General features: G+C 39.9%; 4 protein-coding genes and 1 pseudogene across 6 annotated transcripts in view; 2 read left to right on the top strand and 3 right to left on the bottom strand.

Moving 5' to 3' along the window:
* Positions 1 to 940: 940 nt before the first annotated feature.
* On the bottom strand, positions 941 to 28,264 carry Pnisr (PNN interacting serine and arginine rich protein). 2 transcript variants are annotated; one of them, XM_032905235.1, is made up of 12 exons: positions 28,142 to 28,264; positions 21,100 to 21,200; positions 18,596 to 18,784; positions 16,858 to 17,081; positions 15,190 to 15,361; positions 13,915 to 14,105; positions 11,732 to 11,869; positions 7,648 to 7,747; positions 6,931 to 6,984; positions 5,652 to 5,822; positions 2,768 to 3,854; positions 941 to 2,534 (listed from the first exon to the last, which is right to left on the bottom strand). In XM_032905235.1, exons 2-12 carry the CDS (start codon positions 21,185 to 21,187, stop codon positions 2,504 to 2,506), a joined length of 2,445 nt encoding a protein of 814 aa, XP_032761126.1. In that variant the 5' UTR covers positions 21,188 to 21,200; positions 28,142 to 28,264; the 3' UTR covers positions 941 to 2,503. The 2 variants fall into 2 exon arrangements, with proteins under 2 accessions (XP_032761126.1, XP_032761120.1); XM_032905229.1 differs by lacking the exons at positions 941 to 2,534; positions 2,768 to 3,854; positions 5,652 to 5,822; ... (2 more) ...; positions 11,732 to 11,869; positions 13,915 to 14,105 and having other exon boundaries at positions 15,174 to 15,303.
* Positions 28,265 to 34,816: 6,552 nt separating this feature from the next.
* Usp45 (ubiquitin specific peptidase 45) lies at positions 34,817 to 99,686 on the bottom strand. Its single transcript, XM_032905254.1, is given in 19 exon segments — positions 34,817 to 38,284; positions 41,791 to 41,944; positions 43,575 to 43,639; positions 43,642 to 43,660; positions 47,599 to 47,696; positions 48,939 to 49,599; positions 54,951 to 55,094; positions 55,548 to 55,604; positions 56,951 to 57,042; positions 61,414 to 61,495; positions 68,409 to 68,496; positions 75,823 to 75,953; positions 77,039 to 77,134; positions 77,511 to 77,653; positions 90,361 to 90,461; positions 92,130 to 92,233; positions 93,466 to 93,638; positions 96,397 to 96,506; positions 99,624 to 99,686. Coding segments are annotated over 18 exon segments (2,439 nt in total). The 5' UTR covers positions 96,497 to 96,506; positions 99,624 to 99,686; the 3' UTR covers positions 34,817 to 38,153.
* LOC116902916 lies at positions 43,880 to 44,259 on the top strand (annotated as a pseudogene).
* Positions 99,687 to 107,977: 8,291 nt separating the features above from the next.
* Tstd3 (thiosulfate sulfurtransferase like domain containing 3) lies at positions 107,978 to 117,101 on the top strand. The gene is made up of 4 exons (XM_032905265.1): positions 107,978 to 108,143; positions 114,902 to 115,075; positions 115,168 to 115,327; positions 116,183 to 117,101. Exons 1-4 carry the CDS (start codon positions 108,074 to 108,076, stop codon positions 116,250 to 116,252), a joined length of 474 nt encoding a protein of 157 aa, XP_032761156.1. The 5' UTR covers positions 107,978 to 108,073; the 3' UTR covers positions 116,253 to 117,101.
* Positions 117,102 to 129,135: 12,034 nt separating this feature from the next.
* The window catches only part of Ccnc (cyclin C), a 16,222-nt gene continuing 1,178 nt past the window's right edge, over positions 129,136 to 144,179 (bottom strand). Inside the window, exons 2-12 of one of the 2 annotated variants that reach the window (XM_032905274.1) lie at positions 142,435 to 142,541; positions 141,403 to 141,487; positions 141,152 to 141,221; positions 138,165 to 138,216; positions 136,381 to 136,436; positions 135,230 to 135,265; positions 134,516 to 134,607; positions 134,107 to 134,174; positions 131,109 to 131,188; positions 130,763 to 130,881; positions 129,136 to 129,352 (exon numbers count right to left, since the gene is read on the bottom strand). In XM_032905274.1, coding sequence (XP_032761165.1) covers positions 129,298 to 129,352; positions 130,763 to 130,881; positions 131,109 to 131,188; positions 134,107 to 134,174; positions 134,516 to 134,607; positions 135,230 to 135,265; positions 136,381 to 136,436; positions 138,165 to 138,216; positions 141,152 to 141,221; positions 141,403 to 141,487; positions 142,435 to 142,541 — 820 coding nt within the window. In that variant the 3' untranslated portion in view covers positions 129,136 to 129,297. Of the gene's footprint in view, positions 129,353 to 129,521; positions 129,999 to 130,762; positions 130,882 to 131,108; positions 131,189 to 134,106; positions 134,175 to 134,515; positions 134,608 to 135,229; positions 135,266 to 136,380; positions 136,437 to 138,164; positions 138,217 to 141,151; positions 141,222 to 141,402; positions 141,488 to 142,434; positions 142,542 to 144,179 lie in introns of those variants that run through there. The other variant, XM_032905281.1, reaches the window with a different exon arrangement.

The raw sequence follows: 144,179 nt of genomic DNA on the forward strand, positions 1-144,179 counted from the left end.
AAAAAAGTCAGCAAGACAGTTTACAAAGGCAGAAAGCAGTTTACATTACTGGAATTGCACAATATTGATATTTTTGGGGCCTTAAACAAATCTTATAATTCTTCTAATGGGGTGGAGTCCACCCATATTCACAAGAACACTAGGACTCCTACACTAGAGAATGCTGACTCCTTCAACGTTTTTCACACTCAATATATATGTGCAGGCATGCACAGAAAGTGTAGAAGTATTACAGGACAATATTATTTACGTTTAGTAATATTATTTACTACTAAGAATATCTTATTAAAGTAAAAATAATGACTCACAGATTGTTCTCTAGCACTTCTCTCTACTCCATGTTCATGTGTGTGCATACCACATGTAGGTAAGTACCCAGAGAGGCTAGAGAGGGTGTCTATATCATGGGGCTGGAGTTACAGGCAGCTGTGAGCCACCTAGTGTAGGTGTGGAGAAGAGAACTTGGATCCTCTGTAGGAACTGAAGTAAATGCTTTTAACCACTGAGCCGTCTCTCCAGACTCTCAAAAGGGAATCTCTTAAAGACAGTCTGATCAACCAATTCAGTTTGACTGTCTCAAAAATTCACTGTATTCAATTTTCAAAAGTATAATTTTAAAAAGTATTTTATAACCGAAATTTACATCTAATATTTGTATACAATTTAGCATTTGCATCCTAAATTATTCAGGCCCTATTTAAAAAAATTTCCCACTCAATATATACTGTGTTACATGTAAAGGAAATAATAAATTTTCCACAAAAATTTGACAGTTGGAAATACAATCATAACACAAGTGCATCTTTAATAATCATGAATACTTTGTTGGCTTTAAAAAGTTAGATTTAATGATAAAAAGCATGCAAATTATTAAGCAAAAATGGCGAATTCCCTTTGGTTTTCATTTGTATGTCTAAAAATGTATGTATCATAGCCAGCAGAATTTTTCAGTAGAATTTTATTTTGAAAATAATACTTCACCTTGAAGATTGATCTAAAACACTTTAAGGTATGAAAATTTTATACAACTTATCTATTACAAATTAATCAGAATTCTTCAATTAAATACACTGTGTTAGCTCACCTACATAAAAAATATTGCACATTTGTCTCCAGATGTTACTGATGACTAAACTGTATAGAACTCCAAACTACTTATTCTCTGAAATGGCAACTTTATAAATATTGTAACTAAATGCACTGTAAACAGCCATTTTGGTAAACATGCATTTATTCACAGATTTATTTCCTTTAGATAAATGCATAACTGCTCAAAATTAAGATGCTATGTCGAGGTACAAGAATGCACAAACAAATCTATTTCTGTCTTCATTTTGAGGAAACACTGATCTTGGCAAAAGCCTGGCATTATTTTAAATGAACTATTGCTGGTAAGAAAGCATAATACTTTGTCTTCTGTGTTCTGCACTTGCACTTCTCTTTTTTAAGAGAAAATTTGAAAAGTGTTGTTTCCAGAGATTCAGCTATCACTGTTTGAGTGTATCATCTTAAAAAATTCAGACCCTGGAGCAGCTGGACACTTGGCAAAATGCCTACTATTCATTAAGCCATGACTCATTCTGGACCATTCACTAGCTGTGGTTTTGGGAAACTGAGAAAATCAGACCATTTTAATGTTATGTAATTGACACAATCCTGCATAATACAGTATTCCTCCATTAAGCTGAGGTCATGTTATATTTTTAAAATATAAAATATATTGAATCCTAAGTCCTATTTGTTAATGGGTACCCCCAAGGTGTTATGCAAGTAAAATAGGAGTGACTATATAGTTTCAGACTATTAGTGTCAAATAGTCATTACAAATAACTCTACTGGTGTAATGGCCTGATTGTTTCCAGCAATTTCATTTTACAGGAGTGAATCACATCTTATACAGAGAATATATATTACTTGAACACCCCCTCCACCCCCAAAAAAAGTTTAGAAAGCTGATCAGATGACTTCAAAGAAAAGTAAGGTCATTTTCTGGCCCTTTCCCACACTGTTAAAATTGGAATTTGACAAAAGTCCATGGGCACAATTTACAAACTTTGACAAACTGTTGTTAAAACCATTTTCTTTGGGGAAGATGGGAGTTAACTTTTAAAACCTGTTATACAAAACTTCAGCTGCCTTTTTATAAAAGTACGTTCCTTAGATTAAAATCATAAAATTAAGGTGCAAGAGTTTAACAAAAATGAACTAAAGAGCTTTATTGACATCACAGTACATTCAAGAATAATTTTGAGAACATTACAGCTGAAAGAGAATGGCATATTTATAGTCTTATTAAGTACTATTTCTTGAAAAAAATGTAATACAAAGAAATCCTATTAAGTAACTTGGAGCAGCATTTGGAAAAAGACACCTATTTACACAATTAGAAAAAAAAAAATCTGGGTTCACCTACACAGCCACAATGTGCCTCTATAATGAGACAAGCCCTTAAACTCATGGAATTTTTAAAAATGGCATCATGGCATTCTTGCCACGTCATTCCTCAGCGCTTACGACGGGGAGGGGTTGTTGATCTGTAAAGAAAAAAAGGGAAAAGACAAAATTTAAAAATAAAAATGTATTTATACTTAAAATCTGCAATATAAATAAATACTTTTATACAGGTTTTCTAACATTATTTTAAAATATTTAACAAATACCAAACTGAGTTTATAAAAGAGAGAGAGAGAAAGGACACTTTCAACTTTGAATAAATTCAAAAAAACTTAAAAAAAAATCAGACAAAATACTTTAAAAAGTATACTACCTTGATCGGGACTTAGACTTGTGTTTGCGGCTTGCCTTCTTACCAGACCTTTGAGATTTCTCCATGGAGCGCGACCGACTATGTTTAGGCTTCTTAGCCTTCTTTTCTTTGCTACTTCCGGGGGATTCAGAACTGCTCCTTCCACTAGAATCAGAACCTGAATGCTTTTTACTATCTTTGGTTGCATTTTTCTTACTATCCTGTCTAGAGTCGTGTCTTATGACTTTAACAGATATAGAACCACTCCTACAGAAAGTTCTCTCACTTTCTCGCTTCCGTTTTAACCGATCATCCTGACTACTGAATTTAAAATCTTTTTCTTCCCTTTTCTGTTTTTCTTTTCTTTTATCCTGTTCACGGTCCCTTTCCTTGTCTTTCTTTCTCCTGTCCTTATCTACACTTCGACTCCTCTCCTTTTTCCTGTCTTGTTCTTTAGCCTCACCTTTATGCTTATGACTGTTCCCACTAAGATTTCCACGTGGATCCTCAATTTTACGCCTATCTCGACTTCTACTGCGAGTGGAACGATTGGTTCGTCTATCCCTTGAGCGACTTCTGCTTCTACGTCTGTCTCGGGAAGGGCTCCGGTTTCTTCGTCTTTCTCTTTCAATGCTACTTCTATTAGATCTCCTCCTATCTCTCAGCTTCACCCTAGTCCTGCTGCTGTCTATTTTAATTCTGCGAGAGTAGCTCCTGCTCCTGCTCCGTCTAGCTTTCACTGTGGGAGACCTGCTCCTACTGTGTCTCTTTTTCCTTTTAGGAGAGGAGGAGCGAGAGGACGTGCAGCTGCTGCCTGAGCTGGAGCTGTAGGAAGAACTGGACACGGAGCTGCTACTGCTGCTGCTCCTGCTGTTGCTACTGGAGCTGCCGCTACTGCTGCTGCCTGACCTACTCCTCCGCTCCTTCTCTTTCCCTTTGTGCTCTCTTTTGGGCTCTAAAACTGACGGAGCTTCATTTGGAGTTCTTTTCTTTTCATTAACCGCATCACCGTCTGCTTCACTTGCTTCTAGAAGTGATAAACTATTTTGCTCTCTGTGAATAAATTCATTCATCTCTTTTGTAACCCTTTCTGTTTGTTGCTTTTCTTCTGAAACAGAAAAAAGACACAGAAAGGCTAAATAAGAAATGAAAAATTCCCATACTATCAAATTATGGCAACAGTCTCATCTTTACTAGAATTAGGGTGCAAACCTTGTAAGTAATTAAAAATAAAGAAGTAGTCGATTCCCACATTTCATTTACCTAATATATCAAAAGTATTAATATTTCAAACACTGCATCAAAAAGAACTGAAACTTTTTTTTCACAGCAAATCTTCCAAGTCTAACATTGTCTTCCTAAGTCAACATATCAACTGAATACATTTCAAGTACTCCACAGCCACATGTAGTTAACCAGCTACCATTCTAGACCAGACAATAAAAGTATCAAAACACAGGGGTCCATATGACAGAAGAAAAGACTTCCGTCTTGTCCAGTACTAGTAAGAAAGAGATAATAGTGGTGAGGAATAGTGGCTTTAATCCCAGAACTTGGGAGGCAATGGCAGGAGGTCTCTGTGAGTGGCCAGCCAGGTCTACAGAGTAACCTCCAGGACAGCCAGGACTACGAAGAGATTGTCATCTCAAAAGAGAGCGAGAGAGAAAACAAACAAACAAACAAACAAAAACCAAATTAACAAGGCCCAAAACCCCAACAGTAACTACAACAAAAGACTAGCAGTGATTTTTAGAAAAATTTTTAACAAAGTCAAGTCATTTCCTAAGAGCTGTCCAAATTAACCCTAAAACTCTCTCATTATTCCTTGTACTATCACAAATACTCAATAAAAACTGTACTTATACAGTGTTTCTATGTCTAATCTTCTATTTTCCCTAAATATCTAGGGTTTTGTTTTTCAGTAATTGTAAATATATCCCATTATTACAAAAGTCTATTCTGCTTTTTTTCAAATGTATATTTTCATTGCAATGATTTTAACATGAATTAAATATATCTAAATACCCAGGTTTATGATCATGGGGACAAAGTAAAAAGAGAGGAAAAATACAATGTGATCTCAGCTGTACCACATACTTACAATGTAGCCTCCAGTTCTATGCTACAATATTTCTATTTTAGTTTCAAACTATAACTGTGGTGATACAATATTATGAAACAATCTCTTACATTCTAAGAGACTGCAACTTTTGCTGGACCTCACAGCCAAGGTTAGTAATACGCCTTGAGGTCACTTAGCACAGAAAGAAGACTGCTTGCTATCTTGCTGTGCACCCAGATGATTTGTTTACCCTGATTATAAAAGGAAAATGTAACACTCACTTTTACTTGCCTTGGATTTCTCATGGAATCTACTTTAAGCTATCGTAAAGCTGTAATCTTAAACTATTACTCTTCTTTTCCCCTGACCTGGACATGTGTGTGTATATCCTTTGCTGAAAAGCAGCAAATACAAAAGTTAAAAGCAACTTCCTAAAACTGCCCATACAGTTTGGAAGCGACCATTCATGAACACTGGTTGACAAAGGATGACATTTGTTATCTGGGTCAGTGAGATCAGTTAGACTTAAACTCTGTTAAAGATTTCTGTACAGTTTTCCATTCTTTCTCCCATGGGATGCTTTCTGTGCTGTTCAATTGATACAGAGCAAAATCTCTTTGTTAGGGACAGATACACAAGGAGAGACACAGGTATAGAAGCAGAGGACCAGTGAACAGTAAGTATAAATGTGAACTTGTTCTTGCTCATGGATAAATGACTCCAACAGGAAGCCTTTTATACACTCATTTATTACTGGTGATCTGAAGTAAAAAGCTAACATGCATAACCCACTCACAAAAGCACATGTGAAACTAGACAAAAGCCACAGAAATCTAAGCTCACCTTCCATCTGTTTATCTTGTAATAGCTGCTGCTCTTTCTCTTTTCTCCAAAAAGCTTCTTGTTTTTGCCGGATTCGGTGCCGTAATTCTTCATCATCAGTATCAGATGACTCAGAACCTCTGTCACTCCTCTCATCTTCACTGTCTCCTGATCCATAACCACCCAGTCCACCTGTGTGCATAAAACTCAATCCATCATATGCAAACATTACACGAGTCACTAAAAACTTTTTAAGACCGAGAAGAAATTTTGTTTTTCATTGCCTTTTCCTGGTAGAATGTGCTTATTCAGGGTGGGGAGAGACATAACCTTAAAGTTTAAGTTTTCAGAATCCTCAGACAATGGCGATATTAATATCTTACTCCTTGGACTACTTCACATATTTCTCACCACCAAGGAATCATAATAATGGCTTTTACTGTCCATACTAACCAACAAAAGCATTTAACATGGCAAAAATGAAGTGTTACTACAGTTAAGCCAATCCAATTACTGTAATAAATTGAGGATGATTCTGAAAATATTCCTCAAGTTAATTATTTTATTGTTCAAAGTTTCCTAAATTCAGGAAGGATGCTAAACAAATTTTCTCTAGTAACTTAGAATAATATAATTCTCACTGGTATAAAAATGATGTGATCTCAAAAGTATAATACCCCGAAGTGATCTCAAAAGTATAATACCAAAATTACATGGGCATTTTATTCTACCCATTTCTCTTGTTCCTCACACAAATTAACATGAAGATGTGGAAAAGGCAAACTCAAGCTTTAGTCTTAATAGCATGCAAATAGCAAACTATGAACACAACACTACTGTTGTAAGATAAACCCATTTCCTCTACGTTGAAACTTGATTTGCTCCTACACAATTCATGTATATCATCAAATTCATTATTGTCTGGGTCAATTCCTATGTATGTATGTCATAATTTTAAGAGCGTGTTTAGAAACTACCTAAACTAGGGTAAACCATTATCTATTAAGTACGAACTATGTGTATATAATATATAACATATCATTACACATTATATATTACATACACACTAGAACAATTAACGAGGAGATCCTCCATTCAACTTACCCAAATGAACATTAACTATCCCATTTATCATCAGTCTACCATGAATGTTTACTCAGAGAACTAGATAAAGCTTTGAGACTGAAGTGAGCCTGACTTCTAAGTTTCATAAAGTACGTAGGAACAGTGCATTCCCAACAGAACAAGTCAAGTCAGCGGTCCCCCTTTAGCCCTGTCGCGTGCACACTGAGACACTTACCGAGGCCGGTGAGGGAGGCCAGTGCACTGGACTGTGCCAGCTGTTTTGCAGGAGCTTTGTGTCACATCAACAACAGGAACAACATGTTAACACAAATAGCCACGATTTCATAGTCATGAGAGTCTACGGTATTGTTAAATCTACTACTATCGCTGCTTTTTGGGGAGAGAAGAAACATTAAAAACATAACATTCATTTTAAAACCAGTAGCATGTCTGGCTTTGAAATTACAATTCTGATGTGAGCTGAAATTGGTTTATGATGAGGGAAAAGTGTTACTAAAAACATATGGGAAGGTGGTTGTCACTGTTTCATAAGAATTATAACTGAGAAAATTGAAAACTCTGAAGGCATGTTGTAATTCATAATTCATCTAAAATGTACAGAAGTCACATTTAAATACCAAGACATCTATTTTATAAAAGAAAAAAGCCTCAAATGAATTAAATTGAACATGAGGAATTTTCCACACCATGTTTTAGAGTACTACACAGAATGAATGCTATCTGTGCTTAGGTAGGTCAGAGAAAACAAAGTATTTCTACGGTTCCTATATGATATCTACAAGCTGAATCTTCCCAGAGAGTTAACACATGCAAGGAGAAAATATTTAAATATGTGATAAAAATCCAGAGGACAAAAAAAAAAAGTCCAAAGTAACCAATGAAATAAAAATTCCCCTACAAAAATAAAACCAAGAACACCCACGAAATGTACCTTTCGTTGCTTTCCGATGTGCATCTTTAGCTACGTAATAAATTTCTTCATCTGTGACATCCAGAAGAATTTCAGTTAGAAGCATTTTTGTCAATAGCATCTAAGGAAGAATATTTTATATATTTTTCAATTTAATTTTAATACATTTGATTATTTTCAAAATAATTAAAATATAAAGCTCTTTTTAATTAAAATATTTTAAGATTAAACCGGCCACTAAAGGAAGTATCTTGAAAAATAACCAAAAAACATTAAAACTTAAAAAACAGGGGTTGGGGATTTAGCTCAGTGGTAGAGCGCTTGCCTAGGAAGCGCAAGGCCCTGGGTTCGGTCCCCAGCTCCGAAAAAAAGAACCAAAAAACAAACAAACAAACAAACAAACAAAACATTTTAAATCCAAAGGTATCAAAGAAGAGTTGAGTACCTGTGATCTCAGAACAAAAGCTGAGATGAAAAGAAAAAAAAGCTATAAACTTATCTGGAGAAACCTTGAATTCTTTTGCTAGAAGCAAAAAGTAAAAACTTGCATTGAGAAAATTTTCGGGGAAAGAGGGCTTTTCGCAGGTTTTGGAAAGGGAAGCACACTACAACCATGTAAGAACTTGGGTGGCTGGAAATGGCGGCCTCTGCCACCAGCAGTTGGCTACAATAGGTTAGCTAATAAGATCCCAACAATTGTGTGATCTGACTAGTTTTTAAAAAAAAAAGAGGAAAAAAAGAAAAATTTCTGTGGTTGGTCAGACGGCTAAGTGGGTAGCTTACTTACTGTAGAAGCACAGGGCTTGAACTTGGATCCCCAGCTTCCACAGGAAGCTAGGCATGGTGGCCTGCATCTGTAATCCCAGCTGAGGAGGAAGAGACAGGCAGGCCTGCAGACTAGCTGGCCAACAAGTCTAACCAGTTGGTGCTAGGTTCAGTGAGAAACCTTGTCTGAAAAGTCACTAACTACATAACAGGTAAAGAACATTGGAAATACCTGATGTAAACCTCTGGCCTCTACACATGCATGCATGGACATCTGCATACACACGTACCACTCCCACACACGTGAAAACACACAAACATGTGCGGCACAGACACAGACAGAACATAGTTTTAAGCTGAATGTAGCCTTTCATTTAACAGTATTGGTAAGCATTACAATACTAGTCTATTAAGTCACTTTTCAAAGTTAAAATAAAATTCTGTGAGGGGAAAATAAGAAAAACAAAACAAAAAACAAAGGACAATGGTACTCTTTTGGTAATTCTCAACTAATATACTCTAAATTCTGACAATATTTCAATGTATAATAAAATAGAAACACAAGAGATTTCAGTAAGAGATAGACTGGCTATGGTTTGAGTATCAACAACTATTTCAAATGTAGACTTTTAGTCCCTTAGACTTTCCGTGCCCATGATCCTTTATTTACAGAAATGAGCGTAAACTGAATTATGTTCTGGAGACTATGGGAAAATGACAATCTCACAAGGTGATATGAACTTCATTGATAAGGCTTTAAGAATTCTCACAATTAAAAAAAAAAAGGCTGCTCAATCCCTGTGGCAGTTTGAATGAGAATGGCCCCCCAGGCTCACATATTTGAATGCTTGCTCTCAGTTGGTAGAACTGTCTGGAAAGTATTAGAAGGTATGACCTTGTTGCACGTCTGTCATGGATGGAGTGCTTCTACTTTAGAGGTTTCAAAAACCCCATACTACTCCCAGCTAACTATTTCTGCCTTGTGCTTACGAACCGAGATTTGAGGGATCAGCTACTGCTCCATGCCTGTCATGTTTCCCACCATAATAGACTCTAATCCTCTAAAACTCCAAGTCCCCCAAAACTCTTTTTCCTCTAAGTCATCCTGATCATATGATATCACCTTATGATAGCAATAGAAAAGCAACCAAGACAATTCCCTATTGCCTCCTAAATCATATATTCTTTAAATCATTTACAACATTTCCATTAAAAAATGCTAGAAAGATGCTCAGTGGTTAAGAACACTGACTTTTTCCAGAGGTCCTGAGTTCATTTCCCAGTAACCATGTGGTGGCTCACAACCATCCCTCTTCTGGTGTGTCTGAAGACAGCTACAGTGTACTCATAGAATTAAAATAAATAAATCTTTAAAAACTTGGGGAAAAGATGAATTAATGTTCTCAAGCCTCATATTTACCAAAACATTTTAGTAACTCTTTATTGCTATTTTATGTGTGTGGGCTCATGTGCAAAGGTCAGAGGACATTTTTGGAATCAGTCTTCTAAGAACTGAGCTCAGGTTATCAGGTTTCCATGACTTTATCCAGAGGTGTTTGAAGGCCCGGTTAAGTACTACTCAGGGATATTACTGTTACATTGGATAACTAATGGGGGTGAGGCGTTCATTTCTCCTGTTCTCAACATTTCTTAGTTGCATATAGTTCTTTGTCTAAAGTTGAGACCCTCTGAGCTTTCCCATATCCATGTTTTGAGTCTATTTTTCCTTGTTCAGGTCTTGTTCAGGCAGCCATGTTGGTGAAACTTCATGGATATGGCCTCTCTGACATTTCTTTTTTTAAAAAAAAAGATTTATTCATTTATTATATATAAGTACACTGTAACTGTCTTCAGATACACCAGAAGAGGGCATCAGATCGTATTACAGATGGTTGTGAGCCACCATGTGGTTGCTGGGAATTGAACTCAGGACCTCTGGAAGAGCAGTTGGTGCTCTTAACCGCTGAGCCATCTCTCCAGCCCTCTCTGACATTTCTGAGAGATACGATTTTAGCAAATCTCCTGTTCCTCTGGCTCTTACAACCATTCTGGCCCCGTCCAACGATTCCTGAGCTACAGGTGCAGGGATTGTGTTGCAGATCTCAGTTGTAACGGCACCACATAATCTCTTGTTCTCTGTTATTTGGTAAGTTTTGGTTTTCTTTCATGGTCTCTATCTGTTGCAAAGAGGTGTCTTTGATTAGGGCTGAGAATTACACTAGTCTGTGGCTATTAGGATACTTGGAGTGTTGTTAGGGGTCATGCTGGTTTAGTAAAGTGGCAGTTGTAGGCTCTCCTGTAAGAACCATGATTTCACTAGCCCCAGGTAGCTGGCTAGGTCTCCAGTACCACGTATGCTTCTCTCTTGTTAAGAGTCCCTAAGTCCAATTAAAGAATTGGTTACCACCACAGCACATATATATACCATTTCTGCATCATTAGGACTTCTGTGTCATGTCACTGTTGTGGTGCACAGGTATCATAGGTAGGTAAAACCATTGGTTGCTTCTTCCCTTGGAAGCTTGCACGGCTTTTTGGTATCATGAAAGCTAGTCTTTAGAGAGGAGACTTTCAGGTAAGATCCAGTGTAGATCCTTTGAGTCATTATGTTTGATTTGGTTATCCAATATCAAAGTGGTCAGCCTTGAGATCATTAAGACTAAGCAGATTGTATTTATATACTTAGGAATATATGTATGTGTGCACATATGTGTGCATATAATAGCAATTAAGAAAAAAAAGGCCAGTTGGGGCAGCGATGGTGCACACCTTTAATCCCAGCACTAGGGAGGCAGAGGCAGGAGGATCTCTCTGGAGTCTGAGGCCAGTGGTCTCCAGAGTGAGTTCCATGACAGCCAGGGTTAAACCCCTGTCTTAAAAAAACCAAACCAAACAAAACAAAAAACAGGCCATGAATTTGAGAGCAAAGGAAGTATGCAGGGAAGAATTAGGAGAAAGGGAAGGAAAAAAGTATGTGATTTCTTAAAAGACTCTAAAAAATTATTATTAAAAAAAAAAAAAAAAAAAAAAAAAAGAGGGCTGGAGAGATGGCTCAGTGGTACTCGACTACTCTTCCAGAGGTTCTGAGTTCAATTCCCAGCAACCACATGGTGGCTCACAACCATCTGTAATGAGATCTGATACCGTGTGTCTGAAAACAGCTGCAGTGTACTTATATATAATAAATAACTGCTTTACAGACTGTGGTTCTGTACTTTGTGTATTACAAAGATTGGTTTTATTGGGCGTGGGAAAGTCCTGGGAAATAACATTGTACTCTGTACACATGCTTTACCCAGCACATCCGTATCTGAATAAACCTCCACACAGCAGGCCTTACCATCTGATACTCCTTCTCCTCTTCCGTCATCTCTGGCTCACTGTGCTCCTCCTGGGGAGCTGGAGATGGACTTCTGGTGACTTTCCCACTGCTGACAGCCTCTAGGTTCTCAGCATCTTCATCCTCGTCATCACTATCCTGTTGCATCAGAAGGGAGCACAGAGTTAGTTAAATGTGAAGTTGAGGAAGCTGATATGCAAGGGCAGCTGCTTTCTAAGTCTAGTTTAGTGTCGGTCTCAGGTTCTGCTCTTCTGTTGTGGCTATAGGATACTAAGCATGACTCTTCGGAGGTGTGCACGCCTAGTCCCAGCACTTGGGAGGCACAGGCAGGTGGTCTACAAAGTGGGGTTCAGAGCAGCCAGGGATACAAGAATACGAGAGAGAGAGAGAGAGAGAGAGAGAGAGAGAGAGAGAGAGAGAGACAGAGAGACAGAGAGAGACAGAGAGAGAAAAGATGTTAAGCATGTAGTCTATTGTTGATTTATATCATCAACCTCTTTATCTTAATTTCTGTTATTGTTATATATATTTCAGACCATCATTTCAATGTTCTTTCCTTTTTCTTTCTCTCTTGAGAAATCGGTTTCAGCCTCATGCCCCAGCCTCATCCCCTGGGAATGTGGAGCATATACAGCATCTGCCACCACACTCAGCTCTGAATTTGTACTATTTCCCTTAGGAATTTAAAGTGTAACCTGAGGAGAAAAACTACGATTACATAAAGGTTTATGAAAAGCAGTCACATTTTCAATTCAATTTTTTTCTCCATTATGAATTTTGACTTATTTTGTAAATACCAAGGAAAGCATAATATACAGACATGATTCAATAAATAGCTTTCTTAAACAAACGGCTAATAAAACTTTGAGTAAATAGACCAGAGTTTAATTTTTATCCACTAATTATCAATTTATTTAACATGACAATAAAGCTCTGGCCAGATCAAAGATCTCAGCTTGCTATACCTAAGGAAAACCTAAGTTTTCTTTCTCTTCTTTTATTACAATTTTTTTAGCCTTCATTTTTATCCTGTGTGTATGGTTGTTTCTGTTTTGTGAATCATGTGCGTGCAGAGGCCAGAAGGCATTGGCGCTCCTAGGGTTGGCGTTACAGACGGTTGAGCTTCCATGTGGGTGCTAGCAATCTAACTCAGGTTTCTTGGAAAGGCAGTCACTAAGCCATCATAACCACTAAGCCATCACACCAACCTCCCTAAAGTACTTCTTTCTGAGTACACAAATTGTCTTTGTATGATTTTAGTACCAAGAAACCTAGCCCTCTTTTTAATCAAAGAAATATCGTATGTTTACTCCTAGCAACTGTACTGTACTAAGTTAAAAAGCAGATGACTATCTAAATACTCCCATGGACAGAATACTTCTAGAACCAGAGGACAGATATATGTAACACAAGCTAACATGTTTAGGAAGCCAGGGGTTGAGATTTAGCTCTCTTGGTAGAGCGCTTGCCTAGCAAGCACAAGGCCCTGGGTTCGGTCCCAGCTCGGAGAAAAAAAAAAAAAAAGAAAAGGAAGCCAGGAGAAAAATAATGTCTAAGCCACCGTAGAACAGAAAAATTCCTAAACCATTCATTCATGTCAGGAACTAAGAAATAAATATTTAAGACTTAAAGCCAAAACTTTCAATATTCATGTCAAAAAGAATGAAAACTACTGAAGCCTCAGTAAGGTATAAACATTAAATATCTATAGAAGGGTATCATCTCTACGCTACTTAGCACTTTTGTTTAATAAGATCTACTAGTAGGAAGTTGGCTGTACCGTAATGAAAAAATAGAGAGCTGTACATTACCATGAAAACTAACCAGAATTATACAAAATATCCTTACAGAACAGGCTTTTTTAAACTTACTGCCACACCCCTCCCCTATTTTTTTCATTTACCCTCAATAACATACACGAAGACAGAAACCCCGCTAGGCATAGGCATGTACAGAGAATCTCTATACTTGGGAATCTGAGGACGGTGAGTCAACAGCAGCCTGAGGAAGTAGTCCAGGCACCCGGGACAGTAACTACCCCATCTCAGTGGGACACACACAGAACCACCGCAAGCCCCAACTGACTTACCCCACGACCTCTCAAAAACATGAGGACTTTTCTGTAGGCTTAGGCTACTCTTCACACAGACAAAATTATCAGTTTCATGTCAGGCTCTACTTACAAATTTACTTCTTTGGGGTAAACGAGGACCATCTCCTCCTTCAGCATCTTCGGTGGCCTTCTTTTCTTTTTTTGACAACTGTGAACGCTGCTGTTCCATTCTCTCTTTCTCTAATTTCTTCTGCTTTTCACGTTCCATCTTCTCAAGGCCTTCTCGAATCCAGGCTGGAAGAGTCCTGCGTTTTACTGCATCTGTTTCACAAACAGGGAAAACAAAACTCCATGTCAATTTAAGTAAAAAGAAATAATAAGCAAATAAAGCAGATAAAGTTTTTGAATGTCTATAAATGCTATGAGTAAAATTAAAAATCTTTTAATGCTATGCTTTAAAAGCTATTACTTTAAAGAGCATGAGGGAGCACATTCTAATGTTTACAATTTGCCAGGGCATGCACGAAAGTACATTAAACTGTCATCTCATTTAATGTATACAAAAGCCCTGGGATCACGACTATTCCTCAGCCTTTCTGTACGTGAGGAAACTGATGGTCAAAGAGATAAACCCATGTGCTTGCTCAGGGTTAAAAGTCAGCAAACCATGACATAAACTAATGCAGGCCCAAATTCTTATCCTAAGCTGCTTCCTAAAATATGAAAAACAGTCAAAAGTGGGCAGTGTGTTTTCATACTAAGAACTCATTCAGCTAAATTTACATAGCAGTAAGTTAGAATCTTCCTAAGATGTTAAAAGGCATTATTTTGGGGTTGATTTAGCTAGCGGTAAAGCGCTTGTCTAGCTAGCGCAAGGGGCCCTGGGTTGGTCCCCACTCAAAAAAAAAAAAGGGAAAAAAAAAGGTATATTTTCCAAATTATTAAAATGGTAAATGATTTGAAACTTTCCAGATATAATACAGAATAAATATATAACTTGTCATTACTAGCTTTAATATTATTTTAATGTTTCAGGTTTTTTTTGGATTTTTTTGGGGGGGTAAACATGGGAAGCAAATAATTAAAGGAAACCAATTTGGCATCAGTTTATCTCATAGCTAAGACTGGCAAAGGACACTGAAGATGTTGGGTCAGCAAAAATCTACATTTTATCATAAATTACTGTTTAAGGCAAGAAATCTGAAAAACTATTCAATACCTTTTACATTTTTAGATCGAGATTTCTTTTTTAAGAATTATAACTATAATAATAATAGGGTTTTAAAATACCATTATTTCTACGAAACCAAAGAGGTGCTTTAATAACTTAGGAAACCAAACTATGGTTTTTACAGTGATAAAGTCATCATGCCAATGTGGTTCATGAACAGATGTAAATAGCTACCAATCTGTGGAGGTTCCTGCTTCACTGGAAGTGCAATAGGTGAGCGCTGTCGGTCCCGGAAGGATGGTGGCCGCTCTCTTCGGTTCTGTGTGGGTGCTGGTGGTCCTGGAGGTCCTGGTTGCCAATAAGGAGGATGAAATCCACCTTGTGGTGGACCAAAAGCAGCCCCATGCTGAAAGAGTATTGTGTTTTAATTTTCTTCAACTTAGTACATATACCTTCTGGGACACACACGTGCTATGAACTGGGACAGTAGAAATCCATGTGTGTAGCAAATCCGAGAATTCCACGGTTCTAACACTCAACAGTGCTTCTGGAGCCCCAAGAACCCAGGCTTGCTTCTCTTAGGAAAGCTAAAGATTTCCTGTCTATACAAATATAAACAGGATTCTATAACCCAGCCGACAGATTATTTAAGAACTATGGGAAGGCACATACACATAACGTTATATATGAACCTTTTCATTCTTAAGTCCTAACACCACCAAGATATCAGAAAGTCTCTTCTTTTTTTCTCTTTCTAAGAAAAGCTCTCATTATGGAGCCCAGGCTAGCTTTGAACTTGTTATGTGCCCAAGGCTGATAAACTCAAAAGCCTCATGGGTGCTGGGGTGACAGCATGTATCACCACACATAGCCAATTTTTATTTAACTAAAAACTACACGACAACTTGTTGTCAGCTTCAACTTCCCATTTCTAGTGAATTCAGTAAAGTAGTGCTAAAGTAGTGCGGGATTTAGTTACTTACAAGTCAAAAATGACACTGAATTAACTATTTTCTTTTGAAAATCTACACTTTCAGAGGCCTTTTAGGAGAAAGCTGCCAACAGGTTCTCTGCCTTGTTCACACAGCTTTCACCAGGCCAAACAAAGGTAAGGAGGGGGCTCCTTTCTCTACATCCCTTCATAACAGAAAAACTGTCACATGTGAATCCCAAGTCAGTACCCAAGAATCTAATGCATTAATGAGAGGACTACCATCTCAAGGTGCACATATCAAATTCAGCTTGTGATTAGGGTTTAAATCTGCAGTTTTAAAGATTTTAAATTATGACAGCTCACCACATAAAGCAGCAACTGCAGTTAGTGACATCTAGTGTAATTTAAGGGTAGACTCTAGCAAAGCAGGGTCTTAAAGACAATAAAGCCCATACAGTTAACTATTCTCCATAGAGTTCTATGTCCCTAGGAATGAATGTCACAAAGGAAGCCATGAACAATTCCACTAATATGTTGTATAAAAATGGGGAAAAAACACTTAAAAAATAAAACAGTAATAACTTTACATAGAATGTGTAACAGCAGTTAAGACAAACTATAGCCACTGTGCTTTGTCTTACTTATGGTCTATTACTGACATATAATGTATTCAACTATCATATATTTTTCTATTCTTTAACATTTAGATATATCATGTTGAAACTAGAAAACAAGGCATCATATAATTATTCACATTTCCCACCTTATCCAAACTTTTTCCTAATGTCTGTTGGTACCAATGTCCTAACCAACTAAAACTCTAATGATTTAATTAATGCTGATGAATTTCCTGTGCTTATCTGTACAACCCTGAAAACGACACACATCTTAAGACTTCTTGACAAGGCACTTTCAAGGAATGGGTTATGTGCACGTCTATGATAGTAAAGTAACAAAATATCTTTCACCTGATAGTCAAACTGGTTCACCGGCCCCACTGCAAAATTATCAGGTGGTCCACCAAAGTTGTGATTGTTCTGGTTAAATATATGCCTGTTGTCAGGGGCAAATTCCCCACTGTCCTGACTGTTGCTGTCTTCAGAAGGAGGAACAATGTCCATTGGGCCTGGTGTTGGTGGCATCCATGGCTGATCTGGAGGGGGGTGTGGGGGCTGCTGATGCATTCCCCATTCTATTCAGGATTTAGGCATAAAGACATTCAACATGGGATTATAACAAAGTCAATACAATTTTTAAGATCTCAAGAAAGCTACAAAAAGTAATGACACAGATTTTAAAAAGCAATTTATAACGTTTTGGTCAAATTTCTTTTGTATTATCTTAAAATAAGCAATGAATTAAAAACTATCTCATTCATAATTCAAATGTTAACTCTGTTCTAACTCACATTCTAAACAAAATGCCTAAAGTTATTATTTTGTTTGATATTTTGAGACAAGAATCTTGCTATGCAGACCAAACTAAGCTGCAACTTTCTGCATAGCTAAGTGGCCTCAAACACAAGCCCCTTCTGTCTGTCTCCCCAGTACCAGGCTTACAGGCGTTGAGACCACACTCAGCTCCAAAAAGTGTTTTTAACAAATTACAAACCAACTCTTGGATGAACTACTATTACTGTTCAATAGTAACAACATAAAAAAGAATACGTTAAATTTTATATTATTTCTTTTTCCATAAACACATTTATCCTCACAACAACCCTGTGAGGTAGGGAGAAATCTGGTATTATCTGCCAATTTCCAAAAGGGATTCTGAGACACACAAAGGTTAATTAAGTTCCTTCATGTCACAGAGAAAGCACTGAAGGGAAGCTAAGGGTGGCAGGAGTGAGAAGAGGACCACTGATGCCGGTGAGCAAACTTTAACTCCAAAACAAAAATATTTTCCAAAAGTGGGAAAATTCAGCCTTCTAAAAGACAAAAATAAGCCACTTCACATTATCAAAGATGAGAACATTTGTTACGCTTTTAAAAGTAATATTGAAAATATACCCTATGTTTTCCATTCTCACCAGTAATAATAGAAATAATAAAAATAGCAAACAGAAGCTATGACTTCTGCAGTGACATATTCAAATGTGCAATCTCTATAAATAGTGTGATGGGATTATTAAGAATATTAACACAATTGTGGAAAAATGAGTAAACATTAAAGAATCTAAATCATACTGTGAAGTTTAAAAAATAAATAAAGCGAACAGAGGAGAACTTAGGAAAGTCACCACTATCTGCAAAAGGGGTCTTGGGGAGGAGGGAAGGTGGAGGGTGAGAGGAGCAGAGTGTATCTGACAAGCTTGCTTGTCAGACAGTGGCACAACTTTTCTTTAATTAGAGGCTAGACATGTTTTACTCTGTCAGTGTTGCTTCTGAAAAGGCCAAAGGTTGCAACAGAGAGACAGAGTGCTCTCTTTTCCCTAGATGCCAAGTGAGTTTTCCAGAGTGTTCCCAGCCCCTGTCAGCCTAGGAATGAAGAACCAAGAAAAAAAATCAAACTGAGTGCCACAACACTAGCAGACTGTGTACAAAATAATTTAACGACAAAAAAAGTCAAGATCAAATCAAGACTGTCTATTTCTTAAGGAGCATTAATTTCAAGAAGCCACAAAAATACACAAGTTAAACCATGTACTACTAATCTTCATTTACTGTAAAACATTCTAAACTTTGGGAAACATAAATAACAAACCTGGTTGCCACATTCTGTTAAAATTTGAATCCCCTTGAAAATTTCCATGGTTATTGGGACCAGACTCCATTGAAGACATATCCTGTCCATTTGGCATCATTCCTGGTGGTTGTTCTACGATGCTTTGCTGTCCTGAGGCTTCTCTTTGTGCAATCCAAGCTTGGGCCAAAGCAGCCCAGTCAATCTGGCCTAAAGTATATTAGCAGAATTTAGTATTTGGAATGTAGAAGCTAAAAGAATAGCACCTCTATGTAAAACAGGTATCTCAATTCCTCTGTTACTGGCCTTCTTTTCAAGTATCATACACACTTATATCTATCTATCTATCTATCTATCTATCTATCTATCTATCTATCTATCTATCTATCTATGTCTACGTGTTTATGGGACATGTGCATTGGAGGCATGGCTGTTATCTCTTCCTTTATCCTGTCTTCACTACTCTTTGAGGAAGGGTCTCTCAATCAGTCAAGGTAAGGCTGATATCAACAGCCAGTTTTCTAGTGATCGATCTCTCTCTGCCCTCTGAGGCTGGACCATTACACACCCAGCATTTACCACGGGTTCCAGTTCTCTTGCTTACATGACAAGTGTTTTAGCTCCTGAACCATCTTCCTGGCTCCTTTTCTTCTTTCTTCTTCTCCCCCTCTTCCCTTTCTCGTCTCTGTTCCTCTCCATTCTCTTTGTAAAGTATCCCTCATTAGTTAAATAGATATTTAACTATTATACAAAGTTATTTTTACAAATATGCTTAGAAAGCAATCCATATGCAGACTAAAATATACACTTTAGAAATTTAGTTTCAGAAAAGGACTCTATAAGAACACTTTCAGCCTGGCCTACTAGCACACACTGTTACTCTCAGCACTTCAGAGGAAGAGGCAGGAAAATCTCTGTGAAGTCAAGGCCAGCCTCGTCTCCACAGAAAGCTCCAGGACAGCCAGAACTACACAGAGAGCCTGTCTCAAAAAACAAAACAAAATAAAACAAACAAACAAAAAAAAAAACCAAAGCAAATAGCCCACTCTTAACATATTCTACTATTATCTCATAGAAAATCTATGACCTTAGTTGCGGAGTTCTTGAAAAAACACACATGCACCTTTTAAAGTCTGAGTAAAAATAGCCGAACACCATCATTTCTTCCTTCAGAATATTCCGTTCTTCCCAGGCTGCCTTTGAGCCTACACATGATAAACCAGTGTAACTTTCCATCCCTGTGCCTTCTCACAGCTGTACTTTTACACTCACTGCTGTGGACGAAAGACTTCTTCAACAGCTGCACAATGTCTTGTTTCTACTATCTTTTAGGTTTTTCTCTCCAAGTCTATTCTAAAATTCTAAGACCTTTCAGTATAGCAAACAAGGTGATAAATATTCTCACACATTAATGAAACAGAAAACTGATGTAGCCTGGATGGATGGAATTATAACTAGGTCAAATATATCTTAAACGTCCCAACTGTGATCCAGCAAGCCTAGCACTTTTACTAAGAAAATAATTGGACAAGTGACTAATGTTATATTCACACGATTATGTTAACTGTTTAAGTCTGGGAAGGTATAAACAATCAATTATCCAGAAGTCTTACTATCATTGTTGGTTTATATTAGAATAAAATCATACCTTAAAGTGCTTTGTAGCTATTTAAAAAGAAATGGGCTAGGTTCGATGGTGCACATATTTAACCTAATACCGAGGAAGTGGAGGCAGGAGCATTCTGAGTTTGAGGCTACCTTAGACTATATAGAATACTTTATTCCAGCTTGGGCTACATTAGAAAAGATTGCCTCAAAATAGAAAAAAGTTTCTCCATAAGGAAAGAGCAATGTAAAGAATCACAAGGATGAAACAAAACTGGCCTTATGTAGTTCAGGTTATCCTAGAACTATATAGACAAGGCTGGTCTCAAATGCAAGAGATCCGCTTGCCTCTGCCTCCCAAGTGCTGGGATTAAAGACCTACAACACCAATCACCTCAACACTCTTGAAACAGTCCTTAGGAAAAAGAAATCTGAAAATGGCATAGCGTAATCTGCATTAGCATACAGCTCAGTCACAGCTTGGTTCCTAGGAATGAGAAGCTCCCTAAGTCTGGTTCCCCAGAACCTACATACAGGCTAGGTAATGCAGTGCACAGCACAGCGGTGCAGATTCCTAAAGCTTGCTGAGCAGACAGTCTCATTCAATCGTGAGCTCCAAGTTCAATGAGAGAGGTGGAGAGTGACTGAAGAAGACATCTGATAGTGACCGCTGCCTCCACACACAACTGTGCACGTTCTCCCTCTCCATACGTTGAACATGCACAAACATGTAATAAATACAATCCAGAACAGAAATATTTAATACTTCAAGTACATTTCATGCTTTTTCTTTAAGATTTAAGACAGTACCAGTTTTAAGATGTAAAGTTCAGTAAGCCAATATGAATGCTATCATGTAAGTCCTACCCATCTCTAAATGTCCACCCTGTACCCGCTTTTAAATGCAGGGTTTCCCTTACTTGGATCTTGCTGGTGCTGGAATGACTGCATCCACTGTTGCTGGTTCAAGGGCCATTGCTGCCAAGGTTGTCCTCCTTGATCCCACATCCTTTAAGTTCCTCTTTATGACAAATTAAACACAGTTAATGATGGGACCTTTTACACTTTCAAAACTTATACATCACAGACTGCATGATGATATATTTTAAACAAGGAAAGTTCAATGTTGTCAGAGACAACTAGATTTACACTGAAAAGCAAGACTAGAAAGGGTTAAGTTAATGCTCATGTCAGAGTTAAAAATACAGTTCTTATTATTACTTAGTCTTCTGTATGTATACAGTAGTGTAACATTTAATGACTTAAATTTCTTACTGAATCTGCTTTCTTTTCTAGTGATCTAGGAAACAGTATTTTGGAAGATATTGAAATATTTAATTCTCAAATAAAAATTTAAAACCAAAAAAAAAAAAAAATACAGTTCTAATTAGCTATGCTAAAATAAGGCATACCTAGAATTGTATAATGTGTTTATACGTGTGCCACCACTGCCTGGATAGATCCAATTATTTTAAAGATTATAAAATCATTCAGCCTCCAACCAAACTCCTTTAGAAGAGTAACAAATAGGTGTAGCAGAAGAAAACTTGTTCTTATAATTACAGTTAATAATATATAATAATAAACACATAACCTAACATCTTCTAAGAAAACTTTAGAAGGAAAGTTGATGAGAAATTAGCAATTCAAACACTGGCAACATCACCCACATAGATATGATTTATAAAAGTATCATACTGCCGTAAGTACGGAACAGTCTCACCACAGATGTTTAAATAAACAACTGCAAAAAAAAAAAAAAAAAACCAAAAAAATCCCCTGCACTTCCAATACTAAAAATTATAGACGTTGAGGAATAACAACATTAGAAATAGTAATGAGACAAAGCTTAAAAGTGAAACACTTTGAAAACCTGTCTCTTAGCATTTAAATAGAATGAAAAAAGGCACTCCGATAACTGTTAAATCTAAGTTATGGATAATGGGATAGTAAATCCTTATACCACTCACTTTTCTGTAAATGAGTCTAAAATTTCATTAAAAACAAAGAAACAAAAAACTTTCAACCAACCAAAAGTGTGTCCTGCCTACAAGCCGTGAGGGACAAAGAATGAAGGAATGGCCAACCAGTGACTAAACTGCCCTAAACTAAGACCCATCCCACAGGCAGGAACCAATCCTGACACTATTAATGATACTCTGTTATACTTGCAGACAGGAGCCTAGCCTAATAGTCAACTGAGAGGCCCCACCCTGCAGCCAATGGAAAAATATGCATAGACTAAGGCTGAAACATCAGATGGAGCTCCAGGAGTCTTCAGAAGAGTTGGAAGAAGGACTGAGGAACTGGAAAAGGGTAGGGTTGCATAGGAAGACCAACAGTCAACTAACCTGGACTCTTGGGGGCTCCCAGAGACTGAATCACCAAAGAGTGGGCATGGGCTGGGCCTAGGCCACCCACATGTATGTAGCAGATGAGCAGTTTGGTCTTCATATGGGTCCCCCAACAACTGGAGCAGGGGTTGTCCCCCTGCTTTCTGTCTGCCTGCCTATATCCCATGGCCCTAAATGGACTGCCCTGTCTGGCCTCAGCGGGAAAGGATGCACCTAGTCTTGCAGCAAAACTAAAAAGCTTGGCAAATTTTCTAATTGTAAACATGTATTTTTAATGAAATGTAACTAAAGGTAGTAAGTAGAATAAATTAAATGGACCTCTACTGAGCAACTAAAATGAGTAAAGCACAGCTTTGTACACTGACATGCATTGATTTATAAGCTCAGTGAAAAAAAGTTACAGCACACACACAAAGTACCACTTGGAGTTTCACAGTCCAGCATGTATCTAAGATTCCTAAACTGCGAAACTCCTTAAGTTCAGAAAGCAGAAAACAGTTATCAGGAACTTCCACTTTATACTTTCTGTATTCTCTGGGTCCTCTCAGTGTGTGTGCACTTTTAGAAATGTATGAACTTTCACAGGATTCGAGGGAAGCAACAAGCACAATCCATAGGAACTTGTATCGAAAGCAAAACTCACACAAAAGTCCCCTGAACACAAGACAAACCACCTAACCTTTGCTCATTTTCAAGCATGAGTTACAATAAATTTCAAATCTAATCCAAAGAAAATGACTCACTGGTCATAAAAGCTAAACTTTGATTTTTGTTAAAATTCTACAAAAAAAAAAAACCAGATAAGCAAAAGGAACAGAATTTAGGCAAAAACTTGATTAGGAAAACAGAACTAAGTAAATATATATTTAACATATAATTTTATAAGTTTTGGGCCAGCACAATACTTATAAAGGGTTTTCCCAATTACTTAACAAAAGAGCGAAACTGATTTGATGACAAAAGTTTAGAAACTCTATTCTCTATTTCTTCATGTTCACTCTTTATACAAAAGAACTTACCAAATTCAAAACCTCTAAAACAGAAAACTATGTATGACTCCTGACATACAGGAATCAAAGCACCCATTATGGAGCCGTGAGTGGTAGCCAGCACTAAGGCAAACCTCCCAGTTCAAGGTCAATCAGGTCGTATGTCCATAGCAACTTTCTACTACTTTTTCTACTTTTGAGACCCTATCCCACAACCAAACAAAAAAACATGCAGAGTATGCCCTTCAGTATGATTTAGTATCCCCAAGGAACCAAAACTTTAGAATGCTCAGATCCCTTCTATAAAATGGCATTTCCGTTAGATAAACCAAAAATCTAAGTATGCTTACTATAGATCCATTTTACCAAGTATTTCTGATCTGCAATTGGTTGTATCTATAAATAAATAACCCACTGACAGACAGGAAAGACTGTATTTTTGTTTTGTTTTTAAAGACAGGATTTCTCTGTATAGTCCTAGGGGTCTTGGAACTCACTCTGTAGCCCAGGCTGGTCTTGAACTTGGAGATCTGTGTACCTCTGCCTCCTGAGTGCTGGGATTATAGGCAAGCGCCACCACAGCCCAGTCAGAACTTATTTTTTATTAGTTTAAAGAAAAATAAAAAAAAAAAAGAAACTAAAGCACCTGACCCTACTTGGAAGGTATTTTGGAGCTTATTGTTAAGTTTGATTCTGTATTCAGACTGTTAATTAATACGAACAGCCCCATAAACACATCTTTTTTTTTTCTTTTTTTTTTTTAATTAACTTGAGTATTTCTTATATATATTTCGAGTGTTATTCCCTTTCCCGGTTTCCGGGCAAACATCCCCCTCCCCCCTCCCCTTCCTTATGGGTGTTCCCCTCCCCACCCTCCCCCCATTGCCGCCCTCCCTCCAACAGTCTAGTTCACTGGGGGTTCAGTCTTAGCAGGACCCAGGGCTTCCCCTTCCACTGGTGCTCTTACTAGGATATTCATTGCTACCTATGAGGTCAGAGTCCAAGGTCAGTCCATGTATAGTCTTTAGGTAGTGGCTTAGTCCCTGGAAGCTCTGGTTGCTTGGTATTGTTGTACATATGCGGTCTCGAGCCCCTTCAAGCTCTTTTTCTTTCTCTGATTCCTTCAACGGGGGTCCTATTCTCAGTTCAGTGGTTTGCTGCTGGCATTCGCCTCTGTATTTGCTGTATTCTGGCTAAACACATCTTTTTAATTCACGTTTTTCCCCCTTGCGATAAGCAAAGGCAGTCACACTGCTGAACTCTATCTACAGACCCACTAAGCTTTAATAACAGACTTACACCATGAAAAATGGTAGTCATATACTGGATGAGTAACAATTTGGAAATGTTAACTATATTATAACACTAACTATATCATTACACTGTCTGAAAATCTCCATAAGTTAACAGTGATATGCAGTAGTTCCTGTAGAATGTTTTGAATGCTCATACTTTGAGTTCAAACAAGAATTTTCTTGAGAACAGAGGAGATATTACCGAGTGCTCCATCGCAGTATTTTGTCTATATTAAATGGGTAGGCATTATACTCACTCACTCATCACGCATATATGTTACCCACTAAAAATGCAACTTTAGCCACAGAAAGTCCATTTTAATATTACTATTCATTTAACATGATAGTTCGATTTTTAGGACCTAGGAATACACAAAAGTAGGAGAGACCTTGCCCGGTATATGCAAGGCCTATCTATGATCCCCAGTATCTTATGCCCCCCCCACCCCCATACAAGGAGAAAATAATTCTGACAGGAATGAAATGGCTCAGTAGGTAAAGGCCCTTCCCGCCCATCCTGGTAACCTGAATGAATGTGATCCCTGGAACCCACATGGTCATAGAGGAAAACCAATTCCTACAAGTAGTCCTCTGACCTCCACAAACATGTCATGGCACATGTGTTCACACACAGATACATACGAACACAAAATAAATAAATGTGGCTTTAAAAAAGATTGAATCAACTTAGTCTCTTCTTAGACTTATTTTCAGAGATCATCAACTTTTCAAGTTTGGAGAAGTCTAATTTTGATGATTCATGCAACAAGACTGCTGACAAAATTTTCCTTCATAGGATAAAGTTAAGTGTGATTTCCTTGAAAAACAACTTGGATTTGGGAAGAATAGAAAAGCCAATAACCAAGGATCGCACTTGATCATCAATAGTACCATAGTGCTGGGAAAAACTAACTCCAGAGTTATGGACTAACTTGTAATCTTCCCAAAGACAGGCTGAAGTCCTAAATCCACATTACCTGTACTTCCTTGGAGACCGGGTCTGTGTAAAAACAACATTCAATTTAGGATGAGGTCATACTGATTGAGAAAGACCTAATGCATCCCTAGATGAGGACAGACGTAAGTACCCACATGGAGAATGTCCTATGCTACAATGCCAGAGACTCTACAAGCTAAAGAACAGAAAGATGTGTGCCATCAAAAGTCGCAGAAAGGAAAGTACCTGTCAAACTCTGCTTTCATACTTTCTGCCTTCAGAACTATAAGAGTACATTTCAGTTGTTTTAAGCCACCTATTTGTAGCAATCTGTTTGTTACAGTGACTCCAGATACTAACACTAGGACTATCATCGGTCAGCCTTTTCTATAAATTATTCTGTAAGAACTGCAACTGCAAACAGACATAGACCTGGCAATCCCAGCATCACATCGAACAACTTATACTTCCTGAAACTCCAGACCCAGGGGACCAGATATCCTCACACTCATGTCCATGTGTATATACACTCAACCCAGGCGCACATGGGCACGCACAAATAAGTAAAAATCTTAAAAGGAAAACCCTTCGACTGACTTCAAAATGACTTCTTCAAATGATGCCCACTAACATTTACAAAATTCACTTGTGACACTGCGATGAGAACTGAAATGTGATGTTTTCAATCTCCTTGTACCTGGTAGTTCGTAATCTTAGTACTAAAGAGGTACAGAAGCAAAGGCAGTTAAGATCTTGAGTTGGTGGCTAGCCTGGGCTCCTTGCCCCCAAACTGAAATTAAACAAAGCTCTATAGTAACCCATGTCTGTAATCTCAACAGAAGGAAGGTAAAGCAGGAGAACTGCTGAGTGTTTCAGGCCAGCCTCTGCAACAAAGTAACAAAGAAACAAAACACTGACCAATCAAACAAAAATTGGTGGGAGACAGACAGCTGAAAGATTTAGCAATGGTCAAAAGTGGAAGAATCTGGAAAACAAAATATAGTACTGGCACATAGACATAAATAATAACTTTTCATTTAAAAAAAAAATACAGTGACTAGATAGATGGCTCAGCAGTTAAGAGCACTGGCTGCGCCTGTAGAGGACCTGCCTTCAGTTCCCAGCACTTGCATGGTAACTCAAAACCATCTGTAACTTCAGTTCCTGGGGATCTGATACTTTCTTCAGGCCTCCAAAGATAATACAGAAAAATGATCATCTTTTAAAAAACGTTTTAGAAAAAAAATTAAAAAAAAAAAAACTAAGGAAATAGGAGTAAGCCATCATGTTAATAATGTAGCAACATTGTCCCATTAATAACAACAACAGTGTCTGGCACATATATGCTACTGAGGAAATAAACAGGTAGGAATGGTTACACACTATCTGTTTAAATTTTCTACAATTAAATTAAGTTCTAACGCTTGGTGTGGTAGTGAATAAATACATTCATGAGTGAAAGCAGGAGGATATCTGTGGGTTCAGGTTAGCCAAGGACATATAGTGGGATTCTCTGTCTCAACCCCTAAACAAAAAAAAAAAAAAAAAAAAAAAAGTCCTTAATATAAAGTTTACGTATGTTTTAAATAGCGCGTCTCAAGAATATCCGAGAAGTCATTTATTACGTCTACCTTGATGCTTTAGAAAGCCACCCCACAAATCAAGTCTTTACTCTCCTGATTTGGTTTTTGCCTCAATGTACTTAAAAAAAAATTAAAAATCCAAGATTATTTTTGTTTTATCTAGGGTCAAGAAGAGAAAGAGTAAATGAAATATTAAAGACTGCTAATTTAATCAAGCACAGTCAAAATTTGCTCAGTTCCCCATTTTTTTAAATGACAGTATTATCCACAAAAGAAGGAAACAACTGAAATAAAGGATACTACTTGTTTCCTTTGTGATGCTTTACACATAGTATCCATCACTGGGTAAAAACACAAAAACTAAGCAACTAAATCATACTTTAATAGGACGCAGCTGAAAGCGGCTGCGGCTGCGTAGTGCGAGTCGCAGAGAATAAGTTCCAGGTCCCGGCCCCCGCCTCCTCCGCCCCTCTGCGCTCTCTGCCCCTAAAGGGTTTTCACTGCGCACGCGCAGTGCTTAACGGCCGGTCAGGAGCCCAACAATTAGTCCCTTGCCTTCTCAAAGAAAACTCTTAGTTCGAAGAATGGGCCGTGAGCTCTCTCCTTCACCATAGACAGTTCTTTTTCGGCAAGAGCAGGTCTCTCGTTCACTATCTCTGGCGGACGCCGGTGCTTTTCGGGAATGAGGTTCTGGCGGTCGCGCCAAGCAGCGTACGCAGCCTAAGTCACGCTACCTTCGCCACACAAACCAAGAGGAGTTTAGTACTCCGGCAAGTCCCCCTGTGTAAACTGCTCATCGCTTACCCGCTCCGATTCCGGAATACCGCTGTCGCCACCGTTCCTGTAATTCTCTCCAACCCTTTCGATGCTTCTACTTCTTCATGAACAAGACAAGATGGCGCCCGATGGGTCTCACCCGGAAGTGAATAATAATAACATCCGCTTTTCGTCTGAAGTCATATTGACTCTCAGCCAGGCTTATGAGCATGTGATCTTACCGATTTGACGAGTCCGCGCCATTTTTGTTAAGGGCAAACCCAACCCACCTTGAGCTCTGTAGCTGGACCCTCTTGTATGTGAAGCTTGCGTCATACCCGAAACATTTTTATTTGTAAATCCAGCACCGACACATTTTTATTTGTATGCTCAAGTTATAAACTTTAGTAAGGAGACCCTCTAAGAACAAATGTGTTCTAAGAAAGGAACACTTCTGTTTTGGGAAAGATGCTGAATCGCTTTGCCATTTTCAGACTACGGAGGGGCCCCCAGGTCAAACCCTGCCAACTTGGAACTTACTGTGCCAAACCTACTTCAAACGAGCTGACATCAGGTTGGAGTCTCAGAGTCTGAGTTCTAGAAGCAGGGTGTTTGCTAAGTCTCTTTGTTAACCTCCTAGCACCGCGCCCCCTGGTGGGAACGTTTACTCAGTTCAACTTCGCTGGGCTACTCAAGAAAAAGTAACTGGGAAGCACAGTTTCTACTGGTCCTTCCTTACCGCAACTACAAGATGGCCTCCCGAAAGGTTTAGTGTGAACAATGTTCATATATCTAAAATGTCAACTTTCCAGACTAGTAGTTTAGTTACAAAGGGAAACAAAAATGATTTCTATACAGTATTTTTAACCTAAAATTTTGGAAATGCCTTTCTAGAAATTTCAGTATGCTAAAAAGAGTTATGAAGGAGAATTCCAGGGAAGAGTCTGTGTCTACAAAGATTGATTAGAACTGCAGTGATGTGGAAAGGTTGGACTTTTACAAGTCCAGAAGCTAACTACCCAATATGGGCCTAGCTTTACCCACCAAATAGCTGTCCTTGCCAACCTCTATATTAGAGCTAATCCTGTGACTAATAGATTAAAAACCGTTTTGGAACTTTAAAAAATGATTTATTTTTATTTCATGTGCATTGGTGTTTTGTCTGCATGCATATTTGTGTGAGGGCGTCAAATCACTTGGAGCTGGATTACAGATAGTTCTAAGTTGGCATGTGGGTGCTGGGAAATGAACTCTGGTCCCAATGCTGTTAGCCACTGGGACATTTCTCCAGCCCTCCCCCGACTCCCCCTGGATCTTTTTTAACTTAGCTGACTCCTAGTTTCCACCAACCCAAGAGCTGAGAATGTTATCAGATAGCCTCTGCAGCTATGTAAAAAGTGTCCCCATCTTGCTGTAACTTGTGATGTACACATCAATATATCTTAAGCTTGCACTGATTTCTGTCTTTGTCCTTAAAACTATAAAATGTCATGAAACTACTTCCATGTTATTATACAAGGAATTTGGCACAACCTAAATCTATGGTTCCTTGTGCCGTGGTCATTCAAGTGTGGTTCCACAATAAACTCTCTCTTAGTCCCTTTAAGGTAAGAACTGTGCTCTTTACACCCACAGCATGCTAAGAATCTAAGACTTTGAGTTGGGAACTGTGCACAAGAAACATCAAACTACTCTAGAAACAAGACTGTAGTAGACTGGATAAAGGAAATATAGGTAGATGTGAAAATAGGGGTGCCCTTTGTAAAAAATTCTATAGTTCTTAAATGAAGCATTTGAAGACCAAGTAGCCCATTTATTAGAATAAAATCCTCCTAGATAAACACCTGCTGGCCTCAAGTTTGCCTTCAATATGTAATTTGGGAAGTGGATGGAGAAAACTGCCAATTATTTGGCAATGCTATAATGTGAGTTCATGAGGTTAGTACAATTCAAAAGGAAACCTGTCCATTCAGCATTTCTAAGAACTCACAGAGATCCACTAGCACGTGCCACACCCATTGCTGGGATTAAAATCGAGTGTCATCATACTCCACCTCAGTGAGAAACATTCTAACCAGAAAAAATGGACTTTCCTAGGTGAAATCTGCTTGGATTAGCAAGGCTATCATAAATCCCTGCTCCCTGCAATCATCTTGCAATTATTTTCTATTTCCCTAGAAATGTTTGCTTGACAACTTTTGCCCTCCAAGGACCTAACATGTTACTTAGTGCACAGAAAAGTTTACATTGTCAAGTGATTAAACATTTTGACTAGAGACACCAGTGTAAACTAATCACTTTGGATATTCAAATGGGAGGGTCTATTAAATGCCTCTTTGGGATTGTAAGCATCACCACACATTCCTCCCATGTGTGGATCTCAAGTTCTATTTTATCAGAATATACGCTGTCATGTTAAAGGTCTGAACAACTATCATACATGAGATCTGTAATTTGGCTATTGTGTACTATAATTATCAAGTGCCAGCATCTTGTCAATATTACCTGGCAATCAACTATTAATGGTTGACAGAGAACTTTAAATTTAGGTTTGTTCATTCCTATTTCTAGGGCTGGGAAGATGTCATCATTGATAAAACAAGAAGACTTATTTGAGTTTGATCCCCAGAACCCACACCTTTAAAAAAAAAAGCAGGAGCCACGGTGTACATTGTGATCCCAGCAGTGGGAGTGATGAAGACAGCCAGATCCCTAACACCCATTGAGTTCTACATCAATGAGAGACCCTATCTCAAAAACAAAGGTAGAGGGGCACCTGGAGAATGCTCAAGAATGTCCCCTCCTCCAAACATGTGCACAAGCTTATGAGACCTGGTCACCAGGCTGCATGTTTTCAGCTCCCATAAGTTCAGATAGTACATACGAAGGCTTTACAATGACCACAAAGTAAGTTGCTGAGTCATTTGTTAATACAGGATTGTTTTTGAGACAGGCTATCTCTGTGTAGCCTTGGTTCTCAGGGAAATTGTAATTAAACCAGACCAGCCTGTGACTCACCTGCCTCTGCCTCCTGAGTGAGTTTTGAGATTTAAGGGGCACACTACCTCACCTAGCTGAGGTTGGATTTTTAAGCTGCACAAAATAAACGTAAAAGCTTTTTTAAAAGATTTTTTTTTACTAATAAGAGTGTTTGTCTGCATGTATTCATATGGGTCATGTGTGTGCCGGATGCAGGCAGAGAAGAGTCTGTCAGATCCCCAGAAATTGTAGTTCCACTCCATCATGAGTCCTACAACAAGGGAACAAACTTTTCAAAAAGCTGTGCAACTTGTATGTCGTATTCTGCAACAGCCTCTCAAATGTAGCCAAAGGTGTTAATTGCAAACAAACTCTCCTTGGAATCTATATCAGAAAAGTCTAATGAATCTACTCCTCACCTATAGTAGAAGGTCCTTGTACTGTCTACCATTCTCCCTCCTCCCGCACGAGAATGTTTACTGCTTAGTGTTCTAGCACTGTTTATGGCGTATGTGGTAAATAGAACCATTTTGGCTCCTGGGTCTTCAGAGCAACAGAGACAGCGCCTAAACATGACCAAACACTCTTCTAGAAACCTGGTCTTGAGGACAAAACCACCTGGACTATGACCCTTGAAAAGGTGTGCTTTCAAGTGTGAAAGAAAAGCTAAGTGCCTGGTGACCAGAAGGGCGTATAGAGACAGAGACTTCTAGGAAACTCAACACACCCTGTTCTCTTTCCTTGTAGTCCACAGGATCACATAATTACCAGCCAAGTGGGTGGAGAAACAACACTCCTGTGGTAAAGAACTATTGCTAGAGTGAGAATTTTCCACACACTCTGCTATGGTGAGATGGTATGCCTACATGGTTCCGATTAGGAAATAACCTTGCGTTTTTAAAGCAATTGGAAATCGGAGGTATTTATGCAGTTTAACCAGTCTCATCCTACAGAACAGGATTATTGGGGCTGAAGCAATGGCTCTGATGTGGGCTATTCATAGAAAATGATATTTAGACAAGGGTTTAAGTCAATAGAAAATCTTTAATAACCCATGAGAGACCACACTTGGGGTTTGGCATGCCAGTGTAGCCCTGATTCTTTCTCAGGGGGAGCTTTTAAGCACAAAAACTATGTTCTGGGTTGACAAATATCAGAAAACAAAACAGCATGAAGCAGACCTACAAAAGCCAAACAGCAAGGTTAGTACATTGACAGACTTTCCAAGAATTACGGATTTTGATAGATTAGGCCTTTGTTTTGGGAGGTGAGATTGTTTACATGCTGAATTGTATAACTCATGTGATACTACTCCATCATTAACTCAGTTGTGCTAAGGTCCTGGGGCCAACTAAGGTCCTTGTCACAATTCAGTGGTTAAGAGCACTGGCTGGGCTTCCAGAGGGCCCAAGTTCAATCCCAGTACCCACAGGGCAGCTTACAACTAGCTCTATAGTTCCAGGAGATCCAACACCTTCACACAGACAGACACACAATCAAGCAAAATGGCAAAGTACATAAAAGTAAAATAAATCATTAGAAAATACATGCTATTTGCACACATTTTGAGTTTTTCTGCTTGGGTGTAATCCTTGAAATGTATGAAAATGCTTTCAGGAAACCCACAAACTTCTAAAACAACAAATATTTGACAAATAATGTTTTTCTGAGGACAAATATCAAGATTTCTCTTCTCGGCTTCTGTTGCAGGAGAGGGCCCTACGATTAAGGCTCATTCTTCTCTCTTAGCTTTCTTTGGTAGGTACTATCGTATCTGTTGTGATGGTTATTCCTGGCTGTTGACTTGACTACAACTGGAATGAACTACAATCCAGAAATGGAGGTCAAACCTGTCATCCAGATCTTGAGGCTGAGAACATGGGTTTCTGACCCATATCTCACTTTGAATGACACATGCTTTTGATCCAGATCTTGAGGTATAGTGGCCATGAAAAGCTTAGGACCAGGCAAGGTAGTACACGACTTTAATCCCAGGAGATCGAAGTAACCAGATCTCTGAGTTCAAGGCCAACGTGGGACAAAGAAAGCTCCAAATCCAGGCATGGTGATACGTCTATGTATCTCGGTGACACCTTCTGCTGGAGGCCTACATAAGGCCAATGGAAGAAGAAGACTCGCTCTTCTTTTCCTGTGTGCACTACTTGCCAGCATATCTGCTGGAACCTACTTCTTCAGGATTCCAGTTCACACAGGATTCCAGCTGAAACAACCAGCCTTGTGGGACTGAGCAACTACTAGATTCCTGGACTTCCTATTCATGGCTGCCCACTGTTGGGTTAGTAAGACTGAAGACTGTAAGTCCTTACAATAAACTCCCTTAATACTTATTATATAGATATCTCATAAGTTCTGTGCCTCACTGGAACATCCTTCTTTGCTAGGTGTTACTCCCAACAGCACGTAAGCAGTATTATTTGGGTTTTTTTCCCCCTTATGTGCCAGCTAGTTTTATGTCAACTTGACACAGCTAGATTCAGAGGAGAGAAAGAAGCCTCAATTGAGAAAATGCCTCTATTAGATGGGGCTCTAGGCAAGTCTATTGGGCACTGTCAAAAAAGTGATTGATGTGGAAGGTTCCAGAGCATTGTGAGTGATGCTACCCCTGGCCTGGACTTTGGTTCCTTAGAAAGCCAACTGGAGACAACATGGAGAGTAAGCCAGTAAGCAGCACTCCCCAGGCCTCTGCATCACATCCTGCCCCGACTCCTCTGTGATATGCAAATATAAATGAAATAAACCTTTTCCTCTCCAAGTTGCTTGTGATTATGATGTTTCATCACAGCAAAAGAAACTGAAATGAAGACCAGGACACTCACTTGACAGTTTTCTTCTTGAGTGATTTCTTGCATTCACTGCTATATTCCTAATGCCAAGCAAAGAGCAGGTATTCAACAAACACTTGTTAAATGATCAAATAAAAATGTTAAGTATATAACTTTCTCCCTCTCCCCCTACCCTTCTCCTTCTGTGTTTTTCCTTTCCCTGAATGCACATACTCTTTCTCTTTCTCATCTACCTCCCTTCTATCTCCCTCCCTATGGCAACTTCCCTGGCCTCACTCTTGGGACCAGAACCTGCCCAAGAGCAATAAACTCATCTTTATATACTCTAAAAGAAAAATATCTAACTTTCCTCAAAATCTCTGGAAGCTTCATGGCTCTAAAAAAGTTAAAGAAGCAGACATGTAGACAACATATTTCTTAGTGTACAATTCTATCTAAGTAACTCAAACCTTTCAGGGAAATAGCTGACAGGTCTGTTTGGTTTCTGGACTGAGAATGTAGCTGGGTGGAAGAACTACTAGATACAATCTCCAGCATCGGGTTGGTGACAAGGGTTTTTTTTGTTTTTTTTTGTTTTTTTTGTTTTTTTTGTTTTTTTTGTTTTTTTTTTTTTTTAATAGCGCATTCCTGAAACTTGAAGGTCACTGTGAGCTAAATGTTTGTGTCCCATTCGCAAGCTCCCCAGGTGAGAGTTCTGTGGCTGGAGTACTTAGAAAGTGATTAGGTTCTGACGTGAAGCCCTCATAAAGGCGATCCTACTGCTCCCTTTCCCTGGTAACCAGGTGAACGCTGAGAGAGGATCACCAGAGCCTCATTTGGAAAATGGATCTGTTTGTCTTTGTCTTGAGCTTCCTGGTTGCTAAAAGTAAAGGAAATAAATTTTTGTTGTTCATAAGCTTCTTAAATTATATTTTGTTTATAGAAAGCCAGGGGACTAAAATAGACATGAACACAATGTTTATTAACATCCTGTCAATAATGTATAATGCAAAGCTCCAGGCCTAATCTGCTAACATAAGAATTTCATATTTATTAGGATGTTTATATATACAGCGATGGCCAAATAATGATCAATAAGTTACATAGATATTTTTAAAATACTGTAAAATTGGATAAAAGAGAAGGAATGATACCAGGAATTTATTATTGATACCCCAAAATAATCATCTTTTAAACACAGTTGAACTGATGATTTCTACATGAACAAAACCAGTTTAGTACAGAAATCATTTCTCCAATAATGCAATGGATGCTCTCTGAAAGCTTGGTTTTAGTGCACAGACTTGGTTAAGGTTTATTGGACCAGATGTCATGCAGAAAAATATGCTGAGTATAAAGTTCATGAAAGTAGGCAGGATGCTATTGTGTACTAAAAAATTTGATGTGCGGTGACATTTCACAGCTAAGTCTTCAGAAAATTTTATTCAACTATTGTATAAAATCACTAATGAATCACACATGCAAGCTAAGGATTATTAGATATGGTAAAATAGCTCTGTTGATATACGACTCTGAGCTGCTACGATGATCATCTCCTTGACTACCTACAGAAGCAGTCTTCATATTATTTTTTAAAACACTAAACAATAAATCTTAAATATAGATGTACATTTGTTTATGTCACAAACATTCACATAATTGGCACATCATTTTAAATACGGGAGAGCCAGGGGAGAATTGGGAATAGAGGTACCCTGTAAACCAGTTTCTGGATAAGAACTTCTCTCTTTTACCTTTCAAATTCACTGTGCCAAAACACCAAGTAGTTTTGTTGATCTGTAAACATTCTTGTTTATTTGCACTGTTTCCTGAGGTAATCTGGAAACTATTGTTAGTACAGTAGCCTTGCAATTTAAAATTTCTACAAATGTGCTTTGGAAAACTTCAAAATAAGAACAAAAATTTAAGTGTACATCTGTGTGATTTTTATCTACTACATAAGCTTGATAGGAAACTCCTAGGTATCAAAATCAAACCATTTTTCTCCATTTTTAGATGGCAAGAAAAAACAAACTTTAGGTCATAAAAAATGCATTTCAGAATCTCCTTAGCACTAGGTAATAAATGAACATTTTATCTGCACGTCACTACTAGGATAATGTATAAAAATCATATAGATTTTAGGGTGCTTCTTTTCTCTTCAAGTTTTTTGAGACAAGGTTTCTCTGTGTAGCCGTGGGTGCCCTGGAACTCAAATGCACCTGCCTCTGCCTCCCGAGTGCTGAGTCTGAGGCATGCACCACCACCCTCGGCAGGTTTTTCTGTTTTAAAGGGTGATAAAATACTGTCATATGCCAGGTATTGGAACCTGCCTAGACTGTACACCTCTTAATAGTATCTTTTCTAGGAGAGAGAGAAAAAAAGGTTAACTATTTACATTTGTTTGGTGGGGCAACTGCTATGACTGAGAAGCCGACTTGAGCAAATTTTTCTAGCTCATTGCTCTGGTGCTAGACTATTTCGTGTCAATAGATTAATAAACTCTGAATGTCTGATGAAACAGAAGACACTGGAAAGTTCTTTTTAGAGGACACAACTGGGCTCTACAGATAAAATATATTTCTTTATCTTCAATACAAAAAAATCTTTAAAATACTATTGAAAATTCCTCTGCAACTTAAAAATAGAAGTTATGCCATGGTATTTTAAAATTTCTCCATTAGACAAATCAGTTTCACCCAGCCGCATATTAAGAGGCATCATCATAAGGTGACCTTATGTTACACATGCCAAGAAGGCTCGACGCTGGCTAAAGGTCTGTACAGCTTACAGCCTCTCTCCCCTACATTTGCCCATTGAATCAAACACAGGCACTGATGACTAAGACGCTGGACCCGTTCTCTTACATCTTGCTTTAATACTATGTTTCACTGAACCATTTCATTGATTATTTAAAATCTTCGTAGTAATATTTTTCATGCTAAGTTTTCACAGTTCAATTCTTTGAATTTTGGAAGGAGAAACTCTCCTGTGTTTCTACATATTTAAAGGGAACAGAAGTAGCAGCTCTGTGCCCCATTAAAGTCAAAGCCAAGTTGACCTGAATGTTTTATTCGTGTGTCTGGGGATGGAACCAGGACCTTACACAGGCCAAGCAAGTTCTCTGCCATTAAACTACATCTCCAACTAGCCACCTGTCTTTTCAAATAATGCTTATGAAGACAAAACCATATTTAACATTTATTAATGTACAGAAGTAAAAAAGTATTATATTTGTTGTTAATTATAAGAATATGATTTCTACCACTCATAAATATAGTTTCGTAGTTTATAGTTCAAAGACATCCTTAAACTTTAAAGTATCCTATGTTCCTATATAGACCACCAACTTCTATATGCTAGTTCTATGTGTCAAAATTCTCTATATTTTTATTTTGGCCTTAACCAATCACTTGCAAATTGTCTTTAAAGGACTGCAAATGATTAGTTTATGAAATGTCTCAATATCTTCAAATATTCAAAGCAATAAGCGAATCAATTTATTACTTGTAAACTCACAGTACCAAAATTACAATGGTTCCTTTTCATACTACTGAGTCACATAAAATATGAAAAAATAATTATGTTACATTAGGCACTAGTTCAGATTGTTCTAGAAACTTTTCCCATCGACTAACACACACACCACTGCAAAGCCCTGAGATGATTTTAAGTGGGGTGGTGCAAGGATGGGCAATTTTTCTTTCATAGTTATAAACTTATACCAATGTTTACTAGAAAAATGACATGCACAGAGAAATGTGAAGAGTGATTCAAAACAGGGCCGAGATTGTAAAAGGCTAAAACAAAAGTAAGCACAAGATACACTGTGTCCACTCGAGAAGGATCCATTAGAGACCCGATCCAGCATCGTCTCTGAATGTCTGTAGTGACGAGTCACGTCGCGAAGGGGATCTCTCCACTACCATCAACTTTTTCTTTTTCTTTTTTTTTTTGGTGGTGAGTGGCAATCTCCATGGACATGAAAATTAACATAAAACATGTTTCTACACTTAAGAATATAGATTTGAAAGCATTAATTACTTTTTTGTTTTATTTTTCAAGACAAGGTTTTTCACAGATCTGCCTGCCTCTGCCTTCCAAGTGCTGGAATAAAGGCGAGCACCACAACTGCCTGTCACATTAATTAATTTCTTTAAAGGATTCACTGCATATCGACAAAGTTAAGTAACACTGTAAGGACGCACTATTCCTACAGACTACAAAGGCACATTACATATTACAGTTACGACTTCAGCATTAAAATAAAAATGAACTAAATAACAATTAACAGATAATTATAATATTCTTTCATAAAAAAGGAGATAAGCTTGCGCACTCAGTGCTCTTGATTCTGGAACCACTTGCACATAAGTGTCGCTGACATGGACCCAGTGGCCTCCCAATTCACTATCAGCTTCTTTCAAACCTAGCAGAACCAAAAGTACAATTTTACAGTTAGTTTGTTTAATTGTAAGCAGTGACACATTTATTATGAGCTATATTTAATTCTAAGATCCAACATCACTACTTATATTGATAATTACTTCCAGTTAATAAATTTTTAATTTAAATATCTAGTGAAATATTAGCTTTATAATACTTATTTCCTAGAGAAATATTCATTTTCAGCAAAAAGGAGGGTGGAGAAACTGGCGAGATGGTGCAGCGAGGAAAAGTGCTTGCTGTACCAGCGGGGGCGTCAGCTCGACCCCCAGAAAACACAAAGGTGGAAGGAGAGAACGGAGTATACGAAACTGTTCTCTGCCAGCTAAGCATGCACGCACATGTACATACTGCACTCATACATTCACATACATACACACACACACACACACACACACACACACACACACACACACACTACACTTAGAAAGCTAATAACAGAGATGGACATGATGGTACACACCTTTAATCCTAACAGGAGGGAGACAAAAGCAGGTGGATCTTTGTGAGTTGAGGCCAACCTGATCTACACGGTAAATTCCAAGCAAGACAGAGCTATGTAGTGAGATCCTATGTCAAAACAAAAACAACTAAGCACCACTAACAACAGAAGTGATAAAGGGGTGGTGAGAAGAGGACTCTGCAGTTAAGACCACAGACTGCTCTGGCAGAAGACTGGAGTTCGGTTCCCAGCACCTGTGCTGGCCCAATCACAGCTACCTCTGTAACTCCAGCTCCAGGGATCACTGAGCAAGTGCACTTACACCTGCACATTCACAAAGACACCCATAAGTAAAACATGAACCTTGAAGAATAAGAAAGAGGAGGAGGTTCATCTGGAATAACAAAAAACCCAGGATAGCTAAAGCTATCCTCAACAATAAAAGGACTTCAGGGGGAATCACTATCCCTGAACTCAAGCAGTATTACAGAGCAATAGTGATAAAAACTGCATGGTATTGGTACAGAGACAGACAGATAGACCAATGGAATAGAATTGAAGACCCAGAAATGAACCCACGCACCTATGGTCACTTGATTTTTGACAAAGGAGCCAAAACCATCCAATGGAAAAAAGATAGCATTTTCAGCAAATGGTGCTGGTTCAACTGGAGGTCAACATGTAGAAGAATGCAGATCGATCCATGCTTATCACCCTGTACAAAGCTTAAGTCCAAGTGGATCAAGGACCTCCACATCAAACCAGACACACTCAAACTAATAGAAGAAAAACTAGGGAAGCATCTGGAACACATGGGCACTGGAAAAAATTTCCTGAACAAAACACCAATGGCTTATGCTCTAAGATCAAGAATCGACAAATGGGATCTCATAAAACTGCAAAGCTTCTGTAAGGCAAAGGACACTGTGGTTAGGACAAAACGGCAACCAACAGATTGGGAAAAGATCTTTACCAATCCTACAACAGATAGAGGCCTTATATCCAAAATATACAAAGAACTCAAGAAGTTAGACCGCAGGGAAACAAATAACCCTATTAAAAATTGGGGTTCAGAGCTAAACAAAGAATTCACAGCTGAGGAATGCCGAATGGCTGAGAAACACCTAAAGAAATGTTCAACATCTTTAGTCATCAAAACAAATCAAAACAACCCTGAGATTTCACCTCACACCAGTGAGAATGGCTAAGATCCAAAACTCAGGTGACAGCAGATGCTGGCGAGGATGTGGAGAAAGAGGAACACTCCTCCATTGTTGGTGGGATTGCAGACTGGTACAACCATTCTGGAAATCAGTCTGGAGGTTCCTCAGAAAATTGGACATTGAACTGCCTGAGGATCCAGCTATACCTCTCTTGGGCATATACCCAAAAGATGCCCCAACATATAAAAAGACACGTGCTCCACTATGTTCATACTTGCAGCCTTATTTATAATAGCCAGAAGCTGGAAAGAACCCAGATGCCCTTCAACAGAGGAATGGATACAGAAAATGTGGTACATCTACACAATGGAATATTACTCAGCTATCAAAAACAACGACTTTATGAAATTGTGAGGCAAATGGTTGGAACTGGAAAATATCATCCTGAGTGAGCTAACCCAATCACAGAAAGACATACATGGTATGCACTCATTGATAAGTGGCTATTAGCCCAAATGCTTGAATTACCCTAGATCCCTAGAACAAACAAAACTCAAGACGGATGATCAAAATGTGAATGCTTCACTCCTTCTTTAAATGAGGAAAAAGAATACCCTTGGCAGGGAAGAGAGAGGCAAAGATTAAAACAGAGACTGAAGGAACACCCATTCAGAGCCTGCCCCACATGTGGCCCATACATATACAGCCACCCAATTAGACAAGATGGATGAAGCAAAGAAGTGCAGACCGACAGGAGCCGGATGTAGATCGCTCCTGAGAGACACAGCCAGAATACAGAAAATACAGAGGCGAATGCCAGCAGCAAACCACTGAACTGAGAACAGGACCCCGTTGAAGGAATCAGAGAAAGAACTGGAAGAGCTTGAAGGGGCTCGAGACCCCATATGTACAACAATGCCAAGCAACCAGAGCTTCCAGGGACTAAGCCACTACCTAAAGACTATACATGGACTGACCCTGGACTCTGACCTCATAGGTAGCAATGAATATCCTAGTAAGAGCACCAGTGGAAGGGGAAGCCCTGGGTCCCTGCTAAGACTGAACCCCAGTGAACTAGACTGTGGGGGAGGCGACAATGGGGGGGGTTGGGAGGGGAACACCCATAAGGAAGGGGGGGGGAGAGGGATGTTTGCCGAAACCGGGAAAGGAATAACACTCGAAATGTATATAAGAAATACTCAAGTTAATAAAAAAAAAAAAAAGAAAGAAAGAAAGAGGAGGAGGAGGGGGAGGGGGAGGAAGAGGAGAAACCCAGGGGCTGGAGAAACAGGTAGGAACAGGTAGCAGATCCCAAGGCCCGGTCTTCTGATGAGCTGGTGTATCTTCGGGGGGAATGCGGCTGAGGACACGGTTAGAAGCACTAGCCACACAAGCCTGATGATCTGAATTTAACCTCGGAACCAGTGCAAGAACAGTCAGCTATCACGACACGCGCCAGTCATCCCAGCATTAGCTCCTACGGGAAGCTGGGAGGCAGCACCAAGAGAAGAGCCCAGAAGTTCCCAGACCTGAATACACAGCCAAATGGCAAAACCAGGGCAACAAGGCGGAAGGCCAGAACCAGCTGCTGGAATTTACTCTCAGGCAGCCACATTATGCTGTGCACACCAGTACACAGACACGCTCACACATACTGTTTTTACAAAAACAAAAGCAAAAAACAAAAAGACCCTACCACCTCTCTGAAGTAACTTTAAAAAATTACTTGTCAGTTCATATTGCCTAAAAGGATATTACTTTGTGATATTAAGATTCTTGAGGAGTAATTAAGCAGATGAATAAAATACTCCATCTGAAGCTCCTTTTCTAAAGACTCGGAGTCGATCTTTGACTTTCGGAGTGCGATGTCCTCGGGAGGCATACCTGGTGCAGTCTTCCTCCCCGTGATGCACTCGGACAGCTTCCTGGAGGGCACTCGCACCTTCACGTAAGCAGTGTAGTGGCCTCCTCTCATTGAGCCGCTGTGCTCCACTATACCGTAGAGACCATAGAGAACCTTCTCCCCCACACTTATATTCTTTCAAATAAAGAAAAAAATAGGGAACATTTAGTGAAACAGCTCATGAAAAAATAGAAAACATAAGAGAAATGTATTCTTAAACCATATCGAGATCTCTTGTGTCTGTCGACAGACAAAATGTCCTCTGTGGAACAGCATTACAAAAACAAGACAAAGAGGGGGATTGCCAAACCCAAATGTACCCAGTCCTCTCTACTTACAACTGCCTCACGCAGACAGCAATGATAACTAAGGGACTGTCATCAAACTCTACATGTATGGCAAAATACAAGGAAGATTCCAGAGGAAGGAAGAAGGAATCATATGTTAAAATAGTATAAGCATCGTTGATTTGGTTGCATAGAATCCATTTAATTATTGCATTGATTTTAAAATGAACTGAATGCTAATTCACTTTAAAAACCATATGCACAAGACTAAATGTATAAGAGATATATTAAATGACACTGTGGCTGGGTCAAGACTGGAGAAAGGGCTAGGAACACCCAGCTCAGTACGTGTGTGATGTCGTGAGTTCAGTTGCCACCCCCAATCTGTAGAAGAAAGTCCATGGTGGCTAGGGTGGTGCCAGCCTATAATCCCAGCACTTGAGTGGCTCAGGTCGAGGGCTCATGAGTTCAGGACCAGTCTGGGCAAGATTTTATCTCAAGAGAAAAGCACACAACACAGAAACAGAAAAGGAACTAAGAGAATTATTGTATTGTAGACATCTATAATGAAATGACAAAAAGCATTTACAGAGGACGGCGTAGACAAGCATGTGGGTGGGGGAGGGGACACAACTGGCCACAGACCTGAGATTGTAGGAATGGATGATGGAAGTTCACTGTCCTGTTCTGTCTACTTTTAAGTATGTTAGACATTCTTTAGGATAGGTACTTTCAAAAACACATTGTTCTTAAAAACTGAACACTGAGCTTACAAAACCTCCTCCTTATCTGCTGCATTATCTGTTACTCCTAGGAGTAATGAATGTTAGTACTGAATACCAGTAACTGACAGAGCAGGTATTCTGCATCGGATAAAAGATTCACCAGAAAGCTGCACTCACTTAGTCAATGTATTACATTTAGTTCAGTAAGTGACCTATGACACCACAAAGCTGACTTCAGGCCAGTAATCATGAGTATGCTGCTCATTTTCCTGAATCTATTTTCATCAATTTTACCTGAACAAGTCTTACGTATAAGTACTTACAAGCAATTATGAACCTTGTTAGTAAGGCATTAACAATTTAGACCTATTATGTTCAGCTGACAACTACATGACTATCAGTATTTGTGAAATGGCATAAAAAAAAGCCCAACTCGGTAGTGTGTTTATTTGCAAAAGATACAGACCTTCACAAATGCTAAAACTATAGATCATTATTTGACTCCCTCAGAGGAATAGGAAGACATGATGCCAACACATCATCTGCTAAAAACTAACAGGCAGCTTTGATGGTTGGGTCCATGTCTAATACCTTACTCATCTTCCAAAGAACAAAAGTCACATCTGGTGTATTAATATGCCAGTTACTCATTCAAGAAGAGAAGCTTATTTAAGCAAAAACAAAAGCATGGTCTAATAAACGATATGCTTTTAAGCCTATCACAAATTAATTAAACCTTTTACTGTCTCATACCTTACAGGTAGCAGCACAGAACGGTGCTAAGTCAAGGGTAAGCGGGAAGTCTACATGTCTGTTTACTTACGAAGACTCAAGCCAGCCTGAAAAAGACAAAATAAAAACATTTAGTACAAATTAAGTTTCACGTATATGTTACAACAATTAATGGAAAAATAAGTTTAGTGTGCTAAAAGCTCGTCCACTGACACATCTGTCATGGAAATGTACTCGACGAACGGTTAAGGTTATCTAACTCAGTGACATGTTAAAAGTGAACTTGAGCCCTCCTTTCTTGCTCCCTGGCCATCTTGGCATCTGATCTTGGTTGGGGGTTGTCCCACACCTAAGGCAAGAGGATGGTGGCTGCAAAGAAGACGAAAAAGTCTCTGGAGTCCATCAACTCTAGGCTCCAACTTGTTATGGGAGGTGGAAAGTACATGCTGGGCACAAACAGATCTGAAGATGATCAGACAAGGCAAAGCAAAATTGGTTACCCTTGCCAACAACTGTCCAGCTTTGAGGAAATCTGAAATAGAATACCATGCCATGTTGGCTAAAGCTGGTGTCCATCACTACAGTGGCAAGAACATTGAATTGGGCACAGCGTGTGGAAAATACTACAGAGCATGCACACTGGCTATCATGACCCAGGTGACTCTGATATTATTAGAACATGCCAGAACAGACTGGTGAGAAGTAAACAAAGTTTTCCTTTAATAAAACTTTTGCCAGAGCTTCCTTAAAAAAAAAAAAAAAAAAAAAAAGAACTTGAACATAGGCAACCTCATCTGGGTCCCGGCAGAAAATGGTTACAAAGAGATCTTACTTGGTACTTCTCATTTCTAAAATTCAATGACATTCACTTAGTACGAAAGACTTTGAGCACTTGAAAGTTTTTAGTAAAAGTAAATGGTACATATACATCAGTCAAATGAACTTTTATGATCTTAAGAAAATTCTTATTTTTCTCTTTTTACTTTCCATAGCCTTGAAAAAAATGTTCTCCGTCATGTGTTGGTAATGAAAATTAACTGAGGGCTGGCAAGACGGTTCAGCAGGGAGTGGTGCTAAAGACCCAAGCTTAGCTTGAAACCTAAAATCCATGGGAGAAGGAGAGAACCAACTCTCTAAAGTTGTCCTCTCATCTACACACACATACACACATACACACACACACACACACACACACACACACACACACACAGAGTAATAAAAATAAAAGTTTATTTTTATTAAGTGAGATGTGCACTTCTGCACTGAGGGGTGAGAAATACTTAAATGTGAATGGTGTACACAGACAAATGAGATGCCGCCTTCCATGCAGGGCCTTCTCGACATCACTGCACAGCAATCACAGTTTCACTGTACTTCGCACATTTCATTTCTGAGTCACGATATACCAGCTAACTAGTGTTGCCCAAGTGGTCTGTGTACATGTGTATGTGCTCCTTCATGTGGGCGCCCTTGTTCACATGTGCGTGCAGACATGTGGGCATGTCCTGGGGATGTGTGAATATATGGAGGCTAGGGGACAACTTCTGGTGTCACTGCTTAGCTGTCAGCCCTCGGGAATCACCATTCTGCTTCCTGAGATGGAGTCTGTTACTGGCCTACAGCTCCCCAGGCAGACTCTGCTGGCTGATCGGCCTGTGGCTGCCTCCCTTCACGTGACATTCCAAGCATAAACCATGACCAGGTTTTTGTTTTTGTTTTTAACCACACTCAGGTGCTCCTGCTTACGCATCAGGCTCTTTATCAGCTAACTTTATCAGCTAAGCCAGCTCCCCGGGCCCCAGATGATCAAGAGTCACACGAGAGCAGACATGAAACTACGAGATCACATACGGGAACAACTACCCCACCTATATTCAGTTTCTCTGCCGTCTTTTCCATCAGGCGATCTTTATAAGTATCCAATGCGAGCACGGAGATTATTCAGACTGGTGTGCTCTCCCCACAGACTGAGACTGTTTAGAAGCTATTCCACACTAGAAAAGCTTCTGTAAAGGCCTGGAGGATGAATCCTTTTGTAGGGATAATTCTAAAAGTATCGAGCATGATACATGTAGTTATTTACCCTTTGTTTTTCTTTTAGCAGAATGATTCTGCCCTAGTCATTAAAATAGAAATCAGATACCCTATACACTAGAGGCTAAATACTCCATTTGGTTTAATCTGTGAAAGAAATGGCTATGCTGGGTAGATCTCTATTTCAGTGCAGCAAGTTCTTAGAAGTGAGATTAATTAGAGAAGTACATTTACTTAAAAAGATAATGCTTTTATTACAGCGTCACCTGGTACACATTACTACCTGACTTTCTAGGCAGTGTTACCAATGCAAACTCCCACTGTTGGCACAGGTGCATATCTAGGTCTTCCTTTAGCCTCAACCACTTCTGTATCCTTGCTAAATTGCACAGTTACAAAAAGAAATCTCAGTTTTACATTGAATTTTCTTGAAAAGATGGGCCTATTTTGTACTTGACTCGAATCTGTGTTCCGTCTCCTGTGTCCCTCCGTTCCGCTATCGGAGCCCCCACTTTCCTTACCAGACTGTAAGGTGGTCTGCATAGCTACAAATTCAGTCACTTGGCTGTCTGTGACAAAGCTCTCCATTCAGATTGAGATCTGCTTTGAAGTGTTGTGTATGGTTCTGAAATGTAGCTCTAAAGTTACTATAGGAAAACATAACTTCAGAGACACCAAGAAACACAGTTAGATGTTACTTAGGAACTTGTCTCTGTCATTTGCAACCCTCGGGAACAAGCCTATGGCTTTGTTGAGATTACATTCAACTTCAGCACAAGAAGGGACTGAAGTATTCATAAATAGTTCCCTTAAAGTACACAAGGGTTTTTTGTTTTTGTTTTTGTTTTTGAGTTGTTCATAACAAAGACACAAATACCAAATAGAAAATAAATAGTTTCTGCCTCTGCCATGCCTTCCACGGTCCCAGCTGCTGGAGATGTACCTTCACCAGGCATCCGGATGAGATGAGACACCGCCCCTCTCTACCACATTCCCATAGAACTGGTAATGGAGAATGACGGGCTTTTATGTTTGGTTTGGTTTGGGTTTTTGTTGTTGTTTAAGGTCTTACTACGTACCTCTGGCTGTACTTGAACTCACAATGATTCCCCTTGCCTACTCTCCAAGAGCTTTATTAACCACTTTACCAACTGAGCTATGAGCTATTTTCCTAGCCTTCAGTTACTAATTTTATTTTAAAGTACAAAAAAAAAAAAAAAAAAAGAACAAAAACCTCTTTTAAAAAAGAGATCTGTATTTCTTCTTCTTCCAGAAAAAAAAAGGAAGAGCAGCCAGGGATGGTGGTGAAGGTCTTTAGCTGCTTAGGAGGTCTGAGCAAGATTACAATGTCAAGGCCTTTCCAGGCTACACAGAAAATTCTAGACCAGCTTGAGCAACTTCCCAAGCCCCTGTCTCAAATCTAAAAAAAAGAAAAAGAAAGAAAAAGAAAAACAGGGCAAGAGATGTCAGTGGTAGAACACCTGCCTAGCAAACAGAAAATCCTAGGTTCAAACCAAACACCAAAAAGGAAAATAAAACCTCACTGAACAAGACACAAGGCTACAATCACAGTTCCAGAAAGGCCGTCTTTCTCTAACACCAAGGGCATCTGGCTTGTCTCCACTGAAGTCTTGTGGGTGCGGGGCCTCCCTCCTTCCTCTGCTTAGTCCCTCGTCAGCACTGCCTGCTCAAACACCGTGTCAGCCAGGTCACTGGAGCTCAGAAGCCATGCAGGCTTTGCCTTTTTGCTCCTTGTGATTCTTCTTAAGAGCATTTAGTCTCCAATAAGACATCGGTGTGACCACACACCACTTAGAGACATCACTTAGGTTCCTACCACTTAAATCTTTCAATGTTAGTCAAGCTTCCCCGACCCCTCGCCCGTGAAAGACATCTCACATAACTTTTTTAATCTCAGGAAACACTCTAATGCTTAACAGTTTCTCACAGGACTCAGGACTCTATGAACTTATCGTGAAACTGATTACAGCATTGCTAAATGGACTCTTACCTGGTGGAACCTTTTAAGATGAAGGATTAGGATAGCTGGAACAGCAGATATGAGTAGTTGCTTCCTGGCATTAGTATAAACTCCTCCTGCCTTCTTTTCTGCATAAAATACAGCAAATGCTCTTGTAAAGTTCCATTGAATATATTACTTATAACATGGTAGACATTTATATAAAAGCTATTTATATATTGTTGCATCATGTTTTGGGGTGGCTTGTTTTTTTAGGGGTGTGGGGGAATCAAGATTTCTCTGTGTGGTTCTAGCTGTCCTGGAACTCACTCTGTAGACCAGGCTGGCCTCAAACTCATAGATCTGCCTGTCTTTGCCTCCCATGTGCCATGACTAAAAGTGTGACTCACCACACCTGCTAAAGCGTTTTATAAATATTAAAGAAGCTTTTTAAATATATGTTTGAGAGGGAGAGGGAGGAGAGGGAGAAGGAAAGGGAGAGGGAGAAGGAAAGGGAGAGGGAGAAGGAAAGGGAGAGGGAGGTATATGTGTCGTGGGTGTGGTGTGTGTATTCACGCACATGTGTGTATGACGTATATGTTGTGTGTGTGGGGGGGGGTTAATGCACATTGTGCACATGCATGTGAAGGTAGTGGGCAGCTTTCATAATCACTTTTCCCTTGGCTTTTTGTTTTGTTTTTTATGATATGGCCTTACCATGTAGCCCAGGCTATATTGGAGCTCACTATATAGACCACAAGATGTATCTGCCTTCCCCTCCCAAGAGCTAGGATGTCAGGTATGTGCCTTGCACTTGGCTTTTACACAGTGCTAGGGATCAGCACTCAGGTCTGCACGCTTGTTTCAGCATCACTGTATCCACTAAGCCCTCTCCCCATCCCAAACAACAATGTAGCCACCAAGAATATTCTTTGCATTCACTAATGTTAGTGACAATTCATCAGGTGAGAAGTCTTATCTTTCTCTATTCAAGCAAGCACTACATACATGGCATAAATATACTTGAAACTTCAAAATACATATGTTGGACTTGTAAGGAATGAAGGGGACTTGTGGAGGCCAGTAATCCAAATCCTACTAGCGATTCAATCGTAAGTTTTAGGGATATTTCAGAAAGGTTTTAAATAGATTCCTCATAATTGATTACATGGGTTTGCAGTTTCAAGACAGAGAAGGGTACTTCTTGCTCTCCATTTACTGCAGTTTCTCCTGGGAATCTACTCTGCCCAGCCAGTGTCTTCAATTCAGAGACCCAAGTAAGACAAGGCTCAACACACCTGGGAACTTGGGGTCACCCATTAAGGAACTGCAAACCACTAGTTGCCTTCAATCCATCAGCAACCCAGAAAGCAGGCAAGCGAGATGTTTACCTGCAGAACTGGTTTCCTTTTGGCACTTCCGTTTCTTTTCAGTGCAGTCCTCACAGAGCAGCTTGTTGTTGCCCATTAGTAACTCCATGGATGTGAACTGGTAGAGACAGGACTGAACTGAGCATTCTTTAGAAGTAGTTACATAGCTCTGAGAAAGAGTCTGAAAAGCATTTTGGGCACTGTGAAGCTTCGTATGTTTTCCCTCTGAAAAACACACATTATTTGGGACATTTAGTGTCTGTTTTTCCCTGTGAAAATCTCTATTTCCAGTTACAGTGCTGCTCAAATGAAGCTCAGCCATCGCTTCCGCCATTTCCTCATCGCAGCCGTGCGTCTCCTTGGTGTGTGGCAATTCACTTGCCAGTGGGAGGTGTGGGTGCTGTTCCCCGTGCCCGCCGGGATCACCACTGGATCGGAGCAGCACAGACTGCTTGTAAGCCACCTCGGGTTCAGAAGCCTCGCTGTCCGCATCCACACTGCTTTCTAGGCTGGTGTCTCTCTCACTGCCCTCAGTGGGGCTCTCGTTCAGCGATGCCTCATTGCTGAGGATGCCGGCCAAAGGGCTGGCTTCCGAGTTTTCACTGTTCGGATGTGTACCAACAGTTCTCTCTTCTTCAGGTGGCCATTTTCTTAAATGTTTTCTGTCATGACTTAGCTGAGTCTGTAAGTTGACAATATTTTTCAGAGAAAAGAATCTTGTGATCTTATTGGAAACACACTTAACTGCCCACAATTATTCAATAAATACTTCTCTGATATCCACTTCAAAATCTAGCTAAATGAGAATCAACTTGCTCTGATTTAAAGTCAACTGTTACCTGGGAGTCTACCAACAGTGGCTACCTGTAAGGAAGGGAAGAGGACTTCCATAGAACAGGGATATGGGGGAGACATAAACTATCATATACAAATAAGATATTTATCACTGTGTGTTTGATCTAGTAAAGAACACATAATAAATGGCTAATAATAAATTATGAACTTCAGGATAACATCCAACAAGTTGAGCTGGGCATTGTGGCACATGCCTTTACTCCCAGCACTCAAGAGGAAGAGATGGGATTTCTGTGAGTTTGAGGCTAGCCTGGTCTACATAGTGAGATACAGGACAGCCAGGGCTATGTAGAGAACCTGCCTCAAAAAAAACAAAACAATCCAACACGGTCACCTGCGAATTTATGAAACTGTTTTGAACTTGAGAGTCTGTTTCAATGAACTGGTGACTAAGCAGAATGGCTTCTAATCTAGTCAGTTTTAGGCCTGCTGACTTTGTCTGTGTTTTACGGTTTTAGTTCAAGAGTCCATGCCACACAAGAGCTTCACAACTGAGCAATCCTCTCAGCCCCATCTGTAGCTCTGGCCAACCTGGAATTTGCTATGTAGATTAGGCTGGCTTTGAACTCAAGAGACTTACCTGCCTCTGCTTCCTCTGCAGCAGGATTAAAGACCTCTGCCACCATACCTCGTCCATACAAATTTCACTAACTAAAACATCCTTATTAAGCTTGTAACATAAATTAGGGCCAAACACCACTAAGGTTATCTTGAAAGAATAATCCACACTACATGAAGGAAATCTTTACTGTCCTGGAAGTAGTTTAGGACGGAGGGCAAGGACATGCTCCCAGAACTAGGCTGTGTGGGCTCTGGTCCTGCCACTAACTAGACAGTGTCACTAAAGGAACTAGTTGACATCTCAGGAGTCTAATTTCCTCCTCACCAAGACACAAGTGCCCACCATGGAGTTGTCCTGATGGCCAAGTGAGGCAGAGCAGACATCAGCCCAGTTAGCAGCTTTAAGTACTTAACTTTAAGCTATTATTTGGTGGTAACCATGGAAATGATCACACTGGTCTCCCTAAACACCATCCAGGTATAATACTGATCAAGGTTCTAGAGATACAACAGCCTGGAGAACACACCCAGTTCCCATTTTCTGACTGAAGCAAGTGTAAGAAGCAGATGTGGAGAGCACTGGGTTCCCAGCACCCACATGGCAGCTCGCAACCTTTTATAACCCAGTCCCTGGGACTACGATGCCCTCTTCTGGCCTCCACAGGTACCAGGCACACGTGTGTGGTAAACAGACGTGTACAAGCAAAACACCCATACACATAAAATTAAAATAAAACATAAAATAAAATAAAAGAAGCAGATGCCAGTGGGAATAGGTATACACAGATAAGACCACAGTCTTGACCTATGCAATCGTGTATACCTTTAATCCCAGGAGTTGGAAGGCAGAATCAGGTGGATCTCTGTGATCAACATAGAGTTTCAGACTAGTCAAGGTGACACAGTGAGGCCTTGCCTCAAACTAAGCAAGCAAGCAAACAATAAACAAAGAGGAAAACCCCACATTCCTTACTTAACCTACTTAAGTCCTGTTCCTGCAGCTGTAATCTGGAACAGCTCAGGCATATTTCTTTCTTGTTTTTGGTTTTTGTTTTGTTTTGTTTTTTGAGACAGGGTTTCTCTGTGTAGGCCTGGCTGTCCTGACACTCACTCTGACGACCACTCTGAGGCCTTGAACCTAGAGTTCCACCTGTTAGGCATATTTCTTAGTTCATAGCTTTACTCAATATAATTGATGTAAAGAACTGAAAATAGTGAGTACAACATGGCCAAGAATCCAAATGTTGTTAAGCACTCCTGTTATTATAGGGAACATGCAAGTGCTATAGAAATATAAAGGGTGAACTAGTGTGTGGTTAGGGGATTGGAGGACTCCAGATACTGATTGGAACAGACTATTCCCAGTGGAGGGCACACACGGTTCAAAGGCCCCATAGGTGAAGAGAGGGGACAGAAGCTCTGAAGTCCTGCTGGAAAAGACGGTGTGGGGAGAAGGTACACACGGTGGAGATCATAGGATAGATTTCGTGAGCGCTGGACTTCAGCAGACTACAAGTGCCTGCAGTGTAGGGAGCAGAGAGGACTGGGAACAATGAGGTGTGGGCGGGCACAGTATGCTTTCCTATTTCTCTTTTTAACCTGATACTTCTTCATGTTCCCTCTGAAACTCTATTGTTGTAATGGGTTAACTGTAGGACAATCTAGTAAAAAGGTCAACAACTAACTATCAGATCAGTACTGAAGCTTCTAAGATATTCAATGAGTTTCTGCTAAACACACTGAATGTTGGGGGGAGATCCATTTTAAACCTTAAAAACACAGAACAAATGCAAATGGCTAAAAAGCAAATGTATTTCTTCCTTGAATTTTCTCAAAAATCTTAATAAGAGGCAGCCAAGGTAGTGATATGGAAGAGAAGAAAATCTTTCATAAATCTCAGTTCAGTCTAAGCTATATAGTGAGAGCCTGCTCAAACAAACAAACAAAACAACAAACAAACAGAAAAAAAAAACCCACTAACGGCTGGTGCTGAAGAAATGGTTCAGCAGTTAAGAATACTTGTTCACAGAGAGGCCCTAGGTTCAATTCTCAACATCCCCATGGTGGCTCACAGCCATTGATCAGTCCAGTTCCAGGGGATGTGATGCCCTTTTCTGGCCTCCAAGGACACCAGGCATGCATGTGGTACACAGACATATATGCAGACAAAACAAAACAAAAGTTGCTAAGATGATGGTGTGCTTCTAACTTTGTAAACATACGCAAAGTCTTTTGTTCTCCCATGAACTAAAAAGACAGCAATAAAAGTAATATATCACATGAAAACAAATTCAACAAAGAATGGTTCAAGGCTGGCTAGTGGTGGTGCACGCCTTTAATCCAGCACTTGGAGGGAATGGGGCAGAGGCAGGTAGATCTCTAAGTTTGAAGCCAGCCTGGTCTACAGAGTGAGTTCATAAACAAACAAAAAAACCCTGTCACAAAAAAAAAAAAAAAAAGAAGACGAAGAAGACGAAGAAGACGAAGAAGACGAAGAAGAAGAAGAAGAAGAAGAAGAAGAAGAAGAAGAAGAAGAAGAAGAAGAAGAAGAAGAAGAAGAAGAAGAAGAAGAAGAAGAAGAAGAAGAAAAGAAGAAGAAGAAGAAGAAGAAGAAGATGAAGAAGAAAAAGAAGAAGAAGAAGAAGAAGAAGAAGGGGCTCAAACCAGAGGCCAAGTTATAGCACTATGGAATCCATGTCTGCATATCTAATTAAAGTATCTGAAGATCAGCATACTCGAATACTCTCCGTGTCCAACTAGTACTGTGCAGACACTATTTCTCTCAGATATTTAAGCAGCATATTATTAAAATTCTTGTGGCCAATCCACAGATTTCCCCATTATCACTTTAAAGTTAAATAAAAGTAGGTTGGGTTTAGTGGCACATGCCATTAATCCTAGCATTGGTAGGCAGAGAGGAAGGGGTTCTCAGTGAGTTTGAGGCCAGTCTGATCTACATAGCAAGTTCCAGGACAGCCAGGACTATAAAAAGAGCTAACTTGACTAAAAAAAAAAAAAAACCAAAACCAAAACCAAAAAAACCTGAAACCAAACCAAACTAAAATAAAACCAAAACAAAACAAAAAAAACAACCCCCCCCAAAAAAAAACAAAAAAAAGCCCACAAGCTAAAGAACAGTTATTACACTCTCATATTTTACCAGCAGGAACACAGAAGAGCACATCAGAACCAAGTGCCCTCATGGTTTCCAGTCCACAGGAGGTTCCAACCAAGGCACTTCTAGTCTCCACTGATAGAAAATGGCAAACCTTTTAACCTGTAATGCTAGCACTTGGGAGGTAGAAGCTTGAAGACTGCTGCAAGCCCCAGGCTAGCTCAGCTACTCAGTGGGTTCCAGGCCAGCCTGAGCTCCAGGCTAGAATTACAATACAACAAGACTCTGTGTCAGAAAAAAACTAAATCAATCAGCAACCAGACAGACACCCAGATGGATATATAACTAATAAACTAGAAAAAACAAAACAAAACAAAAACCAGCAATGAGAGAAAACCACAAATGCTGTCTTGTAGTTTTGCCACTTGTAAGACTTACTTAAAAAACAGTAGCTTCGATTTCATAAGTCTGAGTTATTATAAAATACTTCATATAAAACTCATTCTTTTTAAATAAAATTCAAACTCAGATTAATTTCTTTTTATTTTAATAGAAAAATAACAACCAGATATGTCTCTAGAAAAATAGTATCTATAAAGCTCTTCAATAGCTAGCGGTATGGAGAGACACCAAAAACTGCATACCCCTACTTAATATATACTACCATTTAAAAGTCAGCAATGCCCCTCCCTCGCTCCCCCAGCCGTGTCCCCCATTTCATTTATAGTTTCAGACACAGAGCTTGCTACTGTAGTGCAGCCTGGAGCAGAACTGCTGTGAGGTGTAACTGGGATCCTTCTGCTCCAGCCTCTTGAGCTCTAGAAATACAGGCCTGTGCCACCGTACCTGGCTAGAAGTTGTCTTGCTGAAAATTAAAGAAATGGTCAAAGCTAAAATTTGCCCTCTAGCTTTCATCAGAGAGGGAGTAGCAGAGAGAGAACTTCTAAGCCATGGAAACGCAAGAGCAAAATGAACTATTTTTTCAATGCAGGGACTATTGCTAAAAGGACCACATTTCTTCAGTACATAAGAGAAGAAATCTGTAGATTATACGGAGATTTAAAAAGCGTGCTAATCAACAGTGACCTGTTGACCTTCTTTTAGATCACACACCCAAACTTTAAAATAGGTGGACGTTGCTGATGAGTTCAAGCACGACGCTGCTGCCGTGGTTGTTTGTGCACGCTCTTCATTGTTCATGTCCTGTTGTGGTGGGTACTGACCATCTGAAGCAAGTGTTCCAGCACAGGCTCGACCCCCAGCCCCTACGGAGCAGCTCTGAGAGATGCACTTTGAAGTACATGACATATTTGAGACTTCCTTCCGAGGAACCTGGGCTGGGTGAGGAGGAAGTGGTGTGATACACATGGCGGAAACATGAGCAGCCATGAACACCGTGAAGCTGAGGAACAGAGGGGGGTGTTCTTAGGCTGGTCTCTACTTGTGAACACGCTTGAGACCTTTCACAATAAAAGTAATGAAAACCCCCCCATCTGACTTGCCTTATCTTTCGGTGAGGAATGCTTCTTGGCAGCTCTTGCTGGATGGGTATTTTCTACTGTAACGGTGCCCTTGTTATGATCTTGGTCTGTTTCCTGTAAACTTCTGCATTTACTCATTTTCCCCAAAAGTACAGGTTTTGAAACCTATGCCACGTGTAACATAAAACATTTTCAGCAAATAAATTCTTTTCAACACGTGTAACTTACTAGAAATATAAAAAGATAATTTTCTTTATTAAAAAAATATTTTTTAATTGTATCATTAGTATGGGTGTTGGATGGCATGTATGTCTGTGTGTCACTTGCATACAGTGCCCATGGAGGCCATGGAGGTGTCTTAACTGCTGACCATCTCTCCATCCCACTTAAAAGAGTAATTTTCTTAACAATTTCAAAACGGAAGGCTAAAAGATTTAATCCTGGAGAGTAAGAAAATACATGTACTTGATGCACACATACACAAATCTGATCTCAAACACACCACACAAACCTAACTCTGTGTAAACCACGACTCTGTGACAGATAAACCCTACAGATGTTTAGATGACTGCATGAATGCACGCTCCTTACAGGAGTTCCGTGATTTCTTCTCCTTACCCTTTCTTCTATGATTGGAAGTGAAATATCTATGAAGGGATCCTTCATGGTAGAGATCTTAAAAGGAAAACCAGAGTGAGAAGTTCAGTTAGAACCTAACGTAGATACATACAAGTTGTTAAAGAACAAAGTAAATCAGACTTCTCGGATAACTTAAAATCTCAAGTTAAAATACTGTATGAAGTGTTAAGAATAAGGAGTCTGACAAGTGCTTGACCGATTTCTTTGGATAATCTGTTTTAGAAGATTCTGCTGTAAGAGAGATTAGTGTCTGTGCCCAATGTTGTATACATTTTAGTTTAACATTTTATGTTCAATGTCATAAACAAGTGGAGATAAAATAATCCTTGTTTTCTAAAACTATCTCTAGTAACAGAAAAACTGGAAATTTTTCCACAGATGTATTTATTTTTTGTCTATGAGCACACTGTAGCTGTCTTCAGACACACCAGAAGAGGGCATCGGATTCCATTACGGATGGCTGTGAGCTGCCATGTGGTTGCTGGGATTTGAACTCAGGACCTCTGGAAGAGTTACAAGTGCTCTTAACCTCTGGGCCATCTCTCTAGTCCCAGAAAATTTTTAGTTCTTTATTAAAATCTGATATGAGTTTAACCTATTGTATTTAACTACATTTTCAGAAATATTTCTTAACAAGCAGTTGAAAAATTTATAAAAATTCATGCATGCATTATGTTGTTAAAGATGGCATTGAAACAAGAAGTACCAAATCAAAGATTAAGTCAAGAGTATACACACATGCACACCCCCAGTTTGTACACCATGTAACCACGAACAAAACTGAGAACCTCAATCAAATGTGATAGTCTCCTTCTGTTCCCACATTGTAGGGCCTGGCACTATGACTGCTACTTGTTTCACAGGGATTTCCCTCTCATCGGTCTACACCAGAAGCTAATATGTTCGATCCTATTCAAAAGACAGACTTGTCGGACATGTGGCAGGTGGCATGTGCCTGTGTCCTACCACTTGGGAGGCTGACTCAGGAACTCCTGTTCAAAGCCTGAGCTACACATACAGCCAATGGAGAGACGAGAAGCCTTAATAACCTCACGAGGAAACCATGGAAAAATAGTCATATATGGGAACACACTTACTTAGACAAACTTAAAACTGTGCTTACTTTCTAGAAGTGGAAGGTATATTTTACAAAAATCATTACATAGCCACTTGCCAAGGTTTTTCTCTTAGTGACAGGGCTCCCTGTGGAAGGAAAGCTCTTTGCTGTCTTTATCACTGGCTGGTTTAAATTAGAAAAGCTGCAGAACAGTGTGTTTCTACTTTCCTCAGTAATGGTTTCATTACATTTGTGTGTGTGTGTGTGTGTGTGTGTGTGTGTGTGTGTGTGTGTGTGTGTGTGTGTGTGAATTCTGGGTACCTACGTTCGCACATTCTTCACACATGACTGTGCTAGTTAATTCGCCAATGAAGATCCGATCTATGAAGTTCATCTTCACGCCTTCTTTTCCATAGGCTGTAAAAGAACACAGTTCTTCTAAATTAAAAAATTCACAGAACAATCACTGATCCAACAGTGACATGCTACTACTCAAATCATTTAGGTAAAGTACAGCTTCTGTATTACATACAATAATGTATTTTAATATGTTATATTACAGTTTTCTCCTTAACAATTTTATAAAGGAATTATGACCATTGAGTTCCATAATCTTTAAAAATTAACATCGTGTAGGTCCCAGGAATTGAACTCTGGTTGTCAGGGTTGGCAGTGTACACCTTTACCTGCTGAGTCATCTTGTTAGTCCACATTATCTTTAAGAGGTAAATATAGCAATAACTATTGACCCATACTACACTCAAGCCGCTCGAATTAATGTTTTTAATGTCTCTGTATCTAATCTAAAGGTGGACAGAACAGGGAAAATAACTGTTTTCAAGGCTAAAGATTCCAGAACTACAGCTATGAAAGGAGGTGTAAAAGACAGTGTGGGAAACATAGAATCAGAACTCACTCTGGGCAATTAGTGTAAACATATACACACGTGCTTGGTGATTACTTTAAAAGTTGAAATAAGGGGCTGGGGATTTAGCTCAGTGGTAGAGCGCTTGCCTAGCAAATGCAAGGCCCTGGGTTCACTTCCCGGCTCCAAAAAAAAGAAAAAGAAAAAAAAGTTGAAATAATCTGATTTATGAAGTGCTTACAGATTAAAGGAAACTGTGCTAACCGTTGGCCTTAAAATAACTGGTGTTGCAGCCAGAATACAGCAAATACAGAGGCGAATGCCAGCAGCAAACCACTGAACTGAGAATAGGACCCCCGTTGAAGGAATCAGAGAAAGGACTGGAAGAGCTCGAAGGGGCTCGAGACCCCATATGAACAACAATGCCAACCAACCAGAGCTTCCAGGGACTAAACCACTACCTAAAGACTATACATGGACTGACCCTGGACTCTGACCTCATAGGTAGCAATGAATATCCTAGTAAGGGCACCAGTGGAAGGGGAAGCCCTTGGTCCTGCCAAGACTGAACCCCCAGTGAACGTGATTGTTGGGGGGAGGGCGGTAGTGGGGGGAGGATGGGGAGGGGAACACCCATGTAGAAGGGGAGGGGAAAGGGTTAGGGGGAGGTTGGCCTGGAAACCAGGAAATGGAATAACAATTGAAATGTAAATAAGAAATACCCAATTTAATAAAGATGGAGGAAAAAAGTATATTAACCATACTTTCTAGAACTGTTAACTGGAAAATAAATATTAATTTAAAATTATTTTTAAAAAAAACCTGGTATTGGAGAAAATTGACCAAACACGATGCTATATGTGTAGTTAAGTTGATATACACACAGGATGGTCTCAAACTCACAGAGGTTTGCCTGCTTCTGCCTCCCACGTGCTGGAATTAAAGGCATATGCCGCCACTGTCAAGCTGACAGAAAGTATAATAACAAAACTGTTCGTCTGGGTTTTAAAAATCTATCCTTTGCACACCTCCACCTTTGTTGAAAACTATTAAATGCATTATTCAAAGCACTGAATACTGGGGAAGACATACTTTAATACCAATAGACATTTTTAGTAACTATTAAAAAATACTGTGGTTAGGGGTTGGGGATTTAGCTCAGTGGTAGAGCGCCTGCCTAGCAAGCGCAAGGCCCTGGGTTCGGTCCTCAGCTCCGGAAAAAAAAAAAAAAAAAAACCAAAAAACTGTGGTTCGTTCGCGTGTGTACACACACACACACACACACACACACACACACACACACACACACACACACACACACACGACACAAATAGAAAGAAAAGCAGCACTGTTGCTCTATGCATGCACTAGGTGGCAGCATTGCAACACAGAGTAACAAGGCATACACTGGAGGAATTATGCCCAACCCGCCTCCTGGGGAGACAGGGTCTTCTCACAATGTAGCTCTGGCTGTCCTGGAACACACTATGTAGACAAGGCTGGCCTCAACCTCCTAGAGATCCACCTGCCTTTGCCTCCCAAGTGCTGCAATTAAAGGGGTGTACCACTATGCCAACTATAACTACAACAGAGTGTTAGAGCAATAAATTGCAGACATGTAGTATAAACAGAATACTACTACAAAAATAAAAGTTAGAAATAAAACACAAATGACGTCTTACAGAGTCCTTCACAATGATGACCCATATTAACAGTATTTCAAGACAAACTATACACTAAGAGTGAGAATTGGATGTCACAGGATATAAACTCAAACCACAATATCCAAACAGCCTTGCTTCATCGCCAGCTTGTCTTGTGTTGGCAGACTGCAGCAAAGGGCTGAAGGAGCAAGACGCACTGCTATTACTAGCCTCCAGTCTTAAGCAAACAGTGAGCCTGCAACATCTTTGGACTTACAGACGTTTTGTCTGGATAAACCTAGGTAATGCAACTGCACAGGCAGGCACCCAGCAAGGATCTCTGGCTTCCGGTCTAGTTTATCATAACACAGAGCAAGTCTCTCCCCATCCTTTTCCTTTAGGGAGTATCCCCTTTTTAATTTTTCATTTTAGATTCATGTATTTAATGTATGAGTGTTTTGCTTACCTGTACATAAATACCATATGCATGTACGTCAGAAGGTGTCGGGTCCTCTGGGCCTAGAATTACAGATGGCGATGAGCCACCTCTGTGGACACTGGGAACTGAATGTGGGTCCTCTGTAGAGCAACAAGTGCTCTTAAGCTCTGAGCATCTCCAGCTCCTTAATTTGTGAAAGTGAGGTTCTCAACTGTGTAGCCTTGTCACTCAAAGGGGCTGCTCTCAAGCTCACTAGAGATCCATGTGCCTCTGTGCCCAGCCATAGAGACTTCTTGCCTCCCTTTAACAGAGAAGGGCACGGCCCTTTCCACTGTTCCTAAGTACCTGCCCACACTGTCCACCCGGTAGCACAGCACAGGGCTCTAGTCACAAATCCACTCTTGAATCCATTCTCCCATCTGGGAAGCCACACCCACACGACCCTCACTGCAACATTACTACAGAGACTCTTGCTAGAATGCTGAAGTCTCTCAAAGTTGGGTGAACTGAATCCTAGTCACATGTAACAAAATTTTAGTCTTCTTACATAAAAGTTACGCTTTTTCACATGTTTCTAATTCCTACAACTGAGAGACTCAAGTTAGCAAGCATTCTTAAGGACTAGGGCTCAAAGAAAAATCAAGGTATTTTGCAGTTGACACTTTTTCAATAATTAAAACAGATATCACAATTTCATCTTCAACACATAGCACTGTCTGATGTACTAAGTAATGTAGGGCTAGTTCCTGTATGATTTGTCTCCTTAGTCACTGCCCACAAGACTTAAGCACTACACAATAGTATCTCTGCAATACACACACACACACACACACACACACACACACACACGAGTACACACAAAGCACACACATATACACACCCACACACACACACGAGTACACACAAAGCACACACATATACACACACACACACACACGAGTACACACAAAGCACACACATATACACACCCACACACACATGCACGCGCACACACACACACACACACACACACAAGCACATACTCCGTAAAACACTACACAACACTGTCTTTGTAAAAACCAATGTAATAGTAAAGTAACATATTCTAACGTGCGTTTGCAAGCCCCCAGACAAGTTCACTCCACAGCTCTGCTATCAGCAGTCCATACATTCCTGACGTCCCGAGCGGAGGAGTTGTGGGAATATTGCAGATAGAGTCACAAAGCCCAGCTTCCCCTCTAACATTGTGGAAAGGGGAGAAACGTCACTGGGCAGTGTCTCTGCTCCCCTGCACCACTACATCAGAGTCTGGGGGATGCACTCTCCTCTGAAGGTAACTACTTTAGAGATTAGTCCGCATGCTCAGGTGCTCCTCTGTAAAGAATCTGCTCTAGGTTATTAGCATATATTCCTGTTCTATAACAATAGGGCTTCACTGCACTTTCATACATGTCTCTCACCTCATTTACCCCATAACACTTTTCTATTCCCCCACTCCCAGTGACCTCATCTGCCTCTCTACAGGAGAATGGGTACAGGTAGGTTATTTACAGACACATGGCCATGTAACCAGTGGCTATATCACTGGAAAACTCTTCTTCCTCTAGCAACCGCTAACGGCATTAATATACTTGGAGGATTCGCTTTAGATCCCACCCCTCTTCAGGACAGCTTTGTTCAGGATGAGAGTTCATGAGTTCGAGGACAGGCCATGTACAGAGGAAGGTGTTCTCCAGCACTCTGCCTCTCCCCTGGTTCTTAGATTCCCCATCCCTCCCCCCCACTCTGTGATGTTCCCCAAGCCTTGCTCGGAGGGAGGAAGAAATTGCTCTATAACGTAATTTTTAACAGAGTCACCATACCTTTGACTTTTTTTCTAGTTTCCTCATCAGCAGTCTTGGTAGTTGGATTGTTGAATGCTTTTAGAATGCTAGCTTGTATCCTCTGCAAAAGACAGACAGTAGAACCTAGTGAGGGTCAGGAGGATCCCATTCACAACCATGCTAGCTTGTATCCTCTGCAAAAGACAGACAATAGAACCTAGTGAGGGTCAGGAGGATCTCATTCACAACCATGCTAGCTTGTATCCTCTGCAAAAGACAGACAATAGAACCTAGTGAGGGTCAGGAGGATCCCATTCACAACCATGCTAGCTTGTATCCTCTGCAAAAGAAAGACAGTAGAACCTAGTGAGGGTCAGGAGGATCTCATTCACAACCATGCTAGCTTGTATCCTTTGCAAAAGAAAGACAGTAGAACCTAGTGAGGGTCAGGAGGATCTCATTCACAACCATGCTAGTTTGTATCCTTTGCAAAAGAAAGACAGTAGAACCTAGTGAGGGTCAGGAGGATCCCATTCACAACCATGCTAGCTTGTATCCTCTGCAAAAGAAAGACAGTAGAACCTAGTGAGGGTCAGGAGGATCTCATTCACAACCAAGAACTTTCAGACAGCAAGGTACACAACGGACCTTGGCTCCTACCCTTAAAGTAAAATATTTAAGTCTTAAGTGGGTACTTACTGTTAGGATATGTGGTTTTATTGTTTTGAATGTTTGTAAGGTTGAGACCTGCCTAACATATACACATTTAGAAGTATTAAGTGTAATCTTCCTTTCAGTCATACAATTCCACAGAGGAGCTGACCTCCTACCTAGGCAGCGCATATCTGGAATCTCAGCATTTGGAGGCAGACACAGGATTGTGTGAGGTAGGGCCAGTTTGGAGTCATGAGACCTTGCTTCTAAAGTAAATTCAAAAGCAAAAACAAAGAAGAAAAAACCACCAAGCTTCCCTAACGACAAGTTTTCCTAGGTAGGAGTTAACTTTCTGTTTAGGTTCCCTCTCACATTTAAAGCATTTTACAAAAGCACGCGTAGCCCAATTCGTTTTTTCTTCAGGTTTAGAGTGTCTCTTTCTCTCCCCTTCTCCCTCTATCTAAACTGTTATTCCTTGTCAAAAAAATAAATAAATAAATAAGAAGAAGAAGAAAAAGAAAAAAGAAACAAACAAAAGATTAGGTCACATGAACCTTTTTGTCCCTGAAGAAGCAACAAAAATGCACACACAGAAGGGACCCTAAAGTCCAGACTATCAACTAACAACAGCTGAACAGTTGAATTATTTCCCAAATCACAATTACGGTGATTGTTACACTTAGTACTGTCAATAATGACTGTGTCGTCAGCCGCTTGTAGTAAGTTACAAGGTGTGCAGCCTACACCTGTGCATGTGTGCTCTAGTGCTGCTGAGCTCTGAGGCTGGGGCCCACACATGCTACCCCTGAGCCACATGCTCACAGCCCTTATTTTTACGTCTTCTGTCTATGTTAGGCAAGTTTCCATCTCCCACAAACTTTCAAAACAGAATAAGCTATGTATTCCAACAATAAATACCTATTTAAGTCAATAAATTATTAGCCTTCACATTAGTTGTACCTCTAATTAAGATATACTTTGTCAAGTATAACATTGTAATGTAGGGTGAAAGAAAAGTTGTCATCTTTGAAAAGATATTTCTACGTATTGGTTACAGGTTTTCCTATATGAAACTACCGTCCGAGAGGTGGACAGGTTGGGAGACCGCTCAGTAGGTAAGAAGGATCGGAAAACTGAATCTCCAGAAACCCTGTCCCCAATAAAGCCAGCGTGGGTGCTGGAGCCTGCCTGTGAGGAACCCAGTGTGTAAAATGTGTGGACGGACAGAGGATCATCTGAGTAAGCCAGCTAGCTAGAGGAGCCCAAAGAAGACTTCTGGGTCAGCAAGAGACATTGCTTTGACATACGGCATGAGGAACTACTAAGGAAGATGCCAAAGCCAACCTTGGTCCTCCATGCAAAAACATACATGCACCAACACATGGGAATACACACATGAAAATCAAAATAGAACAGCTCTACTGCCTGAGATAAACTTTTAAAACAGATTTATTATTTTACATGTCTGTGTATAAGATGTATATATGTGAGCAGGTACTTAAGAAATCAGAAGAGGGCATTGACCCCTGGGGCTGAGTTACAGACCTTTGTAAATAGGCCAGTGTGTGAGCTGGGAACTGAACTTTGGCCCTGCAAGAGCAGCCACTGCTCTTAAATGCTGAGCCATCTCTCCAGCCCCTGAAATAGCTTTTATACTGTGAAGATGACACAGAATTCTCTGTTAAAAAAACAAGGCCAAAGACATACTACATGGTATACTTCAACAGAAACTAAAAACACTACATATCAGAATTTAAAATACCTCCCAATGTTCAGAAGTAATTTCACACCTAAATATTTAAATAAATTGAAAACAAAAAGCAAATAGATTAAAAAGCCAAATTATGAATTTGGAGAAAGAATGTCAAAACCAAATAAAAGTAGAAGGCAAAATTTCAAAGGAAATGAAAACAGAAACTGAAGAGAAACAATATATGAACCCAAAAGTAATTTTTTGGGTTTGGAATTTGTTTGGCATTTGGGTATAATTATTTGTTTGATAATACTAGATCTCTTAATATAATAAATGGAAGCTTAGTACCATACTTAAATTAAAAAATTAAATAAATAAAAATTTAAAATTAAAAATAAATAAATAAATGTTTAAAAAATTAAATAACTCCAAGAGAATATTTTCCAACATAATTACACTTGAAACTGGAGAAAAAAATATAATGGGTAATTGCCCAAGAAAATACAATTTTTTTAATTAATTCTAGGAAAGACAGAAAATCATCTACTACACCAGGAAAAGGAGGGATGCAGAAGGAAGGAAGGAAAGAGGGAGGGAGAAAGAGAAGGGAAGACGAGAAAACCCTAATAATTTCACAGATTACCACCAAATCTGTTCTAAGCGACAGAATGATACTCTGTAAAAGGGTTCTAGGCTGGGTGGCAGTGATGCGACCCTTTCATCTCGGCACTCGGAAGGCAGAGGAAGGTGGGTCTCTGTAAGTCTGAGGCCAGCCTGCTACAGAGTGGGTCCCAGGACAGCCAGGGCTGCACACAGAGTAAAAATTCATGTCTCAAAACAACAACGACAACAACAAAAGTTCCAAATCACCTTTATGAAGTATAATGAAGGCCTAAAAGTGGCTCTGAGGAAATAACTCGGTAGGTAGGAGCAGTCTGACAAACACAAGGCCTGACATCCAAATTCCAGTCCCGGGGTGTGAAAAGGACCACCTGGCAAACACTGCTGACTCCCAAGCCCATTCAATTAGCATGGCTCTCTCCCTCTTAAGCTCCCAACTATACGTCTATAATAAACTCGTAAAACAAAAAACAAACACATACAAAAAAAAAAAATCACCTTCACATTCATGTTATAAGAAAAGGAAAGGCCAGGCGTGGAGCTGCTTAAACACACATCAGGGTGCAGCTAGCTGAGACATTCTGCCCTTAACACATCTTACTCAACAGTGGATTAAAAGGATGTACCTAATAATAATAATAATAATAATAATAATAATAATAATAATAATAATAATAGTGATGATGATGGTGGTGGTGATAATGAGGATGATGATGATGATAGCCCATTTGTAGTGACAGCTCATATAAGATAGTAAAAAACACAGAAAGCATTTGAAGGGTGAAAAGGATACCCTTATAAAAACGGAGTAAATATAATCATATATTCTGTACATACACAAACATGCGTAATTTTGACTCACATGCCCCCTTTAGCATGGCATTCAATTTAGCAATAGTATATTCCTCAACTTTATAGTCACAAGAAAGCCTTTACGGAAACAGTATGGAGGAGCTGTAGTTTTAAGTCATTTCTACGCGGTTCTGGTGTCAGACATAAGACTGAAGCCCAGGGCAGTGACACGTGTCTGCCACAGCACACTTAGCATCTGTTCATTCCCAGGCGAGACAATGCAGCTCCCGCCCGCGGACAGACGCACTGTAACTGACCAGCATGGCTGTTCTGCTTGTGAGGCTAAATACATCCAAGACGTGACATTTTAATTTTATCTCGCTATCTATGGCCATCAAGTAGAAGAATAAGAACAACGTGTTCTTGGTGAGTTTTTATGGTACTTGTACAACAGAGAAATACAATGCAAAGAAAAATTTTAATTAATTTGCAATGACGTATGACTATGATACATACTTCTGCAGAAAAAAACCTATAAAGCTATAAGAAAATGTGAGCAAAATTTAGCTCAGGGAATTAATGTCTCCAAAACTTAATTGTAAATTTCTTAATTTATTTTTTAAAAAAATATAACATAATATGGTAGTTGCCTGCCAACTTCTTCAGATGATAAAATTTTCAAAATAGTTGCAAACTGCCAGGAAACCAGACAGAGTAACCTATGTAAGGGGTGACCCTGCTTTCCTTGCAGCCCGAGTTCTTATTAAGCTGTAATAAACGGTACTCACAGAGCTCCACCCCGGTATAAAAGAGGGAGACAGAGACTGTACTCAGAGGAAGTCATGCTCCGGAAAAGAGATGGAAAACAGTAGCAATCTTTCTTTCGGCTTCCTTGGTTTTTGAGACAGGATCTCACTAGGTAGCCTAGGCTTGCCCAGAACTCCACCATCCATCCTCTTGCCTCCAGAGTACAGCAATTAACCAGAACATGACACCGGGCCAGGTCATGACACAAATCCCACTTTTTAAAAAGTGATTTATCTATTTTTATTTCATGTGCATTGCTGTTTAATGTCTGCACGTTTATCAGTGTTGAGAGTGTTGGATCCCTTGGCTTGAGTTACAGACAGCTGTGAGCTACCACGTAGATGCTGGGAACTGAACCTGGGTACTCTGGAAGAGCAGCCAGTGCTCTTAAGAGCTGAGCCATCTTCCTAACCACCATGGCACAGATCTTAACAGAAGGTAGTCGAGTTCAAAATCCAAGTACACATAAAAGTGGCGGAGCAGACAGAAGGGAGTGGGAGGATCCAAAAGCTGAACCCAACCGAGTAAGAACGTCAGAGAAGGGATTAATACAGCACATACTGTTTTGGAGAACGGAGAAATCAACTCATTTTTTGTTTTGCTGAGATAATTTTTAAGAAAAAATCAGAACTCTGACTCTTTCCACTAAAACTAGCCATTAATACAGTTAATTAATAAAATTAATAGAGTTCAAACAAGGCAGGCTTTTAAGCAGACCTGCACAGCTTCTGTATGGCCCTGGGATGAGTGGAGGAGGGCGGGGAACGTACCTTACGCAGGAAGCACTTTTTAGAGTTGACTGCTGTCTTTCATATTACCACATAGATTAAGAAGTGCGTTCACTTTGAGAAGAGAAGGTTTTACCTGTTATCTGATTATACCTAACAGAGTGGCCCGTGGCGTGTGTCTGGGTAATAATTTTGAGGCTGAAGGTAGGCTTACACCTGCTACAAGCACTTAGTCATGCCTGCTGTGTTGGTCTATTCTTCTCTTTCTGTTCAAGCCTCAGGTTCAAGGCCAGCCGGGGCTATCTAGCAAGACTTGCTTTGAAAAACCCAGGGAGAGAGAGAATGGCGTTTAAGAGGCTCTTGGTGTTTGATGTGGAGGAGGCATCTAAGGTATGATGGTGCGGAGCCTGCGTGCATCCCGCCTCCTCATTCTCACACCTGATCTAAATACAGCCGATCACCCCCAAAAGATCCCGTTTCCAATATCATTAACATGTGACGTTAGGAATTAGGTGTCTAATATGGGTGCTTTCAGGGAACACATCAGAAATATAGCAATGTAGACTATGTGCTGTATATCTGACATCTTAAACAGTTTGTGCCCTCACTGATAAGTCACTTACTATCTACATGGAATCCCCCAAAAGTTAATTCTCACCAACTTCACATTGAAGCCAATAAACAACCAGTAAGTTAAGGCACAGGACTGGAGTAAACGCTGTCTCAGGAGCTGGCTTTAGCAGCTGTTCTTTTGGAAGAAGGCTTCTGATTCTCCGTATCGGGCTGAAGTTCTACTCCCTCAGCCATGGTGTGGCACCTAACCCAGCAGAGGCGATGAAGGCCTACTCTGAGAATCCCAAATCACAGCAGTCCGTTTAGGTTTTGCACATGTGAAACTCAAGTGTGCCACTTACGATGACCATGAGCCGACTGACTTCCAGCAGGAGAAGCAAACACTGCTCAGGCTTCTGACAGAAATGAAAACCTTCTCAGAGTCAGAGACAGCAGCTAGAGGAGAGGAGAATGGGGGGATAAGGAGCACACGCTCCAGACTGTTGTTCATTTTCCAGGAGGTGTAGCCCTCGGCTTTATCTCCTTGGCCTCAATATTCCAGACAACACTTCTCCCCTTCTCTTTTGTCTTTTTCTTTCTTTTTCTCCCTCCTTTTTCTCCCTCCCACCCTGCCTCTGTTCCTTAGTGAGACAGGCTCTCATGGCTGGCCTCCAACTCACAGAGGTCTGCCTGACTTGGCCTCCTGTGCGCTGGGCTTAAAAGCCTGCGCCACTCCTGGCTTTCCTCCGCGATGGAGATCTCACTATAAACTCCTGGGTCCAAGAAATCCTTCGTCAGTCTCTTGAGTATCTGGGACTAGGAATTTGCAACACAGTGAGGTTTATCTCTAAGCTACTTTGAATTATTGTGTTCGATTTATTTTAAAAGCTGGAAGACGGGGTTGGGGATTCAGCTCAGTGGTAGAGCGCTTGCCTAGCAAATGCAAGGCCCTGGGTTCGGTCCCCAGCTCCAAAAAAAAAGAAAAAGAAAAAAAAAAAAAACAAAGCTGAGAGACATTAAGAAAAAACAGCCTCGTACTTTTCTACAAAAGTATAAAAGAAATAAACTTACTGAAGAAAGGCAAAAATGTAGATAAAATGACTTCTCACTGTACTTTCATATTAGAGAAATGATTCTAAATCTCACCCTTGCCTGAGAGAACAAGTGACAAACATTAAGAATCTGACCTTTGTCTCCTCTGTCCTCACTGCATCCAACAAATGGTGCAGAAGCTCCTGGCTGTCCTGTTGCTGGAAACCTTTAAATCGAGGAGCCCTAGGATTTTAAAACAAAACAAAAAAGAAAAACAAGAATAAAATCATTCCTCTGGTCATCAGCAATATGTCAGTCTTGCCTAAGAGCATTCTGAAATAAATTAACAGTCTGTTTGCTACTTTTCAATTAAACAGACAAAATTCTATTCTTCTTCCAGGGAAAATGAGCCCATCCTAATGATATATCCTAAGATCAAATGGCTACCTCTTAATAGCTTAGCATATACAGTACTGACAGTTTTATGTACTTTTAACTCCTTTATCCCCAACTGTACTGAATGAGGGATCAAAAAAAGTTAATATGCAAAGTCATACAGCCAGCAAGAAAAATAGCACTCAGATCCAAACTTCTGTAATTTATCTTTTTATCCTGAAGAATAAAAAGATTAAGGTACATTCTGAATCTTCTTCTTAGATTTATTTATTTATTATGCATGAGTACACTGAAGCTATCTTCAGACACAGCAGAAGAGGGCAATGGATCCCATTACAGATGGTGGTGAGCTACCATATGGTTGCTGGAAATTGAACTCAGGACCTTTGGAAGAGCAATCAATGTCTTAACTGCTGAGTCATCTCTCCAGCCCTACATTCTGTACCTCAATATATTCATTTGCTTCCTGTTTTAGGAAAAATATATTCATAGTTACAGAATGAATCTTAATATAACTGTATATTGCTAACTATGCGATATACTCCTCCTAGACTTAACAATTAGATTTCCTAAATGAGATAGTTAAGTGCTATGCGTACAAATACTAATAGCCAATATTTAGATTTTAGTAATTTTTAAAGTCTGGAAAAGGACGTCCTGGGGGTATCAATGTATTGTAAGAGCCATAGTAACCAAGCCAGAATGGCAGCAGCACAGAAACAGTTACGTATACCAACAGAGCAAGCACACAACGCAACACAAACACACACGTCACTAAGTAGTGCTGGGAAAACTTTGTAGTCACACAGAAAAGAATAAAACTAGATGCCATCCTTTATAAAAAAAATCAACACAAAATGGGCAAGACCTTAATGTAACACCTGAAATGTTGAAACTACTAAAAGAAAACAGGGGAAACGCTTCAAGAAACAGGCAAAGACATTCTGACAGCTTCCAATAGATTATACAATAATAGCAAAAACTAACAGGTGGGATTGCATGAAATTAAACTTTTCACAGAAAAACAAACAACAACCAGCATGAAGAGACTGCCCTTGGATTGATGGAAAAACCGATTGCCATAAATTACTAGATTAGTGCCTAGAAAATCTACATAAGAAGGGAAGGAAGGAAGGAAGGAAGGAAGGAAGGAAGGAAGGAAGGAAGGAAGGATGGAAGGAAGGAAGGAAAAGAAAGAACAAAAGAAAAAGAAAGAAGACCTACAACCACACCACATATACAAACACATACATACATACATACATGCATACATACATACTCACACATGCACAAAGCCAGAAACAAATGGAAAAATGAACATTGAAGAAACAATACTCAGATGGCCACAAAATACAGGGGGAAGGGTTCAATACCCTTAGCCACAGGGGAATTCAAATCAAAACTACACACAGAGGTTACACCCCAGTCAGATAGCTAACATCACGAAGCCAACAAATGTTGGCAAAGACGAGGGAGCAAAAACAACCTTTCCATAGTTGTTGGGAATGTGCAGTGCATGCGCACTGTGAAAGGCCTCACTGTGTAGCTCTGGCTGTCCTGGAGCTCATTCTGTAGATCAGGATGGCCTCAAACTCACAGAGATTTACCTGCCTCTGTCCCCCCAGTGCTGGGGTCAAAGGCAGACTGCCAATTCTGTCTCGTTACAAATACTTTATAGCTTGGGCTATACAATTCCTGCAGGTACACATGATCTGAGGCTGTTACCTGCCATTGTTTAAATATTCACTTATTTATTTTTCTGAGATGATCATGTGTGAGGTTACTGTGTGTAACCCCTGGATCTTATAAACTAGTTCAGTTCGGTTCTGAGGTGTGAAGGAAGACAGTTCTTTAAGTAGGAACTTGTGATTTATTTTACCTACAGATGTTAAAAGTTTGTTAAAACTTAAACTGGCCCCATATAGAGAGGGTTTGGCATGCTTCATCTACTCAGCACATAACATTTCTTCAATTCTTGAAAGCCAGAAAAGTCCGTGAGAAGCTCAGAGATCAAGCTGCCCCATAAAGGTAAATAGTTTTAGGGCATTGTAGGCTTTAGAAATTTGTTTTAACTCTGACCAAAGTAACTTTGTTTTCATGTTTCCTTCTTTTATTATGATTTATAAAAATTAAAAATATATTAAAATAGCTAAGTGCTCCTAGATTAAAAATTCTGATTCCTATCTACCCTGTTCTTCAGAATTCATTACTACAAGTTTAGCACCTCTCATCTGACATGCTTAGAGGTAAAAATGATTCAGACTCTGGGTTTGTTCAGGTTTTGAAACATGTTCATACCTTTGGAGTCATCTTGAAAAAACGGTTCACGTGCAAACACAAAGTTCACTTATATTTTATATATACTTTACGAACATAGCCTGACAGTAATTTTATTTTTTAAGATCTATGTTCGGATGTGTATGAGTGTTTGCCTGTATTATGTATGTGTACCACATGTGCCTGTACCCTTGGAGGCCAGAAGGGACATCAAATCCCTGCAAGTCCTGTTTGAGATGGCTGTGGACTCTGGGGTGTGGGTGCTGAGAGCCAAACTCACTTCCAAGAGCAGCAAGTGGTCTTAGCTGCTGACCACCTATTGGACATTCTCGGAGTACGTACAGGACCTTTTGGCCAGCTCTAATCAGTGTCTGAAGTAAAGCACACCCGCCCTCTTGCTGTCTTTTAGACGTCTTCGTCTTGATTTCTCAGCTTGCAGGCTTATTTGGTGTACATTTTGCATATTCATTTTTGTTCCGTCTTTCCCAGCTCTTGGCTCATCTGTCACTCCTTCCTCATACTTCTCCATTCTCTGAGAATTAATTTGAAATCTTAAGTTTTTCTGACACAGCCCTTCTGGCTGGCTTGGAGAGCAAATTTCCTAACATGCCTTTTACTTTGTGGCTGTAGTCCGGACATTCAGTGGCCTGTAAGACTCCACTCTTCGTACTCTGGCTGCCTGCTGTGGCCTTTGGAGTCACTGTGCAGAGACTTCCTTCAAGCCTTAAGATACTATCCCCCACGCTTAAACAGTGAGCTTTGTTCTCAGCCTTGTGAAATACATACGTCTTCTCTTGTGTGTGTGCACTGGTATTTTGCCTGCATATATGCCTATGTGAAGGTGTCAGAACCTCTGGAACTGGAGTTGCAGGGACTAGGAATTGAACCTGGGTCCTCTGGAAGAGCATCCAGTGCTCTTAACTGCTGAGCCATCTCTCCAGCCTATGTAGGTCTTTTTGGCTTCTCAAAGTCAAACTCTTTCAGGCCCAACATGGCTGTGTTTTGCTTTGCCTATTTTATACTTTTACGTGTTCTATGGAATTCACTGCAAAGTGAATACACTTAGAACTTTTGTTTTGCGTTCCCTCTATTATATTGTTGTTGTTGTTAGTGTGTGTGTGTGTGTGTGTGTGTGTGTGTGTGTGTGTGTTGCCTATGACACAGCATGCATGTGGAGATAAGAGGACAACTTATAAAGACAGTTCCTTCCTTCCACCTTTAAGTGGGTGCTAGGGATCCAACAGGTTGTTAGGATTGCATGTTGGGTGGCCAGCACCTTTCCCTGCTGCGCCGTATGGCAGGCTCTTGTTTTCTCTGTGGTTTGGTGATATGGTTGTAGTAGAGGAAGTCTTTAGACTGTGAACTGACCAATGCATCATTACCCAATAGACAGCTTGTTTAATTTGTTTTCTCTTTTGTTTGTTTCTTTGTTTGAGACAGGATCTAAGTGTCATGTAGTCCTGACTATTCTGGAACCCACTATGTAGACCATGATGGCTTCGACCTTACAGAGTCCACCTACCTGTGCCTCCCAAATGCTGTGATTAAGACATGAACCGTCATACCCAACTTGTTTTCTTTTCTTGACAATCAACTCTTTTATCCTCATACATAATTTTCCTTCAGTATCTTGAGCGATTTTGTTTTTGAGATTTTCTTTTTATGTGCATGGGTGTTTTGCCTGCATGTATGTCTGTGAACATATGCATGCAATACTCGGGAGGCCAGAAGAGGGTGTTGGTTCCCTTGGGATTTGGGTTACAGACAGTTACTAATGACTATCTTAGTATTAGTAACTGAACCCAGTCATCTGGACAAGCAGCTAGTGCTCTCAACTGCTAAGCAACCTCCCAAGGCCTTACATTTTGAGAATTGTAAAAACCCTCACCTCTTTTTTTTTTAAAAAAAAAAAAAAAGGGCGTGTGTATGCGTGCATGTGTGTGCGTGTGTGTGTGTGTGTGTGTGTGTGTGTGTGTGTGTGTGTGTATTTGTGTGCACTACCTGTGTGCTAGTGCTTTCTGAGGTCAGAAGAACAGCACATTGGATCACTGGAACTGGAGGCAACTGTGGCCACCATTGATATGAGTATCGAAAACTTAAATCTGGTCTTCTATAAGCAGTGATTGTTTTTAACCACTGAGCCATCTTTCCATCACTTTTTGCCTCTTTCTTACAGCATCCATCTTGTTAAGTGATATGGTTTGAATCTGAAATGTCCTTCAAGGCTCATGTGCTTGAGCACTTGGTCCCCAAGCTGCTGGTGCTGTTTTGGAGAGGTTACGGAACTCTGGGACATGAGGTGGAGTTGATGGGTTTAGGCTAAGAGAACTGTAGGCTAGCCGTATGTCCCTGTGGGTCCAGTCTCCTCTCTGCTTCGTGATCCACCAAGCTGCATGATAGGATCCGACTGCCATGGACCAGTCTGGTCTAGTAGGCACTCCATCTCCACCATGATGGATGTACCCTCTGGGACTCTGAGCTCAAATGAACCTCTCTTCCTTCATCTGCATCTGTCAGATGTATTGGTGGGGAAATAATTAATATACTAAGGCATGGTTCCTGTGAATGTTCATCTTATCAAATAGGCTGAATATCTTCATAGGTTTGGTATGTTAACTTTTTAAAAGTAAGTTTGAAGGTCTCTTGATATTGGTACCTCATATAAGCTCCTTCAAAAATCTTGTAAGTGACTGGATTATGTTTTCAAGTCCTCAGTAAAAGAATGAAAAAGGAATCATAAGTTTACATTTCCAGTGGTTATTTAGAAGGCAATAAATAGTTTGTACATGCTTTAAGACAGAGCTGCAGCAAGACTACTGTTTTTGTTCAGAAATAATCTCTACCCTGCGGGCCTGCTTAAAAACCAGGACTCCTGACGGGTTCTTGTTTCTGTTCTAGTTGAGTTCACCAGCACTGCTTGATATTGGCAGCACGAGTCTATTATGGAATCTCTATTTCTTGTGATGCTAGCTGTGGAGGCTCAAGTAACAGTGGGACTTGGTTTTAGCCTCAGTTCTCTGACCTATTCCCATAAGATTCTCTTTGCAGCTATCTAGCAGAAGAGTAACTGAAATGGTGCTTTCTCCTCCATGTTAACTTTATGCCAATTCACTTAATTCCATGGCAGACACATTAGTGTGTTGTAGGGTGGATGCTAGTTAGGAGAAACTGAGGAATACTATTTAAAGTACGAGGTTCTGGGTCATAAGAGGCATCACACTGGTGTTCAGTGGTGTTTAGCTTACTTCTCTTTAGTCTTCTCAAGTAGAAAAATGTAGTTCATTTTCACAAATTATTTAACAACGCATTTTAAATTATCAAACGAGATATTTACTGTAAATTTGTTTCATGTTATATTAATACTAGTCTGTGTTCTTTTCATAAAGTTCATTTTAGATGGGACTGAATTCCAAGGTGAGCTTGCATCTAAGATGAAACATCCGTCCTAACATTGGAATTTGTTAGGAGTGAGATTTTGTATTAGTGTGCATTCACCGTACATACAGCTGATTCTATTATGACATCTATCCTCGTGCATGTTCCATTCTCCTGTACTCCACCCTTTACTCTTCCCAAATCTTCCCTTTCACTTTCATGTTGGCCTTAGTTTTACTGAGATGTCTACATATGAGTAAAACGTGAAGTTTTCATTTTGAGTCTGGCTTATTTGGCTTAACATTTTAATCTCCTGTTCTATTTATTTCTCTGCAAATAACAGACTGTTTTCTTTAGGCCTGCATACAGTTGTGTTGTGTAGTCATATTTTCTTTATCCACTTGTGCACTGACAAGACCTAAACTAATTCTGTACACTGTGACTTGGCTGTTGTGACTAATGCTGTAGTAAGCATGAGTGTGCGTAACTTCTGCGTGCTGACGTAAATGCTCAGTTATAATAGTGCTGAGTCATTGGTTAATCTGCTTTTAGTTTTCTGAGGAACAGAAAAGTCCAGTCATATCTTGACTCTGCTCCAATAAACCCCCACCTTCAATAACAATGCCCTAATGTCAGCAGGGAACAGTCATAGATGATTATGCAGCCCCTCATTCATTTATTATCAAAAAAAGGCAGATGTTGGGTTTCAGGCCAGAGACAAAAACTGAGGTGCATATTTTACATACCAAAGCAGACCTGGCCTCTAGGTTCTCCCGGCATCCCTCAGTCCCTACATGGCATACTCAGTCCCCAACCTTGAACTTTCTGGTACAGTGGCTGGGTTACCCTTCCCCAGAGGCTCTTTGATGAATAATCTAGACATTTTGTTCTCTCCCGAATTCTCCTTCTCTCCTCTTTCTGCACATGCTTTCTCCTTCTCTTCCCTCTCCCTTCTTTTTCCCTCCCCAGTGTAACTGACTTCCCTGGTCTCTGTCTTTGAGACTAGGATCTCACGGCTTTCCAATAAATCTGTGTTTATATGTATTCCAATCTGGCTTAAATTGGCTCACTTCACTACCAGAGAAATAACTTATCTCATACGAGGCACCAACAAAAGAAACGGATCTCTTATGTTGCTTTCCAGATTTCACAGGTGGGTAATGGTCTTGAGTCATGAAGAATTGGTTAGCCCAGCCTGACCATTCAGCCCCACCCCAGAAACAAATGTCCAGGTAGCACAAGCAACTCACGAAACACAAAACCAGCTGGTGTCCTAGTGGATACACTTACATATCCAGTATGTGGGCTACCTAATTTCCGAGCCTGTTTCCTAACATATAAAATGGGGATGAACAATCACATATTCACAGAATGGTGACAATTTCCATAAGCACACAGATGTGGCCTCTTTGTCTTCACAGTCCATGCAGCAACCAGGCAGGAGTAGAACCCTTGCTGTGGGAATGTCACATTAGTACTTTGGGACCTCACTGCTCATATTAAGAATACAGACACACTCACTTCTGACAGAGCTGATTGAAAAGAACTTTAGGAGAAAGTGGTCCTTTTTCCGCCTCCTTCATGCTGTGAAGAAACAGGAACAAGGCTGAAGTCAATGGTCCAGGGCTTGAAAGTTCCACCACTAACGGCTCCTTTGAAAACATGATCAGTGCTATGTCAGGAACACATAATTTCAAAACAAAACACCGCCAAGAATCTAAGAGCTATACTTTATTTAAATGACAGTAACTAAATTATCTCAAGTATATTAACATTGAGTCCTTCCTCTATAAAACGCTGAAAAATAGAAAACGGAATTAAATGTTGTAACTGAGTCCAGTTACAGAAATGCAGGTATTCTAAAGAGACTTGTGTCACTCAATCTGAAACAATGGACCCCAAAGAAGGGAATTTCCCCAGGAATCTCATCCTGGAAGACAGGAAAGGTGCCAACCGGAGGGGAGCTTGATTTCACATGTGCTAACAAGTTGTCAGACCCTTTGTTCCCATTTTGTCCCGGGCTCGGAGCCCTGGCCTGAGGTTGTCTTACTGTAGGTCTGAGAAACATGGCCTCACCATGGGTGCTAGTTACGCCAACTTCTGAATGCCAGTGACTGTTTTTGTTATTTTCTTTCTTTCTCATTAGCTTAAAATTCCAACATCACACTAGACTTTAAGAACCTTTATGTAGAGTCTATGGCTGCTTGAGAGCCATAGGCACCTGCCATCAAGTCCAATGACCTTGGAGTTCCATCTCCAGGAGCCACATTGGAGAGAAGTGAGTCCCACAAGTTGCCCTCTGACCCCAGCCTGCATCATGCCATGCATGCATGTACACACCAAATAAATAAATTGCTAATAAAAATATTTTAAGCCATCAGATGTTAAATATTTCATTCTAAGTTTAAAGAACAACAACAAAATTTGAGTACATATTACCATTTACTACAAATCAAGGGTCCTGAACACTTTGCTCAATAAAAGTTTGTCTCTAGTTTTTTACAGTATATGCATATAAAAATTGCCTCAATATTTTTGTACTTTTTCAACCATGATATGTCTGAATTACAGCATATCTTAAAGTTATAATTTCTGAAAAAGTTACCTGATTATCTACTTTTAGGAGACACTGAGAATTTTTAGAGTCCTCTGACTACAGTCCCATTTGGCAGTTTAGAGAAACAGAATTAAGTGTTTTGATAACAGGTACCATGTGGCTCTTGTACTTGTTACTCACCAGCTGTGGAGCTGACGAAAGAGAAATCTTGAATTTGGTGCCATCTTCTTTTATCTCGTTCATCAGTTCAAAAAGAATGTAAGTCTGAGCCAAGTTCTAAACAACAGAAAAGGTCAGGCCTCCTGATTCAGTTACGTCTCTGATCCGACGAAATGAACACTCTAAAGGTTTCAAATCCCATGCAGCGGAGCAAAACACATCCATTTAAAATGCAAAGGCTTAGCTGAAGGCACTTTACGCCTGTCCGTCTGTCCGTGTGACTAAGGAAGCAATGGAAGACAACAGGCTTCCAAGAAGCACTGCTGAATGCACACACGGTCACGACCAACACTGCCCCAGAGAACAACAGGAAGAACTTGGTAGAGTAACAACAGACAGTGCCTGGACAGTCTACACTACAGGCATGTGTGTGCTCATGTTAACTAGTTCAAATAACTGCTTACAGCTGACAGATCATTCTGATGGCTCTTACCTGGATGACGGCATTAAAAAAGCAAGTATTTCCTAAGTTTGTAATTCCTTTGACAGATGGCACAGCACAGCCTTTCTTCCCCTTCTTTATTTCCCCTGCTTCACGTTTTTCTTCACAAAGTTTGATGATTCTAGAAAATGCATCTAGGAGTTACAGAAAACATAATTGGCATGAAATAGAAGACTAGCTTTGAGTCACTTGACAATTTAAATTTATCATTTAAAACCAAACAAGAAGACCACAAGCAAAAGTATCTTTGTTTTACACTTTACTGCTGTTGGACAGAACTCATTCTCATATAGGTATTTGGACCTGACATCACATTACAGAATAATTTCTTGATGAACATAGAAGTTTAAAGAGAAGAAGGTAAAAAGACCTTCCTTCTAAATGCCATTCCCCAAAACCGAAGGAGAAAGTGCTGAAGAGAAGTTGGTTCTACGCCTCCCAGAGCAAAGACAGCAAATGAGCGTGAAACTGCTGTTACGCACAGAATACGGAAGGGCTCAACAGAGCAAGGGACACTTGCACTTGGTGGGACACTCTGATAATTACAGCACTTGGGAGGAAGCAGAATGACCAGAAAGTCAAGGTCATTTTCAGCTACACAGAGAGTTCGAAGTCAGCCTGGGCTACATGAGATCTTAATCAGAACAAACAAACCACTGGCGTTAAGATTTGAACACCAAGGGTATCAAAATAGAGGATTACAGAATGAATGCAAATTGATTTTTTAAGAGATTAAGTGGTGAGGGAAAGTCTGTTGTCTTTTTCTAATATAAAAACATTTGAATGTATGTAGGTATTTTTGACTACATGCCTGCCTATGTACTATTTAGCAGGCCTAATGCCCACAAAGGCCAAAGAGGGCACTGGGTCCCCTGGGAACAGTTATAGATGCTTGTGAGTCACCATGTGCGTGCTGGGAATCAAACCCAGACCCTCTGAAAATGCAGCCAGTGCTCTTAACCACTGAGCCATCTCTGCAGCCCCAAAAGGGAAAACTTTCTCTGTCTCTGTCTCTGTCTCTTTCTTTGAGAGAGGGTCTCACTGTGTAGCTCAGGCTATACCAGAACTCATTATGTAGACCAGGCTGTCCTCAAACTCCACAGAGATCCACCTGCTGCTGCCTCTGCCTCCTAAGTGTTGAGATTCAAGTTGAGCATCACCACGTCAGGCTCAGAGGTGAAACTTTTGATGAAAATATGACAACTAGCAAACAGGAGAAAGGACAGGATGAGGAAACCTTCCATCTAGCAGTGATGATGCCCTTTTGTAAGTCTGCCTTTCCTGTGATCCTGAAACTTAAAAGCTAAAACAGTTAATGGGATCATAGCATACGATAAAAAAAAGTAAACTAAGTAATAAACTTGCATGCCACACTTTGTACTAGACAATTTATATAACTAGTAAAGATCTGAAAATTACATCATCATTATTTTGTATTTGTTTCTGAAACAGGGTTTATAAACTCTGGTTGACCTAAACTTGCCATGTAGATGAGGTTGGTTTTGAACTTGCCTCAGCCTCCCGAATGCTGGGCTTAAAGACGTAACACCATGCCCACTTGAAAACTGCTTCATTAGTTTTTCAGTTTTTCTGTGACAACTCCTAACATACATTCATTCATTTATTTATGTGGATGACAGAAGCAGGAAAATCAGAAATTCAGGGTCATCCTCAACAACAGAGCTTGAGGCTAACCTGGTATACTTAAAACCCTGCCTTAAACAAACAAACAAATAAACAAACATTTACAGTCACCCCTGATGTACCCACAGCAGACTCTGACTCCAGGACTTACAAATCACAGATCCTCAAGTCCTCCATGCCCACCTTAGGAATCTATCAGGTGCAAAAAGCTGAATTTCTACCAGGGTTACTACCTGATCTTGTGGCTGTCACTGATACTGGATTCTCGTTTCTTTCATTCACATATACAATTTTATAGACTAATAATAGCTTTCATTGTGTTTGACATAGTCACCCATAGTTATACTCTTGGTCTCCTCCTACACTTACTGATCCCTGCTTCCTAACTAATCCCATTTCCATGTCCCATGCTTGTTTTGGTGCTCGTGCAGCTGCTGCTGTTTTGGTGATGCATTTTTAGTGTTTCTTCCAAGATTACAGGTGAGGAACCATGTACAAGAGCAATGGCTTCTTACTAGTGGCTGTGCCACTAAAAGAAAATGTCTCTGTCAGGTGTGGTGGCACAAGCCTTTAATCCCAGCACTGTCTCAGACAACTTAAGTGATTTACTTAAGGTCATAACAGTAATAAACCCATCACTTTACCACCTAAATTCCCATCAATTACTTATGTTCTATGATTATAAAACAATTATAAAACACAGTAGGCTATGATTTGGATGTGTGCAGCACTGAACAAATGAATTCTCAAAAGACTTTCCTGTCTTTAACATCCTTAGTCAGTGCTGTTCTGATATGTAACATATCTGCCTCAAGGGTTCACCTAGCCTTACCCAGGGGTGATCTTCCTGCTTCCCACTCCACAGACAATTATCAACAGGCCCGGTTTTATGCAGTGCTGGGGACTGAACCCAGGACTCCTACATCCTAGTCAAGCATTCTATTAATTGAAACTACCAGTCTTGTTCTTTTAGCTTTTTACACAAAAACAACCGTTGGAAGAAATAAATTACAGAAAATAAGTACAAATTAATAAAAGTACAAAGAAATAAAACAAAACAAATTTAAAAAATTCCTAGAAATAAATAACATTTAAAATTTTTAAATTTAAATTTATACAATTTATGTATCTGTGTACCTCATTAACCCATCACTTTTTAAAACATCTGGGATGACATCCCAAAGTAAACAATGTTCATAAGACCATCTGGACAAAACTGCAGGCAAAAAAAAAGCATAAACATATGGAAAAACAGATTTTCCCCCTTCCCTTCAGGAGCAAGGAACGACAAATGTCAAAGCTGGAGATAACCACGCTTCACTGTGCGAGGCTTTGCAGCACCACCTGGCTCTCCATGCACAGCCACCAAATATGGACAGCACTGCCAGAAAGAACATGCCCGTGGGGCAGCAGCAATAAACACAGTTGATTTCACGGTTAAATAGCCACTTCACACAAGTGGCAAGGCTCTGTTTGTGCACTTTTACAAGTCTATGAGAAAATACCCAAGATCGACAATGGTATTAGGCTGTTTAAGTAGATCAGTATTTTAACAAGAAAACATAGTAACGTTTTCTAAAAGCTACTTTTTTATTTAAAGAAATAGGGGAAGTTTGAGACTATGTAACAATTTAAACTCAATTGGCTTATAGAATGCCCACAGTGTGCCAGGTATGCCAGGCACCACTATTTGTAATTTGTATAGAAGACTTATGATTGATGACCAGAAAGTATACAGTTGGTACACAAAGCCTTGAATTTATGGTATTATCTTAGCAAAACTAAGTATATATTTTGTACATTTATTCACTAGAGAATTATCTGCTGAAAGCCAAGATTCTATTTAAAAAGGGGGGAGGGGTGTATGAACTAGTCAATTATTTTATACCTAAAGATTTTGCTACTCTGTCCAGCTTATGTGCCAATGAGTCTTGAGCCCCAGGTTTGAACCCCCAGGCAAAGCTAAGGAAGTGTGCTAGAAAATGAGCTGCATCACAGCCTCCAAAAACACAGATCATACATCCTAAAGGCTGAACTTCAAGAATTTTTTGATGTTATAATGAAAAGAGCAAAGCTGCTACAATAAAACATGTCAAAAAGAATATAAAAATATTTCTATTACCATTCAACTTTTACATCAAGTTTTACTCATAACTTAATAGAAAGAAAGAAGACAGACAGACAGACAGACAAGACTTGTAGGCTGGAGAGATGGCTCAGCATTAAAGAGTATGTACTGTTCTTACGGAGGACCTGAGTTTGGTTCCCAGCACACAGTCCCAGTCAGTGCTCTGGTTCCAGAGAGTTAGATCTCCTCTTCTGGACCTCAGAGGTGAACACACACACGCGCGCGCGCGCGCGCGCGCACACACACACACACACACACACACACACAAAGTAAAAATAAAATCTTAAGTCATCTGGATTGGAAATATGGCTTGATGGTAGAATGCTTGCTTAGCCTGTCTCAATTCACTGCACCACATAATACATCCACTCAAAGCACCAGAAAAATTAGTAGTTATATAAGAGTGGTAATTTTAGAGTGCCAAAAGACTCAGAGAACAACCTGGAAGGCTAAAACACATTACAGAACAGATTTGGGGATCTAGCAAGAGTGGCATGAAAAACTTCATTATGAGAAAATTACAAACAGTTAAATGAGGAATAGTGGCACTGTTGTCAACTGTCTACTGTGCATAATCTTTTCAAAGTGCAGTTTGAAAGTCACCAGAATCTAACCTGAGTTTAATTTGTCTAAAGAAATTCCAAAACAACCTACAAAACAAAAGGCTAATAACTACATAACGATGATGATTAGCTATCAAGTAATATTAAATTAGAAATTAATATCAGTATTGGTGAATTACCTCAATTAAGCCAGAGGAAAACACTGGATCTTTTTACTTTTCTTACAAGAGGGAGCAAAGCCTGTTTGGAGTTTTTCTTACTTACTGTGCAGTTTTGAGCAAAGCATGTCAGCACACACCTGCAAACCAGCATTTGGGAAGTAGGGCCAGGTTTGACGCATGCCTGGGCTATAGGAGACCCTATCTCAAAAAGGAGCAAAAATTAATAGTTTGAGATAATCACCACTTATAACTTCTCATTTTAGAGATGATAATAAGGGCTAAAGGTATGGCTTGGTGGCTAAGAGCACTTGTTGCTCTTGCGAAGTTCAGTTCCCAGTACCCACAAGGTAATTCACAACCATTTGTATCTTCAGTTCCAGGGGATCTGATCCCGTCTTCTGACCTCCAAAGACACCAGGCAGCGTGTGGTACATAGACATATACATGCAGGCAAAATATACAAAATAAACTGAATGTTATTTACAACCAAAACAAAGCAATAAAACACTTAGAAATGATGATAAAACTGACATAAGGTGATTAGTATTAGAGAGAAAATTTGAAGCCAAGGAGTCAGCTTTATAACATCATGACTCCTGCCTATCTGCACAATAAAGGTAAGTAAGGCTTCTAAGACTCCAACAACTCTGCATGCTGATAGAGAAGTGAAGCCATTCCTCCCAGGCAAGTGCGGAATGCAACTTCTAAATATCTTTGGTGTTGGACTTAACACCTTTACAGTTATAGTTTACAATGGCCCTGCTCAAATGGTTCCTCAAAAGAATTAAGTCCTTGCATGGTGGTGGTGATGCAGACCCTTAATCCCAGCACTCAGGAGATCTCTGTGAGTTCAAAGCCAGCCTGTTAAACAGAGTTCTAAGACAGCCAAGGCTACACAAAGAAACAATGCCTTGGGGGGGAAAAGTCCTTGGGCTAGAAAAATGGGTTAAGAGCACTTCCAGATGTCCCAGGTTCAATTCTTATCATTTGTAACTTCAGTATATGGAATCTGGGGATTTTTTTATAGCCTCCTTGGGTACAGCATAATGGGGGAACTTTAAAAAACTAAAATTACTTTAAAAAAAATCATGTCATAATGCCTTAATCACCCACTGTATACAACTAACTTCTCTCATGTGTTTAGTTTTAGGCCAGGTTTGGGAGAATTGATTAAATAAAACTTCAAGGGGTTGGGGATTTAGCTCAGTGGTAGAGCGCTTGCCTAGCAAGCGCAAGGCCCTGGGTTCGGTCCCCAGCTCCAAAAAAAAAAAGAAAAAAACAAAAAAAAACAAAAAAACAAACTTCAAGTAATTTTCTGTGATCTGTGGTTCATATAAAAACTGAACTTAAACCTACTCAGGTAATAGTGAGTTGGCTTTTGTTTGATTGTTTTTTGTTTGTTTGTTTGTTTGTTTGTTTATAGGTGTGGGTGTTTGCCCTGTCTCTTCCTCCCAAACACCTGGCTTACAGATGTGTTCACCACATCAGTTTCTTGTTTTTTAAAACCTGGTATCTTTCCCTCCCAATTCCTTGTTATACATGGAAATTTACTAAATTTTTTAGAATAATCCAAATATTTTCTTATATCTGGCACACTTTTGGAGGAATCAAGTCAAACCACTCCCCTAGTTTCTTGCTCTAACAATCTTAAGGTGCCGGCTAGTTTTATGTCAACTTGCCACAAGCTAGAGTCATCAGCAAGATGACTCTTATTTTCTCAATTAAGAAATATATCCTTAGGCTGGAGAGATGGCTCAGTGGTTAAGAGCACTGACTGCTCTTCCAGAGGTCCTGAGTTCAAATCCCAGCAACTACATGGTGGCTCACAACCATCTGTAATGAGATCAGATGCCCTCTTCTGGTGTGTCTGAAGACAGATACAGTGCACTTATATATAATAAATATAATATATATATAAGACTTATAATATAAGTCTTAATAAAAAAAAATACATCCTTAAGATCTGGCTGCAGGCAGGGCCTGTAGAGCATTTTCTTAATTAGTGATTGATGTGGGAGGGCCCAGCCTCTTTAGGTCTGGCTGCATCTGGGCTGGAGGTTCTGGGTTCTACAAGAAAGCAGGCTGAGCAAAGCCATGGGGAGCAAGCCAGTAAGCACCATCCCTTCATGGCCTCTGCGTCAGCTCCTGCCTCCAGGATCCTGTCCTGCTTGAGTTTGTGCCATCGCTACTTTTGATGATGAACTGTTGTTATGTGGAACTGTGGATGAAGTAAACCCTTTCTTCCCCAAGTTGTATTTAGGCATGGTGTTTCATCACAGCAATAGTAACCCTAAAACAAACTGGCACAGGATACAGGGTATGGCTGTAACAGAACTAACCATGTTGTTTTGTCAAGGATTATGGAAGGACTTTGGAACTTTGGCTAGAAAAGTCAGTTGGTATTGAGAGGTCCTGGGGCTGCTCTGTAGGCACTTGAGTGTTGAGAGGCACACAGAAGCTTCTTACAGTCCCGGCTTCTGTAAGAATGCAGCACCCCTACATGGTGTCTGTATCAGTTCTTGTCTCTAGGTTCCTGCACTACCTGAGTTCCTACCCTCGCTGCTATTGATATGGAACTGTGAGGGAAATAAACCCTTTTCTTCCCCAAGTGGCTTTTGATCATGGTGTTTCACCACAGCAACCCTAAGACATTTAATTACGTTGATTTGATGCTCATCACATAGGGCCTCCATCAACCTGGTACACGCAGGGTCAACAAAATCCCAACGAGTACACAGATGGGCGTGACAGTTTCACAAAGCCCAGTGCTGGGCCTTCCTGAGTAAGGGCAGTCTGCAGCACATCCTGAAAAGCAGTACTGCTATCCGGTAGCCCTCCGGCAGCTATGCCACCTTACAGCTTACAGCTAAAGTCAAACCTGGGATGCACCCAAGCCTCGGCCTCACAGAACTGGGCAGGGACAGGGAAAGAGCATGGTCATCTTGTGAAGTAAGATCAGGACTTTCACTATGGCAGAAGAAACTGCATTTTCCTTTTTAAAAGGTATTAAACCACTGTCTAACTTTTACTAAATAAGGTCACAGTTTTATCCTCAGCTTCAGAGCCTAATTAAACCATTTAATACTGTATTACTTTATATATATGGAGGAGCAGTACATAAAAACATACTTTCTAAAAACACACACTCTTCGGTCCTCGGTTCCCACCTAAGAAGCATTAACATAGTGAACTAACAGTACATACTCCATTTTCTTTAGTCCTGACAAAAATAACATCCCGCCAGCACTGACAGTTTGAGCTAAACAGATGCTCTAGAAAGAGCATGGAATTTTCAACTTCCTATGTGGCTCACAAAAAGCAAACCAATATTCATAGATAATCTATCAGGAATTGCTGCATTTGGTATTTGTATAACTAAAGAAACTTAGCTTAATGACCTTTTCACAGTACATAGGTCAGTTAACAACAAGCTGTAAGCAGATGTTAGGTTAAAGCAAAACTGAGCCCCATGCCCTTGTCCCCCCACATGCCCACCACCAGAGGGTTGGTTTGTTAGAAGTGATGGACCCACACTGACACTTGGTTATCACCCAGCATCCACAGTTTACATTAGCTTTCCCCTCCGTGGTGTCTGCTCCTTTCAAATGGACAAATACAGAATGGCAGGTATCCACCCTCATATGGGATAGTCTCATGGCCCTAAAAGCCCTCTGCACTTTGCTTGTTTTGCCCTCGACACAAGCTCTGCCAGCCTCATTCACTCTTGCACTGACTCCAGGTCCCTGCTCTGCTTCTTAATTAGACAGCTTTCTGGCTGGGTCTTGCAAGGCTGCCTTTTTCTATCTTGTGTTATATATGACCTTTACATTACACATGACACGGGTGAGTGTCCCCCTACCCCCGCCCCAAATTCTAACATCAGATGGGAACTCTACACAGCTGTAAGCATTCTTCTGGGAACCTGCACTGGATTCATCTCAATTGCTTAATGCAATTACCTAAACCAGTCATGTAGCATTAATGCTAATTTGCCCATTTCTACAGCTGAAAGAAGTTTTAAGAAAAACTATTTCACCATAATTCCTCTAGTTAGAAAATGAATAATAATCAATGCACCTACTTATTCTTAGGGTCTAATTCCTGGGTTGGGGATTTAGCTCAGTGGTAGAGCGCTTGCCTAGCAAGTGCAAGGCCCTGGGTTCGGTCCCCAGCTCCGGAAAAAAAAAAAAAAGAAAGAAAGAAAAAAAGAGTCTAATTCCTAGTTAATCATCAGCCTTAGAAACACTGACTTACTTAGTCATATGATAAATGTCATTGTGATAATAGCTACTATCTACCCGTTTCTATGGTCTTACATTATGAGTCAACCGATCTAAAATACAACACTGACCATTCTCTTGACTGAAAACCGAACAGTGGTTCTTCTCTGTCCTTAGGACAAATCCTACAAATAGCAGACCCTGGGCCACCCGATCCGAGTTGCTCTGTGTCATTGGCCTGTGCATTTGTCTTTTCTTTATTCCCTTGCTGCTCCAGTCAGGGGGCAGCCTAATGCCTGGGGCCATGCTGGATGCTGCAGTAGAACACAGGTCTTCAGAGTGTCACAGGGCAAGTGACATATCTTGTATTTGCTTCTACAGATCAAGAATACAGCTATTTTTGCTAGACAGCATTGGAGCACACCTTTAATGCCAGCGCGCTCCAGGCAGAGGCAGGCAGATATGTGAGCTTGAAGCCAGCATGGTCTACAAAGTGAGTTCTGGGACAGCCAGGACTGAGAAACCTGAGAGAAACCCTGTCTCAAAAAAAAAAACAAAAACAAAAACAAAAAAAAAAAAAAAAAAAAAAAAAAAAAAAAAAAGAGAAGAGAGACAGACAGAAAGACTACACCTATTTTCTGCTCCACCAATGAGTAAAGACATTTATAAAAATGTAAAACAATACTACTCATTCAACCTTTTCTTGAAAAAAAATTTGTCATTCCTAAAAATTAGTGTCTATGTTAACATGTCATAGAATTATTGATATTTCTAGTGAACATCAAACTTTTTAGATTTCACTTCTAACAAAGACAGATATAGCCACATAACCAAAGCTCCTTGGATCTCAAATACTTTCTTTTTTTTTTTTTTTTAATTCTTTTTTTCGGAGCTGGGGACCGAACCCAGGGCCTTGCGCTTCCTAGGCAAGCACTCTACCACTGAGCCAAATCCCCAACCCCCTCAAATACTTTCTTAAAGTGCAATGAAGCCAGTGACATCAAAATCTTGAGACTCAAAGGGCTCCTTGTTGTAAGAGGTACGTGGGGAACTAGCCTAGATTCTTTATAAGCAACATTAAAGTGCTAGAAAGGCGGCCTTGGATCATTTGAAGTATGCCTAGGGAACAGGTACTGGCTTCCTTCTCAGTGGTTATTTTTACTTAGTGCAAAATCATAAAAAGAATTTTTAGTATCATTCTTCCCTACACAAAGTACTATGGGGCATCTGAGGAAATCTGGGAGCGGGAGAGGAGCCCTCCCTAGGGAGGAATACACCAACCAGCTGCCAGCCACAAAAGATCAGCCCTGAAAACATATATAAGTAACATTATATGGACTCAATAAGTTATATCTGGAAAAATATATTTATATACAAATACATATATACATTCAATAACAACTCATGAAAAAAAAACATGATTTTGAAGGAGAGAAGGGAGTGGGTTGGAAGGAGGAAAGGGAAGGGAAATTACAATCTTGTGGACGGGAGAGAGGACTCTGTTTAAGAGCACTGGCTACTCTCTCAGAGGACCAGGGTTCAATCCCTAGTGCCCACATGGCAGCTCACAGCTGTCTATAACTACAGTTCTAGGAGACCCAATGGCCTCACACAGAGGTCATATAGGCAAAACACCAATGCACATAAAATAAAAATAAATTTTAAAAATTTTTTAAAATACAATCCCAAAAGTAAACCAAGAAAGAAAAAATCTTTTATCCTTAACCATTCTCCCAATTCCTCCTTGAAAGTAATACTAATATTTCATTTCCAAAGTACTTTGTTAGGATATATAGAAAGTATGACAAATTACCATCCCCCAGACTTACTTTGAACGTGTCATGGGATCTTATTCAAAACCAAATCTGAGAAGCACAGCAGCTGGGACTTTTGGAAACTGTAAACTCAAAACTACCCAGCATTCCTACCGCCCGAAGAGGTTTCTTTTACTTCCATCTCGCTACTGTTCATCCTTTGAGAGATCAACTAAAAACCACCAAGATCATCCACTACCAGGATGAAAGGAACGCACCTGCTTATGAGTATCCCGAGGGCTCTGCACACCAATTAGTTACCTTCTTTCAAAAAGAATGTATTAACGTTTTAATATATACGAGTGCTTTGCTTCATATATGTCACCACACACGTGCAGTGACTACAGTGGCCAAAAGAAGGCATCAGACATCCTGGAACTACAGTAACAAGACAGTTGTGAGCTGCCATATGGGTGCTGGGAACCAAACCAGGTCCTCTGTAAAAGTAGTGGGTTCTCCAGACCCTAAGATTATACTCACTACCCAGTAGTACCCCAGGGAGAAAAAGAATGTACTAAGAGAAAGGAAAAGAAAAAAAAAGAAGCAAAAGAAGCACTGGAGGTCACATAGCAGTGGCTGACAAGTCAGGACAGCGGACCTGTGACTCAAAGCCTGTGTTCTGTCATGACCTGAATACCTCAATGCTTTGAATGAGAATGCTCCTCACAAGCTCACGTATTTGAACACTCGTTTGTCCTCTGTTTATGGCACTGTTTGTGAAAGTGATACAGCCTCCCTTGCTGAAGTACGTCAATGGGGGAGGTTTTGAGAGTTCACAGTCCAGCCCTACTTCCAGTTCACTCTCTGATTTGTGTCTGTCGTTGAAGGTGTGACCTCTGTTTCCTGATCTTGTCACTTGCTCCCTCTGTGATGGACTCTTAGCTCTCTGAAACTATTAGTCGAAATAAACTCTTTCTTCCCTAAGCTGCTTTTGGTCACGGTATTCTACCACAGCATTAGAAAAGTAGGCAATAAAAATGCGACATTCTCACCAACAGCTCATGTACTCGGCCTGGACATGACAGTAACAGAAACTGTAGTTTAGTAGGGGAGGGAGTAGGTCACTGTGAGCGTGTCCTTGGGGGTTGCATCCTGACCTGGCCCTTCCTAATTTACTCCCTCTTCCCTCCTAATCCTCTCTGCTTCCTAGCCATCATGAGGCAGGTAACCTTCCCGTTGCTACAGCGATGTCCTACACTGGTGTTCTGACTCGTCCTAAGTCCATTGTGATAGACTAAGATGACCGTAGGCAGCAACCGCTGATGCCATGAAGACATAAGGGAGCAAAATAAACTCCGCTTACAAGTTTCTTTCAGGTTTTTGTCACAGCAATGAAAAACTAATACACCCCTTTCCTAATAGTCTCCCTACAATTCAGTATTCGAGAAATCAAATCTGAAAGTCTGAAAGGCTACCGCACTGTCTTTATTCTGAACTTTAAGGAACCCAAGGTAAGAAATGTAGACATCCCTATCGCTGCTGACATCAAATGGCTTTGTGTGTCCTTACGGCCAAGAAAGTGAATGAAATGCACAGTTCTCAAGAGTCAGCATTCACACTACATTCGGTTGCTGAAGCACTCAAGGTCTTGCCCATCGCCCCGGTTCCTTGCTTCAGCAGAACGTGAGTCTCGAATGGCATAGCTGAGACAAAGTCAGAGTCTTGCAAATGCCTGAAGAAGTTTAATATACACTTAGCAGATTAATGATTCCTTTTGCCCTCCAGAAGTCTGGGCTTATATCCCTTCCTCCTCAGGCTTCTCATGACTGCCTCTTCGGAGTGACAGGTAGCTAACAAAGACAGCTACATCCTGGACTACAGAAATAGAATTTGAACCACGTTTTCTGTTTGTTTTTGTCTTTCATGACAACTAAAAGACTGAGCTGTAGCTCAGTGGTAGAATATGTGCCCATCTTACACAAGGCCCTGGGGTCAACCCTAGTACTGTTAAAAAAAGCAAATAAACCCTTTTATCACAACTATATTTTTATAAAAAACTTTCAGTTGCTGGTGCTACATTCCAAGCACTTAATCTCTTCGAAGGCATTTTAAGGGCCAACTAGATAGCTCAGGGGTGAGAGAAGACACTGTCAAACCTGATAATGTAAGTCTGATCCGCAGGATCCCCACAGTGCAAAGAAAGAGCCAATTCTCAGTTTGTTCTCTGGCCTCTACACGGGTGCCCTGGAATGTGTGGCCACACACACTGACTCTCCTACCACGTGGGTTCCAGGAATTGAAGTGAAGATTATCAGGTAAAATATGAACGTTGTATTTTAATACAAATTGCTTTAGCGAAATGCTTAATTACCTGTTTGTGTTTTAAAAACATGTTTCTGAAGAAAATCAACTATCTGAGCCAAAACTTTCTTGTTGCAATGTGTCGATAATTTTTCATTACATTCGTAACACCTGAAAAATAGGGAATACAAGCAGAGGTCATGAAAGCGGCTTCAGTAAGTACATATAAGGTGTACACTTGACAACTTCTGTATTTAAACTGCATAGGAACCAGGAACTCAAAGGGGAAGGTATTAGCTAGGCCTGGACAAATGAGCAAGGGACCGTTCATACAGATCCTCACCATTCAAATCAAATTTTGCAGTTTGTCTTAAATGTAATAAAATGTTACATGGGCTCATACAGAGCAATAATATGGTTCAACTTATACACGTACCAAATTCATGGGGTGGGGGGGAGGGGTTTGTCTTCCTGTCTTCCTTTCTTCCTTCATCCTTCCTTCCTTCCTTCCTTCCTTTTGAATATGCTTGACCAGGGAGTGGCACTATTTGGGGGTGTGGCCTTGTTGGAGCAGGTGTGTCACTGTGGATGTGGGCTTAAAGACCCTCATCCTAGCTGCCTGGAAGTCAGTATTCTGCTAGCAGCCTTCAGATGAAGACGTAGAACTCTCAGCTCTGCCTGTACCATGCCTGCCTGGATGCTGCTATGCTCCCCCCTTGATGATAATGGACTGAACCTCTAAACCAGTAAGCCAGCCCCAGTTAAATGTTGTCCATATGAGGGCTGCCTTGGTCACGGTGTCTGTTCATAGCAGTAAAACCTTAACTAAGACACTTCCTTTCTTGGCATATCCAGTGCACAGGAGGAGGAAGCAGGCAGCTCTGTGTAAGTTCAGGATCCTCTGGTTGAGCTCCACAACAGCTAGGGCTATGTAGATCTCTTATTTTCAAAAAATAAGACAGAACAAGCCCAACAACAAAAGAAAGTCAGGGTCTCTCTATATAGCTCTGGCTGTCCTAGAACTTGCAATTTAGACTAGGCTAGCCTACAAGTCACCTGCCTCTGCCTCGCAAATGCTGGAATTAAATGTGTGCATCATCATGCCTATTTTCGTTGTTGTTATTGTTGTTTAAATCTTATTGTTTTATTTTATGGGACTGAGTATTGCCTGGATACGTCTGTGCACCATGTGCTTGCTGCACCCAGAGATGCCAGAAGTGGGCATCAGGTCCCCTGAAACTGGAGTTACAGACCACTGTGGGTGCTAGGAATTGAACCTAGGTCCTCTGGAAAAGCAGCCAGAGCTTCTAACTGGTGAACCATCACTCCAACCACTGCAGTATACTCTTGACCTCTGAACTATTTCTTTAGCCCAAGTTTCTGGTCTTTCTGAGACAAGATATATAGCCCAGTCTGGCCTAGAAGTCACAATTGCCTGCCTGTTTCTTCCCAGCACTGTAATTACAAGAACTATACCATACTTGACTCCGATAATATTTTTAAATACTATGTGGGTTAGAGAATCTCTGAAATACCTAAGTGCTTAAAGCACCATCCTCCTCTTAGAACACTGGGATTCAGCATTAGTTCACTCTAAGAATTCAAGTAGGCAGAATTTTTCTTTATCATTTAAAAAAAAAGTCCTATTAAAAATAAATCCTTTTTTATTTTAAGCTTTATGCTCGTGAGTAAAATTACTTTTCTTAAAGTATCCCAGATTGTGTTTAAGAGAGAAGTTTATACAGTGATATTATATCTTCATTTTACTTGTAATGCTCAAAGGGTTTTGTTTGTTTTTTTGTTTTTAGACAGATACAATACTAACAAAAGTCAACTTACCATATGACCCATGTGCTCAGGCTAATGACAACACAATGGGACTCCGCCCCAGAGCTCTTGAAGTGTCTCAGTGAATGCTGGCTTTCTGAGTTCTTACCGCATCCCTGAAGATGAACAGAGAACCATCTGTATGAGTCACACACAAGTTTCTTTCAAATTGATCGAACCTTAAATCACACGTAAGCTCCGTTTTCACTTCATGCAAGAAGGAACAGTTTGGTTCTTCCCAAATTTAATCATTTGTAAAGTAGATATCCTGCTGCCCATTGTATATGTACGTCTAATAACCATAGCTGATTGGTTTCCCTGTCAGCAATGCTCACACTCACTGTCCTGTGTATTAGATACCGGGGGACACTGAGCAGTGCTGGGCCAGAGGTGCCCTCCTCAAACACATTCTCCCAGTCCTCCACCTTCCAACCTCACTGGGAATGGAAACAATTCCAGCCAAGGAATTTCCCTCACGAGATAAGTAAGAGAAGGAGTACTTCATGGGAGGAAAAGTCTAGGACAGTGTCACAGATCTTTTTCCTTCCTTATGATTTTGGAAGTTGTTGTGTGATACATAATGCCTGAAGCATCTCCGGTCTCTGAAACGTGAAGCTGGTTATGACAGTTTAAAATAAAAAGTATTGATTTTGAGAGTTTCTTTCTCTTGAATTAATTAAAGCTCTGAAGTGCTCAATTTCTGTATTTTAATTAATCAATCAATTAATTAATCATTTTTTTTGGTTTTTGAGACAGAGTTTTTCTGTGTAGCCCTGGCTATTCTGGAACTTGTTCTGTTGACCAGGCTGGCCTTGAACTCAGAGATCCACCTGCCTATGCCTCCAGAGTACAGGGATTAAAGATGTGTGCCACAGCTTTTTATTTGTTAGGGCTGGTGAGATGGCTCAGTGAGTAAAGGTACCTGCTGCCAATCCAACCTGCTTGATCCCTAGGACATACAAATAGAGAACCAACTCCAGGAAGAAGCTGATATCCACAAATGTGTTGTGGCACGCACACAGACAAAATAAGTTTTTTAAAAAAACGTTAAAACAGGAATAAAGGGCTCTAAAAGGTTAGATTCACTTCCTAAATTAAAAAAGGCACGAACAGGCCCAGATATGAGAACAAGCATGTTAGATCCCTTGCAAACTATTTAACCACACAGGATTGCTTTCTAAACATCGCATATATTTATTTACTCCTAAACATTCCTAAGTCCATCTTGGAGTACCAGTCTAAATGTGAAATGAATCTATTTTAAGGTCTATACCTAACCCAAAGCCCATGTCACACAAGGCATGTTAAAGATAACAGAATACAAACATATAAAGAACATCCTTCTTACCTGAAAGCCGCACTTGAGGCACAACCAAACATCGGAAGGAAGTACCGGCTGTCCATCACAGAGTCTTCTCTCTTTCAGACACTCTGAACAAACTGACCAGAGAGTCTCAGCTACTGCCCTCTTCACATGGTTCACACTGACAGCATAACTGATGTGCTGGCACGTTAAACCTACTGAAGGATGAGAGACAAAGTGAAAACATTTTCTCTCTGGATGAAAGAACTACCATCAGCAAGTGCTGGTTAACCAACTTGACACAAGTTGGGGTCATCTGGAAAGTGGAACCTCAATTGAGAATGGCTTCCATCAGATTGGCCTGTAGGCAAGTCTGTAGGCATTTTCTTGATTAATGATGGATGTGAGGGCTCAGCCCACATGGGCAGGGCCACCTCTGGGCAGGTGGCCTTGGGGTGTATAAGGAAGCAAGCTGAGCAAGTCACAGGTAACAAGCCAGTGTGCGGTGTTCCTCCACGGCCTGTGTTAGTTCCTGCCTCTCTGTTCCTGCCCTGACTTTCTTCATGACAGATTATCAACTATAAGTGAAATAAGTACACTTCTCCCCAAGTTTATTTTGGTTATAGTGTTTATCACAGTATAGAAAGCCAACTGGCACAGTATGCAAAAGTTCGTATCATTAAATTGATACTAACCAAAAAGTACACATTCATCCTCGTAAGGATATATAATTAATTATATGAATATACCACATAACATTCTTGAAATAATTACAGAAGAGATTAGTGGTTGCTAGGAGTTATGGCTGAGGACAAAGTATGGATATAAATAAGTAACTTACAAGATGGCCAAAGGCATGGTTCCCTGAGAACTACAAACAAAACAATACTGCAATTGCACACGCACACACACACACACACACACACACACACACACACACAAACACACCGACTACATACAAGGCGCAGTAACTCTGCTGATCTCTCATTGAGCTAAGGATAGCTCCATCAGATCTGATGCTGTCCTACAGCGCTGCAGGATGCTAACTAACATCAGGAAAGGACAAGTGGCAGCTATGAGACATCTGTATTTCCTTATCTATCGTGTTCATCTAAAATTAGTTCAAAATAAAAATAATTAGTTCAGAATTAAGATTAATTATTTACTAAACTGGGCATAGTAGTATATGCTTTTAATCCCAGCACTTGGGAGACAGAACCAGGGAGATCTCTGTGACTTCCAGGCCAACCTGGTCTACATAGTGAATTCTAGGATAGCCAGAGATATCCACACAGTCCCTCCTCACTCTGCACTGAAGAGATAGCAGGAAATACTAGAGTAGGAGTGCGGCTCATAGATAAGGTTGGTGCTTAGCATACCCCAGGCCCTGTGCTCATTTGCTAGCACCAGCAAGTAGGTAAGTAAAATAAAAAGATACATAAAATCTTTTTACCTATTCTGGCTTTGCTATATCGCAATTTTCGCCATTGTCAGGATAAAGAAAAACAAACGGTATACCTTACAGAAACCAGAACTTTCAGAATTCTTATCCTCACCTACACAGTGAGTTGGAGCCTAGCCAGGCCTAGAGACCAGGACTCAAAAAGCAAAAGTAAAACAAAACAAAAAGAGTAATTCTTATGTATATGAGAATGATATGAGAGCAGGGCCTGGGGTATGCTAAGCACCGACTTTATCTATCAGCTGCACAGTCCCATATCAGGGACTGTGTCATTAAAGAAAGGGACATTCAGAGAAAGCTGATGAAATGACTAGCCAGTCCGGAGCAACAGTTTACAAACTGTCATTACTTTGTATGAACTTATAATTCTGAACTGAAAAGTCATTCTATGCTATTATCTTCTCCATAGTCCATGGGATGGGATCTGAAGGACAAGGTAAGTACTCTGATGCTATCACTCAGACTTCTAAAACTGAAATCATTGCTAACCTTAAAAACATGCAGCTGCACTCAAGTTCACATATATTTTATGGGAGGATGCAAACAACTTATTGTATGTTATAAAGTAAATTTCTGGTTTTCTATAAATTATATAATTATCTAAATTTCATATGATAAGATTATATTCCTGAATATACAATTGTTATAAGCCACAGTTTCCGTTAAGTAAATAAAAACCAGTAACACAGCTCTGGCCACCTCGAATCCAGAGATCCATCTGCATCTCCCTCCTGAATGTTGGGACTAAGGGTGTGCACCACCATACTCGGCCTGGTATATTAATACTTTAAATGTTAATAAGATTCTACGTGGAAACCTTCTAATTTGCGGTTGGTGATATAAAGCCAACACTTCCTCTCATTCCTCCCAATTATGAAACGACAACAAGAACAGAAAACAGAGATTCTAAATTCATTGCTAAAACACAAGTCCTGTCAGCTGCAGTGATGCACACCATTAGACCCGGCACTCAGGAGGCAGGGACAGGGGAGTCTCCTGAGTTCAAGGCCATCCTCGTCCAGAGTGAGTTCTAGGCCAGCAAAGGCTACATAGCGAGACTATCTCAAAGAGGGAGGGGGGTTGTGGGCATGTGGCTTAGTGAGAGTGTTCAGCTAACACATGCAAAGCCCTGGGGAACGGGGATTAAAGCCCTATTTCAAACCCATCACCTCAGAGATGAAGAAAAAGAAGCGAAGAAAGTGGGGACAGGGACAGTAGGGTGAGCTGCGCAAGACCCAAACCCACAGGTTCACCATCTGTACGTGTCTGGCAGCTGAGACTTAATTCTAATGAGCCATGAGAAAGACAAACAAGAACAATATGACAACCTTAATATATTCATAACTAAAACTTAAGAACACCAACAATGGCTTTGTAGGTGGAACTAGACGAGCTGGTTCTCAGACTTATGCAGAAAATGGTGAATTGTAAAGAACTGAATCCATGAATTGAAAAGTGTCTATTGTTACTTCTTTAACCCATCACCGTCTGTGAGGCCAGATACCACCATTTACCAGCAATGTCATCTGAAGAATCTTCATCGTGAGGTAGCAGTGGTCTTTTACTTCTTTTGCCTTTCTCAGGTAGATCTTTGGATGGATCTTTTACCCGCATCTGTTATTTCCTGAAAAGTTTCAAGAGAAATAATAATAATTAAACGGTTTAATGCATATTCGAACTAGACAGGTCAAATCCACCGAGGAAAAATGAGGACGAGGAAGACAAATCAGCTAAAGTAAACCATGATACGGATATACAGGACTAAGCGCGAAGTGGGAGAACAGACATAAGGCCCTGGGACCTACCCTCAGGACTGACTGCCTCTGCTCCCAGAGCACAGAGATTAAAGGCGTGCGCCACCATGTCCAGGTAGAAACATACAATTTTAAAAAATTCTTAAGTATGTGGCCTTTGGGTATGTGCATGTCAATACAGGTGCTTGTGGAGAACAGAAGAGGGCATCAGATCCCTGCAGATGGCATTACAGGCCCACGTACTGCCCAGTGTGGGTGCTGGGGGCCAAGTTTGTTCTTCCTCCTCAAGAGCAGTGCAGGCTCTTAGGCACTATGCCATGCCTTCAGCCCAGTGGATATGATTCTCTTTCTAGCCCCTGAAAAAACGTTGTAGAAATAGTTAAATTGGTTGGGGATTTAGCTCAGTGGTAGAGCGCTTGCCTAAAAAGCGCAAGGCCCCGGGATCAAGACCCCAAACAAAAAAAAAAAAAAAAAAAAAAAAAAAAAAAAAGTTAAATTTTATCCCTAAATATGTAGGTATAGTGCTTTTTAAAAATTGAATAATTATCCTATATAACATCATTATTATACCTAAGAAGAGTATGCCTTGATTATCTTATATCCTAACATATTCTAATTTTCACATCTGATTTGTGTACTCTATAGGGATTTTTCTTTGGATGGAGATTCAGATATTGTTTTTACTTCATCTGTTATTCATTCTTTTCTCTTTTTTTTAATAATCCCATATTATTTTTTTTAAGTATGAGTATAGGGGGAGGTACAAGTATCCTTGCTAACACATCTCAGCAAATGTTTCAATTCCTAGAGTAGAAAGGAGAAAGATTCTAATATAGAGCTACTTTGTAAAGCTTTACCTGGAAGCCCCTAGTAGCTGGCTAAAGAAAATCATGTGGTCACATTTAACTTTATTTAGCAGAAGCCAAGTCTAGATGAACCCGTCATCATTTTCTCATCTATTCAGAAAGTCTTGTAAGAAAATATACCAGACCTACCCTTATCCCCCACACCCATCCCTGTAGACAACTGTGCACATACTCAGCCACTTCAAACCCTTTTCAGTCTACTTAACCTCCACCTGCCCTACTGCCCTACAGTGACCTGCCCTACCTCCCCACAATGACCTGCTCTACCCCCCCCCCCCAGTGAGATGGCCAATTCTGGCTTTCCATCTCTAAATTTACAAAGCTGCATCCTGGACAGAGAGAGGAATTAACAGAATCTTCAAAAGAAATGTAAATAAAAAAATCCAATAAAAGAAAAAAGAAAGAAATAGCTCACGAGAAATGATATATTCCCCCTAATAACAGATGAACCCTTTATGAAGATTTATTGTACAGATAATGACCATATCTGGAAGAATACTCATCCAGGCATTTGATTTAGACTTTGTAAACAAACTGTTACCCTTTTCAAAAACATTGTCTCAAACTTATCCTGGTAACAGAGGGGCAATTTCAAATCACCTTTCTAGCAGATGTAATGTATCTTACATACACCAGCCCACAATGTGGCAATTTCATGTAACCTTCTTCCACAAATTCCACTTAAGGCAGAACTAACAAACAATCAACATTAAATCCAAGGATTGAACTTTCAAGTGCTTTCCATTATCAAAACTGTGTCTGGAAATCTCCAAGACTCTCCTGGCACTGAGGAAGCAACAAGATCCACAGGACTCAGCACATGGCTGTACATTTCACGGAACATCCTATGAACACACGACCTGATTAGAATGGAAAAGGGTACTTTCGCATAACTTCCATAAGCTCTCTCCCTCTCAGATGGGTAAGGAATAAGCAGCAACGTGAATCGAGTTCAGGGGAAACCATTAGAGACTTGGAGCACGGAATCTGTACGGTAACTGGTCATTTTGGCATGAAATATAATGTTGGGTATAGAACACTCACTACTACATCAGAACACTCCCAAACTCAAGTTTCCAGATGCCAAACCGGGGGTGTGGGTGGGGGGTGGGGTGGGGGTGCAAAATCGCAGGCAGAGTCATCAAAGGACAGAAGTTCAGGCCTGATATGTTAACTTCACCACAAATACGGTTTTTTTTTTTTTTTTTTTTGGTGAGGTTTTCCAAACATCAAACGTTGCAGCTTTTTTAAAAAAAATTTATATATATATATATATATATATATATATATATATATATATGTCTATTTATGTATTTTACGTGCATGGCTGTGCGCACGTTTAGAGAGGTCAGAGTAACCGCGTGGGTCAGGCTTGACAACCTGCTGAGGCATCAACTTAGCTTTTAATTTAAATATTATCTAGCACCTGTGTTTTCTCTAACACCGGATGTACAGCTAACGTAATTAATGTTACGTTTTTCAACTGGCTACAAGCATCCCGTGTCAAAATGTTTTTTGTTTTGATTTTTTTTTTTTTTTTTAAGTTTTGGGCTGCTATTCTCCAGCGTGAGAAGAGGAAATGCAAACATCTTCCTTTTAGATACCCGGGCTCCAAAGACTCAATTCTAGGAACCTTCTTTTCGCAAGCACTTTGAGATACGTCACTATCATCATCCTCATTTTACACTTGGAACTACATAGAGGTAAAGTGACTTGCAGAAGTCCGGGAGCCGGACGTGGACTCAGGTAGTAGGATCGACCCCTAACGTAACATTTGATGTTGCCAGAAAGCTGTGGTTAAGCTCTCTTCCTCAGGCCACCGATGCACCCCAAGTGAGCAGAGTGGAATATGCTGCCAGGAGAGATCCCGAGAGGACAAGCGGACGGTGCACGCCCCGGTCACCAAGAAGATCGGACTCGGCCCGGCTCCCTCCCGGACCCCGGCTCTTTCGGCTGCCGCCAGCACTCGGCCCGGGAGGCCGCCGGGTGCCTCTGTGAATCTGGACGCGAGAGTACGCGAGAAAACCTTTCTTTCTAGGCTGGTTCACCTACAAGAAGGCCTCACCGCCTAAGCGAAGACACAAGGGTTGCAGTGACCCCAAAGCCTGGGCCCCAACTCACCCTGCCCGCCGGGCCGCAGCTTCCACACGCAGGAGCTTCTGCGCCTGTGCAGAGGAACCGGAGAAGGCGTGGCCTGGCGTCCTGGGCGGGGCGAGGGCGGGGTCTGGTGTTCTGGGTGGGCCGGGGGCGGGACTTTGAGTCCAGAGCTGGTTCCGCTTTTCCTTTGACAGAGTGAAGGTTGGAGCAAGGTGGTGTGTAGGCAGGATGAGGGGATGGCCCCCTGCGGCCAGCTGCTACATGGCCAGCCACAGGGCCTGGACTCAGGTGCTGGCTTTAGTGAGCTGTTCTGGTCCTGAGTTGAGTCCCACTTGCTGGATGCCTTTTGAGACGGCTTCCCTTGTTCCAACACCCACCTTGGAACTCTGAAGTCACATCTGAGATTCACTCTATATGATTTTAACGTGTTTTTGTTGTTGTTGGTGGTGTTGGTGGTGGTGGTGGTGGTTTTAGTTGTTTTTGGTTTTTTTTTTTTTTTTTTTATTTGATTCTCACTTCTGAACTAGATGATGCATCAACACCTCTAATTCTGCAGAGTCTGATCATCTGTTACAACAATGTACACCTTGTTTTTGAGTAAAAATAGTTGGTTTGAAATTTTGTTGTGGGGCTAGAGAGATGGTTTAGTGGTTAAGAATACTGCTCTTCCAGAGGTCCTGAGTTCAATTCCCAGCAACCGCATGGTGTCTCACAAGCATCTGTAATGGGATTCAATTCCCTCTTCCTGTTTCAAAAATAAAGAATTTAAGAAATAAAAATGTTATTTTTGTTGTAAGTACTGGTTGATGGGCCTCAATCTTTCACAGAGGACAAGTTGTAGCCTGATGGATAGGATGCTAGGGTTAGAAGTTAAAAGGTTCCGAGTAAGAACCAAAAGGTGACTTTTTTGTTGTTGTTGTTGGTGGTGGTGGTGTTTTGTTTGTTTGTTTTGTTTTTACTTAAAAATTTAATTTGTTTCCATGGGGAAACTTGGCAAAGGAGAGAACGATTCATTTATGTTGTTTATAAAACCATTCATTAGACAAATACAGAGGAATACAAACATGCTGGTCAGGATACTAGGTATGGGGTACATAGTTACTTTTTAGAAGATCGTTTTCTTCCAGGGAAAAAAGAAAATGTTGCACCTGTTTAGGATGGAATTTCAAAGTCTGCATACAAATTTCAAATTTGTCTGTATAAATATAAAGTTCCATATGTTAATATTGGATTTGAAATATGTAAAAGATGCAAAAGAGCAAAATAGTTGCAACCTAAATTGTATCAGGAATAGGTCTTTCAAAAAGTATGTATTAAGAGTCAACTTAGAGGAAAAAAGGCTGAATTTTAAAATTAAAATTTAGATTCTCTTAATAAAAAGAAATTTAAGAATTCTGCAATTAACGACTTGATATTTAAATTTCTCTTAGAGTTGATGGAGTCCCGTGGTTACATTGATATCTAACAGATATGCCCTTAGTCTGATCAAAATCTTTGGATACTGCAACTCCCATTCAAAGTTGGCTTGGGTATTTGCTGAAAAATGAATGGAACTAGAGATCATCAGACAAAAAGACAAATGTCACACATTGTTCTCATTTCATTTTTGTTACTGTGAGAAAATATACAACAACAAGCAATCTAGAAGAAAGGAAGTCCATCATGTTGGGAAGTCAAAGAAGCAGGAACTCAAGACTATAATTATACTATGTGAAATAGCAAATATAAATCTTTTGTATCAAATACTATAAAACTCGTGTTTAGGACAAGGAATTCACACCTTTTTTTTTTTTTTTTTTTTTTAGATGTTATTTATTCATTTTATATATGCGAGTACACTGTCACTGTCTTCAGACACACCAGAAGAGTGCATTTGATCTTGTTACAGATGGTTGTGAGCCACCATGTGGTTGCTGGGATTTGAACTCAGGACCTCTGGAAGAGCAGTCGGTGCTCTTAACTGGCTGAGCCATCTCTCCAGCCCAATTCACACCTTCTTACACCCCTGCCCATTGAAAGAGTTTATACAATCCTTTTAAAAATCTGCTTCTAGGTGTGGTATGGTTCAGTCCTTAGCACACTCCTTTAATCCCTCTGGTTAGAATACAGACGCTCCCTTAGTGCACGCTTCAATCCCAACCATGAAGGTAAAGTTAGTTTGTAGAAGGAAACAGCCGGGCTGGAGAGATGGCTCAGCGGTTAAGAGCACTGACTGCTCTTCCAGAGGTCCTGAGTTCAATTCCCAGCAACCACATGGTGGCTCACAACCATCTGTAACAGGGATCCGATGCCCTCTTCTGGTGTGTCTGAAGACAGCTACAGTGTATTCATATACATAAAATAAACAAAATCTTAAAAAAAAAAAAAAAAAGAAGGAAACAGCCATGTTTGAAAGCAATGGCCAAGTGACAGGCAAAGTGATGACACAGAGAAAGATCTGACAGAACAGAATGTGCCCAGCTCTCACGGAAACGGAGAGAAAAGGAGGCTACTTAAGAGATGGGCTTCAGAGAGAGAACAAACTAGACATGGGTGAAGACAGAAAAGCCGGAGATGAGGAAGAGTCGGGAGGTTAGAACCTATTGCCAGAGTTACTATGAGGCAAAGCTAAGTCAAAAGTCAGAGGCCAAGAGAGAGAAGCCTAATTGATTCAGTCAGCTTGGAGAGGAGTTTGAGCCAGAATGGCAGAGTTGAACCAACCAGCCACCGTTTAGAAAGAACTAGGAAGGGTGAGCTTACTTGGTGGTAAGTCTCAGAGGCTGAAAACACTCTAAGCCTAGATAAGGTTTGTATGGAGGCTAGAAGCTTCCAGGACTAGGCCTAGGTTAGCAGATGGAGGAAGTAAGCCTCCAAGATGACAATTAGGTCAGCAAATAAAAGCTACTTTTACAAAGTAGTCCCCCAAAGACATACCTATCAACCAACCTAATGTAAACAATCCAACACTGAGATTTTCCCCGGAAGATTCTAAATTGCATTAAATTGACAATTAAACCTAACATCCACACAGTTTTTCTCCCATATGGGAAGCTACAAATACATGCATGCACATGTATATATATATATATATATATGTATATATATATATATGTGTGTGTGTGTGTGTGTATATATATATATATATATATTTTTTTTTTTTTAACAGAGGGCTAGCAAGGTAGCCTAGCAGGCATAGTCAATCCCCAGAACCCAAATAAATGTTTAAGGGTTATGATGATCTGAATATACTTAGCCCACAAGAAGTGGCACTGTTAGGAGGTGTGGCCTTGTTAGAGGAAGTGTGTCCTCTTCCTCTAACAAGGTAGGGTTTTGTCCTAATAAATACGTTCAAACTCTGTGCAGCGTGAGACAGTCTCTCCTTGGCTGCCTTCTCAAGCATCACTTCTGCCTGGACACTGCCGTGCTTCCTATCATGATGATAATGGACTGAAAGTCTGAATCTGTAAGACTGTAAGCCAGCCCCAATTAAATATTGTTGCTTATAAGAGTTGCCTTGGTCACGATGTCACTCCATAGATAAAACCCTAACTAAGACAGAATTTGGTACCAGGGATTAGGATATTGCTGTAATAGACTTGATCATGCTTTTGTTTAGAGGAATGTATATTTTGGGAATTTGCAAAGTAGTGGAGTGCTTTAAGTGGGATTTAATGGACCATCCTAGTAGGAATATGAAAGACAGTGGTGCTAAGGGTGATTTGAAGTAATGTAGCCCTTGCTCTAGAGGTTTCAGAGAAGTGGAATTTTAATATGTTGCCTGGAGATTATTCTTATCGTGTTTTGGTGGAGAATGTGAAAGGTTTTAGCTCTTGTCTGAAGGGTTTGCCTGAGGCTAAGGTGAAGAGATTCAGAGTAATAGCATTGACCTTGGAAGTCTCAATACAGCCCAGCACAGACTTTGTCCTCTGGTGTACACTCATGAAGATCATTTTTGATCAAGTGTAGCAAGCTTAAAAAGGAAAAAATACAAATTCAGTCAGCCTGGTAGAGAAAAATTTAAGTTCAGGCATAGTGGACCATGCCTCCAATCCAGCACTCAGCAGCACTCTGGAGACAGGCCTGTAGATCTCTGAGTTCATAGTCAATCTACAGAGCAAGTTTTAGGATAGCCAAGTGCCCTAGCAAGCGCAAGGCCCTGGGTTCGATCCCCAGCTCCGAAAAAAAGAGAGAGAGAGAGAAAAAAAAAAAAAGGATAGCCAAGTGTGATGGTTTGTATAAGCTCGGCCTAGGGAGTGGCACTATTAGAAGGTGTAGCCTTGTTGGAGTAGATGTGTCATTGTGGGTGTGGTCTTTAAAACCCTTATCCTAGCTGCCTGGAAGCCAGTATTTAGCTAGCAGCCATAAGATAAAGATTTAGAATTCTCAGCTATTCTTGCACCATACCTGTCTGGACCTGCAGTGGTCCCGCCTTGGCGATAATGGACTAACCTCTGAACCTGTAAGTCAGTCCCAACTAAATGATGTCCTTATAAGAGTTACCTTGGTCACAGTAGTAAAACCCTAAGACACAAGCTTAGACGGAGAATGAATTCACTGAGAACAGAAAGCTGGTGATAATTTAATAGAACAAGGTGGGAATATTCCAGCTACAGCACATAACAGAACTCAACAGCTTCAGCCCTGTGGCTCTAGCTTTGGGGTCAAGACTAGAAGGAGTTACTAGTTGGAACTAAGAAGTTAATGGGGATTAGAAGAGACCATCATCATTGAGGTGAAATTTTCTGGCAAGTGTTTTCTGAGAGCACAAAGGAACGGTGTTCCAGAGATAGACATTATGCTGGCAGCTGAACTTGGTATTATGTTAAAAGTCACCTAGGTCATACTAGTTTTAAAGGTGTGACAGGGTTATGGAGAGCAACTGAGGCTTGGTGCTGTGAGAGGCCACGAAAGGCCATTGATGAAGGTGTAGCCTCAGTTGAATTAATGGCTTTGGACTGAAGGAGCCATGCACACAAGTGAGACTTGACAGTGAAACCTAGTTGCAAATGCCAGAACCATGGGATGACCACCAAAAAATAGCAGCAGCAATGGAGTGAAGTCAACCAGAGCCTAGAGTGCTACGGGGGGCAGAGCTAGAGAAGTAACCCAAGCCCCTTGGAGGAGCCCAGAAGATCATGTGTGAATACCAAACGTTGGAACAAGAATCTGTGAAGCCGAAGTTGCTTTGGATACCGCAAGATGTTAGAGATTCCAGAGCTGTGGGATACCAACCGAGGAAAGCTGCTAACAAGGAGTAGAACCAGCCCAAAAGAATGACGTTTTTCACAGTCAACAAGAATGAAAGTAGTCGGAGATCTGAAGAGTGCTTGCTTTGACGTTGGACATGGAGATACGGAGTTTGGAGTTTTCCCAGCTGGCTTCTAATTTTGCTTCAGTTCAGTATTTCCTCACTGTGACAATTTTGGAGTGGTAATTTATATCCTGTGCCATGATATGTTGAAAGTATGTGATCTGCTCTTTGATTTTAATACTATAGAAGATTACAACTAAGTGATTACATGAGTCTCAGAAGAGACTTTGAACTTTTAAATATTGTTGAGACAATGGTGGACTATAGGACTTTTGAAGTTGTACTAGATATATTGTGTATTATGCTATGGCTAGGTATGGCCCTTATAGGCTCATATGTTTGAACAAGCATATGGGGATTACAGAGTAGAATGTGGGGATTACAGAATGTGGTAGTTTGAATATGCCTGGCCCATAGACTTCCTATTCCTATGAACTTATTCAAGGAGGTGTGGCCTTGCTAGGGAAAGTGTGTCATTGTGGAGACAGGACTTTGAGGTAATATATATGTTCAAGCTCTGCTTAGTGTGAGGCAGTCTCCTCTGGCTTTCTTCAGATCAAGATGCAGAACTCTTAGCTCCTTCTCCAGCATCATGTTTATTTGGGCACCACCATGCTTCCCATCATGATGATAATGGACTAAACTTCTGAACCTGTAAGCCAGCCCCAATTAAATGTTGTCCTTATACGAGTTGCCTTGGTCATGGTGTCTCTTCACATCAGTAAAACTCTAAGACAAGAGGATAACTGACTCTGCAAAGTTGTCTATTGAGCTCCAGCACACATGCTGTGGCATACATGTGCCCCCTACACACACCAACATTTAAATGGTAAATTATAAACGATTAGGAAAAGCATAGTAGTTGATAATATCATTGGCATAGAAATCTGATGTGGTTTAATAAATACTGAGCTATTGGATTTAGGGAGATGACTCAGTTGAAGTGTTTGCTACTCGAGCATGAGGACTTGAACTCAGAATCTCAGAACAGGATGTGCCATAACTCCAGTGCTGAGGGACACCCGGGTGGGAGTGCAGAGACAGGCTGATCCTTGAAATTCAGTGGCCAGACAGCCTACCTGAGCTCCTCATCTTATTTTTCTTAATTATATTTATTTAGTTTATGTATATGAATGTTTTGTTTTCATATGTGGCTGTGCACCACATGCTTGTCAGAGGTCAGAAGAGAGAATTGGATTTCCTGTTTATGGAACTATAGATTGTTGTGAACCACCAGATAATGTTGGAGATTGAACCTGCGTCCTCTGCAGGAGCAATATTCACTCTTAACCATGAAGTCATCTCTCTATTGACTTGATCATATTTGGGTCCAGTAAGAGACCCTGTCTCAAAAAATAAAGGTGGTATGATTGAGAAAAGACACCCAGTATCAACTTCTGACCTCCATAGACACGTATGTACCCTCTCTAACCAGTATTTATAGTACATACACATACAGACAACATACTACACACACCCGACTTCTATTAAAAATACTGATTTATTAAAATAGGCTGATTTCAAAGTGTGTATTTAATGGAATTATTCCTTGGTTATAATATGTTAGTTTTTAACGGACTGAAGTCCAGTTCAATGCAACTTTTATGAGGTTTGGAGAAGTAAACTCAGGAGAAAGTTAAGGGAATGAAAGACTTTTTGTATGGAAGGGGGGAGCCCTAACACTCCCAACCCCACACACACCCAAATCCCTGAAACCTGTAATGTGTTCTCTTATCTGGTATCTTAAACAATGTTCTATTGCCATGAAGAGACACCATGAGCACAGCAACTCGTCTGAAGGAAAACATTTAGTTGGCGCTGGCTTTCCGTTTCAGAAGTTTGGTCCATTATTATCATGACAGAAAGCATGGTGGTGTGCAGGGAGACCTGGTATTGGAGACCTGAGGTAGAGTTCTACATCAGATCCTGCAGGCAGCAGGGGGAGGGAGACTCACTGAACCTGGCTTAAGAATTTGAAGCATCAAAGCCTGCTCTATTACACATTTTTCTATTGCCACAAGTCCTATTGCCTCTCCCTACATATTCAAATATATGAGCATGTGGGGACCATTCGTTTTTTAATATTAATATAAGTGACTTTTTCCCATTTTATTAATATCATTTTCAACTTAAATTTAGGGGACACAACACTTTTGTTATTATTAACAGAAAAATAGTAGTATCATTCTTGTTTATCGGCAATGTGATATTTTTTATTGTATATTTTCTTTATTTACATTTCAAATGCTATCCCCTTTCCTGGTTTTCCCTCCGGAAACTCCCTATCCCATCCCCCTTCCCCCTGCTTCTATGAGGGTGCTCCCCCACCCACCTACCCACACACTCCCTGCCCTGGCATTCCCCTACACTGAGGTATCAAGTCTTCATAGGACCAAGGGTTTTCCTCCCATTGTTGCCCAACAATGCCATCCTCTGCTACATATGCAGCTGGAGCCATGGGTCACTCCCCGTGTACTCACTGGTTGGTGGTTTAGTCCCTGGGAGCTCTTGGAGGTCTGGTTGGTTGATATTGTTGTTCTTCCTATGGGGTTGCAAACCCCTTCAACTGTGGCGACCATTCTTATTCAAACCACCACAAAGGGACTTTGCAGATATAATCACATATAAAATATCCGGAAGCGGGGAGATTGACTTGGATTATTTCAGTGATCTTATTATAAAGGTCCTTAAAGGAAAAAGCGAGAAGGGCAAATGAAAGGGCTTACGGTAGATGCAAGGGTCAGCCAGAGAGATTCGAAGATGCTTAGATAGTGGCTTTGAAGATAAAGACCAGGAGCCAAGGAATGTGGCAAGTAAAAATAAAATCTTCCCAGGAATTTAAAACAAAACAAAAACAACAACAAAAAAACCCACCTATTTTCCAGACACATTTATTTTGGTTAAGTATGATAACTTCAAAATTGTAAATAATTTCTGCTGTTTTAATCCAGTAAATATGTGGTGATTTGTTAATGTAGCAATGGGAGGCTAACACTCTAAAGTTTAACCCTGCCAAGAACCTTGTCAAATAAAGTAAAATAGTAACTGTGTGGCAGTACCCCTTTCTGCCGGTGCTGGCTGTGGGGCGCTCAAGAGCCTGGACAGCGCCTGTGGGAAGACGAGCAGGAAGGAGCGGAGGGAAGGAAGTGGTCAGCAGCCCCGGGGTCTCAGAGAGCCCATTGTGATGCTGGCCAGGCTGGTGCTTGGGACCTCATGCAGGGCCGTCCTAGGATCAATTGAGCCTGCGCTTGGCGGTGAGCTTGGCAACCCCTGGGGAGGGAAAGGCGCTTGATTTCGGGTGCCGGGGAGGGGATGACCATACTCTCTTCTTTAGACTTTCAGTTATTAATAAAGTGAATCCTGCTGGGATCCGCACGTAGGTATGTAGTGCCCACCTGCAGTTTTTGCTCCTTTTGCTCCTCCGGACTCCATGCTCTCGTAGACTGGAGATCCGCTAATGAACACTGCGACAGAGTAAATATGGCACCAAGGTTATTTATGATGGGAATGAATTGTGCAAGTTTGAGTGATGAAGGTCAATTCATCCCTCCGGAGCTAGCAAGAAGGCTCCGGAGAAGCTAAACTACAAACCTGCCCTTTTAAACTTACTGTTGGGATCCACCAGGGACAGAGCTCACCCCGCCCCCACCCACCGGAATTAAAACCCGTTAGAACTAGGAAATTACCCCCCACCCCCACCCCATTCGTTTCGCAAGTTCGGAAGCAGACGGCAGAGAAGTGAAAAGCTATGGATTTAGCTAGGTCTAAAGCTCAAACCCGGTCATCAGTGCCTTCCCTATGTTTTATTTTTAAATATTGTCTCTTCTTTCGGGTCTATTTTCTTCCAGAGAGGCAGCTGCAGGGCCCAGCAAGCTAGCCTCCCTTGCTCCGTTCTTAACACCTTAAGTTACTCAAGATGGGCTTTTTCTGGGCAAATTGTTTTCTTTCACCTTTCGGAAGCAATTGTTTACTAGACAACCAGCCTTCCAGGCCTTCTGCAGGGGATACAACTCTTGCTGCTAAAGATTCAGTTCACCATTTGTGCCTGGATGGGTGGGGAGGAGACAGATACAAGTCCATAGCTCTATCCAGGATGACTGCAATGGAAAACCCAAAAATCTTGAATTGATCAAAATGCCAGAGGAAGGTGCCTTTGTGTATTTTTAAAATTACACAGATACTGCATGGTTATATTTTCACTGAAATAAAGCAAAAAAAAACCAACCAACCAACCAAAAAAAAAAAAAAAAAAAAAAAACAAACCAAAAAACAGGCCCAGATCTCTGTTAAATAACTTACACCCCACTCTTCTCAGATAACCATGGTAAAGACTTTTTTTTTTAAGATTTATTTATTTATTATATATGAGTACACTGTAGCTGTCTTCAGACACACCAGAAGAGGGCATCGGATCTCTTTACAGATGGTTGTGAGCCACCATGTGGTTGCTGGGACTTGAACTCAGGACCTCTGGAAGAGCAGTCGGTGCTCTTAACCGCTGAGCCATCTCTCCAGCCCCATGGTAAAGACTCTTAAACCACCTGCTCTCCTCACTGTGTGTAACTGGGCAGAGGGTACCAGTCGGTGTGTAGGAAAGCATAGACAATTACTGTAGACAAAAGACACATTTGTATGATTTTAGACTGGAAGTTTGATAAATTCCTTTCCCTGTGGCCAGTCATGTGTTGATTGGCCAGGTCTCTCCCTTGTGTTTTATACAAAAATAGAATTGATAAACAATTTTTATAAAAGGAAAAAAACCACTTAAACTTTTCTATCATTATCCATAAATAAGTTCTTATTATATGTGTGAATCATGTATATACGTCTATATTTGAGTCACATACATATTTAGCTGTTTTTAAATTGCATATACTCCATATTGGGAATGTACTATGGTTTATTAACCAGTCACTTATAGAAAATTTTAGTCCAGGTTTTTATTATAAAATTATTTGATAATCATCGTCTAATCTACCCTGTGCCCATAAACAACTATTTTTGTTAGAATGAATACCTAGAACTAGAATTGTTAAAGAGAAGTAGCAAGCAATATTAGATACGAAAGGAGAGTTCAGTGTCCTGTGTGGAAATGGAGAGAGATTTCCCTCAGAAGGGGCAGTATGCTATAATTCATGACAACAGGAATAATTATTGATTCTACCGTATACATATTAATTTTATTTTAACCCAAACATGCATTCATTAGTTTTCTTGGTGCTATAACTGTTGTAAAAATATAAAAAATAAAAAAGTATTAGTTCTTTTATCCCCCTAGGTCTAGCACCACGGTGCCCCAAGATATCTGCTAGGTATCTTGGCAGAAACACATCCCAACTCCTTGGCAGCCCAGTGTCTCCAGCCACCACACACTTTCCTGCACTCAAACCGTCACATAAAAGAACACACAACACAATAACCTTTGACCCAATTGGTAAGATATAATTGCCCACTTAAACATACAAAGCCCGGTACCATCCATCCCTTGAGAACATTAATAACAACCTGTAAATACACAGAACGGAATCTTTACATCAGCCTCCATCGTCCTGCCATGGCTTCTCTCTCTCTCTCTCTTTCTCTCTCTCTCTCTCTCTCTCTGTCTCTATCTCTGTCTCTCTCTCTCTCTCTGTCTCTCTCTTTCTCCCTCTTGTCTCTTCCTTTCTATTCCAGTCTCCTCCTCTTCCTTCAAACTTCTCTCCCGCCCATCCTTCCTTCTCCTCCAATGACAGGCCTCCTTCTATCCTGTACCTGCCTCACCTGTGACATCATCCTACATATAACATAATACCTGATAATATATGTGTGTCTATTCACACATATATTCTGTAATACTTAGCCATTTTATTCTTCAGTGTAAGAACTGATGAGTGTTTCTTTGGTTGAACACCAGACCCAAGTGGTCAATTTACAAGAAGGATATAGTATACAGAATGGTTATAGCTTGGTGCAAATAAATAAATAGTGCACAGGAAAAGCCCACCTTCAGTAACTTAAGGTGTTAAAAAGGGAGCAAGGGAGGGAGACTAGCTTGCTAGGCCACTGCAGTCGCTTCTTTGAAAGAAGAGGCAATATTTAAAAATGAACTCAAAGAATTTTTCAAAAAAACTGAAATGTTCTGTAAGTGACTGGTTAGTAAACTATATTACATCCATACTATGGAATATATGCAATTTAAAAAAGCTAAATATGTATATGACTCCAGATTGAGAATCTTGGGTAAGGGGAAGACCAAAGGAAAACACAGTTACCTCAGGCTTTGATCACTGAGTGGAAAAGGCAAGAAAACCCATCTTCACACCTACTATCTCACACGCGAGTAAAGCCGAATTATTAAGTCAGTCTGACGACTGCAAGGAAAAGAAAGAATCTTGGATCCAGTTTCAAGAGTTGGTGTTGTGGTTATATTTTCCAGGATTGGTAAACAGTACTAGAATCAGGCTTAACAAAATTTATGAAATTACATAGTTTTCCAGTTTCTAACCATGCCACATAAAAAAAGTGTGAATTCAGCCTGCTGTCTTTAATTTGAATAGTTTTTTTTTTTTTTTTTTTGGTGAACGATCACAAAATGTAATCAAACCCAGGTCCACTGGAAGGGCAGTAACCACCGAGCTATCTTTCTAGTCCCTCTTTAAGAGTTCTTAATGACAATGTCTGAGAGAATCCATTTTCCCATGCCTCCCCATGCTTTCACTAATATTTGGTATTGTCTTAATTTGGGTTTTACTGCTGTGAACAGACACCATGACCAAGGCAGCTCTTATAAAAGACATTTAATTAGGGCTTGCTTACAGGTTAAGAATTTCAGTCCATTACTATCAATGCGGGAGCATGGCAATATCCAGGAAGGCATAGCGCAGGATGAGTTGAGAGTTCTGCATTGACTGAATCCAGGAGAAAACTGATTATTCTGCACTGGGCGGGACTTCAAAGCCACTCCCACTTCCTCCAACGAGGCCACACCTACCCCACCAAGGCCACACCTCCTAATAGTGCCATTCCCTGGGCCGAGCATATTTAAACCACCACAAGCATTATCAATAATTTTAAGCTTTACAGGTCCGAAACAAAGTTTTAACTCTTGTATCTCTTCTTGTGTTTTGGTTCTTGTTTTTTTGTTTTGTTTTGTTTTGTTTTTGAGACAGGGCTAACACTTATATTTTTTAATTGTAGTGAGATTGGGCCATTTTTCTCATTTTATTGCTCATTTTCATTTTGCCTGCCAGCTTTCTGTTTGTGTATTTTCACCACTTTTCACGTGGGATCTTGGCCTTATCCTGGTATTCCTATGAGCTCTGTTTTTGTAATGTTACCTCCAATCTTCATCTACATATGCCTTCTTGCCTGCCACTCAATGTCAAATTGTTCATGGTGCATTTCTCATATTTAAGAACTTATTAAACTTTAAGAACAAACCTTTTATGACTTTTGTCCCCAAATGTCTTAGGGTTTTACTGGTGTGAACAGACATGACCAAGGCAACTCTTATACACACAACATTTAATTGGGGCTGGCTTACAGGTTCAGAGGTTCAGTCCATTATCATCAAGGTAGGAGCATGGCAGCATCCAGGCAGACATGGTGCAAGAGGAGCTGAGTTCTACGTCTTCATCTGAAGGCTGCCAGCAGAATACTGATTTCCAGGCAACTAGAATGAGGGTCTTAAAGCCCACGCCCACAGTGACACACCTACTCCAACAAGGCCACACCTACTCCAACAAGGCCACACCTACTCCAACAAGGCCACACCTACTCCAACAAGGCCACACCTACTCCAACAAGGCCACATTTCCAAATAATCCCACTCCCTGGGCCATGCATATACAAACCATGGCACCAAATTTCAATTATTATGTTAATATCCTTAAGATATTAGCTTTATATCTAGAATTTGTTTAAGAATCAGGAACCAAGAGCCTGCTCACATTCTTCTAATTAATTGACTGAACATTTTTTTTGAACATCTTTCCCAACTAATTTGAGACATTGCTGTATGCAGGCTTCCTTTTGACCAGAGTCCAGAGTCCAGATGCACCTTTGGCATGGGTACTAACAAACACGTGTGCTGCTCTCAGCGAATCACAGCAGACTGGCCAGTGGGCGTGTCTGGGGGCATTTCCTCGACTAAAGACTTACGCGAGAGGGGCCAACCCACTGTAGGTGTGTGACCCCTGCACAAGTGATCCTGGGATGTGTGAGAAGCCATGGAGAACTAGCAAATCTGCAGCAATTGTCCCTGTTCTCTGCATCAGTTTCTATGCTGAATTCCTGTCTCTTGCTTCCATCACTGACGGACTTATGAGCTAGGAAGCAAAATAAACCCTTTCTTACCAATCCACTGGTCATGTGCATCACAGCAACAGATGCTCTAAGACGTACAGGTACTATCTTTAATTGCAAAGGGAAATGAAGTTAAAAATTTCCTCATACTGTCACTTGAGTTAGGGTGGTCTTAATGAATTATGCATATAGCTAAATTATTAAATGTTTGATATGTTTCTAATCTCTTGCTAACTAAAGGGTCTGGAGAGAATATGGAGCTGGAGGAAGGCCAGCTGTCAAGCATTTAAATGACAGGCTGCATCCTGTTGTTCAGGCAGAATGTGTGCATATTGGGAAAGATTTTGTGATCTGCTCACGCCACTTTTTTCTTTTCAGGTATATAGGATGGACTCAGGGGCCTCATATATTAAAAGGAAGCACTTCACTGCTGACCTATCTCCCCACATAGCTTCTGACACCAGATGTGTAGTTTTCCTACACCAAGCTAATTTCTCTAATAATTTGAGTCTTAAATTTTAGTTCTGAACCAACTACCCAGAGTTACTTAAAACACCCAAAGACTTTCTAACAAGATGGCCCCTACTATAGACACCAAACCCAAGCCCAGAATTCTCTTACTTCTGACCAGCTGACTATACATTAAAGATGCCATGGCTCCTTCCTCAGGTTCATTAATTTGCTAACAACTCGGGTAAGCATCTTGATTAGGTTATTTTAAATTATTTATTAAGGAATACAAGTGAATAACCTGCAGAAGAAGTCATAGTATGTTCTGTAGAGGAAGTCATGGTATGGGATCTAGAGGAGCCTTACATGCCTGGAGCTGGGGTGTGCCATGTTCCTGATACATGGATGCGTTTACCCAGCAGATCTCCAATTCCATAGATAGAAGAGTTTAATGGAAGCGTCATAATATAAGCGCTGTTTATTGCTAATCCAACCTTCCAGCCTTGTTCCACTACACAGAACATCAAGCCTGAAAATTCCACTTTCTATTCTTGGCTTGGTGTTTTGTTTTGTTTTGTTTTTTTAAACAAAAGCCCAGACATTGGATTTCACCGAATGAAGACCCAGGAGACAGATGCTGTGGTGAAAGCCTGCTAGTTCAGAAAGGCAAAGAAAACACCCAGCTGACCTTCCCCCTCAACCCCAAAAGGGGGGAAAAATCCCAAACAACACCACCAAAATAGTTCTCCACACCGTCTTAAAAACCCTTCCATCTGAATGCCCCTCCCTTCTACTTCCTGTGCATCTCTTTATCTGTCCTCCTCACTTCCTCTCACTTTCTCTGATTTTTTTTCTCTATGTTCATTCCCCTGTCAACTGGTTGCTTGCTCTGCCTCTTGACATATTTTTTACAATAAACAGAAAGCTCTCGGATTAAAGGTGTGTGCTGCGGCTGAGACACAGCCCCAACTAAAGAGAGGTTTTTCCAGTATACGGTCTCACAGTATGATCAAATGAACCACAACAGCTTAGTTTTCCAGGCAGTCAGTGCAACCCTCAAGTTGTCTAGGTCAAAGTCAATCTCATTCAGACACAGAAGCCATATATCACCCTCAGAAACTCTATGTACTTCTGTCAGGAGTCAGGAACCAGGAGCAGAGTATGTATCCAGACTTTATTAAAATAAAAAGGTAAACTCAGCTATGTCATCTAACTGTAACCCACTTATAGCTGTGAATACCAGTGTCTCTTTAAAGTTGTATAAACTTATTTCTTTCAGGTTTGAAGTCAAGATGGGGAAGCAGCCAACATTTTTGTTCTACTCTCTCTAAGGATGTGACTTATAGGGAACTTAAAAACCTATTGAACTCCAAAGACATTATGTTAATTGATGTTAGAAATACATGGGAAATTCTTGAGCATGGAAAAATACCTGGATCAGTCAACATACCATGTAAGCGATGAGTGTTTTTAAATTATTCATTTGTATGCCTAATAACCAATTATCTCCAAAACCTAATTGAATGCTTTAACATTTTGTCCCAGTGGATGAGGTAGGTGAAGCGCTACAGATGAACCCAAGGGAGTTCAAGGAGAAGTACCATGAAGAGAAGCCATCCAAGTCCGACCGTCTAGTGTTTTCTTGTCTAGCTGGAGTGAGAAGTAAGAAGGCTATGGACACAGCAATATCACTGGGCTTTAACAGGTGCGTGGATGACAAAAAACTAGATTGATCACTGGGTATTGCAATATGATAATGACATTTGGGAGGCTGGGGCTCTAGCTCGATGGTAGTGTAATTGCTTAATATGTGAAAAGCCCTGGATTCAGTCCCCAGCATGTCAAAAATAAAAATAAACATGTCTTATTTTATTTGAGTGTCTTGGGGAAGGGGCAGGATTGGAGAAATTGCACAATGGTTAAGAGCACTGTCTGCAACTCTAGAGAACCCAATCCCCAGCACCTATGTGGCACCTCATAGGTGTCTGTAACTCCACTTCCAGGAGATCTGATGCCCTCTTCTGGCCTTTTTGGGCATGTATGCATGTGGTGCACACATACAAACAAAACACCTATACACATATATAACAAAAATTAACAGTCAGTACTACATTGATATTTTGTCTCAAAAAAAAAAGTTTCTTGGGGCTGGTGATATAATTCAGTGGTAAACCATGTTCCTGGATTTAAACTCTACCACTACAGGGACAAAAGAAAAAAAAATTACTGTTAATACAAGCAGTATAACCAGGCAGTGGTGGTGTATGGCTGTAATCCCAACGCTCGGGAAGCAGAGATAGGCAGATCTCTGTGAGTTTGAGACCGGTCTGGTCAACAGAGTTCCAGGACAGCCAGGACTATACTGAGAAACTCTGTCTTGAAAAGCTAAACAAACAAACAAACAAACAAACAAATGTAATGTAATGTGGGGACCAAGGGCATGTATCTTTCCAAGGTACTTAAAATTTTATTTAGCAGATGTAGAATCTAAATAATATGATGGGTGGCTATGGCAAAGCTCTTCTGTTATGAAGTAACACTAATTGATGTGTCTTTTCAGTGCTCAACATTATGTTGGAGGATGGAAGGAATGGGTAACCTATGAAATTTCAGAGAAGAAACAAAGTTGACTTTTGGAATAACAGACTCTGTGTTCATATAGACAAGGATGGTGGATTAAGCAAAAGAAAAACCCAACCTTGGTACCAAAGGCTAATAGATTCTGTATAACTACCTGGCGACTGTTTTCCTCATCTGAGAACTGAGGGTACTGTTCCCCTGAACATTTTCAAAGACTACTGCACACTGAGATAATATGAATCGCCATTGAAATAGATTCTACCGTTCATTTTTTTAAAATTCTTCTCTTATACATTACATCCCACACCTCAGTTTTCCCTCCCTCTACAGTTAATTTTTAAGTATTTTGGCATTCCAAAAAGATCAGATAGCTTGTATTACCTAATCATGTGTGGTCATGGCTGTGAGCAGGAACAGTGTGTTAACAAGCAGTCCCAATTTTAAACAATAACTTAGCTTCCAGTTTTAGCCTCACACTTATAGGTCCAATACTTGAAAGATGGAGGCAAGAAGAGTTCCGTGAGTTTGAGTCCAGCTGGGGCTACAGAGACCCTGTTTCAAAAGAAAAGAATCTGGGGTCTGGAGAAGTCAACTCTACTCAGGAAACCCATTTCACAGCATCTGAAAACTCATGGCAATGTGTGGCCAGAATAGTAACAATGTAACTCATTTTAAAAAGTACAACTAATGTGAGGATAAATATCCCAACGGGTTATGACTGTAGAGAGCAAAGTAACCTGGAAGAGGCCAGGAAATTTTGGGGGATACTAGAGACGTTCTGTGGCATGAGAGAAGTGTCAGGAGTGTGTGTCAAAAACTCACCAAAGCAAACATAAAAATGTGTCTTTACAACTCACAGACCTCAATTTCAAAACTAATAAAATATTGTCCCAGTGTGACTCCCTCTAGCATGCATTTATTTCTATAAAATGTTAAGTTGTAGCTTTGTTAGTGTGCTGGCATAGAAGTAACAAGGTAAACTTGCATTTTCCTACCAGCGTCTTCTGACCATTTTGTTTTACTCTCATCTGTGTAGTTATTTAGATCATGTAGCCCCTACCTAGCAAAGCTCTCCAGGTACGTCCTTGTCCAAAATAAGGGGAAGCCATTGAAAAATGTGGAAATGCAAACACTTGAACACCTATCTCCTCAATGGCAGTCTGATTTCTTGGTTGTTCCTCCTACTAGAACTAGGAATGCTGCAACACACACACACACACACACACACACACACACACACACACACACACACACACACACACACACACAGAGGGGGCGGGCACAGGCACAGGTTAGTCCACTTAAAGGCATTACTGAAGCAGCAAGGCTTTGGAAGATCTATGCTCTTAAGGAGAAAGATGCAGAGAGGATGAACCCAAGTTGTAGTGCTGGGCCCAACAACTAACAGCTTGGGCAATAGTACTTTTAGTTATAACTAATAGCGCAGATAAACCACAAATTGACCAGTCCCCTCAAGAACTAAATGTCAACTAAACCCCAAATGCAGGTGTCTTCCTGATCCTCTGATAGATGAGTATATAAATTTGACTACATTCCAGTAAAGTTTCATATGGACACCAAAGTATGAATTTTATGTTTCATGTGTCAGCCAATGTTCTTTCAAGTAATTAGAAATACAGCAAACATTCTTACCTTAAGGCCAGACCAAGTGACAAACCACATTTTGCCCATAGGACCCCGTCTGTGGTTGTCTGAATGAAAACCAAAGGCTATCTCAAGTTTTCATATATAACGTTCAGACTTTTATTAAAACTTGCTAGGCACAGCAGTAGTCAGGATCTTTTTTTTTTTTTTGGTTTGTTTTTGTTTTGAGACACTGCCTTACTGTGTATCTCTAGCTGTCCTGGAACTCAATATGAAGACCAGGCTCACCTTGAACTTGTAGAGATTGCCTGCCTCACTTTCCAAATGGTGGGATCCAGGATGTGGGCCACCAGCAGTAAATACTATCTTATAATTGAAAAGTATCAGGAAATAAAAGATCTGGGTGTGGTGGTATATGCTTATGTCCCCAATACTTAAGAGGTGGAGGCAGCAGGATTAAAAGTCCTCAGCCACACAGAGAGTACAAGGCCAGCTTGAGTTGTATGAGGCCCTGCCTCAGAGGGGAAAAAAAAGAATAGAAATGAAACCATAGGGGATTTACATATTGGACTTTCAGACACAAGGATTAAAGTAACTGTCTTCCTTCGGTTTTCTATTGCTGTGAAGGAACACCATGACTACAATTCTTTTTTTGTTGTTTTTGTTGTTTTTAACATGACTTTGCTTTTTTTTTAAAAAGATTTATTTCACGTATGTGGGTACACTGCTACTGTCTTCAGAAGAGAGCATTGGATGCCTATCACAGATGGTTATGAACCACCATGTGGTTGCTGGGAATTGAACTCAGGACCTCTGGAAGAACAGTCAGGGCTCTTAACTGCTAAGCCATCTCTTTAGCCCCCATAATTCTTATAAAGGAAAACATTTAACTGGGGCTGGCTTAGGGTTCAGAGGGTCAGTCCATTATTGTCATGGCAGGAAACATGGTGGCAGGCAGACATGGTGCTGGATAAAACGCTGAGAGTTCTACATCTTGATCTGAAGACAGTAGTTTGAATATGCTTGTCCCAGGGAGTGGGATTTTGGAGGTGTGGTCTTGTTGGAGTGGGTGTGGCTTTGTTGGAGGAAGTATGCCATTGTGGTCATGGGCTTTAACACCCTCATCCTAGCTGCCTGGAAGACAGTCTTCTCCTAGCTCCCTTTGGGAACAAAAGGTGGAACTCTCAGCTCTTCCAGCCCCACATCTGCCTGGATGTTGCCATGAGAGTTCTCCATCTTGATCCCAACAGGAAGAGACTGTGAGCCACAGAGCCTGTGCACTAGCTTCTGAGACCTTAAAGCCGATCTCCACAGTGACTCACTTCCTCCAACAAGGCTACACCTACCCCAACAAGGCCACACCTCCTAATAGTGCCACTCCCTATGAGTCAAGTTTTCAAACACATGAGTCTATGAAGGCCACTCCTATTCGAATCACCTTAGTAACTTTAACTAAAAGAAGTAACTAAAATACATTCAATAATTTGATGACTTAAGGAAGGGGAACTATATCAAAAGACAGAAAGTATCAAAAAGAGATTCTAGGGGCTGGAGAGATGGCTCAGCAGTTAAGAGCACTGACTGCTCTTCCAGAGGTCCTGAGTTCAATTCCCAGCAACCACATGGTGGTTCATAACCATCTGCAACACAATCTGATTCCCTCTTCTGGTGTGTCTGAAGAGAGTGACAGGGTACTCACTTATATAAAATAAATAAAATCTTAAAAAAGAGAGAGAGAGATTCTAGAATTTAAAACACAGTAACTAGGCCAGGCTCATTGGAGCATGCCTGTAATGAGGCTGGGGCAGAAAAATTGAGTTCAAAGGCAACCTAGGCAAATTAATGAGAACCTGTCTCAAAAAACTAAAAACAGGTAGGTATGTAGCTTAGTGATAGCACATTTAGCTAGGACAAACAAGGTCCGGGTTTGATTCCTGGTCACCAAATATAACAAAAAATAGCAAACATCCAACAGATGTTAAATAGTTTTAACACAGATTAGACTCAGATAAGATTAATATCAATGAAAAATTAGGTTTACATATTCAAATTACAGAAACATACTATATAGTCTAGGTTTTTCTTTTAAAGATTTATTTATTTATGTATATGAGTACACTGTCGCTGTCTTCAGACACACCAGAAGGTATCAGACCCCATTACAGATGGTTGTGAGCCACCATGTGATTGCTGGGAATTGAACTCAGGACCCCTGGAAAAGCAATGGGTATCCTTAACCACTGAACCACCTCTCCAGCTCAGTAGTCTAGTTTAAACCATGAAATAACATCATTTATTAGTCATTTTAACATAGCTATGGAAGTGATGTCAATTTCAGAATGATTTCCATTGAGAGAAGAGAAAGACACAGGTATTAACACCATTGTTTACAGTGTATTTAGTGACTGTTACTTATAGCCACCTTCTCTGTGTGGGGAATAGGGACTATTGTTGAGTTAGAGGTACATACAGAGAAGAAAAGTGGGAATGGGCTCCTTAGGAAGGTTTCTTGTTTCCAGAAAACATTGTAGGAAATGGCCAGGAAGGCATGGGGCTGGGTATCTAAACAGGACCAACAGGAGAAAGGAGATGCTCTAGAGGGCCTATGAAATGCCCAATCCAGAGTTCATTCAGCAAACTCCCAGCACTTGGGTACCTCCCATCCCAAAGGGAGCTGTTTGTTTGCTTGAGTAGAGATATGGCAGCCATCTTGCTGTGGAGGTAAGGTAAAAGAGGGCAGGTTTCTTGTTTACCACATCTGGTGTTCCTCTTTGTCCCCGTACTGGTTGGGCTGGCTGTATGCCTGTGTCTTAGGGTATCCATTGCCGTGGAGTCAGCTTGACCACAGCAAATCTTATAAAGCACTGGGGCTTGCTTACAGTTTAGAGGTATGTAGTCCATTATCAGAACAGCAGGAAGTATGGTGGCATACAGGCAGACATGGTGCTGGAGGAGCAGCTTGATTTTACATCTGGATCTGCAGGCATCAGGGAGGAGGAGACAGGAAAGGGATGAGAGAGGAGAGATAAGAGAGGGGGAAGAAAGGAGAAGAGGGAGGGAGGGAGGAAGGAGAGGGGGAGAGAGAGAGAAAGACTGACTGATGGACTTGGGCTTTTGTAACCTCAAAAATTCCACCTCAGTGACACATTTCCTCCAACAAGGCCACATCTAATGCTTTCCAAATGTAGCATTCCCTGATTAAGCATTCGAATATATGAGCATATGGGGGCTATCCTGGGGAAGGACTATGGGGAAGATCATGCCTCTGCTCTAACATTTCCTCACCCCACACTAGGATACTCTGATGCCCTTCCTATAGTTACATGGGGTTGGTCCTTCAAGGGAAGCCTTACAAGACTAGCTTCTTGTGTCATGTTTTTAGAAGATGCCAGGTCAATGGAAAACATCTGTGGTAGGGTACTGTGCTGCTTTTTACCATATTGACAAAAACCTAGACATGTCTGGGAAAAGGAAATCTCAACTGAGGAACTGCCTCCATCAGACTCCTCTGGAGACGTCTGTGAGGCATTTTCTTCATTGATGTAGGAGCGCTCCCCTTTGGGCAGCCCCACACCTGAACAGGTGGTCCTGCATAATGTAAGAAAGCAGGCTTGGGCTGGAGAGGTGGCTCAGAGGTTGAGCACTGACTGCTCTCCTAGAGGTCCTGGGTTCAATTTCCAGCAACTACATGGTGGCTCACAACCATCTGTAATGGGATCCAATGCCCTCTTTTGTCGCATCTGAGGCCAGCTACAGTGTACTCATATACATAAAATAATAAATCTTTTTTTAAAAAGCAGGCTAGGCAAGCCCTGGGGAGCAAGTCAGTAAGTGGTGTTTCTCTAGACTGCTCCAGTTCTTGACTCCAGGGTCCTGCTTTGAGCTCCTGTTCTAATTTTCCTCAATGATGCACTGTGAAGTATAAGTGTAAACCAAAATAAACCCTTCCGTCTCTCTAGTCAGCGGTTTTTCACAGCAACAAAGCAGCAGCCTTTAAAATGAAAAAGGATAGCAGTGAAGTCCTTCATGGTCCTAAGGCATACTCTTCTCAATACCCTTCGGCTGGCCTGTGTTGGGCATCTTAGGAAGCGTGGGAGTGTAGGTACTCCTTGAGGAGAAAGGGACAAACATCAACCTTTTAAAAAAAAAAAAATCCATCAGTAACAAGTTCATAATGTTCTGTCCTTAACCCATTCTTTTTCCGCTGTGTGTAGAGGGTGGCAGGACTACTTACCAATACTTTCCAAAGCTAATTCTTCATAGTCTGCCCTTGCCTTGGTTGCTACTGCCAAGGAATATCTAGAGGTTAGAAGACGCTGCCCGTCATCCTAGTGGCCGTTGTATTCTTGCAGATGTCCACGGGTTGTACTATGGGCCCTTCTAATCTTGTCTGCTTTTTTTTTGTTTGTTTGTTTGCTTTTTGGGACAGGGTCTCTCTGTATAGCTTAGGCTGTCCTGGAGCTCACTCTGTAGACCAGACAACCACACCTGGCTCACCAAGGACCCTTCTATCCTGATGGTCCTTGGGACTATGGTCACTTTCTTTTTTCTCCCAGATAATTCCCCCACCCCACCAGGCATGGTCTCTCCCCACTGAGGATCCACTCCATTACTGATAGGTTTTTGTAAACCCTTTCTTGCAAGGAAACAGACGGCAAATCAAGTGTGTTGAGAAATGGTAGCACCAAGTTATCTTACATACAAACTGATCTGGGAAGGTAGCCACACGGCTGACATGGCTCTGTCAAAGGGAGGAAAATGAGAAATGGCAGGGAACTAAGCCATGTTAGGTGGGACAGATAATGCCACACTGTTAGCAGGTTGGAAATAGGACCCATCCCCAGTGGCCTAGGGAAGGTAGGGAAGTGGCAACCCCAGTCTGAGACTTCTCTGAGGTCTTTCTCCTCATTGCAGATGGGACAGATGCCAAGGTTTTCTGACTTCTCTACTCAGCTGCCTTCTTAAATAGAGTAGAATTAGACCCTCAGAGACTCAAACAAAAACTGGTTTTCTTTTGTTAGGTGGCATTGCTCTCATATCCCCTGGGTCATGGCAATACAAGTAAACAAACAAAACCTGCTTTGGGCTGGAGCAAGGGCTCAGCAGTTACCAGCACTGTCTGCTCTTCGAGGTCCTGAGTTCATTTCTCAGCAACCTGAATGAAAAAACCTGCCTCAGGGACCCTCAATTATATTATCTTTTAATTATAGGCCAGTTATGGGGGGCAGGGGTGGTCCTTATCTGGTCTCCCAAGAAAGTCCTTTCCCCAAGGACTGCCATTTAAACAAAAGTCCCATTCCCTAGGAGACTTGAAGACAAGTTCCCACATGCTAACAAGGAAGCCATTTTCCACATCTCTGGCAAGGGAAACAAGGCTCTCCATTGCCAGGACTGTGGTGCCTTGCAGTGGACTAGTCAAGGCCCTCGGGGTCTCTGCTCAGAAGCTCAACCCCAGCTCACAAGCCCCCTTTCTTCTTTTTCCATTTAATCCTGCAAATCTTACCCGTTTCTTCTCCTTGCATTCCCAGGAGATAGCCTTGTCAGTTTGGAATAAACTTTCTTCTCTTTTCACCCAGTGTCCATTTTTATTCAGGACAAGGTTCAGCTTTTATCTTTGGCAACACCTGAAATTGGCCCACTACAGTCGAGCAGTACAGCTGAGGTGCCTATGTAACATATCAAAGTAGACCTGGTTCTCCCAGCACCCCTCAATCCCTACCTGTCACAGGACAAGGCTGGCACACCCCACCCCTACCCTGAACTCTCCAGCCCAGGGTCCAGGACCTTCCCTTAGAGGCTCTTCCCTATATAGTCCAGACATTTTGGTTACCCGCTCTTCTTTTGTACTTTTGGCCTTTTGGCCACTGTACTAGGTGTGTGTCCCCTCCATCTATTTCCAGGGTCACGACCACTCTGGACTTTATCAAATGTGTCTGCTACTTGTGATTGTGGTCTCCCACATATCTATAATAAACGTCCCCCATCCCCTACACACTTTGAAGCAGTCATGCCTGCTTCCCTTCCTCCCTTCCTCCCTCCCTCCCTCCCTCCCTCCTTCTTCCTAACCTTTGAGAGTCTGATCCTCTTGTTTTCTATGATGGAGTCCCTACATGTTTCTCCACCCATGGTCTTAGGTGCCCTTGAACTCAAGATCCTTTTACCCCAGTCCCCCCCACCCCCCAAAGTGCTAAAAGGCCTACCATTTTCATCCAGATATTAAAAACATTGCTAACATAGTCAGAGGCCTCAAAATGTAAATCATCCTGACATTAAATACATTTCCAACATAGTGTCAGAGGCCTCAAAGTGACATAAAACACCTTATTTTTAGGGCAGCTGTTTTGTCCCTATTGTGGGAGAAGGTCACTTTGATAGAGTAGATTGCAGGGAAGAGAGGTAGAAGAAAAATGTGCCAACAGTAGGCAAAATTCCGAACCAAACGTTCTCAGCTTACCTTCATTCTCGTCTTCTCCACCTACCTCATGATCTCCACGAGGCCTCTTCAATTCTGCGAGGATGTATCTTTTTTTTTTTTTTTTTACTATGTATTGTAACACTTAATACAGATAGATTCAGCACCTAATCTATTGGAGGTTTTGTAGTTTTTAAAAAATATTTGTATATTTTCGAGTCTGTTTCTTCTGCACTTGGTAGTTCACCACATGCATGTAGGACCCAGAGATGCCAGAAAAGGGAGCTGAATCTCCTGGAATTTTTGTTAGATGGTTGTCAGCTGCCGTTTGGGTGCTGCCAACTAAACCCCAGGTCCTCTGTAAGAGTCACAAATTCTCTTAAATTCCCTAGCCATCTCTCTAACCCTAAATATCGCATTTTTGAAAAACAAATTATGTTTTAATTTTTATTATTATTATTTCTTGTTGTTGCTGTTGTTTTTGTGAGATAGCCCTGGAAGTCCTGGAACTCGATTTGTAGACCAGACTGGCCTGGAATTCAGAGATCCACCTGCCTCTGCCTCCCAAGTGCTGGGTTTAAAGACCCGTGCTACCACACCCAGCTTTAAAATACCTTTTAGTTATTATTTCTATGTGTGTGGGTATTTTGCCTGCATGGATGCATGTACATCTGTGCATCACTTGCATGACTAATCCCTACAGAGATCAGAAAGGCTAAGGTCACCTGGAACTGGAATTACACAGCGGTCATGTAGGTACTGAGAATTCAACATAGCAGCTAGTGCTCTTAACTGCTGAGCTCTCTTCAGCCCAAACGACATATTCTTAAAGATAAAGCAGCCAAGCTTGGAGGCTCATACCTTCAATCCTAACATTATAGAGACTCGGGCCAAAGCATCAATGGTTTGAGGCCAGACTGGGCAGTGTAAGGAGGCTCTAATTCAACCAATCAATTCAAATGAAAGACTGAACAATTCCTACACCTCCAGCAAAAATTCCAGCACCAAGGAAAGGGGGAAAGGGAAAAGGAAAGAGATTTCAGTATGGAGAGAGGGGAAAGAGAAACTTCCAGGTGTCCTCTTGGTAGAATCCCACTGAGTGTATCTAAGTGTGCTCATAAATTCCTATTTCACATTTTCTTTGAAGACTACATTTGATGATTGTTATTTTAAACTTTTTGGACTCGTTTTATCCATCTGAGTGCTCTGCATATATGTCTGTGCACCACAAACATGCCTGTGCCTGAGGAAGTGGTAAGCCTATGTGTGCTGGGATTGGATCTGGGTCCTTTTCAAGAACAAATGCTGTTAACCCTGTTGGCAGCTGTTTAATCTTTGAGTCTATGCTACGCTTATTTTAACACAGTCTTTCAAATTAGTGTTCTCTGTCTTCTCAAATATATAGAATCCTCTAAATTATGGCAAGACCCTAACCTGAAACAGTATGACCAAGCCAAATAGAAAAGGACACGAAGGAAACTGTTAAAATGGAACAGCCAGAGGTGGTGGCTCACATCTTCAATTAAAAAACAAAAACAGGGGTTGGGGATTTAGCCCAGCGGTAGAGCGCTTGCCTAGCACGAGGAAAAGGCCCTGGGTTCGGGCCCCAGCCCGAAAAAAAAAAAAAAAAAAAAAAAAAAAAAAAAGAAAAAGAAAGAAAAAAAAACAAAAACAAACCCAACAATAAAAACAAAATCACTTTAAAACAACCAACAAGCCTAATACCCTAAGAAAGAGATAACCTGGACTCTCAAAAGAGTAAGGTGACACTTAAAAGGCTTGAAACCCCTTCTTTAGTTAACTACGTAAGAGAAGCTGAAAGGGAACCCCGATCTACTCAGTTCTAGAACAGCAGTGATACTTGGCCTTCCAGCCAGTAGGGTGGACTCAGCTAAGTCTCCCTAAGTGTGACTTTTAGAAAACAAATAACAATTCTTGGATGACTTAACAAAAAAACACAAAGCAATTTAAGCAAATTATAACTAAGGTTAACTGTCAATTATAAAGACAAAATATTTTAAAGAAGTTATTGGGCTATAGCCTATTATCTATATATACTAAATATGAATTTTAAAAACACTGTGTACAATTTGTTGCTATTTAGAGATACTGTCTAATGTAGTTCAGGCTGGCCTCAAACTGTCCGTATTGTGAGGCTACATAACTGTAGGCCTGCTCAAACTGTGTAATTAAATGATAGAAGTCCCATTGTGGGGCTAAAAGAGAAGATGTGTGAGAAAGCAAGATCTCCCATCTTCCAAAGCAGGGTAATATTTATAGCTGAAAATAAAAAGGGGAGGGGTGAGCAGAAGAGGCAATATTTGGAGTGTTTGGAGTTCCGAGGCCCTGGTTTTATCAGTTAGAGCATGCATCTAAGCTGTCACTTACATCATCTGAGAGAGAATGAATTCTCATCTCCTCAGTAAGCCTAGCTCAAATTCCGATAGCACACGGCACACACCTGGCATACAGTAATTAATTAATTAATAGTAATATTAAGAGTGTGCTAACTGGAAATGTTGAAGTAAATGGCAGACAAATGACAGTTAAAAAAAGAAAAGCAGGAAATGCAAATGCAGGTAGGTGAGATGAGACAGAAATCTAATATTTTCATTATTATCTGGCAGCAGCACTGTCCAATGCAAGCCACTCTGTGATTTTAAATGTTCCTATATTTAAAAAATTAAAAAGAAACAAGAAATATTTTAATAATGTTTTATTTAATTCTATGTATCCAAAATATTATCATTTAAAACACATAATGGTTATAAACAAATTGAGATTTTTAACATTATTTTGTGTTGTATTAGTAAGTACCTGAATTCCAACATGTTTGCACATTTACGCATATCTGCATTCAGACAAGCCACATAGTAACTGTTCATCCGTAAGTGGCTGGTGGCTGAGACTGGACAGTGTGCCTATGACTGAATCTGAAACAGTACTTGTCATAAGTGAGGACAATTCAGCAACAGCCACTATGTGTTGACTAATGCAAGAGACGCCACCCTACAGTAGTCTAGCCAAACCAAAAAGAATCTCAATGTGGTCAGCCTCCATAGGCAATTATCAGTTTACAGAAATACAGAGGAGAAAAACCCTCACTAAATGGCATGCTAAAGATGCTCACAGTAACACATAGGCTACGGGAGCTTAATACATGAACAAATGAAAGCAGGGCATGTTATAGAATGGAGGAAGAATCCATGAATCTAAAACTAAAAGGATTTATAAATGAATACAAAGAATGCTCTGCAACGCTCAGGGAATTGAGAATTTTAATATTAAATAATTATTTTACCTATTATGAGTATGAAATATTTATGGATAAAATGATATATCTAGAATTTTCTTCAAAATAATATACAAACTGGAGACTGGTGTGGAAGTTTAAATAAGGTGAAACTGGCTACGAATCAGTAATTGCTGAGGCTAGATCATACACACATGGAGGTTTACTTCACTGCTTTGTCTGCTCTTGCAAAATCTTAATTTTCCACAATAGCATTTGCAAAGAAAACTATGAAGCACAAAGATAAATCTGAAAAAAGAAACTGGATTTAAAAAAGCCTAAATATAAAACTGCAGTTAATGGCTGTGAGAAGCAATACTAAATTCCAAGCTAAGCTTGGATTAACCCTTCAGGCCTGGGAGAGCCTGTTGGTTGGTTTCTTATCCCTGTACGACCTTAGCAGAGCCCATATTTGTTCCCTTTCCAGCGAATCTGATCTGATACTCTCCACACAGAAGCAGAACTTTCCTCATATTCCTCTATTTATAAACCAGGCAAAATCACCCCTTTACAAAGTTTAGGGTTCTAATTTAACATGCACAAAGAGTCTCAGAAACCCTAAGTCAAACTTAGCAACAGGAATTCAAGACATTAGTGAATATAGCTGAAAAACTTAACTTTTATTCTTCCAATTTTAACCAGGAAGTCAACACTGAGTAATTTTTTCATGATTTTTTAAAAAGTGCAAAACTACACAATAATATCTCATTACTCCAAGTTTTATTTATACTTCTTCCTTTGAGTCTGAAGAAAATGAGTTAATTTATGAAGTCCCACAAATGTAACATTTATCCTGAAGTCTATACCCATGAGAATTAAGAATCTTACTGGCCTAAAACCTGACCAGGTTCCTTCCCAACTCAGAATGCCTTCTGTACATCTGTTAGCTTACACTAAAACACTAAAATTAAACCGGGTATATATGTCTCATAAAAAATTTCAGGACAAATTAAACATTAAAATTTCACCAAATTTTAACTTAAGCATTTAATCAAATTAAACTTTTAAAATGCTTATTAACTATAAATTAGTTGTAAATAGCCTTTTCTTTCAGGTTTCCCAGCATTTCAAAACAGCTAGTAAGTCAATACAACCTTTACAATGTCAAAGTATGCCATATATATGTCAAAGTATGCAATATATATATATATATATATATATATATATATATATTACACTTTTTTGATAGGCTGGGCCAGTATCTTCTGTGATGATACAAAAAGTATTGAATATAATATATTTTAAAATCAGTAAGCTCTTGATTAATCTCCTTCAAATTGAATTATCATTTCTAAAACCTAGGATTTTCTAAGATTTAACTTCTTAAATCTAGTTTTAAAATTTAATTGGGTCGGGGGTAGTTTTATTGACTTTTTATGTCCTTTTTGGTCCCTCAATGCCCAAAGAAAAATGTGAACAAATGACATTTCATGCTTCCTGACTTAATACAAAAAAGATAATAATAAACCCTTCAATTTCCTAATAAAAAACCAGTACTAGTATGTGTCTATGTGCATGAGTATGTAAGAGAGAAGTTAACCCTGAAATGTTTGTATATGGCTATAGGTTCCTTAAGAGTCTCACTAAATTTTGTAATTAAGATTTAATAAATTATACACTAGAATCAAGTTAGGAAATGAAACTTATTTTGTGGAAATTAAGTCAATTCCCAATATGCTCGACAGAAACAAGCTATTCATTTGCATCTGCTTTCCAATGAAGACATTACTCAAACTCTCCAATGCTTTCCTTCCAAGTGGTCCACTATGGGATTCTTCAGGGTGTTTTAAGATTGGCTGTAGCTAGAGTTCTGACTTCCATTTGGACCCTGCTCTCCTTCACTGTTCAAATGGGGAAGAAAGAAATTTTATGCCAATTAAAAGATTCATTTTCAATACTGATAGTACTATTAATTTCTGAAGTTCATTATTCTGTGGAGCAATTCTATAAGACAGACATTCTGATTATAAAACACAAATGCAGAAAAATTAAAATACAGAAAACTAAGAGTTGGTTTTATGTTTTTATTCTTCTGTAACTTGAGGCCCTCATACATAACAAGCAGTCCAGAAGTTAGTGTCCATATACATTCAAAGATTTAAGTTAGAGTTTAGGGTTTCACATTATTACAGGTATCACTCAACATAGAGATTACAACTTCTTCTGAACGAATTTCCTACAAAATTAAATCTGACATATAAAATTCTATTTCTGCTCTTTAGGAAAATCCAAAATGTCTTTCAAAAAAAAAAAGAAAGAAAAAAGAAAAAAAACTGTTGTCCAATGGCATAAAATCATATGGAAATGATAACAAATCTTTATACATCAAAAATATGGTGATTTCTTGGAAAAATGCCGAATATTAAAATAAAAATAACTAAAGCTGAAAATACCAGTAACTGTGACAATAGGAGATTGCCTTATCTTGTCCACCATCATCTTGCAGCTTCAGGCCCTGCCATTAGTGGAGAATCACTCAGGGAGCTTCTGTAAAAAATGCATCCAAAGGTAGCTGTTTCAATGACTGCCTTAAGCAGCTCCTAGTAACAGTTAATCATCATTTTCTTCTCAACTGTAACGTCACTGTAACCAGCAGCAGTCTAAAAATGTATCTTATTGCTATATAACCTCTCTAAGTAACAACTAAGCATAAAGCATTTATTCCCCTTCTCAGCTTTCTCGCTTTGAATGATCTGATACACAGAGAGGGCAGAGAGCCACTCAACTGAGTGCAGATTCATTTACAACAACAAAAACACCTTCGCGCAGGAGGTTCCTCTCTGGTGAAGTTGTGAACTGTGTGCTCTGGGTCAGAGGATCACTCAGAAGCCAACATTTATAATCTTTAGCACATCAGGTCACCAAAAATTTTCAAAATGCTTACTGAAATGTATGAAATAGGAGAACGATTATTCCTTCAGGGAGAGGAATTGACAGGGAGGCAAATGGAAACTATTTCAAGTTTTTATCTCTGAATTTCAAATGTTTGTCTCATTCAGTTCAGCTTAGGTACAGAACATGGCTATATGTTGAGGGATACCTGTAATAGACCTCCATTGCATTAGAAAGTTACTAGACAGAAGAACTTATCTTAAAACTGAGACATTAGCAATTTATCAAGACAGAAATTAAACAGAAATAAAGCAATTTTAGTATAAGATTTAGAAAAAGGTAAAATATACCACAATCTAAAGAAAATCTGATAATCATTATACAGTAAAATTAAATCAGTAGCTAAGTGTGAAATGTACCTGTTCGGAGGTGGTTTTGGTTTCGGCATCTTACTAAGAATAGTCGCCATCTCTTTTCTCTCATCAAAATTCTTCCACTGCTCATACAGTTTTAAAATAACCCTGATTATTTCCAAAATCTAGAAGAAAATATTTGAAAAGTTCTCAGTAGCAAAAACTAGCAACATAATAGTACGTAAAGAACACACATCATGTAGGGTGAGGGGCACAGGCTGCAATCCCAGCACTTGGGAGGAAGAGGCAGGTGGATTTCTATGCATAGGAGGCCATCATGTTCTACACGGCAAGCTTCAGGCAAGAGAGGGCTATACAGGGAGACCACGTCTTCCAAAAAAGAAAAGAGTACCTTCTCCATATCCACAGAAAGTTCTGCAAACCATTGTCTAGCGTCTTTCTGTTGTACAACACAGGCTACATGTAGGCAAGCTAGAAAGAAAATTAGAGACAACTGTTTAAACATAGTCTTAGAACTAAAGATTTTCATAAAGATTGTCTTATTTTCCAATACTATTTTTAAAAAGTGTAGCAACAATATTCACAGACATACAGACACAGACACAGGCTATATTATAAACAAAATCCCTCTAGCTACAGAATGGTCTTGACACCCTGTCTTCACTGTGTATTGGTCATAGTGAGGGTGCCTTGATGGCAAATTTGTGACAAGAGAAACAACTCCAACCAAGAAATTCGGACAGGAAAAATCACCTATGCATATGGGTGCAAAGTAGTCAAATCACAGTCAGAAGTCAGTGACAGAAAACAAAGTCCTACCTAACCAATGCACTGCTAAATCTTAAAATGTTTGTTGAGGGCACAAAAGTCCTTGCATCCGCAGATCACCAGGGCAACCAGGAATGTTAATCATACAGGATGTCTCCTCAAAGGAGGAAATAAAATTCTTGCATTCCATCTAGAAAGCTGGGAGTGGATATTCTTAATGACTTAATGACTTTTTGCTAACCGTAGAGGAAGACCTCATTCAGGCAGATCCCCCAGAATGTCCTTCCCAGGTTCTCCCTCCCTGGATCTTTATCTTTAGCTCCCAGTTAACAGAACCCATCCTTAGGGGATATAATCTAAATTTTAAAAGTTAATTTTCACTTAGGTGTTTATGTACTATAGTTACATTTAGTTAGACAAGTTTTTAAGACTGTCTGGTGTGGTCTGGGTTCAATTCCCACCCACATTAAAAAACCAAAACAAAGCTGGGAGGAGGGCTGGAGAGATTTTTTTCCCCACGTGGAAAGGTTTAATGAGAGAAGAGTAGAAGAGAAGAGTAAAGGCCAGCCATGAGCACATGGAGGGGAGGGGGAGGGGGATGGGGAGAGAAGGGACAAAGGGAAGAGGGGAAGAGGGCAAGAGCAAGGGAGCAAGGAACAAGAGAAGAGCGAGAGATGGTTTAATAGGCTAAGAGTAATGGTTGTCTTCTAGTATTCAGGCTCAATTCTCAGCACCCATATGATGACTGAACCAACTGGTACTGCAGTAATGGTTATCCAATGCACTCTTCTGGCTTCTACAGCAATACATGCACATAGTGCACAGATATACACACAAGCAAAATATTCATACATATAAGAGAAAAATCTTGGGCATGATAGTACACACTGGTAATCTCTGGGATTCGCTGGTCAGTCAGCCTTGTCTAATAAGGTCTCAGTATGTAGACCTTTCTCTTTCAGAAAGGTAGATGGCTCCTGCAAAATGACAAGGGTTGACCTCTAGCCTCTATCATGTGTACCCTGCCTTCATATGAACTTGCTAATATTCATACAACACACACACACACACACACACACACACACACACACACACACACACACACGTTTCAACACATAAAAGACTATATATAAAAGCAACTGATCTCAGTAAGACTACCTGAGAGGAGCACAGACCACACACAAAACCATGCCATACACCCTGCTATTTCCTCATCTATAAAAACCCAGCATCTTTTCTCACTGAACATAGATTTTACTTTAGAGTCCCACCAAGTCCAGCAATTTACCAGAGTCACCAGTGAGGGGCTAGAGAGATGGCTCAGAGGTTAAGAGCATTAGCTGTTCTTCCAGAGGACCTGGATTCAATTCCCAGCACACACATGGCAGATCACAACTATCTGTAATTCCACTTCCAGGAGATCCATCTCCCTCATTCATACATACATGCAGGCAGGCAAAAAACCCAAAGATTTGAAATAAAAATAAACAAATCATTTTTAAAAAAGGTACCAATGCTGCAGAAGTGTTAAGTTTAACTTATATCGAGTATACCTCTAGAATAAGGTTGAAAACCAGCAATGTTTATGATGTAACTGAAAAGGGGTAGAGAGATGACTCAGCTATTTGGAGTACTTATTGCTCTCGAAGAAGACCTGGGTTCAATTCCTAGCACCCACATGGTGGCTTACAACTACCTCTAATTCCAGGGGATCTAGTACCCTCTTCTGGCCTCCATGGGCTCCAGGCATGTGTGTGTTACATATATGTACATGCAGGTAAAAATATGCAGACATATAAAACAAAATAATCTAAAAATTTAAAAGTACATTATTAAAAAAAGAGAGAATGAAGGAGAAGAGGAAGAAAAAAGAGGAGAGGGAAGAGGAAAATGACAGAGGAGGAGGGAAGGGAGCAGGAAAATGACAACGAAGAAGAAAGAGAAGGGTTTTTAGAAAGGTCATAAAAATCAACAGGAGGAGAGAAAAAGGTGCAGAACCTATTAAGTCTCTGGACATAATAGACACCTGGTGTTCCACAGGATATATCACTTACCTATTGAAACAACTATTTATAAAGTTATTGTCCCTCTCACAATTGTTACAAACTCAGAAAAATAGATAATTGTTTTTACAACTGTAAAGGAAGCAATGTTTAAATCTGGTCTACTTAACTCCCAAGACAAGGCTAGCCCATCACTGTACGCTTCCTACACACTGAGGGATGCCAGTTAAGTTCTCCTTAGCAACAGAAGCAAGGATGCTTCTTTCCTTAAGGTCTTGAGCATTTAACTGGATCCAGAAATGGAAAAGAGAACCAGTTATTTATAAGACAACTAGTATTAGCAGATTTACTCCTGAATTTCCCCCCCAAACTAATAAAAACTTTGCTTAGATACTAGTTAAAATTATTTTAAATGAATTAGGGGTGGGGGGACCTTACCAACAAAAGTGGAAAGGGGAAAATAATGCTAATCTGGGATAATTGTAGTGTTTATTATTGAAAGCTCACATTCAAGATTAGTTTACTACTACAAAAACATAAAATCAGGTGAGATTTATTCTAGAATGACCTAAATAGGCAAAACCAGTTAACCAATAAAGGCACACCAAATTTACATACCTAAAGCTATCATGAAAGGAGGATACAGCAGACAAAGATCCGTCCTGTAAGTGTCATTCACTATCCTCCTGTAGAAACGCAAACCTTATCATTATTAGAAGCACAACTACTTCATGAACTTTATCTTTATTCCAAAGAGAACCAGATTTAAAATGGGTTTGTATTGAATCAAAACAAAAAGTATTAAGTCTGTTTTTCATATAAAACATTAACAGATATCCTTATCAAATAGGTAATTCAAGGTAAGTATGACTTTATAACTTATATCACTATAGTATTTCAAATTTAACAAGCAGATATCTTGCTAAATATAAAATGTCTTGGGACATTTTAATATATTAAGCCATGTATTTAGTTAGTCGTCAGCCCTCCTGTCTAGTAACATATGAGTAACCTCTGTTCTAGTTACCATGCAAGGGGAAGCAACACGTCTTCTTGGCCCATGTCCTGCACATACTGGAGCAAAGGTCTATAAGGATGATACACTATCAGGCAACAGTCCTAAAAAACAGTTTAAAAATATGTATGTGTAAAAACAGATTTATTACAACATAAATACCATTTTCCAACAACTTGTTCTGTGTTTCAAATTAATTTCTCTACCTCACATTTGCTTTCTTTTTCTTTTTCTTCTCTACTCAAATATGACTCTAAGCTATGCTGTGACAGTGAAGGCAGTGCTCTCTCTGGAATATACCTTAGTAAATCAGATGGTACCCAGTCAGCATCCATTTTTTCCTTAGAGACTCAAAGTGTTGCATCTGCAACACACTAGAGTCTCTTATTAGCCTATAAATCCTTAATTCTGATCCGAAGGAGCAGGATTCTGCCAAAGACATAATCTATCTTTAACTCTACACACATGCATAAATTGTGCACAGAATTTACAATGGCCCTGGATTATTTGCTTGTAATCCTTACTAAAGTTTCAAGAAAATTAAAAAAAAATTTTTTGCAAAGGAAGATAAACAAATTATTTTACAGCCTTCAGAAAGGAAATAGGTGATGATGCTCTTATATTTCTATGACGTTGCCATAGTATATCATTTGGATATATTACATTTTAACCTTCTTTCTGTACCACCCATTAAATTTTTGCTGTATTATTGAAAAATATACATACCATTAATTCTAAGAGGTAAAATTCACATTCTAGTATCTGTTTAAAAAAAAAATCACAGTAAAAATAAGCATAATTACATACTCTAAATAACAACTTACAGATACAGATAAATTAATCAATATTATATAAAATTTCTAAATCAAAAAATAAACAGTCTATTTAACATTACATTTACAATAAAAATCGCTAATTTTGTTTGTTTTTTGAGACAGGGTCTGATGAGACCAGGCCTGCCTATAGTCACAGAGCTCCTCCCACCTCTGCCTCCTGAGGACTGGGAGTAAAGGCTTGTGCCATTATGCCTGGAAAAATTGCTTTTCACTATTAGGTAATACATTTTAAATTCTTATAAGGAAAAGACAGTATCATATCTTTTTTTAGGTGGAATTAAACCCAAAGTCTCAAATATGCTAAGCACTTATTTTGCTATTGAGCTATAACCAGAATTCCTTAAAAAATTTGTAAAAAGTTATGTTAGAAACTTCAAATTTAAGACAGGAATGGTGGCACATGATTTTTTATGTCTGAGTGTGAGGTCAGCCTGGTCTACAGAGCAAGTTTGAGAATTCCATGACAATTAGAGCTAAACAGAGAATTCTTTTCTTGAAAAAACCAAACCAAACCAAAAAGAAACTTCAAATTTTTCTATGTACTTTTTATTTGACAAATGTACAATGCAACTATCTATACTTAATGGAATAAACAAATTCCTTGTAAGGTGAGAAAAGGTGATCTATTAAAATATTAACAGAAGCCTAACAGGTAATTTTTCAAGAACAGTTTTCAAATTGTTCCAAAGGAGACACACTGGTATAACCTGGAAACACTGATGCAAGACCACTGCCACTCCAAGGCTGAAAATTCTGCTTTAATTTGGAGAAGTCTCAATTTCAATATTATTAAAAAGCTTCCTAAGGTGCTTTAACTGGGATCCAAGATTAATAATGACTACTGTTAAGTATTGCCAGAAAACTATAGAGAAGCTGCTGAGACTTGATAAAAATTATATATATATGTATATGTATATATATATATGTATATATATATATATATATATATATTACTTGAAACTCCCATTTCTAAGAGATTCTGAAGTTTATTCTAGTATAAAATGGAGTTAGTTAATACAGAGTTTTATATAATATACTTACATGATTCATCCTGTAAGGAAATTCCTTTGGAAAGGCATATGAAAATCTAGTTTTTACTATAAGAAACAAAACAAAACAATTAAAACTATGAAAATGCCAGCATGAATTTATCCAAAATTCCTGTAACATAGCTCCAAATATTAGAAGGTGTGCTATGCTATCTTCAGTAGGTGCTCGCAGAAGTATTTAAAGCGTTGTTTCTAGGGAGGACAGAAATTGAGTGGTGGGAAGCATCCTTGCCTATACAACTGAACAGCATACATTTTATACCCACCCTCAAACAAAAAGGTTCATGTCGGTCAGCTGTGGTGGCACATGCCGTAAATTCCAGCACTCAGGAGGCAGAGGCAGGTGCATCTCTGTGAGTTTGAGCTTCACAGAGAAACCCTATCTAAAAAAAACAACAACAAACAACAACAACAACGACGATAATGGAGGAGAAGGCGGAGGAGGAGGAGGAGGAGGAGGAGGAGGAGGAGGAGGAGGAGGAGGAGGGGCTTGTTCATGTTAGAATGGTGCCACGTACCAGCACACCCAGCACCTGTGAGTATAGGCAAGAATTTGGAGATGAAGGAAATGAAGAGGTAAGGTTGAGGAGGGAAAAGAAGGAAAAGGCTTCTGCTGCTTTTTAAAAAATTAAAACACTGAAAAAAAATTACTAGATTCTATCATTCCTAAAATATTTTCAACTCTAGTATTTTTCTGTTTGAATGTAATTTAGGTTAAATGAATACAAAACACATGCACATCAACTTATAACAAAAAGGGTGGGGGAGAAAAGTTTTTTTTTTTTTTAAAGATTTATTTATCGATTTTATGTATGTGAGTACACTATAGCTGTCCTCAGACACACCAGAAGATGGCATTGGATTCCATGACAGATGGTTGTGAGCCACCATGTGGTTGCTGGGAATCGAACTCAGGACCTCTGGAAGAGCAGTCAGTGCTCTTAACCACTGAGCCATCTCTCCAGCCCCAGAGAAAAGTTAATATACTAAAATGTTGGCAGTATTCATCTGAGACTCAAGAAAGTTTGTTTTAACTAACTGATACTTTCAGAACTTATCAGTATTTCTTTTCCAAAAGACATAAACGAACAAACAAAATAAATTTATTTACTTATTTTTAGTTTTTGGAGACAAGGTCTCATTATTAGCCTTGGCTGGCTAGGAACCTACTATACAGGCCAGGCTGATCTCAAGGTCATAGAGAACTGCTGGCCTCTGCTTTGTGCTGGTATTAAAGGTGTGCAGAACCACATCTTACCAAAACATTTTAATAAAAGTGTCAGTATACATGCAAAGTCTTTATGTGATTTTCTTATACTACATAGTCACTATTTGTACTCACTAATAAAGTACAAATGAGAAGCCATTGTTTTCTATCTCAAGAAGTCATAAGTTACATAGTTACATACAGTAAGTACTACTGAGAAAACTGTATTTAGGTCATTAGGGCACAATACTTAAGTCAACCAGGATTATCAACTGCTAGCTCCAGCAGCTGTTTCATAATAACTTACAATGTAGGTATGGCTTGCCTGGAACTCCTATTCCTTTACTTCCACTTCCCAAACACTGACACTATAGAAGCCACTACATCAGTAAAAACAACTTCTTCTCAAACATTTTTTTCCTGTGAAATATGCTAATGATAAGAGTATCCTTTGGAGCTGTAATAAATTCACCTATATGTGGTTCATTAAAAACAAAACAACAAATCTGTACATTACACAGCTCTCCTTAGATTTCATCCTTAAAGTAGAAAACACTTTTTGCACTTACATACAGAAGTAGTAGCAGCAATCAATCTTGTATTTGAGACGACACCAAATTCCTAGAGAAAAGTGAATGAGATCAAGTACTTAGTAATCCAAAAAACATTAAAGATATCTGAGATCTATTCCAAACATATTTCCAAGTTCTTCTCATGTCTACAGTCTATTACCTCATCTTAAATTTTCAATTTGGGTTGGCAATATTACTCAATGAATGTACAAGGCCCCATGTTCAATCCTTAGCACAATCGATCAGCCAACCAATCAATCAATAAACAAACACTGATATTACTCAAAGACCACATAGACACCAACTTTCCTGAAAGAATGAAACAGTTATAACAGAATATAAGGCTCCTTAGGTAAGTTATCACTTTCCTTTCAACCTACTACTGGAATTTATCATATAATGTAATTTAAATATACTCTCATTTAATTTCAGATAAATCACTTAAGCTTTCCAAACCATTTTACTTCCTTTCAAAGTAGAACAAGCAAGAACTGGTCTCTTATTTAGCAAATTAAAACTATCCAAATATCTTCTATTAAAAATATGTAATCTGGGGTTGGGGATTTAGCTCAGTGGTAGAGCACTTGCCTAGGAAGGCAAGGCCCTGGGTTCGGGTCCCCAGCTCCAAAAAAAGAACCAAAAAAAAAAAACGTAATCTATAACTTTATGTGTGCACATATATTTATATTTAACCTTCAAAACCCAGTAATTAAAACTAAAAACTCAAAACTGAAGATAGTATGTTAAACATGATTTTGCCCACAATTTCTAATTAATTAGACAAAACAGAAAGATTTGGTTAGAGTTAAAATGTAATGCAACATACTGAGAGGGTAAATGAAAATGCTACCTGGAATTGATACCTACTGGCAAAGGTCCAATGGAGTGAACCTAGTCAAATCAACACACTCTAAAGCAGTCCCCAGGCCCAGGAATAGTTGGACAACACAAAATTAACTACATGGCTTTTGTCCTTGCTTGATTTTTTTTTTTTTGAAGGCTTTTTTGCTTCTTACTGGCTTTGTTTCGATATTTGTCTTATGTTTTTTGTTTTAGTTTTTGCTTTGTTTGAGACACAGAAAATGAACACTAAGATGGGTGAGTAGGGAAAAGGATCTGGGAGAAACTAGGGTAGGGGAGAAAACATGGTTAAAATACATTGTATAAAAAAAAAAAAACTTTAAGAAGAAAAAGTAACTCAACAACCACAACTAAAAATACACCTCATCTACAAGACCTCTATTCAAAAAGACATTCCATACACATCTGGTCCTCAGGACTGAAACCAGGCCTCATGGGAACTAGGTAAACACTATAACTGACTTGTTTATAGACTGACTTATAACTAGATTTATTCAAACTTTATCTCTCTCATGGACAGAGTTAACTTAGGTTCCTAGAAAGGGTTTTAGTATTTCTAATATATTCAATTCTGCATACTTAGGAGATAATAAAGATGTCATGAATGTTTCTAAGATAAAATGAACACAAAAGAAACAAACTTACTGGTTAAAGTCATTCAATTCACATGGATACAATTATCCTAAAGACATTACCTAAGAACAGAAACAATAGACTAGGAATTGTGTGGATTAGCTAAGAAAAAAGCCAGTTCTCAGAATCTGCTACTATTTGGGCTTTAGGGGGAAGTTACACTTTCTCAATAATATTGCAAACAGTAAGTTGAGCAGAAATGCAGTTCCCAGTCCAAGTCCTTCTCTGTCTTCTCTTACTTACCTTTTCTGCTCTCACTATCCACACTTCCTTGCTGGAGTCTATAAAGTCTTTCCTACCTTTTCACTCTCCCACAGTGGCTTGTTACCAGAGAAGTCAGGTGTAAACAAAAAGCATGTGGGTAAGGAGCAGAGACATTCTCAGGCCATAGTAGATAAGCTGTGCTACCTCCTTTCTTTTCTTTCTTTTTCTTTCCTTTTTTTTTTTTCTTTTTGGTTGTTTCAAGACTGGGTCTTACTACAAACCTCTGGCTATCTTGGAACTTAGAATTCACTGTGGTTCAAGCTGGCCTTGAATACATAGAGATCCACCTGCCTCTGCCTCCCAGGTGCTGGGATTAAAGGCATGTACCACCACACTCAGATAAATAGTCTTTTAAAGACAGCAAGCAATTAAGTTACAGGATGAAGATCTAGACTATTAGAACCACTGACCCGGTATACGAACACTGCTCTCTCTATGCCCTAGTTTCCTCATTTCTAAAATGACAATTGTAAATGCTACAGTTCTGAGGGGATTCCTTTCCCCAGTGTTGCATCTCTGAAGGAAAGGCAACTTCCCAGTCAGGAGCCAAGGAATACCACAAAGTCACACTGCACAACAAAGTTCACACAAAGACTTATTGGGAATGACAAGAGAAGGTGTTTGCAACCCTGCTTGGTGAGGAGGAGAAGCAGCAGAAACCTAAGAAGATAGGCTGTATTTGAGGTTTGAGGGTGGGGGGCAGGATTGTTTTCCAGGGTAGCATGGGCCTGATCTTGGGGCAAACTCAGGGACTGGAAGGATTCTTTTTTTTGGCCTTGGTTTCTTGCTTGGGCTCAAGTCAAGGTGTTCTTTCCCTGGCCCTGATCTCAGGGTCAAATCAGGGTCAGGGTCTTTGGTCCTTTGACCCCACATAGATACTACTGCCATATACTCCAGAGTTACAGGATTGAATTAGAACTTGCAAAGGAACAGAAATGTAAATAAGAAATACCCAAGTTAATAAAGATGAAAAAAAAAAGAAAAAAAAAAAAAAGAACTTGCAAAGGGCTCATTAAATCATCTGATACATAAAATATTTATTAAAAAAAATAAAAACATTTTCAAGATGTGCATATTAGTTCCTATAAACTATCATAGGATAACTATGATTAACCATACAAAGGCAATATCTATCTATCTATCTATCTATCTATCTATCTATCTATCTATCTATGATAAACCAGACATATCGATATTTTCATGAAGAACAGAAAATTGTTTTATACCTCTACTTTGGATGCCAGAAACACACATGTAGGAGCCATTAATACAGGATCTATACTTTTCAGAGAATACCTAAAATATGATTAGACAAGAGTTAAATGATGACTATTTAGAAAACACACTGGGGTGGGGGTGGACTTTGGGAATCATAATTCTACAGTAAACAAGTGATTTACTTATTTTATATATTGTACATGGAAATTAGAAAAGAATTCCAACCAGGCATTAAAAATAATAAATAAAACAACCATACCTGGCATAGAATCTCTTGAAATAGACTGTAGCAGTAGCAATAACTTGTTGTCTTAATTTAAGATGTTCCCCTAATGCTTGGATAACTAAAAAAGAATACGTTTAAATAAATGTACCATCTGTCATCAGTATACCAACACTAATAACCTTAAGTTTTATTAGTGATTTCTACGTTGCAATCATGACCATTTCACATCTAGGCACACTCTGACACCCTCTGAACTCCAGTAGTCTAAACTTACAAATGCAGCAATATTCATAAACAATAAAAGAAACTGCCTGCAATTTATCCTTGCAATATAAGCAGGCTGAGTATCAAATATTCTTTCTTTACTACATATTTTAATGCTTTTCATAATAGCTATAAAGTAGCTTTAAAATTAAGACAGATACTGTTATTTACCAAGAAATCCATAGTTAATCTTTGATATAAGGACAAGGTAGGTTTGCAGAGAATAACGGAATTAAAGCTAGGTGACAGGATGGGGAGATGGCTCAGGAGTCAAGAGCATAAGACCTGGGTTCCATTCTTAACACCTACATGGTGGCTCATAGCCCTCTGTAACTCCATCAGGAGATCCTAACTTCCTCAGCATCAGGCACAGCAGATAACTGCACAGATACCGGCAAAGTGCAAATCACATAAGATAAATACAATAAACAAACAACACAAACAAAAGAACAGGCAGCAAAGCTATCCCAGACACAGTAAAGGGCTCTTGATTAAATCTCCTTCTTGCTAATGCAAAGTTATAAGGCAAAATGACAACTATAGGATGCTAATTTAAAGGATCATTTATTAAAGTATTTTGCTTAGGCCAACCTTAAAAATGGGTGTCACTAGAAATGCCTGAAATTATACAACATGTGCTTATGATACATAAGGTGCAAAAAAGAGTTGCCCCGAACACTGAAATGATAAATGTATAAATAAAAGCATTAACTATAGACTGTAATGTAACAATTCACTGAAATTACCATACAAAATAGTGACCAGCTATACTATACTACTTCAACCAATGTAAAAGTTTACCATTTGTAAAAAATATTTGTAATTTCCAATACTCCTCTTCTGAGAGAAACTTTAGGTCCTTCTGGCGCTCTTTCAACAGATCTTGTTTATCCAAAATCCACTGCAAACTAGAAAAAGTAAAGATGTCAAAAAGTGGTATAAAAAGCCAACAAGTGGAGGTGAGGGGGGGGTTGCTTGAGCTGGGGTACCGGGAGAAGAGAGGGCTGATATTGGGATGTAAAGTGAATAAACTAATTTTAAAAAGCCAACAATCAAAAGCATCTAAAACACTAAGATTTAATAAGCTGGTCATATTCTAAGTGGTATATCTCTTTTCCTTCTTCCTCTTCTTTTCCTTTCCTTTCTTCCTTCCTTCCCTCCTCCCCTTCTCCCCCGTCTCTTCTGTTTAGCCCTGGCTATCCTGGAACTCTTTCTGTAGAGCAGACTAGCCTCAGTCTGGCAGAGATCCCATCACCACCAAGTTTCATGCAGCAATGCACCCAGCTTTTTTTGTTTTGGGTATATCTTTAGAATATTGATAAAAGACAGTGTCTGGCTGGGAATGCAGCTGAGGTAGACAGAGCACCAGTCTACTTCTGAAACGTAATTAACTCTTCAAAACAGCTCTCTAAAATACTGAGTAAATTATGTTCAACAATGAAATACTTGAGTTCTTCAATACGTGCTCACCTATTTCAAGTAAATTCAGCCTTGGAGCAAATTTTACATTTTTCTAATTTAATCTTTTCCAATCAGTGTTTTCACTATCACCCCAATGTTTCTCAGTTTTGTTGGACCAATGGAATCCCTTTGGTTTTTTGACGCTATTTGTGACTGCTTTGCTGACTATCTTCAAATAATTCTATGCCAATCAGTTTGATTCCCATTCTGTCTGGTCAATAAACAAGGATGCTGTGGATGCCATTCTAAACTCTCAGGTAAGTTATTCATCAGATTTCTCTAGCTTTTCAGCAGCTCACTGGCAGCCTCAGCAAGACCATTTGATGAAGAAACAGGGAAACTTGAGGCTAAAGAAACTCTTGATGGTTTCAAAGATTCTCTACCTCTTTTTCTCCATTTCCTTCATAGTGTCCTGTGTACAAAGCACCAGCACACAGGTTCTCAGACCCTCTAGAATAAAGCCCACTCTCAAAGATAAACTCTTGCTATATGCAAAGACTTGCTACTACCTGTTTTAGGATTACATCACTGAGACAGACAATCAAGGCATTATCTGAGTACCAAGATTAAGTACAGGTCCAAGCTTAATACCACCTTATTGGGTCATCCCCTTCTGTATTTCATTTTTTTTTTTTTTAAACTGAAACACCTCAGTGAGTAAAATCCCACAGTAACCCTTCACTAGCATTTCATCATCCCAGAAACACTTTGTAGCAAGGGAAGACATGCTTTCCAGAAACAAGTCTCCAAATTCAGTTTCCTTTCTTCTTCTCCTCCTTCTCCTTCTTCTTTTCTCCTTCTTCTTCTTTGTTCTTAGGCAAAGAGGAAAAAACATCCAACCCAATTCATAGAATTTGTTGTTCTCTTCCCACTAAAATTCAATCTTGCTCAGTTTTTAATGTACTTAATGGAAAGCCTGCTCAATGCTTAGCCCAATCGCACAACGCGTCCTGTATGTTTAACCAAATGTATTTAGAGACAAATGTCTTTAACATTACTTTAGCCCTTCTATGGTCATATGGTCACCGAAAGACACCAAAATTTAGTCATTTAAATGGTTAAAGGAAGAGGACAAAAGTCTGGAA

This window comes from Rattus rattus, chromosome 1, assembly GCF_011064425.1.
Source record: "Rattus rattus isolate New Zealand chromosome 1, Rrattus_CSIRO_v1, whole genome shotgun sequence".
NCBI classification, from domain to species: domain Eukaryota; kingdom Metazoa; phylum Chordata; class Mammalia; order Rodentia; family Muridae; genus Rattus; species Rattus rattus.

Bases quoted from the DNA above. Each gene is read 5' to 3' on its own strand.
- Pnisr (XM_032905235.1), bottom strand. From the start codon at position 21,187: ATGTGGGATCAAGGAGGACAACCTTGGCAGCAATGGCCCTTGAACCAG. The intron at 3,855-5,651 runs GTGAGCTTAGAT...TTTCTGTTTCAG, and splicing joins ACAAGATAAACAGATGGAAG to AAGAAAAGCAACAAACAGAA. The intron at 2,535-2,767 runs GTAGTATACTTT...TTTTCTTTACAG, and splicing joins AAGTCTAAGTCCCGATCAAG to ATCAACAACCCCTCCCCGTC.
- Tstd3 (XM_032905265.1), top strand. From the start codon at position 108,074: ATGCTGGCCAGGCTGGTGCTTGGGACCTCATGCAGGGCCGTCCTAGGA. The intron at 108,144-114,901 runs GTGAGCTTGGCA...TATTTCTTTCAG, and splicing joins AATTGAGCCTGCGCTTGGCG to GTTTGAAGTCAAGATGGGGA. The intron at 115,076-115,167 runs GTAAGCGATGAG...ATTTTGTCCCAG, and splicing joins TGGATCAGTCAACATACCAT to TGGATGAGGTAGGTGAAGCG.